The 144179-nt window shown below is 43.1% G+C and overlaps 2 protein-coding genes across 3 annotated transcripts; both read right to left on the bottom strand.

The window, feature by feature from the left end:
- Positions 1-40131: 40131 nt before the first annotated feature.
- LOC121580357 (cysteinyl leukotriene receptor 2) lies at positions 40132-42203 on the bottom strand. Its single transcript, XM_041895408.1, has 2 exons — positions 42067-42203; positions 40132-41541 (listed from the first exon to the last, which is right to left on the bottom strand). Exons 1-2 carry the CDS (start codon positions 42101-42103, stop codon positions 40490-40492), a joined length of 1089 nt encoding a protein of 362 aa, XP_041751342.1. The 5' UTR covers positions 42104-42203; the 3' UTR covers positions 40132-40489.
- A 12554-nt stretch (positions 42204-54757) lies between these two features.
- LOC121579957 (transcriptional regulator ATRX) lies at positions 54758-110113 on the bottom strand. 2 transcript variants are annotated; one of them, XM_041894974.2, is made up of 35 exons: positions 109950-110113; positions 95509-95618; positions 95349-95404; positions 95190-95242; positions 94764-94885; positions 94509-94625; positions 87337-87443; positions 84235-84302; positions 82308-84130; positions 82103-82169; positions 79042-79193; positions 78628-78792; positions 78387-78504; positions 78152-78251; positions 77736-77918; positions 77425-77569; positions 77203-77312; positions 74908-75051; positions 74107-74284; positions 73854-73991; positions 73462-73637; positions 73202-73319; positions 72949-73079; positions 72801-72838; positions 66635-66780; positions 66335-66491; positions 66107-66207; positions 65877-65985; positions 65482-65659; positions 56822-57016; positions 56082-56225; positions 55716-55835; positions 55485-55580; positions 55224-55352; positions 54758-55108 (listed from the first exon to the last, which is right to left on the bottom strand). In XM_041894974.2, the coding sequence occupies exons 1-35, from the start codon at positions 109955-109957 to the stop codon at positions 54992-54994; spliced, it is 5919 nt and encodes a 1972-aa protein (XP_041750908.1). In that variant the 5' UTR covers positions 109958-110113; the 3' UTR covers positions 54758-54991. The 2 variants fall into 2 exon arrangements, with proteins under 2 accessions (XP_041750908.1, XP_041750909.1); XM_041894975.2 differs by lacking the exons at positions 87337-87443; positions 94764-94885; positions 95190-95242; ... (1 more) ...; positions 95509-95618; positions 109950-110113 and having other exon boundaries at positions 94509-94597.
- Between the last annotated feature and the right edge of the window lie 34066 nt (positions 110114-144179).

Below are 144179 nucleotides of genomic sequence, written 5' to 3'. Positions count from 1 at the left end.
TACATGTGCAGAACAGTAGGCGAAATTAAGAGGGGAAAATATACCAAATTATTAGGGTGAGGCACATGGGCTACTAATAGTTTACTACACAACCTACACTTAGTATTACTTTCTTAGCTACAGTATACATATCTCCGTGGCATATTACATCATTTCTGCAGCAGCATACAATACATTTTGGACTCACCTTGTTGTGCTGTGCTCACTTGAACAGGAACGTGGCGTGGCGGTCCTTCGTGGGCAGATTTTGTCATTCTCTGGATTTATGGTGCTTTCAAGACAACTGGGAACTCGGGGAAAAAAACAAGGTTGAATCATGATGACGTCAGTGATCTTCAGGTTGTAGCGCTAGAAAGAGGCCCGAGTTCCCGACTTACAATTCCGAGTTGGATGACCGTTCAAAATGTATTTTCCCAGTCGAAGTTCGTTTTTTCACGAGTTCCCAGTTGTCTTGAACTCACTGAAGTCAGATTTCCCAGTCACCGATACGTTTTATCTAGAATTTCTCTTCATTATTTATCTTCATATGACAAGGACTAAAAATGATTTGCCAGTAGATTGTTGACTTGATTCATGATGATGACTGCTAGCTAAGATTTTGAAAGTATGATGTTGACATGGTCAGTCCAATCAAAGCTACTGTAGATATAATGTGATTTGACGTCATTTTATCTGCGGCCAATGACCTTGAGCCTTCTTGGATGGGCACTTCTAATGTAACGCTATGGCAGCACCCAAGGGGCTTGAATTTTCAAGCTCTACGCTTAGATTTGGCAGTAAAGTAGTGTCCCCATGAGTGACGGAACACTGAGCCAATCACGGCGCAACTAGAGAACATTGCCAACCCCTACTCTCCGTATTTTCCGCTGGCTGCCCCACCACCACCACAGAAAGCACTGAGCTAGCCTGAAACATCGGCATTTTGGAGCTGCCTTCCTCAAGAAAGCAAAAAAGAGACCATGTTTGTATGGAGGTTTTATTAACTCAATGATGATTATTATTTTATTTTTTACATTGTTTGCAAACTGATATGTGACATGTATTAATGCCAAAATAACATGCAAAACAGGCAACCCCCCCCAAAAAAATACCTGAATGACGGGTCGCCACTGCCGCAGGTACTGCAGGATTTTGTTCCAACTAGGCACCACACCAGGTGTGCGTTCAGTTCGCTTGAACGTTTGCGGAACGGTTTGTACTGAACGCCACGTTTTCCCCAAAAGATCTTGAACAGACTTTGAGATATGCTTGCTCCGTTTGGTGGCTGTGCCGGGGTGTGGTTTAAAGAAATTAGTGACGTATTTAAGGGGCAGCGGTGCGTTTTGAACCCGCAACCCAACCCGTCCAGTCTTTCAACTGGTCGTTTAGTACAGCACGGTTTCCATTCAATTGCACGTTCTATTATGTTTCTATGTACTGAACACAGCCCTGACCAACTGAGCTAATTGATTAGTTCAGTGATTTCCTAAATTCAACGCACCTAGTCTTCCAGGTCGGTTAGATCAAAAACATGAAGTGCCTGCGGCACTCCAGGACTATGGTTGCCTACCCCTGCCCTAGAGGTATTACAGTCAATGCTTATGAACTGAATATTGTATGTGAATTTCCATATATCAGTGACACTAACAAAAGGGTTGAATTGTTCAGCAACATGTGCAGTAAATGCTAACATGGCTTTGGTAATGAAAGGTACATAATGCATTTATTGGCATCTCCCCAATAATAGGGCTTGGATGGTGACATCTTCAAGCTGCCTGACTGAATACTGGGGCCTTCAGTGGTACCGGAAGCAAGGGCCTTACCTGGGAGTACAGCAACAGTCTCGCTCTCAGTCTCAAAGCCATTTTGTTAACATGTATTGTATGTAACCACTCAAATTCATACCAACTGCTACGGACGCAGTCACTGCCTTATATTCACTTTGTCTACTTGTCCCATTCTTCAACCTTGTCTGGGATATATATTTTAGTTGACACACCTGTGTGATGTATCTGATATACATTAATAAAAATGTATTTACCCTGAACATGAGACTTGCATTTACTTTAGACCTTTTGTATCATAAGCTCCAAGCGTTGTCTTTGTGTTTAAGTTACCACAGAAGTTAGTAAAAGTTATTGTTTTGTAATCTAACAAAATTAAAATGAGTTTATACAAAACTTTATTGCATTTGTTCACCCCCAAAATGTGACCTTTGATAGCCTTGATAGTTGTATCCTTCCACAGGGAACAGTCTTCAGATAGCTGACAACAGGGTGGCAGGTTTTTTGATGTGCTGCTCTAGAGTTCCATAGCCCAGCAGACTCACCTGGGGATAGGGGGATGGACACATGTTAGTTTTGATAAAAGTCTGGGAGACTTTTACAGGGAGCAGAGAGCATGAGTTTTGGAGTGAGTACAGTAAATCCAATCCAACCAGTGGCCCTGGATAATATGCTATGTTGTCACACAGGCAGACTGCCATAGTGAAGTAGGTTAAATAGTGCATCAAGTATACTATTATGAGTGTAGCTTACTTCTCTGTACTCTGGAGAGATCGCAGGTAGTTGGTCGGAAGGTTCTGGAGGTCCTTGGACCATTCTGTCTGTAGAAAGAGAGAGCCCTCACCCCTGACCACCCAATGGCCTAGGGCGTCCTCCCTAATATCATGCAATGGAAAGGAAAACACTAATATCATGACTTACTGACACAGAGTGCTCCATGTTCCTGCTGGTAGCAAGCCTCAACCTGGATGCAGAGAAATGTCCTGCCTTGTAGTATGGTTGCATCTATCGCCACCAGGCTCCAAGAAATCAGTTCACAAACCTGCAGAGATTAACAAAAGAAAATGGTACCTTTATTTAGGATTCATGTATCAGTTTGCCTACTTCACATTCATGTCTCTAAATGACAACAATAGATCTGATTAAAAGTATGCATGCCATTTTGTAATAACAGCTATGACAAATGACATGGCATACAGGTGAATTTATAGCTAGCTATATGGCACCAGGTCTCATCTCACCAGCAATTGCTAAGGCGAACAGCAAATTCCACTATTGCGGCTAATCCGTATTGTTGTTAGCTTCACATAGGTGACTTATTCCATCATGACAACATGCTCCTCCTTATTTGACTGCAGTTAGCTAGCTGCTAGCTTAGATGCATGTGATTGTTGAGACCTAATTTTGCCAAACTGATTCAAAGATGGATGATGTCAAGAATTAGCCAAGGTGGCTAGCTAGCTAACTAAATTCCAACCCTAGTAATTAGGTATCCACTCTATTGCTCAAAGATGCACTATGTGGAAATCGCGCCGCCATTTCCTGATTGCTAAAATTCTAATAGTTCGCCTAATTTCAGTTTATGTGACAAAACAAGCAAGTATAGAGTAAAGAATCATTGTACCATCCAAACCGCTGTTAAATATATTTTCCATAACCAAAAATATTTTATTTTTAGCTGTTTGAAGCTGGTGTACAAAACTGAAAGTAAAAGACGCAAAAACAACACTTAAGAACGGGAAGCATAGAAATAGTGCACATGGAACAGATCTACCGCTTCTTAGACTTGCTTTGAATGAGAATGACAGATCTATAACATACATTTCTATGTGAATTTGGTCAGGTCGCCCAAAAAGTTACATATTGCAGTAATCTAGCTAACGTGAGCTAGCCAACATGCAATGCTTCTGACACATGCCACGATCCTGCTTGCTTTACATCTGACAGATATGTAGCTACCATAGCTAGCTAGAAAATGGTTTACGATAAATGCAGTTTAGTTCATTATCTAAATGTAAAACTGAGAGTCTGGCTTTAAAACGCAGCTAGATTGCCAACTTGACTTTATTGGACATTCCTCTCACCTATCCCGGTCTACTCCTTCTTGCCTACTCCCGTATCTTGGTCTTTTTCTAGGTTCCAAACTATATGGCTGTAGTCAGGTGCCTTATTGTCAAAAGCAACCCACTCGTAACACAGCCACCTGGTGCAGGCAGGCAGTCAATGGTTCAGTGTTCCAAAACTGTTCACCTGTTTCTACGTCAAGCAAGGACAATGCTCCATTTGCCCTTTTTGTGTATTTTTATGGTGCGCGTGCGGCATTTCCCCCCCCAAAAAAGTGATATATCATATTGATACATAACTATATGCGTTACACATTATTGTTTGTGGGGTGCTAATGTGAAACATGGCCTTTAAACTTTGAACACCGTTCTGTCATACTGAACGCAGCCCAGGCAAATACAATCGAACAACGTGCGGTGTCATTGACCACCCAATGGTGTGTTAGATACCACCCACATATGTTTGCTTGACACCCCCTCAATATCATACTGGAGGAAGAAATACAGAAATAAATAAATGTAAATAAGAAATAATATAAATGAATCAAATGAAAGAAAGTGGAAAGTGTGTGCATTCATTCACCCATTTATTTATCTATTTATGTGGGCATTTATTTATTCATTCATTTAATTATAATTACGGCAGGTTTGGTCCGCCATAGTATTTTGCTGTAACATCCAAAGTGTGTAAAGGAACCATGGTCATCTTTGTAATCTACAGGCTACGTATTTCATGTTAAAGATTGTGAAACTCTTCTCTTTACAGAAAAAACATTCGCCCGTTGGACGAATGATCTCATCTCCTTAAATATGCGTTTTGGTTCCTTGGAAACTAAAACACAGATCGAGGACGCCTTTTTCTACTCAGACAGAAGAATCACCTGAGAGGACCCTGCGAGCGCACTGTGGCTCATTCAAGACCAAAGGACTGAGTTCGCAATACATCCCAGTGGGAATTACAGGAGCAATTCACCGTATAGAAGAGCTCTCACAGACTTTAATAGACTTTGCTGAGGACTGAGAGAGAAAGAGAGGAAAGAGTGGGTATCAGTCCTTCAGCTGTGAGCTTTTTCCAGCCCACTGGTCTCAGCTCCAATGGAGAGAGAGCAAGAGAGAGAGAGACTGAGACCACCATCCTCCAACTACTCATCCCATCCTGATGGAATCCACTGGGCAGGCAACATTGACACACAAGTAATTTGCCTGTTATATTCTTCTTATTCTATGAAAATGGCGTTGTGTGTGTATAAGTGGTGGTTTTCATTGAGTGTTGTAAGACAGCAGGTCTTTATTTACCAAACAATGATCAATACGGTCTCGGCATTGTCCACATTCGGATGCAAACTGATAGCCTAGCCAATTGCCGATTCCTGGTTGATAAAACTCTATAAATTCACGGTTGTGAAAGCCTGTTGGTGGGGCCACTCATATTTCCTCTGAATTGATAAGACCATCTCGTCCTCAAACGTCTTGTGAATGTATGTACTGTTGTATTTGCTGAGTTGATGAGTATGAAAGTTCATTTATATTGACCTGTGGAGATTCTCACCTCAATAACTGTGCTGTATACCGTTATACCCTGCCTCTATATTGTATCTATTAAGTACCTCAATTTCCAACATTAGTCTAGTAAATAAAACCTTGAATGAATTATTTGGGATATTGAGTTCATTTTCAAGCGATTGAAAAATGAACTCAAGAGGTTTCAGAGCGACGACTGTTCAGAATGAGAATATAGTAAATTGACTGTTGATTAAGACTATTGTTCATATAGGATTAATGGTATAACATTTAATGATAACTACCGATAGAGTCAATTCAATGGTCTCTCTATATAATCCAACTCTTAATGATGCCCCTCTTAGATTAATTTGGATAGGATAACCAAATTAATTAAATAAATCAGATAATTCATTATTCCAGTAATTAATCAGTAAATGATCTTGAATATCCATAGCCAAAGTCACAACACAGGGATCCTGGTCCACTATGGCCATGAAGGCCAACCCCACCTGTGATGACCGCCACTGCAGGAAACAGCAGAAAGACTGTAAGGTAACCAAGGCTCTTTCCTCTCTCTTTGTTTCTGTCTCTGCCGTTCTCTGGGTTTTTCTGTCTGTCTGTCTCTCTCTCTCTCTTTATCTCTCTCTCTCTACCTTGCCCATCATGACCTAGAGTGTGTGAGGGTTGTAAATGACCAAGTACAGTTGTAATTGACGGTGTTGTGTGCTTTACATTTGATTGTCAAGTAGGCCACATGACAGAAGCTCCATGGAAAGTGTCACCAGTGTTTTTTACCACATGATTTGCTGTTTTTCACTCGCTACATCCAATGGTTTTGATTGTGTTGTGGTGTTAACTGTGTCCCTCCTTACTGTGTTTTCCAGAGCAGCCAAAGTGTTCCTAACCCATTCTCTTGCGATGCGTCAGCGTGTGTTGGGACCACCCGGACTGTGCCCAGTCCCTCAACAACATAGCTGCTCTCCACACTGAGAGGAGGGAGTATGAGACTGCAGAGGACATGTACGCGATCCCTGGACATCTCCCTGGCCTACACCTCAAAAACCTGGCCATACTCTACAAACGCAGGGTAGGTTTTGAGGAGATGGGACGTTTCTAGCCAAGCCACCAAGTCCTAGACATTGCTATTGATTTTACACACACAAACAGAACAAACCCAACAAACACAGTGAACACCACACAATGCTCCAGCCCATGATAAATCAAACACAAAAAAGACAATGCTATACATACTTTAGTCAAGTCCTCATCTAAAGAGAGTGTACGTTAAAATTGCTTTTAGCCTACTCCAGATGTAGGCTTAATCTGAGTCTATGCAACCATCCCATGTCTGGTAACTGTAACGATCCCGGCAGTCTGAGTCGGGTCCTGTCTGTGGACTAGTTTTTCTGCTCGTGATCTCCAGTTTCCCGAGGGTTCTGGAACGCTCCGGGGAGCTCTCTTGAGTTCCGCACCTGCATCCCATCAGCAATCTGCACACCTGGTCCTGATCATCACCCTTCTTAGGCTCTGGCCTAACATCCATTCCCTGCCGGATCGTTAGCCATGAACAGTAGGTTTACCAGAGTATCAGTCTTAGAGCTTCTAGCGTTAGTTTTGTTGTTTTTGCACCTTGTTGGTTTGTTGTTTACTTACCACCGTTTTGTTCCATCTGCAGTCACTCGTCCGGAACCTTCATCCAACCTCTGCCTGGTGGTCGGCGGCTGCCGAGCCATGATGGGATCAACCACTGCACCCCCAACAACTAATCAACGCCGCCCGCTCTGTTCCCTGGATTATTCAGCATCACTCTTGAATTTGTAAATAAACACTCACCTTCGTTTCAACTTACCTTGTCCTGGTCTGCTTCTGGGTTCTGGCTTTGTAACTCGTGACAGTAACTTTATGTGGATTGTTGTTTGACAGATAGTCTAGAGACCTTGAATTCTTGTTCCTCACTCACCTCAAATTCTATTAGCTTGTAGCTTGTGTGTAATCCTGATTTGTGAAGCTGACAGAGGAGATGTGCATGTGTGATGTGTGTGGTCTAAGGCACTGCATCGCAGTGCTAACTGTGCCACTAGAGATCCTGGTTCGAATCCAGGCTCTGTCGCAGCCGGCCGCGACCGGGAGACTCATGGGCGGCGCACAATTGGCCCAGCGTCGTCCAGGGTAGGGGAGGGAATGGCCGGCAGGGATGTAGCTCAGTTGATAGAGCATGGCGTTTGCAACGCCAGGGTTGTGGGTTCGATTCCCACGGGGGGCCAGTATACAAAAATATGTATTCACTAACTGTAAGTCGCTCTGGATAAGAGCGTCTGCTAAATGACTAAAATGTAAAATGTAAATGTAAATGTGTTGTCCAGGGGAATCCTGTATGAGCTGGCTCTGGACATAAGGGAGAAGAGTTTTGGACCTAAACACCCCGGTATAGCCACAGCATTTGTGAACGTGGCTGTACTCTACTGTCAACTGGTGAGAGGACCAACACTGCTAACAGTTCACTGCATACCAGACCTGGGTTCAAATACTTGAAAAATCCTTTCAAATACTTGAGTCTGCCTGGAGTGCCAGATGTGTGGGGTTTGCAGTTTTGGGACTTTTGTATTAGTTTATTAAGCCGGGCAAGCTTAAACACATAATGATTTTTCACATATTTGAAACCCAGGTCTGCTGCATGCATACTAGGGAAAGATGGGAACTGCTGGAAAGCATACAGCTGTGTATGGTTTGACTATGAATTGATTTCCCAGCTTAATTAGATTTCAAATGGAAATTCAGACTGTTTTTCCATACAGATTATGTCTGGACATCGGTCTGACTATGTGTTATTGTGTGTCTGACAGAAGAAGCACAGTGAGGTGCTGCTCCTGTATGCAACCTGGTCTCAGAGCATTTCGTATTATTCTGTATGTAAATCCAAGATACTCCATTTAGTATGATATGTTAGGTTTCGTATGGTATGTATTAATTTGTGGATGTTCATCACCCATTTTTTTTTTTTTTTTTTTCGTATGATATGTTATGAATTACATTTCGGATTATATGTTACGAATTTGCAAAATGTACAATATGTTACAAATTTGATACATTTACAATATGTTACGAATTTGAAAAACATTTGATGTGTTACGAATTCTAGCTAGGTGGCTAACGTTAGCTAGCTCACTAATGTTAGCTAGGCTACGGGTTAGGTCTTAAGGCTAGGGTTAGGGTTAGAAGTTAGGTTAAAGGGTTAAGGTTAGGGTTAGGGGAAGGGTTAGCTAACATGCTAAGTATTTGCAAAGTAGCAAGTAGTTGCAAAGTTGCTAATTAGCTAAAATGCTAAAGTTGTCCGTGATGACATTCGAAACAAGCAACCTTTGGGTTGCTAGACGTTCGCGTTATATGCCCACCTATCCACCCCAACCAACTACCCTACTTTAGTTTTTGCCTTAAGTAACCTTATGTAACCATACCAAAAGTAACATATCATACTAATTTGAGTGTCCCGGATTTACTTTTGCTATGTTACGTCTAGTCTGAGACCACGCTGTTGACCCAGAGAGAAGTTGTCAAGGATGTTGCATTTTTTCAAAGTGGTGGTTTTTATAAAGGGTAACACCAGTGACATGAAATTGAGGGACAGCTATTCCCTGTAAAACATTTTTTTTAGCAGTTGATATTTCCGTTTTTTTAAGTAATCCACTAAGTAATGCTAATACTTTATTTTGCATTATGACATTTAAAGTGGGAGAGAAATATATTTTTTAACTCAAAATATGTCACAAAACCCCTACTCATGACCTGAAGGACAAGCAAATCAATTTCATGGTACTGACCGTGTTCTACGATATATAAAACAATTGTTTGCAATATGTAAGAGTTATATGTTTTTATTAACATTTTGTGTCATTATCTGACACTTAAGTATTTTTCCTGGTGGTTCAGGCCGTAACAGGGAAGAATTTTCGTAGAATTACCTGCTAATACTCATTGTGAACGCTTAGGGGGAAAAAAATGTATTAGCCTAGCGAGCATAACTTTGGCCTCATTAAAATTGTAAATAATAGTAATGATCCCACCAGTCTTCACCATGCACATAATCTCAACCCTGATCCCCCCCGCGAAGATCTGACCGTGGCAATATGAGAATCATTTCAGTTTCATTTCCGTAACACAGTCGAAACCTTGAATTTTGCCTTGTGAGAGAAACTGCTTGGCTATAGCTAGCTAGCTTCTTGGCTAAACACAAAATGTCTGCTCACAGTTCTCTGACTGGGTAAATGGACCGAACCAGTTATTATGCCTTATCATATAGCTAGGCTTGTTATTACTACTACAACAGATGGTTCTTATTAGGCTATTTTTAACGGGACATGGTTGCATGCAAGTTCCTCCAGGGCCACCGTTGTCCACTATGACATTATTATGAAGTCAATTAAATAAGGTCAACACCTGTTAATCCATACTTTGGCTGCAGTTCAGACAATGTGTATATTAGACCCTCTGTGCTGTGTCCACGGTTCAGATATGTTTAGGTGGCCTAGCCTATAACTAGGACACATTTCTGCACTTTTTGGTTTTACAAACTTGATTCAATGTCAGACAAAAAGGAGGTAGGTCTATTTTGACAGCTTTGTGTTTAGTCTTTTCAACAAGACGTTTATGTGTCTACAGATAGGTTAAAAGGCTAACATTTTGATGAACACTTATGGCTATGATGACTTCACTTGATCATAAGGGTCATTCCATGAAAATAGTGCCTTTTGTGTCCCTTTTATATTTTAAGTAGAAATTGTGCAACAATATTGAATTTTAAAAGCCTGTTATATTAAATGAAGTGCACTTTAATACAGACCTCATAAAGAATTCAATAAATCTGATTTGTATATTAATAAAGGCTTGCTAAAGTGCCAAAATGCACCCTCCATCAACCCTGTCACTTCTAGGAAGACTTCAACCCACTTAATGCAAACATGTCTCCAAGTTTCACCATCATTGTATAGCCCTAGTTATTTTGTTGCTTTGACAAAGTCATTTCTGAAGATTATTTATTTCATGTGATTAGTGATTCAATTACGTCTGTCCCTCATTTTAAAGGGGAACTGTGTCATGTAAAAATCTTCCCAGCGTGGAATAGTTCACAATCATTCTGATTGTGCTGTGATTGTGACGTCATGTTGTATAATTTTTCACAGGTTGAAAATGTTCCCAGTCAATAATTGTATGCGCGTCTGTGTGGATGTCTGAGCTCATGCAGATGTTTCTCTCACACCCCCTCACCCTTGATTTAGCTAGCTAACTAGCATAATTAGCTGTAAACTGGTTGAGATGGCTTGTTCTCAGAGGTGTGCAGTTTTAACTTGTATGTATAGCTAACTAACTAACAAACAAATATATGCACTGTCAATCGAAAACATAGCGCCCAAGTCTTTGCAATCGCAAAAAATGTCTCCTCACATTAACCCTCGATGCGCGAGTCCAGGTATTTATATGCTGACCTCACTCCTCAACAAGCTTCTGATTGGTCAGAGTCAATACTCCTGGCCACCATTGATTGGCTGATGTGTGAAGCAAATGCGCGTGCCCACAGAACAGTTTTTCGAGGTCGAGGGAGGGTGTGAGAGAAACATCCGCATGAGCTCAGCCATCCACATAAAGAGATTTGCGTGCAATTACTGAACTGGGAACATTTTCACGCTGGGAGAAATTTTACAGCATGACGTCACAATCAGAACGACTGGGAACTACTGCACGCTGGGAAGATTTTTACATGACAAACTGCACCCGCTGATTTGGCCTCGTTTTTTGGCTTGCTCCTCAATAAATGCTTGCGGCATTACAGAAACCAATCGTGAGTTGGCTTGGGGGTGTGGTTTGATGTGGATATTTCTTGGGTGTGTCCTTGCCACCACCAAGACACACCCATCTGTCAGAACCTTGCCCGCAGTTGTTTCCCCCCACTCAATCACAACAAACAAACCTCCTGCAGGTTGAGTTCAATAACTACAGGCAGATGTATGGTGAGATGCTGGAGGAAGCTTTGATTAAGTCATCAACTGTTATGGTGGGTTTCTAGGGTATCAAGTGATTACGAATGTAAGGGTAGATTTAGACACTTTTGATGGGGAGTTCATATTAGTATTTAATATGGTACCATGGTTAGTTATAACAGAATAAGGACATAGCCCTACCTCTGCCATCTTTCAACTCCAGTACAAAGAGATCCCTCAGCTTATATACACTCTGTTACAATTTCTTCATGAACATCTGGTAAACCTCCATGGGCACTCCCTTTCTTTGATGTTATTACTCTTTACCCCAAAGTCATATATCATGTCCATCAATCATTTCTAAGATCAACATCAGTAATCTCCTTTGACATAAGGAATGCAGACTCTGTGGCACCAAGCCACTTATCTACCAACTCTCCCCTGGGTCACAAAACACTATGAAATGACATCATTACAATCCACTTTCTTTTTCTTATTTTGTGGTAAGTAAGATTACTTAACCCCCAACAATTCACATAAAACTTCATATAAAATACAATATTCTCCAATCAGTAGTATATATATATATATATATATATATATATATATAAATGACTAGATCCTAAACTATGCTAGATAACTGACCCATCATCTTACACATGCCACCAAGAAAACATCCATAGAAATAAATTGTGACCATCATGACATCATCCCCACAAATACAAAGATCCATGACACTTGCTAAGTTACATGGATATTACAATATATTCAAATGAATATATCAAATTAAAATAACTTCAATCTTCTTCATCCATGTTCCGTCAGAGGAACCCCAAGCTTTTCTCTGGTCACTTGGGGCGCTATCTGATCGACTGAGATAGTCTTCTTTCCACATCTTCAATCCTGTAAACCTTAAAATCCACTTTATACATTTCCAACTTAACATTCCCAATTCCTCAATTAACATTATCAATGGACTCTAAACTGGAATAACATAATATATATTATGAATTATTAATATATATATATATATATATATATATATATATATATATATATATATATATATATATCAAAAAAAACATTGTAAAGTGGTTATCCCTATGGCTATAAGGTGAATGCACCAATTTGTAAAGTCGCTCTGGATAAGAGCGTCTGCTAAATGACGTAAATGTAAATGTAAATGTAAAATTACTCTTAATACCTTCCTGTATGTCTCTAATATTTCCCATAGCTTTAGTTAAATTACCAAGACCTTCCTAATCTTGATGGCCAACATGTATCCCCCATATAATCACATACATTCCCTCTTTATCTACTTTAATAGCATCCAATGCTATGTGATTATCACTTACAGTGGGGGAAAAAAAGTATTTAGTCAGCCACCAATTGTGCAAGTTCTCCCACTTAAAAAGATGAGAGAGGCCTGTAATTTTCATCATAGGTACACGTCAACTATGACAGACAAATTGATACTTTTTTTTCCAGAAATCACATTGTAGGATTTTTTATGAATTTATTTGCAAATTATGGTGGAAAATAAGTATTTGGTCACCTACAAACAAGCAAGATTTCTGGCTCTCACAGACCTGTAACTTCTTCTTTAAGAGGCTCCTCTGTCCTCCACTCGTTACCTGTATTAATGGCACCTGTTTGAACTTGTTATCAGTATAAAAGACACCTGTCCACAACCTCAAACAGTCACACTCCAAACTCCACTATGGCCAAGACCAAAGAGCTGTCAAAGGACACCAGAAACAAAATTGTAGACCTGCACCAGGCTGGGAAGACTGAATCTGCAATAGGTAAGCAGCTTGGTTTGAAGAAATCAACTGTGGGAGCAATTATTAGGAAATGGAAGACATACAAGACCACTGATAATCTCCCTCGATCTGGGGCTCCACGCAAGATCTCACCCCGTGGGGTCAAAATGATCACAAGAACGGTGAGCAAAAATCCCAGAACCACACGGGGGGACCTAGTGAATGACCTGCAGAGAGCTGGGACCAAAGTAACAAAGCCTACCATCAGTAACACACTACGCCGCCAGGGGACTCAAATCCTGCAGTGGCAGACGTGTCCCCCTGCTTAAGCCAGTACATGTCCAGGCCCGTCTGAAGTTTGCTAGAGTGCATTTGGATGATCCAGAAGAGGATTGGGAGAATGTCATAAGGTCAGATGAAACCAAAATATAACTTTTGGTAAAAAGTCAACTCGTCGTGTTTGGAGGACAAAGAATGCTGAGTTGCATCCAAAGAACACCATACCTACTGTGAAGCATGGGGGTGGAAACATCATGCTTTGGGGCTGTTTTTCTGCAAAGGGACCAGGACGACTGATCCGTGTAAAGGAAAGAATGAATGGGGCCATGTATCATGAGATTTTGAGTGAAAACCTCCTTCCATCAGCAAGGGCATTGAAGATGAAACGTGGCTGGGTCTTTCAGCATGACAATGATCCCAAACACACCGCCCGGGCAACGAAGGAGTGGCTTCGTAAGAAGCATTTCAAGGTCCTGGAGTGGCCTAGCCAGTCTCCAGATCTCAACCCCATAGAAAATCTTTGGAGGGAGTTGAAAGTCTGTGTTGCCCAGCGACAGCCCAAAAACATCACTGCTCTAGAGGAGATCTGCATGGAGGAATGGGCCAAAATACCAGCAACAGTGTGTGAAAACCTTGTGAAGACTTACAGAAAACGTTTGACCTGTGTCATTGCCAACAAAGGTTATATAACAAAGTATTGAGAAACTTTGTTATTGACCAAATACTTATTTTCCACCATAATTTGCAAATAAATTCATAAAAAATCCTACAATGTGATTTTCTGGGAAAGAAATTCTCATTTTGTCTGTCATAGTTGACGTGTACCTATGATGAAAATTACAGGCCTCTCTTATCTTTTTAAGTGGGAGAACTTGCACAATTGGTGGCTGACTAAATACTTTTTTTCCCCACTGTACATAGTCTAATGAGTGACATCTCAGACCCCATTGCTTAAAAATCCATGATTGTTAAAAGATACAATGTTCAACTCCGACTTTGTTCTCCTATTATTCCTGAGATAGATTCACATTATAACACTCTATTTTCACTCCCTGTTAAATCATTACATCCCTAAACTATTCATGCTTTAAGAATTCAACCATAATCAGATCATATCAAAATAGCCTAAACATTCCTATGTCTGAAATACCAAAAATCCCATGATAGTAACCAATTAAGTACTTGCCTAGCAACATAGATATCTACCACTCTAAACATCCATATCAATATCACCCAATACTTCAAATGTATATAATGACTAATATGTTAATACGTTAACCCAATTAATCAACATATTCATGATTTCATTCACAATCCTCACATTAACTTCAATTTTTCCAACAGTATGATTCAACAATGTCTACTCAGTGTATCTTAAGACATTACCATAATGTATCACTGTTTTAACCCATAATATCTATATAAGACAGTTCTAAATTGTACAATCAATATCCTTCATTTTGAAAATAATTATACTAATACATACTAATGATTCACTTAAATCACTCAGTCATCTTATAAATCATAACCCAAAACCAAATGACTTAACTCAACCAAATTGAAAATGACAATCCTTATTGATTCACTTTATCCTTATCAATGAAAATTAAAACCCTCAACTTTATCACCCATTACACCTGTCAGAATGTACACTTATATTAACATACAGTATAAACATCCATAATTCTATTATGACTTTCCTCATCCTGATAATAAATACAGATCATTATCTCAATGCATTCTTAATACTATTAATTTAGCAGTGTATATACCTACTACCCAAATTATTAAATTTAGATAAATCCAATTTTATTATCAATACAGCTAACCAACCCCTCTTTCTCCCGGCACTTAAATCTTCTGGCGTCTCTTCATTATGTTCTTCAGACAGCTTTATATTTCAAAACGACTTGCCCGTGACGTCACAATTACAATGTCTCATTCGATTCACCACCTTTTCTACAACCTCATTGTCTTGTCCATTTGTCAACCATTATGCCCACAACATTAGAAATGTTGCATTTGAACATATCTTTCTCCATTCTCACTCAATGGTGGACTCCTGTCCCACTCCTTCGAGATAAAAACATGAGAAAATCCTTTGATAGCTCTGATTGGTTGTTGTACACCAGTTGCATGTAGAAGTGGTATTTTACAACATATCTTCAATGCCTCTGATATTCGTCTTCAGCCGGTTCATAGTTTGTTACTTTTATTTAGGTTCACACCCTTCTAGGCCAAATTATCCCTGCTATGCATCAAGACACCATCTGTATTTACTTCACTAGAAGACAAACATAACATTTTAATTGATTTCATTTCTAATCCAATAAATCCATATAAGCATTGACTATATGACAAATTATTATGTTTTACCAATTATTCTTACTACCAATTTCTATTATACTTCCCAATTTCTGTTGACATCGCTCTGTGTAGTGTGTCCTTCTTTCATCGCACCCATATGACACCAGACATGTTAGATAATATGACACCAGACATGTTAGATCACTTTAATGCCTGCTCAAACTGTAGCTCAGTTGGTAGAGCATGGCGCTTGCAACGCCATGGTTGTGGGTTCGTTTCCCACGGGGGGTCAGTATGAGAAATGTATGCACTCATGCTTTGTAAGTAGGAAAACCTGCAAAATCGGCAGTGTATCAAATACTTGTTCTCCCCACTGTATCACCTTTGACCTGTTGAAGCCTTTACAATCAAAATAAGAACCCTGTATAAACATCATCCTAGGTGGGTTGTGTGTTTATTTGAAAAACCCAATTGAAAAGAACAAACACAAATAACCAGGCCTTATTTAATTTGGTAACTACCTTCCATGACCTAATACTGCCTAACTTCACTAAACTGCTCTCCTGGGCAACATTCCAATGAGATAAGGAAATCCCCTTTCTCCTGGAAGAGAAATTATACATTTAATTAACATTCAATTACAATCAGTAATCCAAAGATAGTAAGTACACACAAAACATGACACAGATACAGTGGGGAGAACAAGCATTTGATACACTGCCGATTTTGCAGGTTTTCCTACTTACAAAGCATGTAGAGGTCTGTAATTTTTATCATAGGTACACTTCAACTGTGAGAGACAAAATCCGCTGTCCTTGCAAAGCACGTTAAACAACTACTTCCATTTCGCATAGCAAGTTACGTCACCACTCTAAACGTCACTAGTTCCCACCACTAACTAGCTAGCCCTTTCACACCAAACATTCAACCCCTGTAACTGCCTCTGTCGCCAGTTTATTTCATGTATTAGCACTTTAGTTATTTCATGTATTTGCACTTTTTATTATTTAATTTCTTCTGAATTGTACGTTTACAGCAAGACGGAACTAATTATTGGTTCCACCCGAGTGTTGTCACCCGAGCGCCTTTAGCGACGCACCGAGGAAACTTTACCGCAAAAAGCGAATTATTTTTCCACTGTTATCGTGTTTAAGTGCATACTTACAAAGAAAGTATACAGAAGAAGATAAAGGACATTTAAAAGGATGTTTAGCACCTCTGTTGACTATTTATTTGTTGACTATTTATTTTGCTATGAGGGTGTTTGTGTTTACGTGCGTCATTTTTTGGTGTAAAATATACATAAAGTGTCTAGCTGTATGAGCTTGATTATAACGCCAGAGGTGTGAGACATGCATATGGCATTATTTTGTTAATGTATTTTTTCTTTCTTTAAACCAGTTCTCACGGGTTGACCAGCATTAAAGCCCTGTATTCAAATCAAGACCTCTTGCCTCATGCCTGTCACTGGAGGAGCTACAGTGAGAACTCATCTGCTCTGCATGAGTAGACGAGGAAGACAGTACCAAAGAGCCGTGATCCATGGACAAGAAGGGACATCTCTACATCCAAGAGTGTGCATCTGCTCCTGACATTTACACAGCCGCAGCATCCACAGAAGAATCCAGGCGCCTTACCATGAATCCAGCTGATGCAAAGAAGCTTAAACTATTTCCCACAAGAGACTGACACATTTTTGCCTTCATATTCATACGGTATAGTTGTGTGTATGTTTAAGTGTTAACTAAGCTACAACCAAGAGACTGAATTTTGCATTTCATAGAACAACGTGATATTGATTTGTGTGAAGTAGATGTGAATATGTTCTAAAAAATAATATTAGTGGTAAAAATAGTATAAATGTGAATAGCTAATGGGAGCTGAATCACTTAGCTACAGGCCAAATTAGATTTAACCCAAATTTAAGTACACCAAGTAACAATGTCAGAGCCTAGTCTTACCTCTGGGAGAAAGCAGGTTAATGTAGGTGAAAGTATAGAGCAGCAGTGCATAGACATGCAACCACAGGCTACTAAAGGCACAAGAGCTAATGACCACACTTCCTCACAAGAACCACGAAGAAGCCAAAGAGACCGAAAGTTAACAGAAAAGGGCCAAGAACTGTACAATTAGCAAATAAGAAGATTTGCTCACCGTTTCACTGTGAGCTATGAGGAGTGGAAGGCTATTGCTAAAGATGCCAAGCAAGCTTTGAGTGGACAATGCTCAAACAACCTGCTACATGAACACATAAGCAAAATAAGTGCTGCCTCAGAGAATCTGAACATTGCTTATGATGAGTTAAGGCGCATAGACAACCCTGACCATGACACACGTCGCAGAATTGACACCTGTTATGCAGTAACCAGGAAGATCATCCAAACTGCAAAAGATTGTTTGGAGACAGCAGATAACGGTGGAGGAGATGAACAATGAGGCAACAGGGCGACATCGTCTATATTCAAGTCTGTAGCCTCAGACAAGATAAGTATCAAATCCCAATGCACTAAGTCCTCTCATGCTCAAAGCAGCTCCAGACATTCAAGTCGGATTTCTGTTAGCAGACAAGATGCCGCTGCTGAAGTTGCTGCCAATGAAGCTACTCTAGAAGTACTACTAGAACAAGAGTGTTGCATTGAGGAATTGGAAAGGCTTGAAGCTGAAGCTGCAGAGAGACAAAAGGTGCTAGATGCAAAGCGGAGACAACTGGAGCGACTAGAGACAGTTAAAAGGTTAAAGGCTGCTAAGGCACGTCAGCGAGTGTATGATCAGAGTGAGTGCTCAGATAAAGAAACAAGCAGTCTACTCCATCAAAGTGTCTGTATGAAGGAAAAGGAAGAAGTTAAACATGAAAATAATCTGTTGCAGCACCATTCTTCACCACAAGACCGGGCACATTCAAAGCAGGATGACAGCACAGCAGCTCTTGTTAGAGCACTTGCAGAGTCCATCAGTGCAGGTCGTCTTCCTATACCTGAACCAACAATATTCAATGGCGACCCACTCAGATTCAATGACTGGAAGGTTTCATTTCAGACACTCATTGATCGGAAAAACATTCCAGCCGAAGAAAATATATATTACTTGCGAAAGTATGTGGGGTGGACCTGCTAAAAAGGCTATAGAGAGCTACTTCCTGCTTGGTTCAGAGTCAGCCTATCACGCAGCATGGAGGATTCTCGAGGAAAGATATGGAAATCCATTCCTCATAGCCAAAGCATTCAGAGATAAGCTGGAGGCATGGCCCAAGATAAGCTCCAAAGGCAGTATCGAACTTCAAGAGTTTGCTGATTTTCTTCGGAGCTGTGAGGCTGCTATGACTCAGATCAGAGGCCTCGAAGTACTTAATGACTGCAATGAGAACCAGAAGTTACTTGCAAAGCTTCCAGACTGGCTGACCTCGAGATGGAACAGAAAGGTCATAGAAGTGGAGGAAGAAAGTCACACATTCCCAAGCTTCCAGCAGTTTGTAAAGTTTCTCACACGTGAAGCTAAGATTGCTAATAACCCAATAACATCTCTCCATGCTCTGAAACCTGCTGAAGGTGAGCAGATCAAGGTTTTAAAGAACAGAGCTCTCGGAGCAAAGGTACTAGCAACTAACTCAGATGAAAAAGCTTCCTCCACAAGCTGTGTTTTTTGTGAGAAGTCAGGTCACAGTCTACACAAGTGTTGGAAATTTATGAATAAAACCATCTCTGAGCGAGTCAAGTTTGTTCAAGGGATGAAGTTGTGCTTTGGCTGTCTGAAGCCTGGCCATCGCTCAAAGGAGTGTGAAAATAGAAGGATCTGTGATACTTGTGAGAAAGGACATCCAACCTGCCTACAAGATAATCGCAGCAAAGAAAGAGGAATGTCAACAAGGACTGATGGAGAAATGGAGAGTGACAAGTCAAGAGAAGGAACGACAGATCGTTCACAAGAGAGGGTGACAAAACCACCACGCGAGGTAACATCTAACAGAGTTATCCAGAATGTTAAAGGCACCCATACATCCTCAGTCATTCCTGTGTGGTTGTCCACTACAAGTAAGCCAAATCATGAAGTTCTTGTGTACGCTCTTCTCGATACACAGTGACACGACCTTCATCCTTGAAGAGACAGCAAAGGTGCTTCACACTAAAAATGAACCAGTCCAGTTAAAGCTCTCCACAATGGCTTCAAGAAATACAGTGGTGCCTAGCAGAAGGCTGACTGATCTACAAATAAGAGGATTCTACCCCGATAAGATAATCTACCTGCCAGTAACTTACTTAAGAGAATTCATCCCTGCAAACAGAGATCATATTCCCACACCAGAGACTGCCAAGGCATGGTCTCATCTTGAGCACATTGCAGATGAAATTGCTCCTCTGCAGAGCTGTGACATCGGCCTACTAATTGGCTACAACTGTCCTCAAGCTCTTGTACCAAGACAAGTGGTTGCTGGAGAAGAAAATGAGCCCTTTGCTCAGAGAACAGACTTGGGTTGGAGTGTAGTCGGCAATGGCAACCCATGTCTTGACTTTGGAGATGCCTTTGGAATAAGCCATCAAGTCATTGTGAAGCAAGTGACATCAGTTCTTCCAAATCTCCCAAACGAAGTGCACTATGTCTGTAGAACACAGATCAAAGAAGTAGTCCTTCCAACAGATGTGTTGGAATCTGATTTTGTAGAAAGGGCTTCAGAAGATGAACACCTTTCTCAAGAGGATCTCCAGTTCATGTCAATTATGGAGAGTGGCATCAGACTCAAGGATGATGGGCACTATGAAATGCCACTTCCCTTCAAGAAAGGAAGACCAAACTTACCAGATAACAAGGTATGTGGCATCCACCGTCTCAGATGTCTGGAGAAGAAGTTAAAGGGAAATGAGCAGTACTGCAGAGACTATAAGACCTTTATGGATGAGACAATAGCTTGTGGAGACGCCGAGCTTGTCCCTGAAGAGGATATTAGCAAGACCCCAGCGTGGTACATCCCCCACCATGGGGTGTATCATCCCCAAAAGCCCGGTAAGATCCGTGTCGTTTTTGACTGCTCTGTAAGGTTTCAAGGGACAGCCTTGAATGACCATCTCCTGACTGGCCCAGAGTTAACAAACACCTTGGTGGGAGTTTTGTGTCGGTTCAGAAAGGGTCGTGTGGCAGTTATGTGTGACATAGAACGTATGTTCCACCAGTTCCATGTTAAGCCAGAGGACCAAGATTACCTTAGATTCTTGTGGTGGAAGGATGGAGATCTTAAAGCCCAGCCCTCCATCTATCGAATGAAGGTCCACTTGTTCGGTGCAGCTTCATCACCTGGATGTGCTAACTATTGCCTGAAGCACCTTGCCGCTCAAGGACAAGGACGCTTTAGAGAAGAAACCATCAGGTTCATCCAGAAGAACTTCTACGTCGATGATGGATTGGCAAGTGTAGAATCTGAAAACCAAGCAATCCAACTAGTGAAGGAAGCAAGAGAGCTTTGTCGCACAGGCAAACTTCGATTGCACAAGTTCATCTCCAACAGCAAAGAAGTCTTAGCCACAATTCCTGAGGAAGAGTGTGCTAAAGCCGTCAAGGACCTGACCATGATGTTGGGAGAACCATACATGGAAAGAGCACTAGGAGTACAGTGGTGTGTAACTTCTGATGAGCTGCAGTTCAGAGTGGTTGTCAAAGAAAATCCACTTACCCGCAGAGGGGTCTTGTCCACAGTTGCCTCGGTGTACGACCCACTTGGATTTGTGGCACCCTTCATCCTGGTAGGAAAGCAGATCCTGCAGCAGATGTGTCGTGACAAGCTCAGTTGGGATGATCCTTTGCCTGATGACCTTCGACCCCTGTGGGAGTCTTGGTTGCAAGATCTAAAAACTTGGCTGGTGTGAGAATCCAAAGATACTATCTGCCATCAAGCTTCAAGGTCCAGCATTATGAGCTCCACCACTTCTCTGACGCCAGCGTGTCAGGCTATGGAGAGTGCTCGTATCTAAGAGCAGTCAGTACATCAGGTGAGGTCCACTGCTCCTTGGTCATAGGAAAGTCAAGAGTTGCTCCTACTAAAGTCACGACCATACCAAGACTCGAGCTGTCAGCAGCAGTGGTAGCAGTCCGGACCAGTGACATGCTCAAGAAAGAACTAGAAATAGACTGCCAACAAGAATGTTTCTGGACTGACTCAAAGGTTGTACTTGGATACATCACTAATGAAGCCAGAAGATTTCATATTTTTGTAGCAAATAGAGTTGAACGCATCAAGCTAAGCACAGAGGCCTCTTCCCTACGAACATTTCTATATGAGGTTATGGCGGTTGTGAATAGCAGACCTCTAACCACTGATCATCTGAACGATTCTACCAGTCTAGAGCCCTTGACACCAAACCACATCTTGACCATGAAATCCACAATCATTCTCCCTCCTCCTGGAAAGTTTGTCAAGGAGGATCTCTACCTCCGCAAAAGATGGCGCAGAGTTCAACTCTTAACCAACAACTTTTGGGTACGATGGAAAAAATAGTATCTCCTGAATCTCCAACACAGACAGAAGTGGACCAAAGATCGCAGAAATGCAAAGGTCGGTGACATTGTTCTGTTACAAGATGCTGCCACACCACGAAACCAATGGAAGCTAGCAAGAGTCATCGAGGTGTATCCTGGAAGTGATGAAAGAGTGAGGAGACTCAAGTTACTCATCAGTGACTCCTCCCTGGATGGAAGAGGAAAGCGTACAGCCAAACCTGTTTACCTGGAGAGACCCATTCAGAAAACAGTTACATTGCTAGAAGCAGACTGATGGTTCTATCATACACTCACACACAGTTTATTAGTTGTTTATTAGGATAGAGTTTCATTTAATTTATTCATGCAGTAGGTTTGTCTCCAAGTTTTAAGAAATCACTTGTGATTTGGTGGGAGTGTAACTGCCTCTGTCGCCAGTTTATTTCATGTATTAGCACTTTAGTTATTTCATGTATTTGCACTTTTTATTATTTAATTTCTTCTGAATTGTACGTTTACAGCAAGACGGAACTAATTGTTGGTTCCGCCCGAGTGTTGTCACCCGAGCGCCTTTAGCGACGCACCGAGGAAACTTTACCGCAAAAAGCGAATTATTTTTCCACTGTTATCGTGTTTAAGTGCATACTTACAAAGAAAGTATACAGAAGAAGATAAAGGACATTTAAAAGGATGTTTAGCACCTCTGTGTGATAAGCAGCAATGAGGTTTGTTGACTATTTATTTTGCTATGAGGGTGTTTGTGTTTACGTGCGTCATTTTTTGGTGTAAAATATACATAAAGTGTCTAGCTGTATGAGCTTGATTATAACGCCAGAGGTGTGAGACATGCATATGGCATTATTTTGTTAATGTATTTTTTCTTTCTTTAAACCAGTTCTCACGGGTTGACCAGCATTAAAGCCCTGTATTCAAATCAAGACCTCTTGCCTCATGCCTGTCACTGGAGGAGCTACAACCCCCTATGACTTCCTTCTCCACAGCAACCATTGGTCCTTGTACACCTAACGTAACCCATAATGTCCCTTACAGCGCTCTCACGTTTCAGCGAGCCCCAATGGTTAACACCCGCAGGCAAAAACATGGAAACTCTTCCATTTTTTACTAGTAGACCAAATAACACACTCTCAAACAGTGTTCTGTATTTACCTCTATCGTAGGGTTTAAAAACTAACGTAACAACATTAACCATCCTAAATTGCTGTAGTAACATCATGTGTGGTTCAGTTGATCTATTACGATAGTATGTCCATAATACTTCTGTATTGACCTCAACCAAAAGTTGCCATAGTCCTCAGTCAATGTTATATTTCCTTTTATTCTCAGAATACCCTTGCTTCACTTCCCATAAAGATAAAACATTCGCTTCTCTGTGCATCCTAAACTACATTCTATTTCCCTCTATAATCAACTAAGATCATAGCCACAGCTCATATGAAACCACCAATCCGCCATTATCAGAATACATCAGATCTAGGTAACTGTCCTTTCTAAGTAGGCTACAATAAGACCAAACACTTGCTGTAGTTTACCAGTATATATAGAATTTATATCCAAGTTTCAATATTCAATTTATTTATAGACATTACGCCACCATTCTCAATCGTTTAATCTAGCCAACCCTTAGTCAACGCCAAAAAAAAAGACTACCATGCAATCGTCTCTCTATACCTGTTAAATAAGTGAGTCTTTCTATTTAAACCATGCACGCTTCAAATCTTCCATTCAACATCACCAAACCAAATACTCTGTAGTATCCGGTCAAGCAACACATACCAGCAGTTGAATTACACTCATAAATACAGATTTTACTCTATGCCATTGAAATGAGAAATAAATTCCACAAATAGCTCAATTACAATGGTTTGTCATCTTACCCTCTGATACAAAATGAAGTTCCATCACTTCACCACTTTAGCTCTACCCTGATAATTAGTGCAATGGAAACCCTATATTGGCTTTGTACTATATTATACATTACGCCTATAACTACATTACATATGGTCAGTTTTTTCCTTAAACCTTATCTCTATCACATGATCCAACAACAGTACAAACTTAGAAAACGTCTACGTTTGGGTGAGCAAGTTAATACATATATAACGTTAGAAACTTCTAGGTACTCACATCAAATAATGTCACGCCCTGGCTCTGGGACTCTGTTATATTGAGCCAGGGTGTGTAGTTTCTATGTGTTTGTGTTCTAGGTTCTTTATCTAGCTCATGTGTTTCTGTGTTGGCCGGGGTGGTTCTCAATCAGAGGCAACGAGTGTCAGCTGTTGCTTGTTGTCTCTGATTGGGAACCATACTTAGGCAGCCTGTTTTCCACAGTGTTTTGTGGGATCTTGTTCCGTGTTGGTTTTGTGTTGTAAACCAAGGACTTCATGTATCGCTTTGTTGTTTTTTTCGTGTGGGTGAATATAAATAAAAGTATGTTCTCATTCCACGCTGCGCATTGGTCCAATCCTTTCGACGATCGTGACAGAAGATCCCACCAATACTGGACCAAGCAGCGTGACAGAAGATCCCACCTCGACTGGGTCAAGCAGCGTGAGGAGGAGAGAGGTTGGACTTGGGAGCAGAGGATGGAGAGTCTGGCGAGAGCCATGGAGGCCATATCCATGGGGGAGAGACAAGCCCAATAAATGTTTAGGGGGGGGCTCACACCGTGGACGACGGGGCTGCTGGAGGCAGATAAGGGGCGAGTTAGTGAACGAGGAGAGAAGGCCACCGGGTTACGGGAGCCATTGGCGAGTAGAGGGAAGGAAAATGTAGAGGCACGGCGAGAGGTACTGAGGTGTGTTGCCAGTCCGGTCCGGCCCGTTCCTGATCCCCGGGTAAGGCCAGTGGTGTGTGTTCCCAGTGCGGTCCGGCCTGTTCCTGTCCCTCGCACCAAGCCTGTGATGCGCGTCGCCAGCCCGGTCCGGCCTGTTCCTGCCTCCCGCACCAAGCCAATGTTGCGCGCCGCCAGCCCGGCCCGGCCTGTTCCTGCTCCCCGCACCAAGCCAATGGTGCGTGCCGCCAGCCCGGCCCGGCCTGTTCCTGCTCCCCGCACCAAGCCAATGGTGCGCGTCGCCAGCCCGGCCCGGCCTGTTCCTGTTCCCCGCACCAAGCCAGGGGTGCGCGTCGCCAGCCCGGCCCGGCCTGTTCCTGCTCCCCGCACCAAGCCTATGGTGTGCGTCGCCAGCCCGGTCCGGCCCGTTCCTGCTCCCCGCACCAAGCCAGGGGTGCGCGTCGTCAGCCCGGTCCGGCCCATTCCTGCTCCCCGCACCAAGCCTGTGGTGCGCGTCGTCAGCCTGGACCGGCCCGTGCCTGGTCCGGCCCGTTCCTGCTCCCCGCATTAAGCCTGTGGTGCGCTTCGTCAGCCCGGTTCGGCCCGTCCCTGCTCCCCGCACCAAGCCTGTGGTGCGCGTCGTCAACCCGGTCCGGCCCGTTCCTGCTCCCCGCACCAAGCCTGTGGTGCGCGTCGTCAGTCCGGCACAGCCCGTGCCTGGGTCACCGGTGCCTGGTCAGGTACCGGTCAGCTGCTCCACATCGGAGCCTAAGCAATCCGCTCCACCGATGTCCAGTCCAGCTCCAGCCAGCGGGGCCAGACCGGACCAGGGGCGCTACGGAGGGATTGTTGGAGGGTGGTGGTCAAGCCCGGAGCCGGAACCGCCTCCGAGGAGGAATGCCCACCCGGCCCTCCCCTGTTCGGTTTATGTTTGGCGCGGTCGCAGTCCGCGCCTTTGGGGGGGGGGGGGTACTGTCACGCCCTGGCTCTGGGACTCTGTTATGTTGAGCCAGGGTGTGTAGTTTCTATGTGTTTGTGTTCTAGGTTCTTTATCTAGCTCATGTGTTTCTGTGTTGGCCGGGGTGGTTCTCAATCAGAGGCAACGAGTGTCAGCTGTTGCTTGTTGTCTCTGATTGGGTACCATACTTAGGCAGCCTGTTTTCCACAGTGTTTTGTGGGATCTTGTTCCGTGTTGGTTTTGTGTTGTAAACCAAGGACTTCACGTATCGTTTTGTTGTTTTTTTCGTGTGGGTGAATATAAATAAAAGTATGTTCGCATATCACGCTGCGCCTTGGTCCACTGTGTTTGACGATCGTGACAAATAATCCCTACGTGGTGTTTTTAACCAATTCTCAATAGACACAAATCACTTCTACAAACACTCCCCACGGACCAAAAAATAGACTGTAATTACAGGACACTGCCCTGCCTGTCCAGAAAATACAGACCTTTCCACCACTCTCTAAAATAACCTCACAATCTCCATACCACTCCTTGATATTCTATGAATTAATTATGTTATATATTGTAACTTCTTATCAATCTTATATATAAATTATTATACCAATTTTTTGAACTTATTATGCACCCTTCAGATTCAAATATTCTAAATGCGGATTTGCTTGTAATAATTTCGTCATTTCCTGTTTCTCTCTTTAATTTTAAATGACGCTCCGCTTTACTTTTAATGGTGACTGTTTTTCCAGATATCGGTCTATTAAGCTGGCCATTCATTACTGCTATTAGTTCATGCAATATTAGTAATTAAATACTTAAATTAAAAAGCCCCATCCTGATCTGTATTAAAGTGTAGTTTCTATTTGTCGTTTTGGTGCTATGATTCAATATGTTACCTTGCATTGGCTCCATCTCCTGGCCGTTTTGAGTAATTCACATGTCTAATTCTCTCCTCATTTTATAATGTTCTACCACAGTATTCTTAAACATTCATGGCCTCAAACCATATCCTTGATCAAACTCTTAAACATTCATGGCCTCAAACCATATCTCTTAAACATTAATGGCCTCAAACCATATCCTTAAACATTAATGGCCTCAAACCATATCCTATATAAGGTTTTTTAAACATTCATGGCCTCAAACCATAATGATAAAGGGCTCTAACAAGTCTGCTGAGGACTTGAACCTCACAACTTTTCACCTTTTTAGTCTTTCTACTAAGGACTGTAATCTTCAACCGAAGAATTTTAACCTTAGGCCTCGAACCTATGTACCAAAATACCTTATTCTATTTCATAATGTCGTACACTGTATAATCTCGTCATGTTGAGGACTCGAACCTCTGCCCATTCCACAATGTCGCACACATTAAACGACCCTATGCCCACTAGTGTTACACCCATTCTCCTTCTTCTCTGTTGTTTTTTTAGTCATTACTCTGACCAAACCCTTCTTAGAATCATAGCATCACGTTATTGTCTAATTTGATAATTATCCTTACATCCAACTAAATAACTCAATACCACTCATCATCCCGCTTTAAAAATATTGCTTAAATGTTCATTACAGCTAAGCCTTACCACAGATAAGCAGAATTTGACATAATCAAAAAAATGAAAGTCTGCTTACCTGTTAGGTTGGCTGTAAACTGCATCCTTTTCATGACGCCAATCTGTTATGATGAGTTTCTAGGGTATCAAGTGATTACAAATGTAAGGATAGATTTAGACACTTTTGATGGGGAGTTCATATTAGTATTTAATATGGTACCATGGTTAGTTATAACAGAATAAGGACATAGCCCTACCTCTGCCATCTTTCAACTCCAGTACAAAGAGATCCCTCAGCTTATATACACTCTGTTACAAGTTTCTTCACGAACATCTCGTAAACCTCCATGGTCATTCCCTTTCTTTGATGTTATTACTCTTTACCCCCAAGTCATATATTACATTTTACATTTTAGTCATTTAGCAGACGCTCTTATCCAGAGCGACTTACAGTTAGTGAGTGCATACATTTTTCATACTGTTCATATATCCTGTCCATCAATCATTTCTAAGATCAACACCAGTAATCTCCTTTGACATAAGGAATGCAGACTCTGTGGCTGTAACGATCCCGGCAGTCTGAGTCGGGTCCTGTCTGGTGACTAGTTTTTCCTGTTCGTGATCTCCAGTTTCCCGAGGGTTCGGGAACGCTCCGGGGAGCTCTCTTGTTTTCCGCACCTGCATCCCATCAGCAATCTGCACACCTGGTCCTGATCATCACCCTTCTTAGGCTCTGGCCAAACATCCAGTTCCTGCCGGATCGTTAGCCATGAACAGTAGGTTTATCAGAGTATCAGTCCTAGAGCTTCTAGCGTTAGTTTTGTTGTTTTGTACCTTGTTGGTTTATTGTTGACTTACCTCCGTTTTTGTTCCATCTCCAGTCACTCGTCCGGAACCCTCACCCTACCTCTGCCTGATGGTCGGCGGCTGCCGAGCCATCATTGGACCAACAACTGCACCCTCAACAACTCATCCACGCCGCCCGCTCTGTTCCCTGGATTATCCTGCACCTTTTTTTGAATCTGTAATAAACCCTCACCTTCGTTCAACTCTCCTTGTCCTGGTCTGCTTCTGGGTTCTGCCTGAGGGAACCGTGACAGAACGATCCGGCCAGTAATGAACCCAGCGGACCTGGACTCTGTTCGCCATGCCATTACCCATCAGGAGAAGATGTTGGGCCATCATAGCACGGTACTACAGGAGATCGCGTTGTCAGTTCGGAACCTTTCTACCGGTCTGACGGAGGTCCAGAACCAACGCAAGTTTCCGGTGGAGGATCCACTACCGGTTTCACCCATCTCGCCTGCCGCTTCTGGAGCTGTGTCCTTCCGTGAGCCCGAGGTTCCGACGCCGGATAGATATGAGGGGGAGCTGGGAAGATGCCGTTCCTTCCTTATGCAGTGTGGATTAGTGTTCGATCTACAGCCCTACTCTTATGCCACAGACAAGGCTAGGATAGCCTTTGTGATTGCGTTGCTGCGTGGTCAAGCGCTGGAGTGGGCTTCAGCCGTTTGGGAACGACAAGACCCCTGCATGGCTTCATACCAGGGGTTCACGGCCGAGATGAGGAAGCTCTTCGACCATTCCGTCCGAGGGAGGGACGCAGCTAGGCGCCTGTTTTCGCTTCACCAAGGAACTCGCAGCGTGGCCGACTTCGTGATCGAGTTCAAGACGTTGGCGGTGGAGAGTGGGTGGAACGAGGAGTCTCTGCAAGCCGGCCTTTTACCAGGGTCTGTCGGAGCAGCTCAAGGATGAGTTGATCTCCTATCCGGAGCCTAGTGACCTGGACAGCTTGGTAGCCTTGTCTATTCGGGTGGATAATCGAGTCCGAGAGCGAAGGAGGGAGAAGCAATGGGGTCCGTCCAATCGATCAGCTTCTCAGTTCCCAGTCGGGTCGGGTGGTGGACCAGAACACGCCGATCATTCTCCACCACAATGGATTAGTGGAGAGGTCCTCTCTCCCGATTCTGAACCCATGCAAGTGGGGCGGCACGGGTTAACCAAGGAGGAGCGTCAACATAGACGTAAGACCAACTGCTGCCTCTACTGTGGTAGCTCGGGACATTACATCTCCACTTGTTCCCGGCGGTCGTCAAACTGCCCGGCTCGCTAAAGTTGGGAGGACTTTTAGCGAGCCAGTTTCAACCTCTCAGTACCTCTGTCAGACCCCGGTTTCCCGGCTACCCTTGTGAACAGGAATCAGAGCTTAGCGCTTAACGCTTTTATCGATTCAGGTGCCGATGGAAGCTTTCTTGATGCCGAGTTGGTGGAACAGCTGGGGCTTTCCAAGGAGCAATTGCCGGAAGCCATTGAAGCGACCACTCTGAACGGTAGTAGTCTGGCACGTATCACGATGAGGACTGAACCGGTTAAGATGCGGTTGTCGGGGAATCATTCTGAGATGATTTCATTCTTCATTCTGCCGTCTTCCCATGTTCCTCTGGTCCTTGGATACCCCTGGCTGAAGGAACACAATCCCACGTTCGATTGGGTGACGGGCAAGGTAACGAGTTGGAGCCTTGATTGTCATGCTAACTGTCTCAAGACTGCCTGCCCCCATTCGGTTCCCAGTCAGGTGATTGAGGCTAAACCCCCAGATTTGTCCCTGGTTCCCGAGACATATCACGATTTGGGGGAAGTTTTCAGTAAGCAGAAGGCTCTGTCACTCCCTCCCCACCGACCATATGATTGTGCCATCAACCTGGTTCCTGGAGCTGTCTACCCCAAGGGAAGGTTATACAGTATCTCCCGACCTGAACGTGAGGCGTTGGAGACCTACATCAAGGAGTCCCTAGCTGCTGGCCTCGTTCGTCCCTCGTCTTCACCCCTGGGGGCAGGATTCTTCTTTGTGGGTAAGAAGGATGGCTCTCTTCGACCGTGTATTGATTATCGGGGGTTGAATGACATCACGGTCAAGAACAAGTATCCCCTGCCCTTGATGAGTTCTTCCTTCGACTCCTTACAGGGTGCTACGGTGTTCACCAAGCTAGACCTACGCAATGCGTATCACCTGGTCCGGATCAGAGAGGGGGACGAGTGGTTGACGGGTTTCAATACACCGATGGGTCACTTCGAGTATCAGGTGATGCCGTTTGGACTGACCAATGCTCCAGCGGTATTCCAGAGTATGGTGAACGACGTCCTGAGAGATATGATCGGTCTCTTTGTGTTTGTTTACCTGGATGACATTCTGATCTTCTCGAAGGAACCTTCCGACCACGTCCAGCATGTCCGGCAGGTTCTGCAGCGATTGTTGGAGAATCGCCTGTTCGTGAAGGCCGAGAAGTGCGAGTTTCACGCCCACACGACATCCTTTCTCGGGTACATCATCTCCAGGGGAGAGATTAGGATGGACCAGGAGAAGGTTAGAGCGGTTCTGGAATGGGCCCAGCCCGGTACGAGATTGCAGCTCCAGAGATTTTTGGGGTTTGCGAATTTCTACCGCAGATTCATCCGGGATTACAGCCGTGGTGGCCGCTCCATTAACTGCCTTGACTTCCAGTATCAGGACCTTCAAGTGGAATCCGGAGGCGGATCGAAGCGTTTCTGGATTTGAAGAGGCGATTCACCAACGCACCGATTCTCTCTCAACCGGACACGGCCCGTCAGTTCTGCCGTTGAAGTGGACGCGTCTGATGTGGGAGTTGGCGCCATCCTGTCGCAGCGATGCTCCACGGACAGTAAACTCCATCCCTGCGCCTACTACTCTCGTCGCCTTCGCCTGCGGAGAGGAATTACGATGTGGGTAACCGGGAGCTTCTCGCGGTGAAACTTGCCTTGGAGGAGTGGCGCCACTGGTTGGAGGGGGCGGAGCAACCGTTTATTGTCTGGACTGACCACAAGAATCTTGCTTACATGCAATCGGCTAAACGCTCTCAACTCCCGTCAGGCCAGGTGGGCGTTGTTTTTCGGACGATTCAAGTTTTTCCTGACGTTCCGACCTGGATCTAAGAACGGCAAGGCGGACGCCTTGTCCCGGATGTTCTCCAAGACGGAGGAGAGTGGGTCCAAGACCGAGACAATTCTCCCCGGAACTGCGTCGTGGGAGCAGTTATGTGGAAGATTGAGGAGGAGGTGCTGGCGGCCCTTCGGACTCAGCCCGGTCCCGGTAACGGTCCACCGGTCGGTTGTTTGTGCCTGAGTCGGTTCGTCCTGCTGTCCTCAAATGGTCCCACGCCAGTAAGATGGCTTGTCACCCTGGCGTGGCTCGGACAATGGCGTTTCTTCGCAGACGTTTTGGTGGCCTGCCATGGCCGAGGATACTCGGGGGTTTTGTTGCTGCCTGTCCAGTGTGTGCGCAGAATAAGAGTACCAATCGGCCCAGCTCTGGACTACTTCACCCCCTTCCTATTCCCCGGCGACCATGGTCGCATCTGGCCCTGGACTTCGTCACTGGGTTGCCCGCTTCTGAGGGGAACACGGTCGTTCTGACTATCGTGGACAGATTCAGCAAGTTCGCCCACTTTGTGCCAATTGCCAAGCTTCCCTCTGCCTCGGAGACGTCCGAGATCCTGGTTAGGGAGGTTTTCAGGGTCCACGGTTTGCCCAGTGATATCAGTTTCCGACCGTGGCCCTCAGTTTACCTCTGCTGTCTGGAAGTCCTTCTGTTTGGCCATTGGAGCTACAGTCAGTCTCACATCTGGTTTTCACCCCCAATCCAATGGTCAGGCGGAGAGAGCCAACCAGAAGATGGAATCCACGCTACGCTGTCTGGTCTCTTCCAACCCCACCTCCTGGGTCTCTCAGTTGCCTTGGGTTGAGTATGCCCACAATACTCTCCCTACATCTGCCACTGGGATGTCCCCCTTCCAGTGCCTGTATGGCTACCAACCTCCCTTGTTCCCTTCTCAGGAGAAGGAGCTCTCAGTGCCTTCTGTTCAGGCCCATATTCGTCGTTGCCACCGGACCTGGCATCGGGCCAGAAAGGCACTCCTTAGAGTTTCGGACCGGTATCAGCTCCAGGCGAATCGTCGCCGGATCCCCGCTCCCACCTACGCCATCGGAGATAGGGTCTGGTTGGCCACACGGGATCTTCCTTTACGGACTGAGTCTAGGAAGTTGTTACCGAAGTTCATTGGTCCGTTTGTGGTGGAGAAGGTGATCAATCCAGTGGCAGTTCGACTCAAACTACCGAGGACGCTCAGAGTCCATCCCACCTTTCATGTCTCCTGCCTCAAGCCTGTCTTCCTCAGTCCTCTGTTGCCTCCTCCGCCTCCTCCTCCTCCTCCTCGGATGATCGGAGGTGGTCCTGCCTACACGGTGCGTCGCATCATGGATTCCAGACGGCGGGGCCGGGGTTTCCAGTATCTCGTGGACTGGGAGGGTATGGTCCTGAAGAGAGGAGTTGGATTCCGCGGCGACAGGTCCTAGATGCTGACCTCATCAGTGATTTCTACCGCCTCATCCTGGCGCTCCGGGAGGTCCGCCCGGTGGCGTTCGTCGGAGGGGTACTGTAACGATCCCGGCAGTCTGAGTCGGGTCCTGTCTGGTGACTAGTTTTTCCTGTTCGTGATCTCCAGTTTCCCGAGGGTTCGGGAACGCTCCGGGGAGCTCTCTTGTTTTCCGCACCTGCATCCCATCAGCAATCTGCACACCTGGTCCTGATCATCACCCTTCTTAGGCTCTGGCCAAACATCCAGTTCCTGCCGGATCGTTAGCCATGAACAGTAGGTTTATCAGAGTATCAGTCCTAGAGCTTCTAGCGTTAGTTTTGTTGTTTTGTACCTTGTTGGTTTATTGTTGACTTACCTCCGTTTTTGTTCCATCTCCAGTCACTCGTCCGGAACCCTCACCCTACCTCTGCCTGATGGTCGGCGGCTGCCGAGCCATCATTGGACCAACAACTGCACCCTCAACAACTCATCCACGCCGCCCGCTCTGTTCCCTGGATTATCCTGCACCTTTTTTTGAATCTGTAATAAACCCTCACCTTCGTTCAACTCTCCTTGTCCTGGTCTGCTTCTGGGTTCTGCCTGAGGGAACCGTGACAGTGGCACCAAGCCACTTATCTACCAACTCTCCCCTGGGTCACACAACACTATGAAATGACATCATTACATCAGCTTACAGAGTAATACGAGAAGAATGCAATTGCTGAATTTATGTAGATATTCCAAACTAAGTGTTTTGATAACTTTCAAATGACTTGCCTAGTTAAATAAAGGTTTTAAAAAGGCAGTGTTCCGGTAATATAACAATGTGCACCTTTCATCTTTCATTGTTATTCCCAGCCGATACAGATACTGTGCCCATCTGCATTTTGTCTGGTGGTAATGGGGCTACCTTGGCAAACATGTCAGAGCTGTCATACCTTACTGTGTGGTGTCCCGTATACAACAGGAGTTCACTGATCCTGGTGCAGAATACAACAGGGTTCTACCTCCCCATATTGACTGACCATTAAAAAAAAGACAATACAAGTAAAAGTTGTGTCTAGTAAAAATGTTATGCCGAGGGCCAGGTCTCTCTCCATTCAGAGACATCAGTATCAAGCCTGTCTGTCAGTCTGGACTTCATCACATCATCTTGCAAGTCTCCATGTGCTGGCTCCATACATGTTTCTATGAACACAAACACACATAGACACTGTTCTTTTACCAATGGCAGTTAGGGATAGGTGATATCTGACACACAAACATAAACTATGTTGAAGTTTGAACAGGTCAGATAAACTCTACCCAAATATGGTCTCCCCATCGATGACCATTGGTGAGCAGGCAAGAGGTGAAACTAGAGGTGAGGTCTTTGCCAGAGCCCCATTGCATAGCAGCATAGATCAGCTCCTGGTCCCTCATCAAAGACACTGGTTTGTCACACACAAACACACACACACACACACATACATACATACACACAGAGCACTGATTACATTATCAATGGTGGTTATTATTAGCCTTGTGGAACCAACCTGATCGCTGCATTCACCTTTCTATTTCACTTCAGATATCATCAAATGTGAAGTGAAATAGAATGGTGAACACAGCGATCAGGCTTGTTCCACCAGGCTAGGTTATGCCCTGGACATTATATGCATCTAAGAAGTAGAAAACAAGCAACAAATAATGTCCGTTTTATGTAAATTGGGTTATCAAATGTATCAAAGTAATGAAGTGGGTTACCTTCTGTACTTGTACATGTGATGAGCCTATGAAAGCGGTTTGCCGCTGACAGGTGAAGGTTGCTGCCCGGATACTTGCCAACATGTCGCTGACTGTTCCATTCATAGGAATGCTCACAGCGAGGGCATGTCTGCATGATGCTGATGAGGGCCCCCTTGCTGGTCTTCTCTAATGCTGCATATTCGGCTGCAAACTGGACATCGCTCGAACAACTGCAGAAGGCAATCTTATGAGGTGGTGTTGACTAGGAGGGACTGTGACAGAGTGGTATAATAGACAGCCAAGTGGTAAATTGCATTTTGTTCTAAAGAAAGGACAAAGGTGTTTGCTAATGCACTTCACAACCAAAATGACTCTACTAGTTGTATCTACTTGGCTGGGGAATTAGCCTACTAGTTTATCAAGCCGGGTATTTTCTAACACAACTTTTTACATAACACACATTACCTGTCGTTGATGATGAAGCTATCTGTGTCATCAGGGCAATAACTCTGGTCACTATCAGAGACCCAATGATGGTGTGTCCTTTTCATAGGAGTCGAGGGAGACTGGCAACAATGGAGGAGGTGTCACAAGGGTACTTTTTTTTCTGAGGTCTTGCCTGACAAGCTGTGAAAATAGCAAGTGAACAGTGAATGAAATTATTTTAGGAGGTTGCTAAACTATTGCAATCACATTGCTGGACATGATACCCACCTTTGCTCCTTCTGGTAGGTCCTGGCATCCATTCATGACCAGGGGATCAGTCTGGCACCCAACTGTGCACTTCGTCTAACAGAAAAACAGGGTCAACGACTGTCATCATCCCTCAATCATAAACAGCTCGAGAAATAACAATCTCGTTAGGAAGCTAATTCTATGCTTTACAGATGCAGACTGACTGGATCAAGATTGGATTAGATTCAGGCCAGTGACGCCAGGTGCAACCCATGTGCCCTAGACATGTGTAAATTACACTAACTTAGAGTGGCATGGAAATACGATGACATTGCTAAAGTAGGCAAATAATTAATAGGAAACAACTTTGCCATATGATGTCGTCAAATGTACTTTAGAGAGATGGCAATGTTGCCGTTACTGTTACTAGCTAGCAAAAATATGGTGGTTCCCTTAATCTTAGTTAGCTGGCTAAAGGTTTACTGCATCTAAAGTCAATCTGGCGACATCACAATCATGACAAAAGGTTTTCCTACTTATTATTTGCCTTCTTTTTAAATGTTATTGGGTTTCCAAGCCAAATCTGAGTTGTATTAAGGTAGGCTAACCTTAGCCAGCTAGTTAGCTAGCTAACTGCGAGCTAGTCCTAACCGCCCAACATCAGTGCCCTACCTCACTAATACTCATGGCTGAAGGGAAGCAAGTCCCCGCAGCAATGTTCCAACATCTCAATCAATCAATCAAATTTGATTTATAAAGCCCTTTTTACATCAGCAGATGTCACAAAGTGCTATACAGAAACCCAGCCTAAAACCCCAAACAGCAAGCAATGCAGATGTGGAAGCACGGTGGCTAGGAAAAATTCCCTAGAAAGGCAGAAACCTAGGAGGAACCAGGCTCTGAGGGGTGGCCAGTCCCCTTCTGGCTGTGCCAGGTGGAGTGAATGCACCAATTTGTAAGTCGCTCTGGATAAGAGCGTCTGCTAAATGACGAAAATGTAAAATGTAAAATGAGATTATAACAGTACATGGCCATTAAGGCCAGATTTTTCTCCAAGATGTTCAAACGTTCATAGACGACCAACAGGGTAAAATAATAATCACAGTGGTTGTAGAGGTTGTAACAGATCAGTACATCAGTAATAAATGTCACTTGGCTTTTCATAGCCGGGCATTTAGAGGTTGAAATAGCAGGTGCGGTAGAGAGAGAGAGTTGAAAACAGCAGGTCTGGGACAAGGTAGCACGTCCGGTGAACAGGTCAGGGTTCCATAGCCGCAGGCAGAAGAGTGGAAACTGGAGCAGCAGCACGACCAGGTGGACTGGGGACAGCAGGGAGTCATCAGGCCAGGTAGTCCTGAGGCATGGTCCTAGGGCTCAGGTCCTCCGGGATGGGAGGGAGAGAGGGAGAGAGAGAGAATTAGAGGGAGCATACTTAAATTCACACAGGACATCGGATAAGACAGGAGAATAACAACAGATATAACAGACTGACCCTAGCCCCCCGGCACATAGACTATTGCAGCATAGATACTGGAGGCTGAGACAGGGGGGGTCGGGAGACACTGTGGCCCCGTCTGACAATACCCCCGGACAGGGCTAACCAGGCAGGATATAACCCCACCCACTTTGTCAAAGCACAGCCCCCACACCACCAGAGGGATATCAACAGACCACCAACCTACTACCCTGAGACAAGGCTGAGTAAAGCCCACGAAGATCTCCTCCACTGCACGAGCCCGAGGGAGCGACATCTAGTGGAAAGCCTTCCCAAAAGAGTGGAGGCTGTTATAGCAGCAAGGGGGGACCAACTCTATATTAATGCCCATGATTTTGGAATGAGATGTTCGACGAGCAGGTGTCCACATACTTTTGGTCATATAGTGTACATAAGTAGATACATAACCAGCAGTCTATGGTCTAGCTACTGGTATACTCACCACCACTGATTGGTCAATCCGTATAAGGATTTCCAGTCTGAAACGGTCGTGATCCTTTGATTTGAACACTTTGGGGGCGATGAAACAACGGAGCCACATTCAATCTGGCCCGGGTTATCCGGGAGTAGTTTGAACCGGGTGAAAAGTGATGGCATTCGTTTTGGAACCGGGCTGCCTCCTGGGCGTGAGCCAGGTGCCCTGCTCTGGCCGACGGTGAGGTTGGCTCAAAACAAAAGTGACGTAATCAAGCAAGTGGAGTGATGAGTAGTATTCTGTATTTTCACATGCGAAAGTGATTGCTTTTGATAAAAATGCGTTATCTGCCTTCCCAATGAAAACTAGTTTGAAAACTAGCAGGCGGTTCAGGGGAGCAGCGACACTTGAGAAGCCCTGTACAAACCTCCTGTAGTACGAGGCCAGGCCCAGGAAGCTCTTCAGCTGTTGCTGGTCGGTGGGGGTGGGCCAGTCTCAGACAGCCCCCACTTTGTCCTCCATGGTACTGATACCCTCCTCCCCCACTTGGTGGCCCAAGAAGGACACCTCTCTCCTCATAAAGTGGCACTTCTCAGGGTGGAGCTTCAGGCCTGCGGCAGCCACCCTCTCCAGCACACGCCGTAGCGCCCCCAAGGCTGACTGGAAGGAGCTGCCTTGGGCCAGGATGTTGACGAGGTATACCAGACACTCCTGTCGGAGTATGCCATACAGCACCCTGTCCATCAAACGCTCAAAAGTAGCTGGAGCATTGCACAGGCCGAAGCACAGGACCTTGAACTGCCAGTGTCCTCTGTAAGTGGAGAACGCAGTTTTGGCTCTGGCCTCTGGGGAGAGGGGCACCTGCCAGTAGCCACTGCAGAGGTCTAGTGAGGAGAACCAGGAGGACCCCCTAACCAGGTCCAGCGACTCATCGGTGCGTGGTATGGGGTATGAGTCCTTCCTGGTTACCTCATTCAGCCACCTGTAGTCCGCACAGAACCTCAGCTTGCCCCCCTTCTTTGGAACCATGATGACTGGTGCCGCCCAGGGGCTGTCTGAGGGCTCGATGAAGTCTGCCCGCTGCATCTCCAACACAGCCTTGTCTGCCGCCTCCTGGTGTGCCAGCAGGATACGGCGGGGACACCTGTGTCGATCTCATGCTGCACCAGATGAGTCTGACCCACCTCTTCCTCACTCAGAGCAAAGCTGTCTCTGAACTCAAACAGCAACTGCCAAAACCGTTCCTGCTGCTCGGGGTCAAGACCAACACAGTTCCTCCCCCTCACTGCAGACAGTGTCCTCTCCTCTCCCATCTGGGGTAGCTGGGCTGGGGGGGTGTGGCCCGGGCTCACGGAGGGATGTGTCATGGAGGTAGCTGGGGGAATGTAACACACAGCCGTAGGTGACAGAGGGGCTGGGAAAAAGTCACACACAGATGTGGGGGAGGGGGGGGCAGCCATGAGTCTCTGCTGCTTTAACTGTTGGAGTAAGGGGTTGTTAGGTTGTGTGAATGTGACATTAGGGGGGGCTATGGTGACTCCCTGGAAGCTCAGTGTGCCCCTATTTAGGTCTAACTGGCAGCCTGTGCTCCTAAGAAAGTCCAACCCCAGGATACAAGGGTCCTGCACAGCCGCCACCCACACAGGATGACGCACAGTCCTGCCCCCTACTGTCATTATTCCCTTCCCTTTCATGGGTGCAAGTGAGGTGGATTTTTTAGTGAACTATGAGATAAAACGGAGTTAATCACGAACATATAGTTACAATTCTCTGTTGCTAGGCAATAACTTAATTGGGTCATTTCGCTGTGTGTGTGTGAAGTGTCCCGTGTAGCTCAGTTGGTAGAGCATGGCGCTTGCAACGCCAGGGTTGTGGGTTCGATTCCCACGGGGGACCAGTATAAAGAAAAAAATATGTATGCACTCACTAACTGTAAGTTGCTCTGGATAAGAGTGTCTGCTAAATGACTACAATGTAAGTGGGTAGCTGACCTAGGGTCAAATTGCTCGCTCTTAACTTATCAGAGACTGAAACCAGACTGTTGCCTAATGCATCTCTCCTCAGTGAACCTGTCATGTCCAACAATCAATCTTCAGGTCAAGCTGGGGTTGAACAGAGTTTAAACTAAACATGAGTGTTTTTGCAAGATAAGGGATTGATTGATTGTATTACTATTGATTCTGAACTGAATAAAAGTTTCATTTAGCCGCCATCATAGACAAAGGAAGTGGGCGGAGCGATAGAGAGCGGGAAACTGAAGAGTGAGGGGTTTTGAGCTAGAAGGGATGAGAATGGGACTATATACAGTGGGGAGAACAAGTATTTGATACACTGCCGATTTTGCAGGTTTTCCTACTTACAAAGCATGTAGAGGTCTGTAATTTTTTATCATAGGTACACTTCAATTGTGAGAGACGAAATCTAAAACAAAAATCCAGAAAATCACATTGTATGGTTTTTAAGTAATTAATTTGCATTTTATTGCATGACATAAGTATTTGATACATCAGAAAAGCAGAACTTAATATTTGGTACAGAAACCTTTGTTTGCAATTACAGCGATCATACGTTTCCTGTAGGTCTTGACCAGGTTTGCACACACTGCAGCAGGGATTTTGGCCCACTCCTCCATACAGACCTTCTCCAGATCCTTCAGGTTTTGGGGCTGTCGCTGGGCAATACAGACTTTCAGCTCCCTCCAACGATTTTCTATTGGGTTCACGTCTGGAGACTGGCTCCATTCTTCTCTAATAAAAAATCTCTCTCCCTAATTTCTGAATCACACTACTAGACCAGTGGTTCCCAAACAGGGGTACTAGGACCCCTGGGGGTACTTGGCCTATCCATAGGGGGTACTTGAGAAGACTCATGAGACCATAGGCTTACTGGTAAAATGCACATTAGGGGGGTACTTCAGGGGTACTCCAGGCAGAGAAAAATGATGTTGGTGGTACAGTAAACTAAAAAGGTTGGGAACCACTGTACTAGACTATGCTTCGCAGGGGGAGGGGCAGGTTGCCTACACACGCACACACACTGGCAAAGATGTTCAGCTGGCAGGCATTTATTCATTTTTTATTTAATGTAGTAAAAATATCAAAATAAATGTACATTAAGCTGTAATATATGTTGATTTATAATGTTAAGGGGTTTTAACTATTATCTGGCTAAAAGTTTTGGTTAAAAAAAAAATCGATAATTTTAAAAAGCCGGCTGGTCAAAAAGACACAATTTTCAATGGTCCCATAATTATAAATCCACAAACGATTTGGCTCTACAGGAATTTTATAACTAGAAATCATCCATCCATAGAGTAGGTGTACATTTTATTTAAACGTGAAAGTGAATGCAAAATTGTTGATAAGCTTAAAAACAGTGTCAAGTTTATTATCAATTGACTGCTAATTCTATGGGCTGCAGCTCTTGAAACTTTGGTCTCTCTGTGTTGTTAACAACTCTCCTCTGTCTCCCACAATTTTTCATGCAGAAATCTCTGAAGTTTTCTCCCACAAAGAAGAAAAGGAACGGGTCCAGGCAGCTGTTCCCCGCTGCAAGACAGAGCGTTACGACGGCAGCCTTCCGAATCCTCTGGAGGTAGCTGCAAGAATCCTCACAGCCATTTAGTTGAGCATTCCGCTCTGCTGCCAGGAAGAGGGTTCGCACCACATGATAGGGCAGGAAGCAGATCAGGAAGATGCAGAGACTGAGGATGACGAGGGCACAAGACTTCCTTCTAGAGGGCTTCCTCATCCCCTCCACCCCAGCCCTACACTGCCTCAGGCTGAGCAGAACACACACGTAGCAGACAGAGATGACAGTGAAAGGCAGGGCGAAGCCCACCACCAGGGCAGCACGGTTCAGGAGGATGATGGTGCCCAAGCTGCTGCCCAGCTCCAGACAGCGGGTCCGCTCTTCCCCCTCCTGGATAGTCCCAATACTCAGAAGGGGTGCAGAGGCCAGGGACACAAAGATCCAGATGAGTAGACACCCTCCCCAGCCACAGGATCCACCCTCCAGACTCATGAACGTGTAGGGGAGTGATACAGCCAGGTAGCGGATGACACACAGGGCCAGCAGGAAGTAGACAGAGCCATACATGTTGATATAGAATACGTAGGAGACCAGGCGGCAGGTGAGGTCCCCAAATGGCCAATGGGAGTCCAGCAGGTAGTATGCTGCCTTGAGGGGCAGAGAGCACACCAGCATGAGGTCAGACAACAACAGGTTCACCATGTACAGGTTGACTGTGGTGATACTCCTCCTGCTCCTGTACATCCTCAGAAACACCCAGAGGGAGGCGCTGTTGGCTATCAGGCCCAGGAAGAAGATGAGCAGGTACGCAGCAGGAAACACGCTGCGCTTGAAGCTGTCGATGGGACAATCACATGTCAGATTACTCATCCCTGACTCCAGACTCATATTGTCTGTGCCTCCAGTGAGACCTGTGAATAAAGGGAGGGAGACACAGGTATGGAAAATGTACTGCACGTGCTGGAAGGTAAAAAGACAGCATAGAAAGACTGAAAACTGAATACTAACACTACATTTATATTGAAGCATTTCATTACGGTCCTCTCCTCTTCCGATACTGCCTGTATACATTTTTACAGCCGCTAGAGAGGCATAAATAGACGGCATAAATATTCACTTTACTATCAGATGTTGTGGTTACTTTATAAAACTGACCAACAATATGCGTGATAGAAAAAGACAGGTTTACTAATGGGTCATTTTCAATCCATGTAAAAATCAAACAAAAATTGCCAGAGCCACTTTATGGAAAGATTTTTCACATTATATTAAAGGTAGACTTATCGATATGACGTAGATGCAGAAAGTAAACAGCATAGTGGGTCAATTTCTGCAACAACTAAGCGTGAGGCTCAACTTCTCCTCTGTTTTGGTGCCGTGGCTACCACGCTCAATTTCTAGTACAACCAAAATAAACATGAGAAACTTGACAGTACCTCTCTCTGTGGTCCAATACTGTTGCATACTTGTCATCAGTCCAGTGAACCCTGTTGAATCAGTCTTCTGATGGCCGTGTCCACTGAGAGATGTGTGTTTGAACTATGTTTAGAGGAAGCCAAAGAGAAATGAGTGCATTCACTTTACCTCTACAATGCCTTCAGTGTTCACTCAGGGCGTGACTTCCTCTGCTGTTTTACAATTCTACCACTCTGCTGCTCTCAAAGTCCAAATGTTCCTAATTTCCTATTGTAAACAATTCACTGAGACTATTCAACTGCTATGCAAAGCAAATTTTTGTTCAATTATGTTTTTATGACGAGGCTGTGGCTTTGGAGAAGTTAAGATAACATTTGATATATGGTTGAGACTGTTTATAAATTGAATTAATATACAGTTGTCATTCTGTGGGGAAGACGTGCTGTAGGAAGGTCTCTCTCCACTACGCACCGTCTCTTGCCAATTCGTGCTCATTCATTGTTTACCCTTTGTTTCTCAATTCCCCTTTGTGGCCTCCTGTAGCTCAGTTGGTAGAGCATGGCGTTTGCTATGCCAGGGTTGTGGGTTCGATTCCCACGGGGTGCCAGTATGAAACATTTATGCACTCACTAACTGTAAGTCGCTCTGGATAAGAGCGTCTGCTAAATGACTAAAATGTAAATACAGTGATGATAAAGATGAGCAAAAAATACTGTATAAATTATACAAATACTGAGCTACAGTGGGGTCCGCAATTAATGGATCCCTTGATAAAGATGAGAGAAAAAGACTGTATAAAGCCAGTATGATGGTTTGTGGTCAGGCTAAAAAGATAAAGTGGGCGGTGCGTAGGAGAAAAATAGAGAATTCAAAAGGTACTTGCACTCAAACCATGATAAGGAATAATGAAAAGGAATAGCCCGAGATGCAAAAATAATATACTTAATTTAATCCATGTAAGGTGCTAAAAATAAAACAAAATAGACTGTATAAAATAAATAATACATATACTGAGCTATATTATATGTAACAACAAAAAAAAGTACTTATACAATTGCTCAGAGAAAGAGATTTAGTTTAACAAGTAATTTAAAAAAAATCTAAAAATGATTGGATCCCGTTTTCAATACTCCAGCACACTCCCCTTGCGAGGATAACGACACAGAGCCTTTTTCTAAAATGTTTTATGACATTGGAGAAAACATTGGGAGGGATCTTAGACCATTCCTCCATGCAGAATCTTTCCAGATCCTTGATATCCTTCGTCTGCGCTTATGGACATGGACTTCCCTCTTCAATACAAACTACAGGTTTTCAATGAGGTTCAAGTCCGGAAACAATTAATTATTTATTTGTGGATTTTGATGTGTGCTTGGGGTTATTGTCTTGCTGGAAGATCTATTTTCAGCCAAGTTTCAGCCTCCTGGCAGAGGCAACCAGGTTTTTGGTTAAAATGTCCTAGGGCCTCATTTATCCAAGGTGCATGCGCACAAAAAAATACTCTAAAACTTGCGTGCGCCAGTTTTCCCTCAAAGGTTGGTATTTATAAATGTTGAACTTGACAGGAAAGTGTGCGTATCTACAGGCAAATCTCAAACCATGGGTAGGCACAACATAGTGGTTAATAAACTTTATTGCAAGCAAATATTGTTATTTTTGGGGAAATTGAGTTGTTTGATGCACAGGAATTATAATAATGGTAGGCTAATAAAAACATTAAAAAGGTAGGCCTAATGATAAAACATATGCATTTTCCGTTGTTAATCGCGTAGCAGCATGTCGCCTAATATACAGTAGGCTGTTTATTTTACTTTTAGGCCTAAATAATAATCATATTGCATGTCTCTCCTTTTCTGACATGACTGGTTTATTCCCGCTACACAACAAATATTAGGCTACTTATCCATCGCTCAATAGCCAACCATGCTCAAAAGTAAATAGACCGGTACCCTCCCACTGGGCAGAGACATCAGTTCAACGTCTTGTTTTGATTTACATTTGGTTGAGATGTCAACAAACGTGTATTCAACAACAACAAAAAATCACCAGGTCATTGGATTTAGGAAAAAAATACAAAATGCTCTTACGTTGATGACTTTTTGGAAATCCAATTAGTTTCCCAGGTTGATTTAATGTCATCATATTGATTGTTTGGGTTCAAATGCCGTACCCACTGGGCACAGACGTCAATTCAATGTCTATTCCACGTTGCTTCAATGTAATTTTGTTGAAATGATGTGGAAACAACATTGATTTAACCAGCGTGTGCCCAGTGGGTTCATTCAACCAGTTTTTACCCAGTGATTTGATATATTATGATCCATATTAGACAACGCCAATGGCAACAGTTAGTCTTACTGGGGTCCAACACGTAATGAAAAAGACATTACAGACAAAATACTTTACATACATTTAAAAACATGCAGTGTGCATCTATCAGTTACACATACAGTACCAGTCAAACGTTTGGACACACCTACTCATTCCAGGGTTTTCCTTTATTTTTTACATTGTAGAATAATAGTGAAGACATCAAAACTATCATGTAGGAACCAAAAAAGTGTTAAACAAATCAAAATATATTTGAGATTTGAGATTCTTCAAAGTAGCCACCTTTTGCCTTGATAACAGCTTTGCACACTCTTGGCATTCTCTCAACCAGTTTCATGAGGTAGTCACCTGGAATGCATTTCAATTAACAGGTGTGCCTTCTTAAAAGTTAATTTGTGGAATTTCTTTCCTTAATGCGTTTGAGCCAATCAGTTGTGTTGTGACAAGGTAGGGTTGGTATACAGAAGATAGCCTTATTTGGTAAAATACCAAGTCCATTAAACGGCAAGAACAGCTCAAATAAGCAAAGAGAAACGACAGTCCATCATTACTTCAATCCGGAAAATTAGCAAAAAAACGCTATGATGAAACTGGCTCTCATGAGGACCGCCACAGGAAAGGAAGACCCAGTGTTACCTCTGCGGCAGAGGATAAGTTCATTAGTTACCAGCCTCAGAAATTGCAGCCCAAATAAATGCTTCCCAGAGTTCAAGTAACAGACACATCTCAACATCAACTGTTCATAGGAGACTGCGTGAATCAGGCCTTCATGGTCGAACAGCATTCTGCAGCGATACGCCATCCCATCTGGTTTGCGCTTGCTGGGACTATAATTTGTTTTTCAACAGGACAATGACCCAACACACCTCCAGGATGTGTAAGGGTTATTTGACCAAGAAGGAGAGTGATGGAGTGCTGCATCAGATCACCTGGCCTCTACAATCACCTGTCCTCAACCCAATTGAGATGGTTTGGGATGAGTTGGACCGCAGAGTGAAGGAAAAGCAGCCAACAAGTGCTCAGTATATGTGGGAACTCCTTCAAGACCGTTGGAAAAGCATTCCATGTGAAGCTGGTTGAGAGAATGCCAAGAGTGTGCAAAGCTGTCATCAAGGCAAAGGGTGGCTACTTTGAAGAATATAAAATATATTTTGATTTGTTTAACACTTTTTTGGTTACTACATGATTCCATATGTGTTATTCCATCATTTTGTTGTCTTCACTATTATTCTACAATGTAGAAAATAGTCAAAATAAACAAAAACCCTTGAAAGAGTAGGTGTTTCCAAACTTTTGACTGGTACTGTACGTCAGTACATTTACATTTACATTTACGTCATTTAGCAGACGCTCTTATCCAGAGCGACTTACAAATTGTACATACATACACCAAGTAGGTCACATGGGGGAGAGGCGTTGTGCCGTGAGGTGTTGCTTTATTTGTTTTATGAAACCAGGTTTGCTGTGCACTTGCGCTATATGAGATGGAAGGGAGTTCCATGCACTCGTGGCTCTGTATAATACTGTACGTTTGTATGAATTTGTTCTGGACCTGGGGACTGTGAAAAGACCCCTGGGGGCATGTCTGGTGGGGTAAGTGTGTGTGTCAGTGCTGTGTGTAAGTTGACTATGCAAACTATTTGGAATTTCCAGAGTGGACATCCCTGCCCAGCAGAAAAATCAAATTAGCATAATACAATATCCCCATAAAAATCTGTCCGTTTAGCTAGAGATATGTTTTTTTTGTTGCATTGGATGCATCTCAATCCACCGCAGCCGCAGATGTCGCACTTCTGCATCTGTGGTGAAAGGTGACAGAGCTAAAGCGGTGTTTATCATACCGTAAGACATCCTGTCTGTATTGTCCGAATGGTTTGGCCTACAAACTATTATGACCCCTATATGGAAAGATGAGACGCTCATGAACACCATGGTGTTCTCCATTTTTGCTACGACCCCCACAAGCGTCTTGGGACTCGTCTGAAGTAGGTACAGCCGATCTGCCAACTTTTGTCTGTAGCGTCCGAACAGTTTCGGCTACACATTAATATGAGGTGAGACTCTCACGAACATGTACATGTCAGTTGTTTTGCTCTAGGACGCCCATAGGCCTCTCAAGACTTGTCTGAAGGTCCCCCGGTACCACTTGAAAAAATTAATGGAAGTACTGTATGTATGGAGACTGTTTAGTGCCATAAATAAGGGGGTTAAATACATGTAAATATATATATATATATATATATATATATATATATATATATATATATATATATATATATATATATATACATACAGTGGGGAGAACAAGTATTTGATACACTGCCGATTTTGCAGGTTTTCCTACTTACAAAGCATGTAGAGGTCTGGAATTTTTATCATAGGTACACTTCAACTGTGAGAGACAGAATCTAAAACAAAAATCCAGAAAATCACATTGTATGATTTTTAAGTAATTAATTTGCATTTAATTGCATGACATAAGTATTTGATACATCAGAAAAGCAGAACTTAATATTTGGTACAGAAACCTTTGTTTGCAATTACAGAGATCATACGTTTCCTGTAGGTCTTGACCAGGTTTGCACACACTTCAGCAGGGATTTTGGCCCACTCCTCCATACAGACCTCCTCCAGATCCTTCAGGTTTCGGGGCTGTCGCTGGGCAATACGGACTTTCAGCTCCCTCCAAAGATGTTCTATTGGGTTCAGGTCTGGAGACTGGCTAGGCCACTCCAGGACCTTGAGATGCTTCTTACGGAGCCACTCCTTAGTTGCCCTGGCTGTGTGTTTCGGGTCGTTGTCATGCTGGAAGACCCAGCCACGACCCATCTTCAATGCTCTTACTGAGGGAAGGAGGTTGTTGGCCAAGATCTCGCGATACATGGCCCCATCCATCCTCCCCTCAATACGGTGCAGTCGTCCTGTCCCCTTTGCAGAAAAGCATCCCCAAAGAATGATGTTTCCACCTCCATGCTTCACGGTTGGGATGGTGTTCTTGGGGTTGTACTCATCCTTCTTCTTCCTCCAAACACGGCGAGTGGAGTTTAGACCAAAAGCTCTATTTTTGTCTCATCAGACCACATGACCTTCTCCCATTCCTCCTCTGGATCATCCAGATGGTCATTGGCAAACTTCAGACGGGCCTGGACATGCGCTGGCTTGAGCAGGGGGACCTTGCGTGCGCTGCAGGATTTTAATCCATGACGGCGTAGTGTGTTACTAATGGTTTTCTTTGAGACTGTGGTCCCAGCTCTCTTCAGGTCATTGACCAGGTCCTGCCGTGTAGTTCTGGGCTGATCCCTCAATTTCCTCATGATCATTGATGCCCCACGAGGTGAGATCTTGCATGGAGCCCCAGACCGAGGGTGATTGACCGTCATCTTGAACTTCTTCCATTTTCTAATAATTGCGCCAACAGTTGTTGCCTTCTCACCAAGCTGCTTGCCTATTGTCCTGTAGCCCATCCCAGCCTTGTGCAGGTCTACAATTTTATCCCTGATGTCCTTACACAGCTCTCTGGTCTTGGCCATTGTGGAGAGGTTGGAGTCTGTTTGATTGAGTGTGTGGACAGGTGTCTTTTATAAAGGTAACGAGTTCAAACAGGTGCAGTTAATACAGGTAATGAGTGGAGAACAGGAGGGCTTCTTAAAGAAAAACTAACAGGTCTGTGAGAGCCGGAATTCTTACTGGTTGGTAGGTGATCAAATACTTATGTCATGCAATAAAATGCAAATTAATTACTTAAAAATCATACAATGTGATTTTCTGGATTTTTGTTTTAGATTCCGTCTCTCACAGTTGAAGTGTACCTATGATAAAGATTACAGAACTCTAAATGCTTTGTAAGTAGGAAAACCTGCAAAATCGGCAGTGTATCAAATACTTGTTCTCCCCACTGTATACACACAGTGGGGGAAAAAAGTATTTAGTCAGCCACCAATTGTGCAAGTTCTCCCACTTAAAAAGATGAGAGAGGCCTGTAATTTTCATCATAGGTACACGTCAACTATGACAGACAAATTGAGAAATTCTTTTCCAGAAAATCACATTGTAGGATTTTTTATGAATTTATTTGCAAATTATGGTGGAAAATAAGTATTTGGTCACCTACAAACAAGCAAGATTTCTGGCTCTCACAGACCTGTAACTTCTTCTTTAAGAGGCTCCTCTGTCCTCCACTCGTTACCTGTATTAATGGCACCTGTTTGAACTTGTTATCAGTATAAAAGACACCTGTCCACAACCTCAAACAGTCACACTCCAAACTCCACTATGGCCAAGACTAAAGAGCTGTCAAAGGACACCAGAAACAAAATTGTTGACCTGCACCAGGCTGGGAAGACTGAATCTGCAATAGGTAAGCAGCTTGGTTTGAAGAAATCAACTGTGGGAGCAATTATTAGGAAATGGAAGACATACAAGACCACTGATAATCTCCCTCGATCTGGGGCTCCACGCAAGATCTCACCCCGTGGGGTCAAAATGATCACAAGAACGGTGAGCAAAAATCCCAGAACCACACGGGGGGACCTAGTGAATGACCTGCATAGAGCTGGGACCAAAGTAACAAAGCCTACCATCAGTAACACACTACGCCGGCAGAGACTCAAATCCTGCAGTGACAGACGTGTCCCCCTGCTTAAGCCAGTACATGTCCAGGCCCGTCTGAAGTTTGCTAGAGTGCATTTGGATGATCCAGAAGAGGATTGGGAGAATGTCATATGGTCAGATGAAACCAAAATATAACTTTTTGGTAAAAAGTCAACTCGTCGTGTTTGGAGGACAAAGAATGCTGAGTTGCATCCAAAGAACACCATACCTACTGTGAAGCATGGGGGTGAAAACATCATGCTTTGGGGCTGTTTTTCTGCAAAGGGACCAGGACGACTGATCCATGTAAAGGAAATAATGAATGGGGCCATGTATCGTGAGATTTTGAGTGAAAACCTCCTTCCATCAGCAAGGGCATTGAAGATGAAACGTGGCTGGGTCTTTCAGCATGACAATGATCCCAAACACACCGCCCGGGCAACAAAGGAGTGGCTTCGTAAGAAGCATTTCAAGGTCCTGGAGTGGCCTAGCCAGTCTCCAGATCTCAACCCCATAGAAAATCTTTGGAGGGAGTTGAAAGTCTGTGTTGCCCAGCGACAGCCCCAAAACATCACTGCTCTAGAGGAGATCTGCATGGAGGAATGGGCTAAAATACCAGCAACAGTGTGTGAAAACCTTGTGAAGACTTACAGAAAACGTTTGACCTGTGTCATTGCCAACAAAGGGTATATAACAAAGTATTGAGAAACTTTTGTTATTGACCAAATACTTATTTTCCACCATAATTTGCAAATAAATTCATTAAATATCCTACAATGTGATTTTCTGGATTTTTCTTTCTCATTTTGTCTGTCATAGTTGACGTGTACCTATGATGAAAATTACAGGCCTCTCTCATCTTTTTAAGTGGGAGAACTTGCACAATTGGTGGCTGACTAAATACTTTTTAGTCAGCCACCATATATATATATACACATACACACACACACACATCTCTATATATATACACAGTTGAAGTCGAAAGTTTACATACACCTTAGCCAAATACATTTAAACTCAGTTTTTCACAATTCCTGACATTTAATCCTAGTAAAAATTCCCTGTCTTAGGTCAGTTAGGATCACCACTTTATTTTAAGAATGTGAAATGTCAGAATAATAGTAGAGAGAATTATTTATTTAAGCTTTTATTCTTTCATCACATTCCCAGTGGGTCAGAAGTTACATACACTCAATTAGTATTTGGTAGCATTGCCTTTAAATTGTTTAACTTGGGTCAAACATTTCGGGTAGCCTTCCACAATAAATTGGGTGAATTTTGGCCCATTCCTCCTGACAGAGCTGATGTAACTGAGTCAGGTTTGTAGGCTTCCTTGCTTGCACTCGCTTTTTCAGTTCTGCCCACAAATGTTCTATAGGATTGAGGTCAGGGCTTTGTGATGGCCACTCCAATACCTTGACTTTGTTGTCCTTAAGCCATTTTGCCACAACTTTGAAAATATGCTTATAGTCATTGTCCATTTGGAAGACCCATTTGCAACCAAGCTTTAACTTCCTGACTGATGTCTTGAGATGTTGCTTCAATATATCCACATCATTTTCCTTCCTCATGATACCATCTATTTTGTGAAGTGCACCAGTCCCTCCTGCAGCAAAGCACCCTCACAGCATGATGCTGCCACCCCCGTGCTTCACGGTTGAGATGGTGTTCTTCGGCTTGCAAGCTCCCCCTTTTTCCTCCAAACATAACAATGGTCATTATGGCCAAACAGTTAAATTTTTGTTTCATCAGACCAGAGGACATTTCTCCAAAAAGTACGATCTTTATCCCCATGTGCAGTTGCAAACCGTAGTCTGGCTTTTTTTATGGCGGTTTTGGAGCAGTGGCTTCTTCCTTGCTGATTTGCACTTTTCGCACCAAAGTACGTTCATCTCTAGGAGACAGAACGCGTCTCCTTCCTGAGCAGTATGACCGTTGCGTGGTCCCATGGTGTTTATATTGCGTACTATTGTTTGTACAGCTGAACGTGGTACCTTCAGGCGTTTGGAAATTGCTCCCAAGGATGAACTTCTTTTCTGAGGTCTTGGCTGATTTCTTTTGATTTTCCCATGATGTCAAGCAAAGAGGCACTGAGTTTGAAGGTAGGCCTTGAAATACATCCACAGGTACACCTCCAATTGACTCAAATGAGGTCAATTAGCCTATCAGAAGCTTCTAAAGCCATGACATCATTTTCTGGAATTTTCCAAGCTGTTTAAAGGCACAGTCAACTTAGTGTATGTAAACTTCTGACCCACTGGAATTGTGATACAGTGAATTATAAGTGAAATAATCTGTCTGTAAACAATTGTTGGAAAAATTACTTGTGTCATGCACAAATTAACCGACTTGCCGAAACTATAGTTTGTTAAAAATAAATTTGTGGAGTGGTTGAAAGTGTATGTAAACTTCCGACTTCAACTGTATATGTTTCCTGATCTTTCTTATATCTCTCAGATATAGGACAGACACTTAAGAACAAACTTCTTTCATATTTTTTGGGGGGGCTATCTGTTGTTCCATGCAGTGAATATGTTATTCAATGCGTTTGTATGGGCTAATAGCAGTAAGGCCAAATACAAATGTTAATCAAATAATTTAATATTTCTGGGTGATACTTCAAGGGGTCTTACAATTCAAAATCAAATAGCAAAATTATCCTTGGTATGACCTTCTTAAAACAATTCCATATAGCTTAGTAGAGCCCCCCCTCCCCCAGCTTAGACAGGCCTTAGACTGTAATGGGTTAATGCTTCTTATAAAAGCAAGAAGTGATGCAGTCAGTCTTTCCTCAACTCTCAGCCAAGAGACTGGCATGCATAGTATTAATATTAGCTCTCTGATTACAGTGAAGAGCAAGACGTGCCGCTCGGTTCTGGGCCAGCTGCAGCTTAACTAGGTCTTTCTTTGCATACCTGACCATATAACTGGACAATAATAAAGATAAGATAAAACTAGAGCCTGCAGGACTTGCTTTGTGGAGTTAGGTGTCAAAAAAGCAGAGCATCTCTTGATCACGGTCAGACCACTCCCCATCTTTACAACCATTACATCAATATGTTTTAACCATGACAGTTTACAATCTAAGGTAACACCAAGTAATTTATTCTCCTCAACTTGTTCAACAGCCACACCATTCTTTACCAGATTCGGCTGAGGTTAGAATTTAGAGAATGATTTGTACCAAATACAATGCTCTTAGTTTTAAAGATGTTCTGGACCAGTTTATTACTGGCCACCCATTCCAAAACTGACTGCAACTCTTTAAGAGTTTCAAGGACTTCATTAGCTGTGGTTGCTGATGCGTATATGGTTGAATCATCAGCATACATGGACAAACATGCTTTGTTTAATGCCAGTGGCAGGTCATTGGTAAAAATAGAAAAGAGTAGAGGGCCTAGAGATCTGCCCTGTGGTACACCACACTTTACATGTTTAACATTAGAGAAGCTTCCATTAAAGAAAACCCTTTTGAGTTCTATTAGATAGATAGTTCTGAATCCACGATATGGCAGAGGTTGAAAAGCCATAACACATACGTTTTCAACAACAGGTTATGGTCAATAATATCAAAGGCTGCACTGAAATGTAACAGTACATCTCTCACAATATTTGTATTATACATTTATTTCAACCAATCATCAGTCATTTTTTTCAGTGCAGTACATGTTGAGTGCCCTTCTCTATAAGCATGCTGAAAGTCTGTTGTTCATTTGTTTACAGAGAAATAGCATTGTACTTGGTCAAACACAATTTTTTCCAACAGTTTGCTAAGAGCTGGCAGCAAGCTGATAGGTCTGCTGTTAGAACCAGTAAAGGCTGCTTTAACACTCTTGGGTAGCGGAATGATTTTGGCTTCCCTCCAGGCTTGAGGACAAACACTTTTCTCTAGGCCCAGATTAAAGATATGACAGATAGGAGAAGCTATAGAGTCAGCTACCATCCTCAGTAGCTTTCCATCTAAGTAGTCAATGCCAGAAGGTTTGCCATTATTGATCGATAAATCATTTATTCACCTCTCCCACACTAATTTTACGAAATTCAACCTTACAATGCTTTTGTTTCATATTAGTAAATTTTTTTATGCATGAATACGATGGCTCACTGTTCGTTGTTGGCATTCCCTGCCCAAGTTTGCCAATTAAGTAATCATTAAAATAGTTGGCAACATCAAATGGTTTTGTGATAAGCCAGCTGATATGATGAAAGATGGAGTTGAATTCGTCTTTCTGCCCATAATTTAAAGTACTCCAGTTCCCCCCATTTATATCATTGATATTGGCTTCATAATACAGTTTCTTCTTCTTTTTGTTGAATTTAGTCACATCATTTCTCAATTTGCAGTAAGTCAGCCAGTCAGATGAGCAGCCAGACTTATTAGCCACTCCTTTTGCCCCATCTCTTTCAACCATATAGTTTTTCCAATTCCTCATCAATCCATGAAGCCTTAACAGTTCTAATAGGCAGTTTCTTAACAGGTGCATGTTTATCAATAATTGGAAGCAGCAATTTCATAAATTCATCAAGTGCAGCATCTGGACGCTCCTTAATCACAAGGCAGGACGAGCAACTACAGGAGATCAGATGTAACACTGAACACACACAAAAAAAAAACTATACCATCATTATTTAGGCTTTTAAACAGACACTAGATGGGGTAGTTTTATTGAAGAGTTTCTCTTTTAATTATGTAAGATGCACTGCAATTTAGTTGTAGTTATTGTAAACTGCCAAAGTGCGTCATTGTGGCTAATATATTTGTGTAAATAAACATCTATCTATCTATCTATCTATCTATCTATCGGCTCTGACCCGTTTTCTTCTGTTTGATTAAACCTTTTTGTAGCATCAGTTTAGCCTCCGCTCTGCACAAAAGTAAAACCAAAACTGCTGAGCGCAAACACTTATTCTCATGAACAATATCTCTCCAATCCTATAACCCACACTATTTTTATGACTTGAATCTGTGTTGTTTGCTGAGAGAGGATGTATCAGAGGATATGTTGAAGTGATTCAGTACCTCACTAACAGTGACATTTACTCCAAACATTACAAATTAAGTATTTTTTAAATTACTTAAATAAAAGTACCAAAAAGTAGCAATCATTATTAGCATCTTATTTTAAGGCATATGCCTGGTAATTTCTCACTGTAACCATAAAATAAAGTGTAACGATCAAAGCAAAAAATCCACCATAAAAAAGACCACAACATTTTAGACAATGGTAAAAAGAAAACTGTTTTGTGAACATATTTTTATTATAGCATCAGAGAAACAGACAATTATACCATTAATCACGTAGGAAAACCTTTTCCAAGGCAGAATATTTATTTAAAGCCCCCATGCAGTGTTTAAGTTAATAAATCAACACTGTATGTCTAATAAATCACTTTGTTTATATCATGAAAATAACTCCAAATATATTTTGTATAATTTATTTCCCTGAGCCTCATTTTGCCATTGAAAAGCTCAGTCTGATCGTGTGGGTGTGTTGATACAAATATAAATATATTTACATACACAGCCCTGGAAATATATAAAAACAGGAAAATCACAAATTTTGACTGCACTGCCCCTTTAACATAATACCTTTGCTAAAGAACATAATAATAAAAATAATAAGGTGGGTGCTTACATTTGTCCTATTTCACACATGTACAAGTGTGTATTATACACATTTGTGAATTGGAAATTAATTTTTTGCATATCCCACTCTCCCTTTGACACCCTCGGAGAGTGAGGTCACAGCCAGGGATCAGCCATTATTGACGGCAAGGGCACAGACCTAGTCGGCTCGGGGATTCGAACCAGCGACCTTTCGGTTATTGGCCCAACGCTGTTAACCACTAGGCTACCTGCCACCACATCCATTCATTTTCAATGTAAAATAAAGGAAATCCTTAACGGAAATGTTTTGTCTGTCACCCCTTTGGGGGGAGTAAGTACCCTCTATAGTTACTGTGGTTAGACTAGAGTGTCCTCTAGTGGAACAGGGGACTGAGGCTGGAGACGTCTCTCCTGACTCACTGCATGGGTTTCTTAACCAAGTCTGTCAAGGCTGGTGTCTGATTGGTGACCGTGGCAGTCTGTGTCACTTCAGTTTTTCTACTGGTCAAAATGGTCTGGATGCACATTGTGAGCTGTCGAGGGGAGTAAGGGAAAGATGCAGGGTTAAGTAGTTACAAGTTACAAAGGAATATCAAAAGCAGAAAGAAAATTAGAACAACAATGTTGTTGTTGACAATTGAAGCTTACTGATTGTTGTTTTGCGAGAAGGTCATGATATATGGCCTGTCTTCGCTCCCGCTCTAGGTCATTGCTGGTTTTCCAGGTCTGGGCCAGGGCTCTAACCTGCTTCTCATCTAGACTTGGGTTACCTTGCCACTGTAAAAACACAAGTCACATGTCATTGTAATGCACATTCAATTTTTTTCCACACATTACTTCAGGGAGGCATAAGTGTAATATGAAAGATTATTATTATCATATTAATGTTATATAATACGAGGGACTAACCAAGCGCAACACATAGTCATCCAGGGAGAGGTTCTTTAAGGAATGCAGGGACTTGATGGCCTCGCTGACCTTGTCACGGCTGGCATTAATCATGTTCTGTCATTCAGGAGAGAGACACATTCAAATGTTGATGTGAGAGGCATCTATCTATTGAGAGATAATCCCAAACATAAACTTTAGAGATAAGCAACTGATTTCCACACAAGTCTGGTGGTGAGACGGGGCTAATACCTTCAGCTGCTCATTAGTCTTCTTGTACAGGGATGACAGACTGTTGTTGGCCATACGAGAGGTGGAGGGGCTGGGAACGTTGGTGCTGCTGTGTTCTGCATTGTTCAAGATGAATGCACCCTTCGTAGAGGAGAGACAAACATACACCTGTTTTTACACATCATACATATATCATTACTACTTTACTTCTTGATAAACAAGAGTTCAAGTAAGGATGTTGAATTGACTCAAAACCATAGTCTCTCAACGTTTACAGGCAAGAGCAGAAGAGAGAAAGACTACTACAGGCTGCTCACCACTGTCTATGAAAACGTATGTAGCTGTCTTGTCAGAGAATGTGTGTAATGTATAGTAGTTCTGCTTTACCTCTGCCTCATACTCAGCCCAGGCAGCTTTGCGGTCGGCCTCACTGAGCTCCTCCTCCTCTTTGTGGTCCAGCAGGGACTCGTGTTCGTGGTAGCAGACAATCTGCTCCTTACAGCTCTGCAGCAGCTCTGCCAGGACCATGTCCTGGGAAACAGACACACAATGTCACTCGCTACTGTTGAAGATAAAATACTAATTCACCCTTCACCAAGTTATGCCCCAGAATTTTGGTCAACCAATCGCAGCGCTCCAATGGATAGAAACTGTCGTCGTGTCCGACACCTCGGACAAGCTCACATTTAAATCACATGAAAGCCAATAAGGGCTATGGCAAAAACAGAGTTCTTATTTATTTACTTACTTTTTTATGGCTAAATAATTGAACAATCTACCAGGAGTACTTGCTACTGTGATTTCTGAAATGCAGAGCTTGTTGAAGTATTTTTCGAATCCGAAATTATACTTTTGTTACATTGTTTGCTAGCTCAGCTGGTTAGCTAGCTCTCAGTCTCATTGACTACCAAACGTTTCTAACACTAGTCTCCTGGTAGTCTTTTTAATTTCATAGTGTATTAGAAACACAGTTTGAGATTATTGTGAGGGGATTTCTTGAATGGGGAATTGGGCTTCTCGGGAAAATGATGTCAGAGGTTGCAACAGTGACCAGGGGGGGCGGGGCTTAGCGAAGGGTCAATTGAGAATCTAATGGTCTTGTGTGTTTAATTTGTAGCTCTGTTCACCTTGGGCAGCAGGGGTGTGGTCCTCTTGCTCTTCTTCTCAGAGTTGGGGTCATCCAGCAGGTCTGGCTCAAACATGTAAAGCTCCGTCAGTTCAAACAGAGTGAAGTGTCTCTGTATCTGCTGCTGGTCCACCACCCGGAACGACAGAGACTGCTTGGCCACCTGCCGGTCGTAGATCTTCTCCTCCATGGTGCCCTGGAAATAATCAACAATTTAATATCAGTGATTACAGAATTAGTTACATCCAAAATTGTCACCCATGATAAAGATGAGCAAAAAATACTAAAATAAATTATACAAATACTGAGCTATATTGTACTAATACAATTGCTCTGAGAAAAATAATTAAGTAATTAAAAAAAAAATCTGTGTCAACATTATTGGCACCCCTGTTTTCAATACTTTGTGCACCCTCCCATTGTGAGGATAACAGCACTTAACCTTTTTCTGTAATGTTTTATGAGATTGAAGAACACATTGGGAGGAGTCTTAGACCATTCCTCCATACATAATCTTTCCAGATCCTTGATATCCTTCGGTCTGCGCTTATGGACTGCCCTCTTCAATTCAAACCACAGGTTTGAGATGGCCAATGCCAAAATGTTGATTTTTCAATTAACCATTTCTTTATGGATTTTGATGTGTGCTTGGGGTCATTGTCTTGCTGGAAGATCCACTTGCGGCCAAGTGTCAGCTTCCTGGCAGAGGTAACCAGGTTTTTGGCTAAAATGTCCTGATACTTGGTAGAGTTCATGATGCCGTGGACCTTAAAGGCATCAGCATGCTTCAGTTCGGCTGGCGCTTAGCCGACCTCAGCTAGCTGAACCAAACAAGTGTGGTCACATACTCCCTTAAAAGACCTTCGCTTGAAAAATGAGAAAAAAGCGGCAATAGTACTGTTTGTCCATTTTGAGATGCCGTAGCCAGTATACACTTTACAAAATAGTCAGAATTAATCTATCTCAAGAAATCACAATTTCGCATCTGACTAGGATGTTTGGTGCAATATTTCTCAAGTGAAAAAATGAGTCGTCTCTCGTCGAATGACAACAGGCACTTAATTGAAGAATACCTACTGTTGACCAAACGCTGACGAGGGGGCGTAGACTTCGGCTACCGACTTTGGCTTGCCTCGAGAAAAAAATGTGTACTCGAAAGAACACTTGCCGAAGTCCAAGACGAACAAAAACGTCACAAAATGTTGTCATAATATATGCACAAACTGTTTCGTCTGGGGAGCATGCGGGCGCCATAACAAGTGCCTCAGGACCAGTGGAAACAAAACAGCCCCATAAGATCAAAGATCCACCCCCATATTTTACAGTATGTATGAGCTCTATTTTCGTCTCATCTGACCATAGCACCTGGTTCCAATACAACAAGGCCGTTTAGCAAACTCTGAGCGTTAACATTTGTTGGTTACTCTCAATAAAGGCTTTTTTATGACAACCCTTCCAAATAGCCTATTGACATGGAGGTGGCGTGTAATTGTAGATTTGGAGACATGGTGACCCCAAGATGCAACCAAGTTCTCAGATCTCCAACTGTGGCCCTTCGACTTTTCTGTGTCTCCTGAACCATCTTCCTCACTGTGCGTGGGGACAAGATACACTTGGGTCCTCTACCAGGAAAGTTTACCACTGTACCAGTGGCGTTAAACTTCTTAATTGTTGCCCTAATAGTGAGTGATATATTTGGTTTATTACTAAAAAATCAACAACCATTTGTCTCTTTTCATTTGCCAGTCCCCATGCTGATGGATGACAAATGGATTTTACATTGTTGGATTCTAGCTTGAAATATACTTATTCATGTTACCATACTAGAACTTATTGATTACTTTACATGTATAAGGAATGTATAGGTTGGTGTCAATGAAGGGTGAATAGGAACTTGGTGTATAGAAAGTTCCTGAGTGAGACAAGGGGAAGTGCAGAAAGTTCAAATTCTGTTCCATGTTGTAAAGAGGGAGGCAAAGGGCAATAGTCAGTTCTTGATAGGGCAGGACAGCTTTTCCACATTTTGTTATGTTAGTCTTATTCTAAAATAGATGAAATTATTTTTTCCACCTCATCAATTTACACACAATACCCCATAATGACAAAGCGAAAACAGGTTTTTTGAAATGTTTGCAAATTTATATAAACAACTAAACAGAAATACCTTATTTACATAAGTATTCAGACCCTTTGCTATGAGACTCGAAATTGAGCTCAGGTGCATCCTGTTCCCATTGATCATCCTTGAGATGTTTCTACAACTTGATTAGAGTCCACCTGTGGTAAATTCAATTGAATGGACATGATTTGGAAAGGCACACACCTGTCTACAGTGGGGGAAAAAAGTATTTAGTCAGCCACCAATTGTGCAAGTTCTCCAACTTAAAAAGATGAGAGGCCTGTAATTTTCATCATAGGTACACGTCAACTATGACAGACAAAATGAGAAAGAAAATTCAAAAGAATCACATTGTAGGATTTTTTATGAATTTATTTGCAAATTATGGTGGAAAATAAGTATTTGGTCAATAACAAAAGTTTCTCAATACTTTGTTATATACCCTTTGTTGGCAATGACACAGGTCAAACGTTTTCTGTAAGTCTTCACAAGGTTTTCACACACTGTTGCTGGTATTTTGGCCCATTCCTCCATGCAGATCTCCTCTAGAGCAGTGATGTTTTGGGGCTGTCGCTGGGCAACACGGACTTTCAACTCCCTCCAAAGATTTTCTATGGGGTTGAGATCTGGAGACTGGCTAGGCCACTCCAGGACCTTGAAATGCTTCTTACGAAGCCACTCCTTCGTTTCCTGGGCGGTGTGTTTGGGATCATTGTCATACTGAAAGACCCAGCCACGTTTCATCTTCAATGCCCTTGCTGATGGAAGGAGGTTTTCACTCAAAATCTCACGATACATGGCCCCGTTCATTCTTTCCTTTACACGGATCAGTCGTCCTGGTCCCTTTGCATTTCCACCCCCATGCTTCACAGTAGGTATGGTGTTCTTTGGATGCAACTCAGCATTCTTTGTCCTCCAAACACGACAAGTTGACTTTCTACCAAAAATATATATTTTGGTTTCATCTGACCATATGACATTCTCCCAATCCTCTTCTGGATCATCCAAATGCACTCTAGCAAACTTCAGATGGGCCTGGACATGTACTGGCTTAAGCAGGGGGACACGTCTGGCACTGCAGGATTTGAGTCCCTGGCGGCGTAGTGTGTTACTGATGGTAGGCTTTGTTACTTTGGTCCCAGCTCTCTGCAGGTCATTCACTAGGTCCCCCCGTGTGGTTCTGGGATTTTTGCTCACCGCTCTTGTGATCATTTTGACCCCACGGGGTGAGATCTTGCGTGGAGCCCCAGATCGAGGGAGATTATCAGTGGTCTTGTATGTCTTCCATTTCCTAATAATTGCTCCCACAGTTGATTTCTTCAAACCAAGCTGCTTACCTATTGCAGATGCAGTCTTCCCAGTCTGGTGCAGGTCTACAATTTTGTTTCTGGTGTCCTTTGACAGCTCTTTGGTCTTGGCCATAGTGGAGTTTGGAGTGTGACTGTTTGAGGTTGTGGACAGGTGTCTTTTATACTGATAACAAGTTCAAACAGGTGCCATTAATACAGGTAACGAGTGGAGGACAGAGGAGCCTCTTAAAGAAGAAGTTACAGGTCTGTGAGAGCCAGAAATCTTGCTTGTTTGTAGGTGACCAAATACTTATTTTCCACCATAATTTGCAAATAAATTCATTAAAAATCCTACAATGTGATTTTCTGGAGAAAAAAAATCTCAATTTGTCTGTCATAGTTGACGTGTACCTATGATGAAAATTACAGGCCTCTCTCATCTTTTTAAGTGGGAGAACTTGCACAATTGGTGGCTGACTAAATACTTTTTCCCCCACTGTATATAAGGTCCCACAATTGACAGTGCATGTCAGAGCAAAAACCAAGCCATGAGGTCGAAGGAATTGTCTGTAGAGCTCCAAAACAGGATTGTGTCGAGGCACATATCTAGGGAAGGGTACCAAAATATTACTGCAGCATTGAAGGTCGCCAAGAACACAGTGGCCTCCATCATTCTTAAATGGAAGAAGTTTGGAACCACCAAGACTCTTCCTAGCGCTGGCCGCCCGGCCAAACTGAGCAATCGGGGAGAAGGGCCTTGGTCAGGGAGGTGACCAAGAACCCGATGGTCACTGACAGAGCTCCAGAGTTCCTCTGTGGAGATGGCAGAACCTTCCAGAAAGACAACCATCTCTGCTGCACTGCACCAATCAGCCTTTATGGTAGAGTGGCCAGAAGGAAGCCATTCTTCAGTAAAAAGCATGACAGCCCGCTTGGAATCTGCCAAAAGGCACCTAAAGACTCTCAGACCATGAGAAACAACATTCTCTGGTCTGATGAAACCAATATTGAACTTTTTGGCCTGAATGCCAAGCGTCACATCTGGGGGAAACCTGGCACCATCCCTACGGTGAAGCATGGTGGTGGCAGCATCATGCTGTGGGGATGTTTTTCAGCGGCAGGGACTGGGACACTAGCCAGGATTGAGGGAAAGATGAATGGAGCAAAGTGCAGAGAGATCCTTGATGAAAACCTGCTCCAGAGCGCTCAGGACCTCAGACTGGGGCGAAGGTTCACCTTCCAACAGGACCACGACCCTAACCACACAGCCAAGACAACGCAGGAGTGGCTTCGTGACAAGTCTCAATGTCCTTGAGTGGCCCAGCCAGAGCCGGGACTTGAACCAGATCAAACATCTCTGTAGAGACCTGAAAATAGCCGTGCAGCGGTAGAGGATCGGCAAATAAGAACAGGAGAAACTCCCCAAATACAGGTGTGCCAAGCTTGTAGCGTCATACCAAAGAAGTCTCGAGGCTGTAATCGCTGCCAAAGGTGTCTCAACACTGTACTGAATAAAGGGTCTGAATACTTACACTACAGTTCAAAAGTTTGGGGTCACTTAAAAATGTCCTTGTTTTCGAAAGAAAAGCTATTTTTTTGTCCATTAAAATAACATCAAATTGATCAGAAATACAGTGTAGACATTGTTAATGTTGTAAATGGCTATTGTAGCTGGAAACGGCTGATTTTTTATGGAATATCTACATAGGCGTACAGAGGCCCATTATCAGCAACCATCAGTCCTGTGTTCCAATGGCATATTGTGTTTGCTAATCCAAGTTTATCATTTTAAAAGGCTAATTGATCATTAGAAAACCATTTTACAATTATGTTAGCACAGCTGAAAACTGTTGTGCTGATTAAAGAAGCAATAAGACTGGCCTTCTTGAGACTAGTTGAGTATCTGGAGCATCAGCAATTGTGGGTTCGATTACAGGCTCAAAATGGCCAGAAACAAAGAACTTTCTTCTGAAACTCGTCAGTCTATTCTTGTTCTGAGAAATGAAGGCTATTCCATGCGAGAAATTGCCAAGAAACTGAAGATCTCGTACAACGCTGTGTACTACTCCCTTCACAGAACAGCGCAAACTCGCTCTAACCAGAATAAAAAGAGGAGTGGGAGGCCCCGGTGCACAACTGAGCAAGAGGACAAATACATTAGTGTCTAGTTTGAGAAACAGGCGCCTCACAGATCCTCAACTGGCAGCTTCATTAAATAGTACCCGCAAAACACCAGTCTCAACCTCAACAGTGAAGTGGCGACTCCGGGATGCTGACCTTCTAGGAAGAGTTGCAAAGAAAAAGCCATATCTCAGACTGCCCATCTTTTCTTTTTATTGGCCAGTCTGACATATGGCTTTTTCTTTGCAATTTTCTAAAAACCTGTTTTTGCTTTGTCATTATGGGGTATGGTGTGTAGATTGATGAGGGGGGGACTATTTAATCCATTTTAGAATAAGGCTATAACATAACAAAATGTGGAAAAAGTGAAGGGGTCTGAATATTTTCTGAATGCACTGTACACTTCCACGCCCACAAAGGTTCTAGCATCAGGCAGGGCCATGACTACACCAGTGAGAGGAAGCAATTAAGTTCCTGCCTAGCAACAGAGATGTATTGGCTGTCTAGATGTGTAAGGAGTTGACCCTTCCTAGTAGGAGGTTATAAATATACAGTTGAAGTCGGAAGTTTACATACACTTAGGTTGGAGTCATTAAAACTTGTTTTTTAACCACTCCATACATTTTTTGTTAACAAACTACAGTTTTGGCAAGTCGGTTAGGACATCTACTTTGTGCATGACAAGTAATTTTTCCAACAATTGTTTACAGACAGATTATTTCAATTATACTTCACTGTATCACAATTCCAGTGGGTCAGAAGTTCACATACACTAAGTTGACTGTGCCTTTAAACAGCTTGGAAAATTCCAGAAAATTATGTCATGGCTTTAGAAGCTTCTGATAGGCTAATTGACATCATTTGAGTCAATTGAAGGTGTACCTGTGGATGTATTTCAAGGCCTAGCTTCAAACTCAGTGCCTCTTTGCTTGACATCATGGGAAAATCAAAAGAAATCAGCCAAGACCTCAGAAAAAAAGTTCATTGTGCTTTGCTGCAGGGGGGACTGGTGCACTTCACAAAATAGATGGCATCATGAGGAAGGAAAATTATGTGGATATATTGAAGCAACATCTCAAGACATCAGTCAGGAAGTTAAAGCTTGGTCGCAAATGGGTCTTCCAAATGGACAATAACCCCAAGCATACTTCCAATGTTGTGGCAAAATGGCTTAAGGACAACAAAGTCAAGGTATTGGAGTGGCCATCACAAAGCCCTGACCTCAATCCTATAGGAAATGTGTGGGCAGAACTGAAAAAGCGTGTGCGAGCAAGGAGGCTTACAAACCTGACTCAGTTACACCAGCTCTGTGAGGAGGAATGGGCCACAATTCACCCAACTTATTGTGGGAAGCTTGTGGAAGGCTACCCGAAACGTTTGACCCAAGTTAAACAATTTAAAGGCAATGCTACCAAATACTAATTGAGTGTATGTAAACTTCTGACCCACTGGGAATGTGATGAAATAAATAAAAGCTGAAATAAATCACTCTCTACTATTATTATGACATTTCACATTCTTAAAATAAAGTGGTGATCCTAACTGACCTAAGACAGGGAATTTGTACTAGGATTAAATGTCAGGAATTGTGAAAAACTGAGTTTAAATGTATTTGGCTAAGGTGTATGTAAACTTCCGACTTCAACTGTATGTGCTTCTGTAATCATGCTTTGTCTTTGCAGCTGTATGACCCAGTGGGTGAATAAACTTGGTTTGAGCTTAGTTTTTACTCTGTTTGTTCAGAACCTAACAACATGCATGTTACCTCATTTTTATACCCCAGTGAAACAGGAAGCCATGAAAGGCCAAAATACATTTCCTTAATGCCAGGCACCACAGGCTGAAATGACATTTTGCATCTACCTATCCATTTTTAGATTTGTTGGTATTTTGGTCCACTAATATTAGTATTTTCAAAAAGTAAAAACATACAAATGTCAAAATATTAATGAAAATTTATATTTTCTTGTAGTTTATCATACTACCGTCATAGAAACTTCATTTAGTTTAACCACTTGAAAATCGACATTGCCTTCATCCAAAATTTCAAAGCTCACTTCACTGAATTACACAATTTAAAAGACAATTTCATAGAGAATGTAACAAACTGGACCATATGTAGTAACGTACTTTGAAGAGATGGTGATTGGGTCTAAATAGATGTTTGGTAGTCTAAATTCAGTGTACTTGTCTTTAACTGCCATTTACCGAAAGTCAGACTCATTTTCCTCAGCTTCAGAAGCATCTATATTCACCAGATTTATCCTTGGATATATTCTCGAGACTTTCCCAGAGGGAATTGTTGATATGTTGTCAATTTGTTATTCTAGGTAACATTTTCTTTCGAAAAATATACCAAAATTCATTTTATGTCTTTAGTATTTTACAGATAGAAAGATGAAAAAAGTATTTATCCACAATCTGCTCTGAGTAAGTCCGGTCCTAATATTTACACAGACTTAATCCAGTGTCCCGAAAAATGGATTTGCGGGATATGCAAATAGGCACTGTCGGATGCAAACCTCGTAACTCAAAAAGTGGTGGTTTTTGTACATTAAATCGATACTATTGTTTCCCCTTTATGTCTGTATGAAGGTTTCAGGACCATTTTACCTAAATATTTACGCTGACTTAATCCAGTGAACCAATTTTTTTTTTGCGGGATATGTAAAATGTGAATATTTAATGAAATATTACCTAATTTGCATATTCCGATACAATATTTCAGAAACATTTTAATAACCAAAACGTATTATGCGTATCTATATTCAACTGGTAAAAGTTGATTGTGATATGATTAATGGGGGAAAATCCCCTATTAGGGTGTGGTGCCTGGCCTTTAACTTTAAAAAGTAGAATGTTAATGCAGATCACATTGTTTGATTATATTTATAAGAATCGTTAGGGGTGCCAATAATTTGGACACCCATTTTTATTTTTTACTCGTTTAACAAAATCTCGGACCAATTTGTTAATTTTTTTGCATACAATATAGCTCAGTATTTGTATTTATTTTATAGTATTTTTTGCAAATCTTATCAACAATTTCAGATTTGACTGTATATGTAATAAACACAAAATGTGTCCCACAATCATATTACAGGAGATGGAGTGCATAGGAGATGTGATTACCTGAGCCAAGAAGCGGTAGACAAACACAGCCTTTAGCTGTCCAAAACGGTACACCCTGAAGATGCTCTGGATGTCGTAGGAGGGGTTCCATGAAGCGTCAAAAATTATGACCCTGTTAGCTGCTACCAGATTAATCCCAAGGGACCCAGCTCTTGTCGAGATGAGAAACAGACGACCTCTGAAAGTAAAGGGGTAAGAAATGAAATCAAAGGAGTGAGTGTGAGTAGAATCTTAAACAGACCATCTCAAGAAATTACACTACGTCTACAATTACTGATGCCTTGTCATGAATAATAATACAATACTAAGTAAAGTGTTACGCTAAATACTGTGTTGAGGTTTGGCACAGTGAAATTTGAGATGTAGAATAGTACATCAGTCAGACAGAGACGTACCGCTCATTGGTGGCATCATTGAACTCTTCAGCCCATTTCTTCCTGGATGTGGCGCTGGTGGACCCATCAATACGGTAATAGTCAGTGTTTCTGATCCAGCTGCCATCACCTACAGTTTGGAAAAGGAAACATATAAATTATAACACAATTATAGACTCTCTGAAGAAAACAATTGTTTTCTAACACTATAACATATGTTTGAATATTTGAACAGCCAATGGGAATGGTACCTTTGTATAGGGATGATTGTCCGTTGTTTTTGGCTTTGTTAGCGAGGTCCAAGAAATCTTCAATCATGTCTAATGAGATCAAGGATTGACTGAATACCAACCTGTGAATATACAAACAAAAATGCAAACAGAAATTGACGAAGACGCTCTGTAAACTTCTGGCAAACTTGATCGTTATTTTTTGAAATATCTCCCTGGTGCCTGAATGCATTTCTCAAGCACACTTACAGTTTGTCGTCCAGTTCCTCTGCCATTCCGAGAATCTCAAACAGCAGCACCATCTTCCCTGAGTGTCCCAGGATGGTGGCATCAGAGTCACTCAGCATATCCTTGTACCAGTCTGCAGCCGGACTGTCAGGCCTGAAACTGGTGGACGCTCTCACCGCTGAACACAGAGCATACAATATCACCACTGACCTCATATGAATAAGATCACCTTATATTAATGAATTCATCATTTAAATAATTTTAAAATGTTCAATTGTAACACAAGAAGGTAATGTAAAATGTAATTTAAAAGACTACTACCTTCTACCACTGGAACCAGTGGACCTGCTCGCTGGTCTCCTTCCACATTGACACCCTTTGATGTGCTGTTCCACACCAGGATCACGTCCACATCATTGCTTTTTTCATCAGCATTCCGCAATTGTCCCTTGTTCTCCTTCTCTTTACTGAGTGGGACAAAGGAAAGTATGAAAGGCAACAATCTATTATTTGCATGAGATTACCTTTTGATGGCGATAGATAACCTACTTCAAGCATCACACTGTGGTAGCAGTTAAAGCACTCGGCAGACGCTACGCAGTTAACGCAATCACTGCGCAACGCGGTAAGTGAATGCTGTTTTTCGTCACAAAATGAACGGCTCCTTGTAGTACGTAGTCCTGCCCAACTACGTTGCTTGCTATGCACATTTGCGATACTCACATTTTAAAACGCAACGTATTATTCCTTACGTTGCAGTGGTGGCAGTGTTGTGTAGATAATGACGCTGAACCAACTTGCTTGGTTCCTGAGCTGATCTATAGGCTATGCATAAAAACATTTAAATAATAAACTGCCCATTTTGCAATGATAACCAAAAAATAATCTCAGCGACTGTTCAAACAATAAACCAAACGTTGTAGCCTTATTAGAATCCCCCCCAAAATGTATTTTGTTTGGAAGTAATACCTATGTGATTGTAGGCTATTTTGAAACAGTGAAAACAGTTGTAGCCATGTGCCTATTTTCTCCATGAGGAAAAATTACATTCTATGTTTATCTGATAAGGGAGCCAATACATTCAAGCTGCATATCAAACTGGGATAATGTTGTAAATTACACTGGCAAGTACAGTGGGGAAAAAAGTATTTAGTCAGCCACCAATTGTGCAAGTTCTCCCACTTAAAAAGATGAGAGAGGCCTGTAATTTTCATCATAGGTACACGTCAACTATGACAGACAAATTTAGATTTTTTTTCTCCAGAAAATCACATTGTAGGATTTTTTATGAATTTATTTGCAAATTATGGTGGAAAATAAGTATTTGGTCACCTACAAACAAGCAAGATTTCTGGCTCTCACAGACCTGTAACTTCTTCTTTAAGAGGCTCCTCTGTCCTCCACTCGTTACCTGTATTAATGGCACCTGTTTGAACTTGTTATCAGTATAAAAGACACCTGTCCACAACCTCAAACAGTCACACTCCAAACTCCACTATGGCCATGACCAAAGAGCTGTCAAAGGACACCAGAAACAAAATTGTAGACCTGCACCAGGCTGGGAAGACTGAATCTGCAATAGGTAAGCAGCTTGGTTTGAAGAAATCAACTGTGGGAGCTATTATTAGGAAATGGAAGACATACAAGACCACTGATAATCTCCCTCGATCTGGGGCTCCACGCAAGATCTCACCCCGTGGGATCAAAATGATCACAAGAACGGTGAGCAAAAATCCCAGAACCACACAGGGGGACCTAGTGAATGACATGCAGAGAGCTGGGACCAAAGTAACAAAGCCTACCATCAGTAACACACTACGCCGCCAGGGACTCAAATCCTGCAGTGCCAGACGTGTCCCCCTGCTTAAGCCAGTACATGTCCAGGCCCGTCTGAAGTTTGCTAGAGTGCATTTGGATGATCCAGAAGAGAATTGGGAGAATGTCATCTGGTCAGATGAAACCAAAATATAAGTTTTTGGTAAAAACTCAACTCGTCGTGTTTGGAGGACAAAGAATGCTGAGTTGCATCCAAAGAACACCATACCTACTGTGAAGCATGGGGGTGGAAACATCATGCTTTGGGGCTGTTTTTCTGCAAAGGGACCAGGATGACTGATCCGTGTAAAGGAAAGAATGAATGGGGCCATGTATCGTGAGATTTTGAGTGAAAACCTCCTTCCATCAGCAAGGGCATTGAAGATGAAACGTGGCTGGGTCTTTCAGCATGACAATGATCCCAAACACACCGCCCGGGCAACGAAGGAGTGGCTTCGTGAGAAGCATTTCAAGGTCCTGGAGTGGCCTAGCCAGTCTCCAGATCTTAACCCCATAGAAAATCTTTGGAGGGAGTTGAAAGTCTGTGTTGCCCAGCGACAGCCCCAAAACATCACTGCTCTAGAGGAGATCTGCATGGAGGAATGGGCCAAAATACCAGCAACAGTGTGTGAAAACCTTGTGAAGACTTACAGAAAATGTTTGACCTGTGTCATTGCCAACAAAAGGTATATAACAAAGTATTGAGAAACTTTTGTTATTGACCAAATACTTATTTTCCACCATAATTTGCAAATAAATTCATTAAAAATCCTACAATGTGATTTTCTGGATTTTTTTTCTCATTTGTCTGTCATAGTTGACGTGTACCTATGATGAAAATTACAGGTCTCTCTCATCTTTTTAAGTGGGAGAACTTGCACAATTGGTGGCTGACTAAATACTTTTTTTCCCCACTGTATATGCCAGGGCATATTATTTAAAAATCAGATAATTTCACATGGCTACGATGTGGGAAGCTAAAAGGCTAGCTTGCTTGCTGTTTTTAGCCAGATACACTATATATATACAAAGTGTGTGGACACCCCTTCAAATTAGTGGATTCAGCTACTTCAGCCACACCCATCGCTGACAGGTGTATAAAATCGAGCACACAGCCATGCAATCTCCATAGACAAATATTGGCAGTAGAATGGCCTTAATGCTCAGTGACTTTCAACGTGGCACCGTCATAGGATGCCACCTTTCCAACAAGTCAGTTCGTCAAATTTCTGCACTGCTAGAGCTGCCCGTTCAACTGTAAGTGCTGTTATTGTGAAGTGGAAAAGTCTAGGAGCAACAACGGCTCAGTCGCGAAGTGATAGGCCACACAAGCTCACAGAACAGGACTGCCGAGTGCTGAAGCGCGTAAAAATCATCTGTCCTCGGTTGCAACACTCACTAACGAGTTCCAAACTGCCTCTGGAAGCAACGTCAGCACAATAACTGTTTGTCGGGAGCTACATGAAATGGGTTTCCATGGCCGAGCAGCCGCACACAAGCCTAAGATCACCATGCGCAATGCCAAGCTGGAGTGGTGTAAAGCTCGCCGCCATTGTACTCTGGAGCAGTGGAAATGCGTTCTCTGGAGTGATGAATCACGTTTCACCATCTGGCAGTCCGACGGACAAATCTGGGTTTGGCGGATGCCAGGAGAACGCTACCTGCCCCAATGCATAGTGCCAACTGTAAAGTTTGGTGGAGGAATAATAGTCTGGGGCTGTTTTTCATGGTTCGGGCTAGGCCCCTTAGTTCCAGTGAAGGGAAATCTTAACGCTACATCATACAATGATATTCTAGACAATTCTGTGCTTCCAACTTGTGGCAACAGTTTGGGGAAGGCCCTTTCCTGTTTCAGCATGACAATGCCCCCATGCACAAAGCGAGGTCCATACAGAAATGGTTAATCGAGATCGGTGTGGAAGAACTTGACTGGCCTGCACAGAGCCCTGACCTCAACCCCATCGAACACCTTTGGGATGAAATGGAACGCCGACTGCGAGCTAGGCCTAATCGCCCAACATCAGTGCCCGACCTCATTAATGCTTGTGGCTGAATAGAAGCAAGTCCCTGCAGCAATGTTCCAACATCTTCCCAGAAGAGTGGAAGCTGTTATAGCAGCAAAGGGGGGACCAACTCCATATTAATGCACATGATTTTGGAACAAGATGTTCGACGAGCAGGTGTCCACATACTTTTGGTCATGTAGTGTAGCTAGCAAGATGCTAGCAGTGTAGCCTACAGTCTACTGGAAGGCACAAAATGACGTAATGTAAAACAAACCTAAACTTTCATTATATGTAGCTATTATTTAAATATGCAGTTGGTTTTCTTTCAAATTTGCTTGCAGTGGTGATGATGTTGTTGTCAATGTGAAATTTTTTTCCTTTACCACAAATGGGCAGACAACAAAAAGCAAACCTCTGCTATCGCCTCCTTGTGAAGTTTGCTTTTTGGGAGTCTAGAAACGAATGGACAGGCGAGGTATCATGTTACCAAAAGGTGCGCGTTGCAAAAAATTAATACAAATAAATCGGACTCCACCAAGCGCACATGGGACACGCATTAACTTTGTGGACTGCTTAAGTGTAGGCTTGGGCGGTATACCATATACAGTGAGGGAAAAAAGTTTTTGATTCACTGCTGATTTTGTACGTTTTCCCACTGACAAAGAAATGATCAGTCTATAATTTTAATGGTAGGTTTATTTGAACAGTGAGAGTCAGAATAACAACAAAAAAATCCAGAAACACACATGTCAAAAATTTTATAAATTGATTTGCATTTTAATGAGGGAAATAAGTATTTGACCCCCTCTCAATCAGAAAGATTTCTGGCTCCCAGGTGTCTTTTATACAGGTAACGAGCTGAGATTAGGAGCACACTCTTAAAGGGAGTGCTCCTAATCTCAGCTTGTTACCTGTATAAAAAGACACCTGTCCACAGAAGCAATCAATCAATCAGATTCCAAACGATACACAAGGCTGGAATGGGCTACAAGACCATAGCCAAACAGCTTGGTGAGAAGGTGACAACAGTTGGTGCGATTATTCGCAAATGGAAGAAACACAAAATAACTGTCAATCTCCCTCGGCCTGGGGCTCCATGCAAGATCTCACCTCGTGGAGTTGCAATGATCATGAGAACGGTGAGGAATCAGCCCAGAACTACACGGGAGGATCTTGTCAATGATCTCAAGGCAGCTGGGACCATAGTCACCAAGAAAACAATTGGTAACACACTACGCCGTGAAGGACTGAAATCCTTCAGCGCCCACAAGGTCCCCCTGCTCAAGAAAGCACATATACAGGCCCGTCTGAAGTTTGCCAATGAACATGAACACCATCCCCACCGTCAAACATGGAGGTGGAAACATTATGCTTTGGGGGTGTTTTTCTGCTAAGGGGACAGGACAACTTCACCGCATCAAAGGGACGATGGACGGGGCCATATACCGTCAAATCTTGGGTGAGAACCTCCTTCCCTCAGCCAGGGCATTGAAAATGGGTTGTGGATGGGTATTCCAGCATGACAATGAAACAAAACACAGGGCCAAGGCAACAAATGAGTGGCTCAAGAAGAAGCACATTAAGGTCCTGGAGTGGCCTAGCCAGTCTCCAGACTTTAATCCCATAGAAAATCTGTGGAGGGAGCTGAAGGTTCGAGTTGCCAAACGTCAGCCTCAAAACCTTAATGACTTGGAGAAGATTTGCGAAGAGGAGTGGGACAAAATCCCTCCTGAGATGTGTGCAAACCTGGTGGCCAACTACAAGAAACGTCTGACCTCTGTGATTGCCAACAAGGGTTTTGCCACCAAGTACTAAGTCATGTTTTGCAGAGGGGTCAAATACTTATTTCCCTCATTAAAACGCAAATCAACATGCGTTTTTCTGGATTTTTTTTTTGTTATTCTGTCTCTCACTGTTCAAATAAACACCATTAAAATTATAGACTGAATTTCTTTGTCAGTGGGCAAACGTACAAAATCAGCAGGGGATCAAATACTTTTTTCCCCTCACTGTATACCGTATACAGGGGTATTTGGAAATAGCCACAGGATGGTTTTTCCAATACTGTCAATACCATTCAAACTGTTTCTTAAAAGTATAAAATAATAATAATATTTGTAGCTACTTTTTACATTTACATTTTAGTCATTTAGCAGACGCTCTTATCCAGAGCAACTTACAGTTAAGTGAGTGCATACATTTTCATACTTTTTAAGTAAATACCTGCAGTCAACTTGCGCAATACATTAGGAGCTAAAGAAAACCGCGTTCTTCATTTCACCGGTCACATAATTTTTCATTATGAAGCTTACCAGTAGTTCCCAGTCACATAGTAGTTCCCAGTCAAGAGACCGGAGCCTTGAGTCACTCACTGTTGTGCAGCAAGTGGCAGGTGATCTAGTTACAGTATGTAATTCATAACTAAATGTTTGCCAGCTAGATATCTTATAACAAATAAGTTAACTGTCAAAAATGTGCTAATGCACTGCAGTTGTGCATTTGATTTGCTAATTTAGTAGCTAGTTAGCTATCTAGATAAGTGGTTAGCTTCTTCCAAAATCAAGCTTTACTTGGTAACAGCAGAGAATCCCCTCCTGGATCAAGAGCCTCGCAGTCTAATATTGATTTTGTGCGTGCAGCAAACTGTGAGTAGTATTTCTACACACCTCTCAGCTTTCCCCTGGTGCTTTCCATCAAAATGGCCCTGAAAACAAAGAGAATCTCGGTTGGTGACAGTTTCACTGATGCATCAGGATCTGTCTGGTGATGAGAAAATAGTACTTTTGTTCAAACCTGCATCTGATGGGTCTTTACCTTATTTTCTTTACTGATATAGTTGAGCTGCAGACACCAGGGATGCGTCCAGATTCGGCTGAGTATCTGGAAGTCCTTAAAGAGGCTGGTTCCGGCCTTGCCCCTGGCTCCCTCAACTACGGATCCTGCTCCTACACACACATTCAGCTTTTTTCTCCATATGTTCTCAGTAAATGCCAAAATGTCTCCAAATCTCATACACATTTCATTACAGAGCTTTCTGAGCTAACTGGCTATGGATGGAGGTTCTTACCAGTGAAGTTGTCCAGGTAGTAGCGATACAGTCTGTACTGGAGGGGGGTCACCCTCACCGCCATAACATACTCATGTTTAGGAGGCAGGAACTTGGTCAAGGCTGAGTAGTCTCTTCTCTGAGAGAGAGGAAAAACACAATAAGTGTTTCCACTGGAGACTGACAAAGAACATGCAACAAATACTTGCAAAAAGTAGTCAGTGGTTCTGATAAACTACAAATGAAAGTGCCATACACTCCTAGTAATTGAGCTGTCTCACCTGTACACATCCCGCCAACATTGCATGAAGGACATGGGCGCGATTCTTCATGATGCGGACGTCTCTGGGGGTGGAGTCTGCACACTGGCCATTCTGAATGGGGTTGATAAAGCGATTCCGGAACTCCTTGATTGAGCCCAGAAGGTTCTCCTTGATGAAGTTCACCATGCAGTGGTCTGAGAGAACCAAAATATATAAGATATGACTACACTTGAACATTAACAAGGAAATTATCATGCAAGTTTGTTATGTTCTCCTAAAATCAGTTTTGAGATATAATAAAACTGAAATATGAATTAACTTCTCCAGACGTTGGCATACTGGTCACAGAGTACAGTTTTAAATGGAAAGGTTGTCATAGGCTGCACTCAAACTGAAGCAGGCCTCCTTACACTCATTGAGGTTGTTCTGCAGTGGAGTGCCTGTCAGCACCACTCTCCGTTTGGTCTTAATGGCACTCATAGCTTTGGAGATGTTGGAAGCCTCGTTCTTAAGGATGTGCCCCTCGTCGCAGATCACAAAGTCTGGACCTGGAGTACAACAAATGTAGTGGAGTGTATTAGAGTTTCTACACAATAAATTAAACTACTTAAAAATGGTGCATACCTCTCAACACTACATGCATAGAATTAGTAGAGGATGTACCTGGATTGACCAGTGCGCTGTCAAAGGTCTTTTTGAATTTTCTGTGGGTGACTTTGAGGCCTAGTGTGAGGTTGCGGTACATCTCATAGCCCATGATCATAACACCACCATCCTTCTGCCATCTCTGCAGGGCAATATAACGCTCCTGAGGTCGCTTCAGTGTGGCCAACTCTGTCACCTACGAGGTGTATGTTAGTGTATAGAGACCGAGAGAAAAAGAAAGGGTGAGAGAAATGAAGAGGTCGAGCCAGGGACAGGGAGATGAAAGAGATGGAAGTAACATTAAATACTTTGAATATAGAGCTCGCCAGCTTGTAGTCCTAAATCCCGGAAATGTGTTACCTCTTGGTTCATTCAGCCATTTCTACGGTGAAAATGAATGGGGAGAGAATAGGGTTTTGGGATAAATGCCGAAAATAAGGTCTGAGGTCAACACAAGTTTAGGAGATTTTCTAAGTTTTGTTCTATGAGATATCAGTCAGTTAACATGGCCTTTATGAATTATTAAGCATTTATGTGCTTTTTAAAATGACAAATGCTTCAACATTCACAAAAAGTGAAATTAGCTGATTTCATACAACCAAATTTATAAAATCTCCTAAGCCTGTGTTTACCACAGAGCTTATTTTCAGCGTTTATCCAAAAACGCCATTTATTTCTACATAGGCTTTGTCCAACAAACCATGGCGGAGTTAGTGCCTACAAAAAGACGCCATTACTATTTCTCGCTAATACATTGCATATCAATAACCTCTGCATGTATTTAACTACAAAGAAAAAAAATCTCATCTCCTTGACTACCTTGACTTTGTCGGCTCCCATGTCAACTTGCCACTTGTCAAACTCGTTGACCCAGTTGAGGATAGTGTTGAGTGGACACACCACCAGGGCAGTCCTGAACTTCAGGCACCTTGACTGCAGCATCGTGTGGAGAAATGTCACCACCTAAATGAGAAAATTATTTAAGCAAGAAACTCTATTAAGTCTAGTATTATTAACAAAATATACGGTTTTGTTAATGACACATGCATACGACAACATGTCTGTCACAGCTCTGACAGACATACAGTGAGGGAAAAAAGTATTTGATCCCCTGCTGATTTTGTATGTTTGCCCACTGACAAAGAAATGATCAGTCTATAATTTTAATGGTAGGGTTATTTGAACAGTGAGAGACAGAATAACAACAACAAAAATCCTGAAACACGCATGTCAAAAATGTTATAAATTGATTTGCATTTTAATGAGGGAAATAAGTATTTGACCCCCTCTCAATCAGAAAGATTTCTGGCTCCCAGGTGTCTTTTATACAGGTAACGAGCTGAGATTAGGAGGACACTCTTAAAGGGAGTGCTCCTAATCTCAGCTTGTTACCTGTATAAAAGATACCTGTCCACAGAATCAATCAATCAATCAATCAGATTGCAAACGCTCCACCATGGCCAAGACCAAAGAGCTCTCCAAGGATGTCAGGGACAAGATTGTAGACCTACACAAGGCTGGAATGGGCTACAAGACCATCGCCAAACAGCTTGGTGAGAAGGTGACAACAGTTGGTGCGATTATTCGCAAATGGAAGAAACACAAAATAACTGTCAATCTCCCTCGGCCTGGGGCTCCATGCAAGATCTCACCTCGTGGAGTTGCAATGATCATGAGAACGGTGAGGAATCAGCCCAGAACTACACAGGAGGATCTTGTCAATGATCTCAAGGCAGCTGGGACCATAGTCACCAAGAAAACAATTGGTAACACACTACGCCGTGAAGGACTGAAATCCTGCAGCGCCCACAAGGTCCCCCTGCTCAAGAAGTTTGCCAATGAACATCTGAATGACTCAGAGGAGAACTGGGTGAAAGTGTTGTGGTCAGATGAGACCAAAATCGAGCTCTTTGCCATCAACTCAACTCGCCGTGTTTGGAGGAGGAGGAATGCTGCCTATGACCCCAAGAACACCATCCCCACCGTCAAACATGGAGGTGGAAACATTATGCTTTGGGGGTGTTTTTCTGCTAAGGGGACAGGACAACTTCACCGCATCAAAGGGACGATGGACGGGGCCATGTACAGTCAAATCTTGGGTGAGAACCTCCTTCCCTCAGCCAGGGCATTGAAAATGGGTCGTGGATGGGTATTCCAGCATGACAATGACCCAAAACACACGGCCAAGGCAACAAAGGAGTGGCTCAAGAAGAAGCACATTAAGGTCCTGGAGTGGCCTAGCCAGTCTCCAGACCTTAATCCCATAGAAAATCTGTGGAGGGGAGCTGAAGGTTTGAGTTGCCAAACGTCAGCCTTGAAACCTTAATGACTTGGAGAAGATCTGCAAAGAGGAGTGGGACAAAATCCCTCCTGAGATGTGTGCAAACCTGGTGGCCAACTACAAGAAACGTCTGACCTCTGTGATTGCCAACAAGGGTTTTGCCACCAAGTACTAAGTCATGTTTTGCAGAGGGGTCAAATACTTATTTCCCTCATTAAAATGCAAATCAATTTATAACATTTTTGACATGCGTTTTTCTGGATTTTTTTGTTGTTATTCTGTCTCTCACTGTTCAAATAAACCTACCATTAAAATTATAGACTGATCATGTCTTTGTCAGTGGGCAAACGTACAAAATCAGCAGGGGATCAAATACTTTTTTCCCTCACTGTACATACCCCGCCAGACATATCACCAGGGGTCTCTTCACAATCCCCAAGTCCAAAACAAATTCAAGGCAATGCACAGTATTGTACAGAGCTATAGTTACATGGAACGCCCTTCCATCTCAAATTACCAAAGCAAACCGCAAAATCAGCTTTTAAAAAACGAATAAAACATCTTACAGCACAAGGCCCCTAGCTGACCTAAATAACTTCTATGTCTATGTAAAGTAATATGTTTTTCCTAAGGGTCCTTTTCTATTTTTCTATTTAGTTTGAATGTATGTTGCGCTGTTCTTGAGCTGTTCTTGTCTATTATTGTTCTGTATTATGTCATGTTTTATTTATTTTTTGGACCCCAGGAAGAGTAGCTGCTGCTTTTGCAACAGCTAATGGGGATCCAAATAAAATCCTAAACACTCCTTCTGTTCTCTCTTCCCTTCGTCTTACCTGCAGTGTCTTCCCTAGGCCCATGCAGTGGGCCAGTAAGCAGCCTGATCCAGGGGTTGAATTGGCCTTCTTCACAGACTCACAACAACAGTCCCAGATAAACTGGACACCTGTCAAAAGGAAGAGATACAGCAAATTGAAGGGACAATGCTGTATTTGCCACTGTATGTTAATTATTGTATGTATTGGATTTGTACAACTGAAATAAAAACCGAGACTTACCATCCACCTGGTGAGGCTTGAGCCTGGTCACCAGGTTCCTGTGCACCTGGATGAGTGGCTCCCTGGTCCCCTCATCCTGATCCAAGACGAGCTTAGTGGTGATGGGACATGCCACTTTAGACATCTCGTCATCAATAACAATCACCTGTGAGGAAACCACCATTAGACCAAAACTGATCATATAAACCATATATAGATATAATATATAATTTATTCAAATAAAATAAAATAGAGTAACAGTATGATATTTCTGAGAGAGCATGGTTTCTACAGTGAGTGTGCATGGAGAGGGTCAGCTGTGTGTAGTGTACCTCTCTGAAGTCCTCCCTCTGCTCTCTTTCTGCCAGGCGTCTGCGTCTCTCCTCCTCCTCCTTCAGGGCTCTCTGAGTCTCTGAGCGGAGGTGCTCATCTACAATGATCCTGCGGATCTTCTTGCGGCCCTTAGGTGTACCTTTGTTGTCGCCTTCCTCTCCGTCCTTCTCTTCATCATCACTCTGTTTAGATAGATCAGGAGATCACCAGCACAACAACGCTTTTACCAGTAAAAAAACATACAATTTAACATTTAGCACCTGATAATACACAAACAGAAAACAAGAATAGCAGAATAATCATCATACCTCTCAGAAATCCAATAGTTGCACATCAAGAAGTTATTAAGAAGAATATAAAAAGGCAACTGACAATGCAAAGGTAAAATGAGATGGCGACATCCACTAGTGATTACCTTATCGACACTGGAGTCAGACAGCACAATATATGAGGGTTGCTGCTTCTTCTGTAGATAACTACGGACTGATTCCCTCTCGACTCTAGAGGTAGATGAGCTAAGGAGACAAAAGAGCACAAAGATATTTCACTAAATAAAGAATGCAACCACAATTACATGTAATGATGACAGAAAACACAAGGTTTCCTTCCTGGTTAGCAGCATTGACAAAACAAATAAGGAGACGTCTTACCTTTTGGGCTTCTGTTCATTGCCCTCATTCTCTGATTGGCTCAGCTCTTCACTCATACCAGACTCTTCCTGCTCTGATTGGCTATTATCAGCACTACTCTGGCTATCCAATGTCTCACCTGAGGCGATGGACGAAAGCAGAGAATTAGTTCACTGAGTAATAGGACCAACTCCAAAACTAGTCTAGGGCACTGATGGTATCCAATCATAAAGTCGTTCCACAGAACCCATCCCACACACACCTTCGGTTCTTCTAGACTTCTTGACTTTCTGCTCATTCCCATTTTCTTTAGCTGTTTTCCGACCATTTGGATTTCCATCGTCAAGGCTGAGCTTGTGGCGTAGCAGACTGTGTCTGTGACGAGTTTTACTGGACTCGGAGTCAGAGGTCAAACTGGAGGTCTCCCCTGCAGCAGAAACAACATGGTGTATTATAGGAGGACATCATATTCCTATAGTGAATGTTAATTAAACCTGTACACTAATAAGCAGTGACACAGGGTGATGTCTTAGATCACCACAATTACAATATGGGCCTACTTTAAAATGCCCAGTTACTAAGAAACAGGTCATGTCAGGACAGTATTTCAGCCTAATGACTAATCTCAAAATAAACAAATGTGAAATTGTAGTGGAGTTAAGGAGGGATCACTTACCATTCTCATCTGAGCTTTCATCTTTCCCATCTTCCTGTGCCTTCTCTCCCCTGTCAGATTCATCATCCTGTGATGACTCCTCGTCTGAAGAGAAATCCTCCCCCGATGAGTAGTTGGCTTTGATTTGGGCCAAAAGCATTTTCTTAGCGATTCTTTCAGAAGCAAGGAAGAGAGGGAAAAGGGACCGGAGGATCATTTTAATGATCATCACATCAAATCCAACAAGCCCTGCTTAATAGGTTTATTCTCTAAAGGAACTTGTCTTAGATAGGAATTTACAATCAAGACGCAGGATTTCACCTTAAACTTAACAATATCACCAGGATATACATTTATTCTAGAATTAATGAAAATAATGTAACTTTAGCTATTCTAGTACTTTGCAGTCCCTGACCTGTAAACAACCGACAATTTAATGTATTTCTTTACTGATGTAAATATCTGTTATAATGTGACCAAATAGACAGAGCTGAAATGCTCTGTCAAAGACCATTTCACTTAATTTCATCTTAAAAACGCAACACATTGAGGAGTCAAAGGCCAGATAACCTAACTGCCTTCTAAGCACATTTGAATCAACCCCTCCCCTCCATAACAAACATCTAAGACTGATCACTCCCAAGATTAACAAACCTGGTCCTATATAGAATAATGAAGACATACGAGACATTATAAAGGGTATTAATTTATTACAACGGATAGTTTCTCTTACAGAATTCAGTCAATAACAAAAGTAAGAACATATCCTTGGTCTGACGCATGCTCTACAAGTAACAGGCCTTTAACAATACAGCACCTCAGAGCTAAAGACAACATCATTATTAATTCAATTTGAAAAAAAGTTCTTCCAACCACTTTTTTTTTTAGGTGGTATGCAAGAAATAGTTTGTGAAGGGTAAAGAAAAAACAAAAAAACAACTGGGTCAAAATGGTTTTGTAGGACTTTTTACGAAGTTCAATATTCTGTGAAATACATGCATCTATTTACACATGAATATGTTTTGCAGAAACAATCCTTTTGGCAGATAGTAATAGTTGAACGAAGCCTCGGACGACCCTCAGCGAGAAGTACGTGTACATGATGAGGGCCCCTCATATGAGGCAGTATCAAAACAGCAGCGGCCGGCAACAGCCTGGGCCTGAGGCCTTACCACAAGTGTTTAAACTGGGAAGAGAGAAAATGGAAGAAGAAAAAGACACTTCACTACAGACAACACGCCTCCTCGTCTCACAGCAACGTTGTAAGGCTGACCTCAGAGGTCACAAGAGGACACAAAGTTGAGGTTGAATAAAATACATTACAACCATTCTACAGGACCAGCTTTCCGAGCTGTTGCCTTTAGGCTTAAGGCATCGAGCTCCTCCAAAGTAAAATGCAATTGCATTAAATTAGCAGTTTTTAAATAATTTAAAATGTAGGTAAACGGCCAATAAATGTGGCCTTGCATGCAAAACAAACATTAAAATACTCTAAATATGATTATGCAATTAGTATAACAAACAAAGCATACAAGAAATGCAGCTTGTTGCCTGTGGTGAAAAAAGGCACAAAACAAAGTATATCAAATGCAGTACAGTAGGTAGGGTCTTATAATCAGTGTCTTTGGTATACTGCTGTTTAGTCCTCTTTCTCTGCTAAGCCCTCAACCTGGTCAGAAGCGATAATCATATTTTAAAGATTCAATCAAGCAGAATAGATTGTTTTCCAGTCTGTTCAGAGAATCACTGGATAGTCAACCCATCGTATTAGTACTCAACAGTGTCAGAATAGCAGCGCAAAATACAGCCACCACACCACTGGCATTTTGCACATGAACTTCAAATATATCAAGACAAAAATCTTCCATACAGTAACCATACAACAACACAATTACCAAATACTAGCAGTAACGTGTATGCTTTTACACTGCCTTAGAGAAATGGGCAACATCCAGCAGCCACAAGGGTGCAGTCATGTACAATACTGCCACCCTAAAGAATGCCTGAGCATGAGCTGACCATTAGGGGATGTCTAATATGAGGGTTGGGGTCCAAATCCCAGTCAGTTCAGAAATGACATCAAACTCCATGATGACCAATTCCCAGTGATAGGAATGTAATTCACCCCTAGTATAGTGAAAGATAAATATATCCAGATCTGAAAATTAAGTCTAAGGGTATGTTCAGATGTGTATTCGTTCAGATGTGTATTCAGTACCCTGGTGTGGTTTATTCGCTTTTTTATTAGTTTTAACCAGTTTAGGATGTGCTTTGCTAAAAACAAAAATTCTACATAGACATAAGCTTTCTGGCTTGTTCTTATGCGGAGCAAAACTCAACGCAACTTGTACTACCATCAAACCATAGATCAAGAATCAGAATCCAGATTCAAATGAGTGCACCCTAACATATATATATATATAAAAAATAGTATAATCACACTATTTACAAATAATGCAATCAATACCTTTAACATGGCTTAAAATATGTTTTAATATACAGTATACCGTTATTTATTTGGTAAAAAATAAAAAGAATACTGTCTGTGGAAGAAAGGATGACTTACAGTATTGTTGACAAATGAGAAACTATGAGATATAAAATAATTTGTTTAATCTGTTTTAATAAGTGCATCAGGCTTTTGTGCAAACTAATACAATAACCAGCATTTCCCCTCTTAATCACCTTGAAATGCACAGACATGGACAAATGATGCCACATTCTGCTAATAGACAACTGACATTTAACTTTAAATTTAAAAGAAATATTAAATTAAAGAAAAGGTCAATGAAAACACAGTGGCATAAGTGGCCTATCATTCATAACACAGCCTTAGCAAGGTATGAGGAGGGGTTTCTCCCTGTGCTTGACACGGTACCTCTGTGCTCTACACTAGAAATTGTATGGGATAGCTGCTGGTTTACTGCAGCTGCGGGTTGGACGAGACGGTATTGATTGGGAAGGGGTCTTGAGAACGGAGGAGTCACCATTATTAGCACTCGACTTAGAGCTCCGTGGCGTGGCCTTTCTCCCGCGCCTAGGGTGTGTTACAAACGCTAAGTCCATTCGTTCGGAACCATACCTATTTTCTGGATCGTCATCATCTTCTGCTGCCCAAGAAGGCCCAGACCGGGGCTGCTCTTCATCGCCTACAGAGTGAGAGTACAAAAAACAGAGAAGGTCAGCTCAACATTTGCCAATGAGGAAATCTACATGGCTACCTTAAAAGGGTTGAAATACAGCTCATAAATGCAGTGCTTTGCAGAGAAAGTGAGAGACCAACTCACCAGACGACTGGTGGAAAGCTGCTGCCCCCAGTAAGGCCACCTCCTCAGTGATGGGCTTGATCTTCTGGTCACCACTGTCGTCGCTAGATTCAGAATCCTGGTAGCCCTCTTCTTGACTGGAAGAGGATGGCGTCTGCTTTGTTCTCTGCTGGGACCGAGGTGTGCTTTTAGGCTTGGTTACCTGGGTACTACCCTCCTTGCTGGATGAAGATTCATCCTCTTTCTTGACCTTCCGAGGTCTGCCCAGGGGCCTATGTTGCGGACTATCCTTGCTGGGGGTAGGTTCAGCATCTCTCTTAACCTTCCGAGGCCTCCCCCTGGGCCTGCTCATAGTCTTGATCTCCTTCTGCAGGTCTGGATCGTCACTGGAGGAGTCAGAGGAGCGGTCTTGCACCTTGCGTTTGCGGACCACTCTTTCTGGAGAGAGGGGCGTGTTCTTCTTCAGGCCGAAGAGGCATTTCTTGGTCACGCTCCGATGGTCTCCATCGTCACTCCCGGCTTCGTCTGAACTGCGAGCCATGGCCGCCCGCTGAAGGACAGCAGGGACCTCATCGGAGTCAGAGTCTTCAATTCCTCTCCCAAGCCCTCCCTCGTCAGCTCCTTGAGGCACTTCAACATTGGGGCTGGTGTCAGGGTCTGATTCACCCTCGCTGTCAGGGCCTGAGGGGGTAGGCTTGGTCTTGCCCTCACCTGGCCTGCGTAAGGGCGTGGTCTTTACCCGAGGTGAGCGTCTATTCTCTGGTTCCTCTTCCAGTTCCAGCACCAGAGATTCGCTTCCCTCCTCAGCAGATTCATACTCCTCTTCTGTTGCAGGTTCAATAGATTCACAGTCTCCCTCCCGTTCATCCACTTTCTCTTTGATTTCTTCCTCCTCCAACTCCTTTTCCTCCTCCAACTCCACTTCCAACTCTGGGGGGCCAGAGAGTGGCTCTTTTTCAACAGGGACAGGTGTAAGTTGCACCACCAGTTGTTTTGTCACGTTGGAAGGATCTTCTCCGGGCTTGGAGTTTTTCCGCGGCCTGCCTCTACCTCGACGGGGCATTATCTCTGTGCCAAGGACACCTTTCATTTCACTTGAGGATGAAGGCCTTTCATCGTCTGTAAAGCCCTTAGAGTCTGAATCATTCTCTTCCAAATGTTCAGCGGCAATTTTCTTTAAGTAATGCAGGCAATTTTTATCAGCAATGTCCATTTCCACGCAACCCTCTTGTGCTTGTTGACTTGCATCAGTGTCATAAAACGTGGGGTTTTCCCCATCATTTGGCAGACCCATCTCATTGAACTCCTCCAAAAGGGCTTCCTCCAGAGCTGTGTGGGACTTCTTTAGACCCTTCAGTACTGACTGGAAAGTCTTCAGGTATTGTCGCTTTAACTGCATTCCACCTTGAATGAACTTCATGAAAGTTGTGTTTACAGTGTTTGTAGAGTCCACAAGGTTTTTTGCCTTTTTGGCCATCTCCTCTGGAATTTGAAGGGTGTTGTAGTTGAACACCACATGACCATCCATGCCACTATGGTTCCAATGACCCACGGGAATGTTTTGAGAATGCCTGGGATGGGAGTCATAATGTCCAGATTTGCCCTCGCCTCTGCCCCTCTTGCGGTGGTCTTGCCACAAACTCCCCAGGTTGTCAAGGACGTTGTCACAGGCGACGACCAGGTCCAGAAGAGGCTCTGGGCTGCATACGTAGCAGTACCACTTACTCTCCTCATCCAGGATGCCAGACAGCTCCTTTCGCCCCAGGTTACGCAAAATGCATTTCTTACAGAAGGCGTTGGGGCAAAAGTCGCAGCAGATCAGGTTTCCCCCCTCTGCACACCATCTGTAAGAAGCAAATATAATAGATTGAAGTAATGATTAACGTAACAACCTGTATGTTTATTAACATTTCAGGATTTGTTAAATAGGAGAACCACCCCATCGTACCTGCACTGTTCGTCCATGCCATCACAATCCTTGCTGATGTCATCACTTGAGTAATACTTGAAACAAGACTGAGAAAATAATAAGACAATAAGGAACAGAGCCCCCAAAAATGTAGCTGAGCTCAACAAAATATTATTGGAGAATGACCATTTTAAACAATGTAATGTTAAGCCTATATACACACTCACTAAACTAAAATATAAATGCAACATGTAAAGTATTTTTCCCATGTTTCATGAGCTGAAATAAAAGATCCCAGAAATGTTCCATAGGCACAAAAAGCTTATTTCCCTCAAATTTGGTGCACAAATGTGTTTACATCCCTGTTAGTGACCATTTCTCCTTTGCCAAGATAATCCATCCACCTGACTGGTGTGGCATATCAAGAAGCTGATTAAACAGCATGATCATTAGTTGACTGGTCGATTATTTGGTCGTTAGGCTGTTGTTCGACAGAGATTGTTTTAGTCGAGCAGTAACAAATGTATATATGCTCCCCTCTCAGTGAACTAATCCATTGCAGAGGCCTAGACCAAAAGCCAATTTATTCTTGATTCGAAAATGTGGTCGGCGGCTCCATATGGAGGGTGTGACACAATTGCGGAGACTCCAGAGGCCAAATCGAGCTCTGTACCGCATCGCCATGCGCCTCCCAAATGTTTTAACAATGCGGAGGGCTCTGTATTGCTCCGCATTGACATGATTGGTTGGGGCGGTATATCCTGTATAAACAAACTCACTTCCTTGACAACAGCTTTGCACTGCTCCGCGAAGCGCAATAAGTATGAATGCCCTGACTTCTGCTGAGGCCATATCACAGTAAATACTGCATGGCCAATGCAGACATGTGATTGACCATGCGCCCAGATGAACAATGCACTTCTCTCCAGAATGCGCTCTCCCGCCAATTTGTGCACATTCATTGTTTCATAACTTCATTGTGTGAATTGTTTGCGTTTGATTGTTAGTGTATATTCTCCATGACATATATCACCAGTAGTACATTTACCGTTAATTTCTATAATTTCTAATCTACAATGTTTGTTACTTTGGTTACAGTCATTTCTTTTAATGCATTCAATATTATTATTCCCGTCTTCCTGTTCTCATTGTCGGAGTGGACACATTGTTTGCAGAGTGCACAACCTATGCTATACTTGTGAGAAACAACTTTTGGTTTATTTAATTCCATTCACGAGTTGTCAATTTAGTCTTTGTCTTTTGTTTGGTGCGCTCCTCCTGTCAATGTTAAGTAAGGACGCGCACGCATTGAAGTAGGCCTATAGGCTACCTGGCCTGCAAGCAAATGTAGGCATATAAATGTGCCCATTTGGGGATCTGATAGTATTTCTGATTGGCTTAACGCACCACCACTAATGACCTGTGGAGCTTCTCAAAGTAATGTTTTCTTCACATCAAACAGCAAGCAAACAAAGTCTGTTTTTACATCCATTGAGAATTACAATAGCTCCTCAATGTATTTGAAAAATCTTTCCAGCTCTCTCCCTTTCGATAACCACTCAGCGTGAAAGGGAAAAAATCTCATGCTCTGATCCAGTGGAAACTAGACAAAATAGGCTTCTTATCAGTGCTCGACTTGGACTGAAATAGGTTCCGGTACTCATTTTGGATGCTGGTACTGTTTATATTTAGGTGCAGGAGCTCCACAATACTTTTTAGCTAATATTCTGTAAGAGGAACAGGAGCTTAAGCAGCAGAAAATTTGAGGTGCCGGTACTCAGCTCAGGTGAGCTCCTGCCCAAGTCAAGCACTGCTTCTTATCCCTTGCGCAAATAGCCTACAGCTGTGTCTGTCCCGAGCTCACTGGCGCGGGAAACTGAGGACCCAGAATATTTTACACAATGTTGCAAGTTCGCTAGAGCAAGCTTCGGCTGGACCCATTGATACAATGTTTCAAGTTCGTTGCAGACAGGCCATGTGTAGCCAATCTGATTTATAGGATTTTTTTTTTTTTATCAGGATATTTTCTACCTGCAATGTTTTTATTTGTTGGCTCTATGTAAGCTATTTTTACATAGTTGGCAATAGAAGTTACTTTCGATGTTTGTATCATTTTCATTTAGATTTGGATAGAATTTTGATTAACCACATGACAATGATTTTGAGATATGAAGACGTTATTATAAATTAAATGAAACTTTCACTAAAATGTGCATATGAACACCATAACTGGTACGCAGATCAGTAGAAATGTTAAGATAAATGGCTTTCCACATGAGAAAGGTTGCCGACTCCTCACGTAGCCTCTTACCGGCAACTTCAGGAGAGTAATGGGAGAATCTGCGAAAGCCAGCAGGAGCAGGAGGAGAATAGTTGGGTCAGGTTACGTATTTTTTATATTTTTATCTGGTTATCTAGATCTCTGGCACCCTCGAGGCATCAAACCGTAAGCTTAAAGCATCAGACAAGCTCAATGCATATAGTTGATTTTATTAAAACACATAGGGTGTGTCTATATATGGAAAAATACACGTTTAAAAATGTCGAGCAATTGATTGAACAGACGACTTTCGGTCGACCAAGATTTATTTTTTTGTCGGGGACAGCCCTAATCATTACACAGACCACGTTTGCTGATGTCAACTTTGTGAACAGAGTGCCCCATGGTGGCATTATGGTAAGAGCAGCATAAGCTACGGACAACAAACACAATTGCATTTCATAGACGGCAATTTAAATGCACAGAGATACCGTGACGAGATCCATTGTCGTGCATGATAATGCACGTCCCCAGCTATTGAAGGAGTGGGACAACATTCCACAGGCCACAATCAACAGCCTGAAACTCTACGTGAAGGAGATGTCGCACTGCATGAGGCAAATGGTGGTCACACCAGATACATACAGGTTCTGATCCATGCCCGTACTTTTTCTTTTTTCTTTTTAAGGTATCTGTGACCAACATATGCATATCTGTACTACCAGTCATGTGAAATCCATAGATTAGGGTCTAATTTATTTATTTAAATTGACTGATTTGCTTATATGAACTGTAACTCAGTAAAATCTTTGACATTGTTGCGTTTATATTTTTGTTCATTATAATTGACCCAATCTTTGACAGACCCAGGATCCCCTCACCTTGCAAATTAGTACTTTGAGTACTGGATGCTGATAGAAGGAGTCCCTCTGGAAGTGGTTAACTTGCTGGCCACAGGCTGTACAGCTAACAATCTCCAAGTGTCCTCCTACAAACACACAATCGATCAATCAATGCTTCTAAATCTACATTGCTTGCTCTTTGGGGTTTTAGGCTGGCTAACTAAAACGCATCATTCCCGAAGTGAGGATGGCTTTCATCTTCAGCAGTGATGAATTAACTAACTTTTTCCATGAAGAGATCATGATTCTTAGAAAGCAAATTACGGACTCCTCTTTGAATCTGCGTATTTCTCCAAAGCTCAGTTGTCCTGAGTCTGCACAGAACTGCAGACTAGGCTCAATGGAGACACACGTTTTTTAATCCTGTATCTCTTGACACATTCATGAAAATAGTAATGGCCGCTAAACCTTCAAGCTGCATACTGGACCCTAACCCAACAAAACTACTGAAAGAGCTACTTCCCGTGCTTGGCCCTCCTATGTTGAACATAGTAAATGGCTCCTTATCCTCCAGATGTGTACCAAACTCACTAAGTGGCAGTAATAAATCCTCTCCTGAAAAAGCCAAACCTTGAACAGGAAAATGCAAAAAAAATATCGGACTATATCAAATCTCCCATTCCTAAAAAATAAATAAATTAGAAAACTGTTGCACAGCAACTCACTGCGTTCTTGAAGACAAATAATGTACAGTGCATTCAGAAAGTATTCAGACCCCTCGACATTTTTACATTTTGTTACAGCTTTACTCTACAATTTATTAAATTAAATGTTTTCCTCATCAATCTACACACAATACCCTATAATGACAAAATGAACAGGTTTTTTGAAATTTTAGCAAATGTATTAAAAATAAAAAAACAGAAATACCTTATTTACATAAGTACCGTATTTTCCGCACTATAAGGTGCACTTAAAAGCCTTTAATTTTCTCAAAAAACGACAGTGCGCCTTATAATCCGGAGCGCCTTATATATGGATCAATTGGTTAATTGGTTGATCCATACTGGTTGTACACGGCTCTCAAGGCGCTCTGTCAAAATGTTTCAGTATGAAAAACCAATAAAACCAATTTAATAATAATGAAATGTTTCAGTACGACTGGTAAACTACAAAGCCGCACCGCTTGCACCATTTCGGCTACCGTAGTCAGTAAACACCGGTACTGTGCTTACTCACAGTCCAACACCACTTGTGTGTGTATAAAGACCCCAAAATGGCACCTTTCAAGAGACACGCTTACGACGCAGAGTTCAAGCTCAAGGCTGTCGGTCACGCAGTAGAATATGGGAATAGAGCAGCAGCGAGAGAATTCAACATTAATGAATCAATGGTACGGAAGTGGAGGATGCAAGAAGATGACCTGCGCCAAGTAAAGAAGACTAAACAGAGTTTCCGAGGGAACAAAGCGAGATGGCCACAGTTAGAGGACAAACTCGAACAGTGGGTTGTTGAACAGAGAGCAGCAAGTAGAAGCGTCTACAGTCACTATTCGAATGAAGGCAACAGCGCTAGCACGGGACATGATCATCGATGAATTTCGAGGCGGTCCTTCTTGGTGCTTTCGTTTTATGAAAAGACGTAATCTCTCCATCCGCACACAAACTACCGTCTCGCAGCAACTGCCAAAAGATTACCAAGAAAAGCTGGTCACTTTCCGCGCATACTGCAAAAAGAAGATCACTGAAAAGAAGATCCGGCCAGAGCACATCACCAACATGGATGAGGTTCCACTCACCTTTGATATTCCCGTGAACCGCACTGTGGAGAAAACGGGGACCAGTACGGTGTCTGTACCCACCACAGGGATTGAGAAGTCATCCTTCACTGTAGTTCTCGCCTGCCAGGCTAATGGCCAGAAACTTCCACCCATGGTTATTTTCAAGAGGAAGACCTTGCCAAAAGAAAACTTTCCAGCCGGCGTCGTCATCAAAGCTAGCCCGAAGGGATGGATGGATGAGGAAAAGATGAGTGAGTGGCTGAGAGAAATTTACGTCAAGAGACCGGGTGGCTTTTTCCACACAGCTCCGTCCCTATTGATCTACGACTCCATGCGCGCCCATATCACCGATGCTGTCAAAAAACAAGTGAAGCAAACTAATTCGGAGCTTGCCGTCATTCCGGGTGGATTAACTAAAGAACTCCAGCCGCTAGATATTGGTGTCAACAGGGCGTTCAAAGCTAGACTGCGAGCTGCGTGGGAGCATTGGATGACAGAAGGCGAAGACACGTTCACCAAGACGGGGAGACAGTGCCGGGCGACTTACGCCACTATCTGCCAATGGATCGTGGATGCCTGGGCTGATATATCAGTCTCAACTGTGGTCCAAGCTTTCATGAAGGCAGGAATAATCTCTGAACTGCCAGGCAACAGCAGCAACACTGACTCGGATAATGACGAGAGGGAGCCGGGCAGGTTGGATGCTGTAGTCGCCCAACAGTTCAATTCGGACACTGAAGAAGAAGAATTCAAGGGATTCGGGGACGGGGAATGAACAGAAAAAGTGAGCTTTACGTGTTATACGTAACTGAACAATGTTGAGTTATGCACTAACGTTTGATTTAGTGGTATCAGACTGTTTCTTTTACTACGTTTACTGAATCAGGGAAAAGTTCCCCTCCACGTTTGGGAGAAGAGTGAGCAAGGCTGGGAGATATTGTTAATATGCACAATAACGTTTGAACAACGTTACCATGGGAGTGAACGGAGTTGTCAGAACGCTTAATAAAGTTTGACTTTATCTGACTGTTTTGTTGACATTCCCTTTAGCACAGCTCCATCTAGTGGATGCATAACGCAACCCCAGTCAAACGTTTGACTGCAGTATCTTCTATTCTATGCGCCTTATAATCCGGTGCGCCCTATATATGAAAACAGTTCTAAAATAGGCCATTCATTGAAGGTGCGCCTTATAATCCGGTGCGCCTTATAGTGCGGAAAATACGGTACTCAGACCTTTTGTTATGCGACACGAAATTGAGCTCAGGTGCATCCTGTTTCCATTTATCATCCTTGAGATGTTTCTACAACTTGATTGGAGTCCACCTGTGGTAAATTCAATTGATTGGACATGATTTGGAAAGGCACACACCTGTCTATATAAGGTCCCACAGCTGACAGTGCATGTCAGAGTAAAAACCAAGCCATGAGGTCGAAGGAATTGTCCGTAGAGCTCCGAGACAGAATTGTGTCGAGGCACAGATCTGGGGAAGGGTACCAAAAAATGTCTGCAGCATTGAAGGTTTCCAAAAACACAGTGGCTTCCATTATTCTTAAATGGAAGATGTTTGGAACCACCAAGACTCTTCCTAGAGCTGGCTGCCCGGCCAAACTGAGCAATCGAGAACCAAGAACCCAATGGTCACTATGACAGAGCTCCAGAGTTCCTCTGTGGAGATGGGAGAACCTTCCAGGACAACCATCTCTGCAGCACTCCACCAATCAGGCCTTTATGGTAGAGTGGCCAGACGGAAGCCACTCCTCAGTAAAAGGCACGACAGCCCACTTGGAGTTTGCCAAAAGGCACCTAAAGACTCTCAGACCATGAGAAACAAGATTCTCTGGTCTGATGAAACCAAGATGTAACTTTTTGGCCTGAATGCCAAGCATCACGTCTGGAGGAAACCTGGCACCATCCCTACGGTGAAGCATGGTGGTGGCAGCATCATGCTGTGGGGATGTTTTTCAGCGGCAGGGAATGGAAGATAAGTCAGGATCGAGGAAAAGATGAAAGGAGCAAAGTGCAGAGAGATCCTTGATGAAAACCTGCTCCAGAGCGCTCAGGACCTCAGACTGGGGGAACTGTATACCTTCCAACAGGACAACAACGACCCTAAGCACACAGTCAATACATTTTAGCAGACGCTCTTATCCAGAGCGACTTACAGTTAGTGAGTGCATACATTATTATTTTTTGTTTTAAAAAAATCATACTGGCCCCCCGTGGGAATCGAACCCACAACCCTGGCGCTGCAAACGCCATGCTCTACCAACTGAGCTACATCCCTGCCGGCCATTCCCTCCCATACCCTGGACGACGCTGGGCCAATTGTGCGCCGCCCCATGGGTCTCCCGGTCGCGGCCGGCTACGACAGAGCCTGGTTTCGAACCAGGATCTCTAGTGGCACAGCTAGCACTGCGATGCAGTGCCTTAGACCACTGCGCCACTCGGGAGATACACCACATGCAATGCAGGAGTGGCTTCGTGTTAGATTAATTTGTATTTTAAGAATAATGACTAAAGGATTTCACCCCAAATACAGTATAAATGTGTAAACTGTGTTAGAATTATCAACCCACTAACAGAGGGGGGCGGGACTAAACATTCCAGGGTGAAGGAGAAAGGTGGAAACTGTTTAAGAAAGCCTCCTAAAGGTGGGCGGAGCAAAGTGCCTTTGTGTGTCAAGGGGTATAAAACAGGAGGGTATGGGTTTTGGCGCCAGAGCTCTCCATGAATAAAAATACAGATCATTCTTGCTGGTTGTGGACCTTGAATCATTTATGATTAAAACCAGAGCCTTACAACCTCTGGTAATGATTCAAGCTTAGGTTGAATTAGAGATAGAAATTCTCTTAACACTTCGGGACAAGTTTCTGAATGTCCTTGAGTGGCCCAGCCAGAGCCCGGACTTGAACCCGATCGAACAGCTCTGGAGAGACTGGAGAGAAAATAGCTGTGCGGTGCTTCAACAAAGTACTGAGTAAAGGGTCTGAATACTTATGTAAATGTACTATTTCCGTTTTTGTTTTTTTATAAATCTGCTAAAATTTCTAAAAACCTGTTTTTGCTTCATCATTATGGGGTATTGTGTGTAGATTTTATGTTTAGAATAAGGCTGTAACGTAACAACATTTTGAAAAAGTCAAGGGGGCCGAATACTTTCCCGAAGGCACTGTATACGAAACACTTCAGTCTGGTTTTCAACCCCATCATAGCACTGAGACTGCACTCATGAAGGTGGTAAATTACCTTTTAATAGCGTCAGAACAAGGCTCTGCATCTGTCCTCATGCTCCTAGACATTTTACATTTTAGTCATTTAGCAGACGCTCTTATCCAGAGTGCATACATTTTCATACTGGCCCCCCGTGGGAAAACGAACCCACAACCCTGGCGTTGCAAGCGCCATGCTCTACCATCACCACATTCTTTTTGAGAGATTGGAAACCCTAATTGGTCTACACGGACAAGTTCTTGCCTGGTTTAGATCTTATCTGTCGGAAAGATATCAGCTCGTCTCTGTGGATGGTTTGTCCTCTGACAAATCAATTGTAAGTTTCGGTGTTGCTCAAGGTTCCGTTTTAAGACCACTATTGTTTTCACTACCTCCTGGTGATGCCATTCGGAAACACAATGTCAACTTTCACTGCTATGCGGACGACACACAGCTGTACATTTCGACGAAACATGGTGAAGCCCCAAAATTGCCTTCCCTGGAAGCCTGTGTTTTAGACATAAGGAAGTGGATGGCGCCAAATGTTTTACTTTTAAACTCTGACAAAACAGAGATGCTTGTTCTAGGTCCCAAGAAACAAAGAGATCTGCTGTTGGATACGACAATTAATCTTGATGGTTATACAGTTGTCTCAATTAAAACTGAAGGACCTCGGCGTTACTCTGGACCCTGATCGCTCTTTTGACGAACGTATCAAGAATATTTCAAGGACAGCTTTTTTCCATCTTAGTAACATTGCAAAAATCAGAAACTTTTCGTAAAAAATTATGCAGAAAAGCTAATCCATGCTTTTGTCACTTCTAGATTAGACTCCTGCAATGCTCTACTCTCCGGCTACCCAGCTAAAGCACTAAATAAACCTCAGTTAGTGCTAAACACGGCTGCTAGAATCTTGACTAGAACCAAAAAAAAGATAATATTACAACAGTGCTAGTCTCTCTACACTGGCTTCCTGTTAAGGCTAGGGCTGATTTTAAGGTTTTACTGCTAACCTACAACGCTAACCTGGCCCAGGGGTGCGAAGGTGAACGGCAAGGCACTGGAGCGACGGACCGCCCTTTCTGTCTCTGCCTAGCTGGCTACCTTCTCTCCACTGGGATTCTCTGACCCTATTACAGGGGCTGAGTCACTGGCTTACTAGTGCTCTTCCATGCAGTCCCTAGGAAAAGTGCGTCAATTGAGTGTGTTGAGTCACTGACGTGATCTTCCTGTCCGGTTTTGCACCCCCTTGGTCCCGTGCGGTGGAGGAGATCTTTGTGGGCTATACTCAGCCTTGTCTCAGGGTAGTAAGTTGGTGGACTGTTGATATCCCTGTAGTGGTGTGGGGGTTGTGCTTTGGCAAAGTGGGTGGGGTTATATCCTGCCTGGTTGGCCCGTCTCTGCCTCCAGTATCTATGCTGCAATAGTCTATGTACCGGGGGGCTAGGGTCAGTCTTATATCTGGGGTAATTCTCCTGTCTTATCTGGTGTCCTGTGTGAATTTAAGTATGCTCCCTCTAATTCTCCATCTCCCCTCCCGGAGGACCTGAGCCTTAGGACCATGGCTCGGGACTACCTTGCCTGAAGACTCCTGGCTGTCCCCAGTCCACCTGGTCATGCTGCTGCTCCAGTTTCAACTGTTCTGCCTGCGGCTATGGAATCCTGACCTGTTCACCGGACGTGCTACCTTGTCCCGGACCTGCTGTTTTCAACTTTCTCGCTCTCTACCACACCTGCTGTCTCGACCTCTGAATGCTTGGCTATGAAAAGCCAACTGACATTTATTCTGAGGTACTGACCTGTTGCACCCTGTACAACCACTGTGATTATTATTTGACCCTGCTGGTCATCTATGAACGTTTGAACATCTTGAAGAACAATCTGGCCTTAAATGGCCATGTAACTCTTATAATCTCCACCCGGCACAGCCAGAAGAGGACTGGCCACCCCTCAGAGCGTGGTTCCTCTAGGTTTCTTCCTAGGTTCCTGCCTTTCTAGGGAGTTTTTCCTCGCCACCGTGCTTCTACATCTGCATTGCTTGCCATTTGGGGTTTTAGGCTGGGTTTCTGTATAGCACTTTGTGACATCTGCTGATGTACAAAGGGCTTTATAAATCAATTTGATTGATTGATTACAAACATGCATTCATTTTCATTCTGCGGCACACTATTTTAGGGAAGAGGATATGCATTTTCATATTCATTCATGAAAGCTCACCTCCACGTCTCCTGGAAAAAACTCTCCTCAGATTACCAGATTTTCCGCAATGGAATTCTGGACCTCTGAAGTCATCTCTGACATTTTCCACCGGCTCAGGCCTCACCAGTACAGTGCCTTTGTGCATAAGACATGTAAAAACACACGCATGAAAACCAAGGCATTTTCTGTTGATAAATGCAGTCATTCAATATTCATTTCCATTGTTAATATCTCCTTACAGTAGAGTTGAAAGAAGTAGCAGAAAAAAATAACCTTTCGGTAATCTTGTTACATCAGGATAACCGTTTGAATTGATGATCAAGCAGTCATCATCACTTTCATTTGAAGCACCAGATTCATCCAGTCCACTGTGTTTAATTACAACTGAAGGTTTTCTGTAATACAAGTAACATTGATTAGAGCAGTGGTTTTTCAAACCTCCTCAGTGACCCCCAGACATTTCACAATTTTGTTGTAGCCCTGAACTAGCTCACCTGATTCACCTCAACAAGGGCGTCTAATTACATGACAAGTTGAATTGGGTGTGCTAACTCAGGAATAGTTCAAATACATGGAATGGCTTGGGGTCCCAAAGGAAAAGTTTGAAAACATCTGCATTAGAGGATAAACAATGTGTTTTTCCTGTCCATAAACATGTACATCAACTATCACGTTTCAAAATATCAGAAGAAAGCCCACCTCCTGGAACCACATCCGTACTGCTTCAAGGCATCTGTTAATGTCTGTTGAGGCTGTATTCAACAAGAAAAATGTAATAACTAGATCGTCTAGATCTACATCAATATTAAATACTCTTTGGTCTAGAACAGCCAATACTGATATTTCTCATGTCAATACCTCAAGAGAGGTTCGGTCTGTTGAGTGTGGCTCCACACAGTCCTTGTTTGTTATACCTGTGAATTCAAATCAGCAGACAGTATTGTGAGTCACAACAAATATTGGCCAGACAACCCCACCATGCCTACTGAGTTAAAGTTTCACTTATTACAGTTCTCACCATCAGGACTTTCAGTCACCAGTGTGTCATCATCTTCTTCTGGAGCATGAGTCAAGAACTCATGCAGTTTGGTCACCAACACATTGAGCTTGCTCGTGCCAGGAGGAATGCTAAGAGGAATGACAGCCAAATTAATAGAAATCCAGCATACCTCATGTGAGTTTCTTTCTAGAAAGCTATACACCTTTGTTTAAATTCCTAACCAAAGTTAAAAGTATGTGGATATATGCCATAGCTACCGGTATGATGTGAACATATCTGTCCTCGTCCTTATCTGTCCCTATTCTTCAGGAACAGTTATTATCATGATTCAATAGGCTAGCTAGCTATTCTACCCTAATGCTAACCCATTCATAGACGTTAACTACCTTAAGCGCCTATTGATGAAGGTATTTTCTTCCCAGAATAATTTTGTTAAGAGCCCCAACGCTTGTTCTAAACGTTAACGCGTATTGCTTGCGGTACGGTTTTGGAAACATAAGGAACGTATATTTCATATCAGCGAGAAAGAATTAACAAAAAATAAAAAAAAAGGTACAACTCATAGGATTCCTTAGCATTTTTGCATTGTAATTTCAGAAAATGTCCAAAATATATCTGGCGCTAGTGTTTCACAGTATTACTTAAATCGCCAGTGTTGTGATTGGCTGTGATATTCGCTTATTGATTTCTCCTGCCGGAACGGCATCTATTGTCAAACTGGGAAGCTGTTCTGCCTTTGTGACTGTGTTATCTAGTGGAAATCGCTCTGTCATTTCCTGGTTGCTGAAATTCTACACTGTTCACTCAATTTCAGTTTGTGTGTTAAAACAAGCACTGAATAGTGTAGTGAATCATTGTACCATCTAAATCGCTGTGAAATATATTTTCAATAACAAACCCCAATTTGTTACAACTGTTTGAAGCTGGTTACTTTCGGTTTTGGTCCACCAGCTTCAAACGCAATATATTTTGTTATTGATAAGATACACTTTACAGTGCATTCGGAAAGTATTCAGACCCCTTGACTTTTTCCACATTTTGTTATGTTACAGCCTTATTCTAAAATGGATGTTGTTTTTTATCCTCAATCTACACACAGGACCCCATAATGACAAAGCGAAAACAGGTTTTTATAAATTTTTGGAAATGTATTAATTCAAAACAGAAATATCTTATTTACATAAGTATTCCAACCCTTTGCTATGAGACTCGGAATTGAGCTCAGGTGCATCCTGTTTCCATTGATCATCCTTGAGATGTTTCTACAACTTGATTGGAGTCCACCTGTGGTAAATTCAATTGATTGGACATGATTTGGAAAGGCACACACCTGTCTATATAAAGGTCCCACAGTTGACACTGCATGACCAAGCCATGAGGTCGAAAGGAATTGTCCGTAAAACCCCGACAGGATTGTGTCATGGCACAGATCTGGGGAAGGGTACCAAAACATTTCTGCAGCATTGGAGGTCCCCAAGAACACAGTGGCCTCCATCATTCTTAAATGGAAAAAGTTTGGAACCACCAAGACTCTTCCTAGAGCTGGCCGCCTGGCTAAACTGAGCAATCGGGGGAGAAGAACCTTGGTCAGGGAGGTGACCAAGACCCCAATGGTCACTCTGATAGAGCTCCAGAGTTCCTTTGTGGAGATGGGAGAACATTCAAGAAGGACAACCATCTCTGCAGTACTCCACCAAATCAGCTGTGCAGCGACACTCCCCAACCAACCTGACAGAGCTTGAGAGGATCTGCAGAGAAGAATGGGAGAAACTCCCCAAATACAGGTGTGCCAAGCTTGTAGCGTCATACCCAAGAAGACTCAAGGCTGTAATCGCTGCCAAAGGCGCTTCAACAAAGTACTGAGTAAAGGGTCTGAATACTTAAATGTGATATCAGTTATTTATTTTCAATACATTTTCAAACAATTCTAAAAACCTATTTTTGCTTTGTCATTATGTGGTATTGTGTGTAGATTGATGAGGGGAAAAAACTATTTAATAAATTTTAGAATAAGGCTGTAATGTAACAAAATGTGGAAAAAGTAAAATGGTCTGAATACTTTCCGAATGCACTGTATATACAAAAGTATCTGGACACCCCTTCAAATTAGTGGATTTGGCCATTTCAGCCACACCCCGTTGCTGACAGGTGTATAAAATCGAGCACACAGCCATGCAATCTCCATAGACGAACATTGGCAGTAGATTGGCCAGCTTAGTGACTTTCAACGTGGCACCGTCATAGGATTCCTACCTTTACAACAAGTCAGATCGTAAAATGTCTGCCCTGCTAGAGCTGCCCCAATCAACTGTAAGTGCTGTTATTGTGAAGTGGAAATGTCTAGGAGCAACAACGGTTCAGCCGCGAAGTGGTAGGCCACACAAGCTCAGAGAACGGGACCACCGATTGCTGAAGTGCGCAGAGCGTAAAAATTGTCTGTCCTTGGTTGCAACACTCACTACGGAGTTCCGAACTACCTCTGGAAGCAACGTCAGCACAAGATCATGGCCGAGCAGCCACACACAAGCCTAAGATCACCAGGCGCGATTCCAAGTTTCGGCTGGAGTGGTGTAAAGCTCACAGCCATTGTACTCTGGAGCAGTGGAAACGCGTTCTCTGGAGTGATGAATCACGCTTCAACATCTGGCAGTCCAACGGACGAATCTGGGTTTGGCGGATGCCAGGAGAACGCTACCTGCCCCAATTGTAAAGTTTGGTGGAGGAGGAATAATGGTCTGGGGCTGTTTTTCATGGTTCGGGCTAGGTCCCTTTGTTCCAGTGAAGGGACATCTTAACGGTACAGCATACAATTACATTCTAGATGCTTCTGCGCTTCCAACTTTGTGGCAACAGTTTGGGGAAGGCCCTTTCCTGTTTCAGCATGACAATGCCCCCATGCACAAAGCGAGGTCCATACAGAAATGGTTTGTAGAGATCGGTGTGGAAGAACTTGACTGGCCTGCACAGAGCCCTGAACTCAACCCCATCGAACACCTTTGGGATGAATTGGAACACCGACTGCAAGCCAGGCCTAATCGCCTAACCTCACTAACGCTCGTGGCTGAATGGAAGCAAGTCCACGCAACAATGTCTCAACATCTAGAGGAAAGCCATCCCAGAAGAGTGAAGGCTGTTATAGCAGAAAAGGAGGGGGGGGGGATCAACTCCATATTAATGCCTTGATTTTAGAATGAGATGTTTGACAAGCAGGTGTCCACATACTTTTGTCATGTAGTGTATTTCACAGCGATTTAAATGGTACAATGACTCCCTACATTATCCAGTGCTTGTTTTCTCTAACTGAAATTGACAGTGTAGAACTTTAGCAACCAGAAAATGTGAGATTTCCACTAAATAACACATCCACAAAGTCAAAACAGCTTTCCCAGTTTGACAACAGATGCCGCTCCGGCGGAAGAAATCAATAGGCGAATATCACAGCCAATCACAACTATGGTGGGTAAGTAATAATGTGAAACACTATCATTCCACTATTAGCACTAGTTATATTCTGGACATTTTTTGAAATAAAAATTCAAAAATATCCTGTGTAGCACCTTTAAATTACTACACACCTTTATAGGGTTAGTGTTTCCACACAGCCATATCTCCATGAAGCAGGATTTCCGTTAGGAAAATGTGGCGGTGGACAACGTGACCAGGAAGATTTTAATTTACCGGCCATTTGAGAAAATTACCAGACCCATTAGGGTGTCCACCCACGGTGCTCAGAATGACAGAAATCACATTTATACTGAACAAAAATATAAACATTTTACTGAGTTACAGTTCATATAAGGAAATCAGTCAATTTAAATAAATTAGGCCTTGATCTATGGATTTCACATGACTGGGCAGGGGTGCAACCATGGGTGGCCTGGGAGGACATAGGCCCACCCACTGGGGAGCCAAGACCAGCCAATCAGAATGAGTTTTTCCCCACAAAAGGGCTTTATTACAGAAGGAAATACTCCTCAGTTTCATCAGATGTCCGGGTGGCTGGTCTCAGACGATCCTGCAGGTGAAGAAGCCGGATGTGGAGGTCCTTTACTGGCGTGGTTACAAGTAGTCTGCGGTTGTGAGGCCGGTTGGAAGTACTCACAAATTCTCTAAAACAACGGAGGAGGCTTATGGTAGATAAATGGAACATTCAATTCTCTGGCAACAGCTCTGGTGGACATTCCTGCAGTCAGCATTCCAATTGCACGCTCCCTCAAAACATGAGACATCTGTGGCGTTGTGACACAAAACTGCACATTTTAGTGGCCTTTTATTGTCCCCAGCACAAGGTGCACCTGTGTAATGATCATGCTGTTTAATCAGCTTCTTGATTTGCCACACCTGTCAGGTGGATGGATTATCTTGGCTAAGGAGAAATGCTCACTAACAGGGATGTAAACAAATTTGTGCACAACATTTTAGAGAAATAAGCTTTTTGTTTGTTTGGAAAATGTATGGGATCTTTTATTTCAGCTCATGAAACCAACACTTTACATGTTGCGTTTATTTTTGTTCAGTATAGATTATGGTAACTCATCTTAACAAAACATGTAACTCCTGTAATGAAGCAGCCAATAAAACATCATTTTCAAACATTTGCCAAAATGCAATTCACAGGAAAAAACACCATTCTAAACAGCGCACCTAATGCGAGCTGTATATGACATAGATGAAAATCTCAGTTAGAAGCTTAGAAAGAGGGTGAATGTAAATATGCAATAACTAGGATGGTTGCTAATAAGACTAGGATTGTGCATTTGGCTTCTGGACAACGAAATAAAGTTTATACGAAAACCAATAAAACAGGAGAAAAATGGCATATGAGGAATTCTTTCATAGGCAGCGCGTGGCAAAAGGCCTAGCTTATTATTGAGTTGCGGCTGTCAGTGAAAAGTATCTAAAATGTGTGTGAAGATAATGTGTCTGGAGTATAATTTTAAATTTTGAGACAAGGGGTGTGTGGCGAAGACAGCCTATAGGCGCATCTCTCTCCAGAATGCATGCACTCAGCTCTCCAGAATCCAGTCAGCGGTCTCCCGCCAATTCTTCCGCATGTATTATTTTATGTGAATTGTTTGCCCTTTGATTGCTCATTTTAACTATTCCCCATTACATATGTCACCAGTAGTAAACTGGTGACATAAAAATATGTACCATTAGTCCCTGTCATTTGGTTGCATTAATTTCTGTTAAGGCATTGTATTACTAATTAGGCATACAGTCATTTACTGCTCTCATTCTCGGAGTGGAAACATTGTTTGCAGAGTGCACAACCTGCTACACTTGTGAGAAACACGTTTTGGTTTATTTCATAACCTTCATTTACGAGTTGTCCATTTTTTCATTGTCTTTTGTTTGGAGTGCTCCATGTGAGCAATGAGCATGGGTCTGGTTTCTCGGTCTTGCTAATTTTGAGGGAGCGCGCGCCTGAGCACGCAAGAAGTAGCCTAGCTGGCCTGCTGCACGCAAATGTAGGAAAGTGCCCATTTGGAGATGTTTGATTTCTGATTGTCTGTCACTACGTCCACCACTAATAAGCTGAGCTTCTCAGTCATTTTTTCTTCACCTTTTTGTTTTTACATCCATGACAGTCTAATCGTTCCACACAGTAGGCCTATCTGACAAAACTTTCCAATAATCTCTCCCTCTCGATAATCACCAAGCCTGGTGTGAAAGAGCAAAATATCATCATCCGATGATTGTATATATATATATATACCAGTGGAAACATCATAAAATACCTTTCCCTTGCACAAAAACAGCTGTCTGTCCCAAGCTCACTGGTGCAGGAAACTGAGGGCCTGGAATAGGCTAGTTGATACAATATTGCAAGTTCACTGGAGACAACTTCATGCCAGATCCAGTTTATTGATTTGATACAATGTTGCACTTTACTAGGATAGCTCAAGTAAAGAGCTAGAAAGGAAGGCAGACATGCCGAGTAGAGAGATTAATGTGATTGAAAGAACCAGAATTTTCATCAGTATATTTTCTACTGTTTTTATGTCGGCTTTCTGCATTTTGATTAGTTGACAATGGAAGTTATAGGCCAACGGCTGCATTGGCCATCTCTGAGTTCCATGCGGTCATTTAGGCTATTTAACCGCCAATGTATCAATGTGTCCATATGGCAGAGGCTGGTACTTTAGCATTAGTTGCATTTTTGCTTTGATATTTGTATCATTTTAATTACACTAAACAAAAATATAAATGCAACATGCAACAATTTCAATGATTTTACAGTTCATAAGGAAATCAGTCAATTTAAATAAATAAATTAGGCACTAATATATGGATTTCACATGACTGGTAATAGATACCTTAAAATCAAAGGTAGGGGCGTGGATCAGAAAACCAGTCCGTATCTGGTGTGACCACCATTTGCCTCATGCAGCGCGACACATCTCCTTCGCATAGAGTTGATCAGGCTGTTGATTGTGGCCTGTGGAATATTGTCCCACAAAGTTGCTGGAACACGCTGTCGTACACGTCGATCAAGAGCATCCCAAACATGCTCAAATGGGTGACATGTCTGGTGAGTATGCAGGCCATGGAATAACTGGGACATTTTCAGCTTCCAGGAATTGTGTACAGATCCTTGCGACATGGGGCCATACATTATCATGCTGAAACATGAGGTGATGGCGATGGATGAATGGCACGACAATGGGCCTCAGGATCTCGTCACGGTATCTCTGTGCATTCAAATTGCCATCTATAAAATGTAATTGTGTTCGTTGTCCGTAGCTTATGCCTGCCCATACCATAACCCCACCGCCACCATGGGTCACTCTGTTCTTAACGTTGACATCAGCAAACCGCTCGCCCACACGACGCCATACTTACACTGTCTGCCATCTGCCTGGTACAGTTGAAACAGTTCAGTGCTTCCGCATTGTCTCCGTGCTGCTCTGCTGTTTGTTGCTACTTGGCTACCTAACAAACTATTCACGTTTTACTTTTAATAAACGTTTAATCAATCTCTGTGTTCAACAAATTTACCAACTTTTTAGTTTTGTCCTCACTCATCTTTTTTCGTTAAACTTTTTCACCCCGGACGTTTATCCCGAGACAGAAGAGTCAGAAGAGTCTTTTTTCCTGTGCGTTTTAGCTGCCAACTTTACGTTATTTTCCTTTTTTCCATCGCAACTTTTTTCCCTTATTCAACTTTTTCACTCCGGACGCTTTATCTGGACATGGTTCATCAACATCTTCAACAGCCGAAGCTAAGTAGTAACATTAACATGATGTCTTCTAATTGCAGTCGCTGTACTCATAATATACAGGAGAATTCTCGCCTTACGGCGAGAATAGCTGTGCTACAAGCCCAGCTTCAGACGCAATCGTTAGGCAAGGGTAATATCAGTGTAGGAAAGGAAGAAACAGCGTCTGTGCCACCAGTAAGTACAGACAGTAATGTTAGTATAAATCCCCCCGCACAGTCCCCCGCAGCCGGACAACTTTCTCATGGCTTCTGGAGGGAAATACTGTTGGAATGCTCAACCGGTGTCGCTCATTCAGCCGACAGAAACCTTCAACCGGTTTTCCCCATTATGTAGCGAGTCGGAGTCTGAGTCTGAGTCTTCTCTAGTCTCTACTCCTCCCGTTACGGGGTCTGAGACTCCGAAGGCTCCCACCATTAGCTCTGACAAATTGAAAACCCTAGTCATTGGCGACTCCATTACCCGCAGTATTAGACTTAAAACGAATCACCCAGCGATCATACACTGTTTACCAGGGGGCAGGGCTACCGACGTTAAGGCTAATCTAAAGATGGTGCTGGCTAAAGCTAAAACTGGCGAGTGTAGAGAGTATAGAGATATTGTTATCCACGTCGGCACCAACGATGTTAGGATGAAACAGTCAGAGGTCACCAAGTGCAACATAGCTTCAGCGTGTAAATCAGCTAGAAAGATGTGTCGGCATCGAGTAATTGTCTCTGGCCCCCTCCCAGTTAGGGGAAGTGACGAGCTCTACAGCAGAGTCTCAGCACTCAATCGCTGGTTGAAAACTGTTTTCTGCCCCTCCCAAAAGATAACATTTGTGGATAATTGGCCCTCTTTCTGGGACTCACCCACAAACAGGATCAAGCCTGACCTGCTGAGGAGTGACGGACTCCATCCTAACTGGAGGGGTGCTCTCCTCTTATCTACCAACATAGATAGGGCTCTAACTCCTCTAGCCCCACAGTGAAATAGGGTGCAGGCCAGGCAGCAGGCTGTTAGCCAACCTGCCAGCTTAGTGGAGTCTGCCAATAGCATAGTCAGTGTAGTCAGCTCAGCCATACCCATTGAGACTGTGTCTGTGCCTCGACCTAGGTTGGGCAAAACTAAACATGGTGGTGTTCACCCTAGCAATCTTATTAGGATAAAGACCTCCTCCATTCCTGCCATTATTGAAAGAGATCCTGATACCTCACATCTCAAAATAGGGTTACTTAATGTTAGATCCCTCACTTCAAAGGCAGTCATAGTCAATGAACTAATCACTGATCATAATCTTGATGTGATTGGCCTGACTGAAACATGGCTTAAGCCTGATGAATTTGCTGTGTTAAATGAGGCCTCACCTCCTGGTTACACTAGTGACCATATTCCCCGTGCATCCCGCAAAGGCGGAGGTGTTGCTAACATTTACGATAGCAAATTTCAATTTACAAAAAAAAAATGACGTTTTCATCTTTCGAGCTTCTAGTCATGAAATCTATGCAGCCTACTCAATCACTTTTTATAGCTACTGTTTACAGGCCTCCTGGGCCATATACAGCGTTCCTCTCTGAGTTTCCTGAATTCCTATCAGACCTTGTAGTCATAGCAGATCATATTCTAATTTTTGGTGATTTTAATATTCACATGGAGAAGTCCACAGACCCACTCCAAAAGTCTTTCGGAGCCATTATCGACTCAGTGGGTTTTGTCCAACATGTCTCTGGACCTACTCACTGCCACAGTCATACTCTGGACCTAGTTTTGTCCCATGGAATAAATGTTGTAGATCTTAATGTTTTTCCACAAAATCCTGGACTATCGGACCACCATTTTATTACGTTTGCAATCGCAACAAATAATCTGCTCAGACCCCAACCAAGGAGCATCAAAAGTCGTGCTATAAATTCTCAGACAACACAAAAATTCATTGATGCCCTTCCAGACTCCTTCTGCCTACCCAAGGACGTCAGAGGACAAAATCAGTTAACCACTTAACTGAGGAACTCAATTTAACCTTGCGCAATACCCTAGATGCAGTTGCACCCCTAAAAACGAAAAACATTTGTCATAAGAAACTAGCTCCCTGGTATACAGAAAATACCCGAGCTTTGAAGCAAGCTTCCAGGAAATTGGAACGGAAATGGCGCCACACCAAACTGGAAGTCTTCCGACTAGCTTGGAAAGACAGTACCGTGCAGTACCGAAGAGCCCTCACTGCTGCTCGATCATCCTACTTTTCCAAATTAATCGAGGAAAATAAGAACAATCCAAAATTTCTTTTTGATACTGTTGCAAAGCTAACTAAAAAGCAGCATTCCCCAAGAGAGGATGGTTTTCACTTCAGCAGTGATAAATTCATGAACTTCTTTGAGGAAAAGATCATGACCATTAGAAAGCAAATTACGGACTCCTCTTTGAATCTGCGTATTCCTCCAGGGCTTAGCTGTCCTGGATCTGCACAGCTCTGCGAGGGCCTGGGATCGGGAGAGACACTTAAGTGTTTTAGTACTATATCTCTTGACACAATGATGAAAATAATCATGGCCTCTAAACCTTCAAGCTGCATACTGGATCCTATTCCTACTAAACTGCTGAAGGAGCTGCTTCCTGTGCTTGGCCCTCCTATGTTGAACATAATAAACAGCTCTCTATCCACCGGATGTGTACCAAACTCACTAAAAGTGGCAGTGATAAAGCCTCTCTTGAAAAAGCCAAACCTTGACCCGGAAAATATAAAAAACTATCGGCCTATATCGAATCTTCCATTCCTCTCAAAATTTTAGAAAAAGCTGTTGCGCAGCAACTCACTGCCTTTCTGAAGATAAACAATGTATACGAAATGCTTCAGTCTGGTTTTAGACCCCATCATAGCACTGAGACTGCACTTGTGAAGGTGGTAAATGACCTTTTAATGGCGTCAGACCGAGGCTCTGCATCTGTCCTCGTGCTACTAGACCTTAGTGCTGCCTTTGACACCATCGATCACCACATTCTTTTGGAGAGACTGGAAACCCAAATTGGTCTACACGGACAAGTTCTGGCCTGGTTTAGATCCTACCTGTCGGAAAGATATCAGTTTGTCTCTGTGAATGGTCTGTCCTCCGACAAATCAACTGTACATTTCGGTGTTCCTCAAGGTTCCGTTTTAGGACCACTATTGTTTTCACTATATATTTTACCTCTTGGGGATGTTATTCGAAAACATAATGTTAACTTTCACTGCTATGCGGATGACACACAGCTGTACATTTCAATGAAGCATGGTGAAGCCCCAAAATTGCCCTCGCTAGAAGCCTGTGTTTCAGACATAAGGAAGTGGATGGCTGAAAACTTTTTACTTTTAAACTCGGACAAAACAGAGATGCTTGTACTAGGTCCCAAGAAACAAAGAGATCTTCTGTTAAATCTGACAATTCATCTTGATGGTTGTAAAGTCGTCTCAAATAAAACTGTGAAGGACCTAGGCGTTACTCTTGACCCTGATCTCTTTTGACCGAACATATCAAGACTGTTTCAAGGACAGCTTTTTTCCATCTACGTAACATTGCAAAAATCAGAAATTTTCTGTCCAAAAATGATGCAGAAAAATTAATCCATGCATTTGTTACTTCTAGATTAGACTACTGCAATGCTCTATTTTCCGGCTACCCGGATAAAGCACTAAATAAACTTCAGTTAGTGCTAAATACGGCTGCTAGAATCCTGACTAGAACCAAGAAATTTGATCATATTACTCCAGTGCTAGCTTCCCTACACTGGCTTCCTGTTAAGGCAAGGGCTGATTTCAAGGTTTTACTGTTAACCTATAAAGCGTTACATGGGCTTGCTCCTACCTATCTTTCCGAGTTGGTCCTGCCGTACATACCAATACGTACGCTACGGTCACAAGACGCAGGCCTCCTAATTGTCCCTAGAATTTCTAAGCAAACAGCGGGAGGCAGGGCTTTCTCCTATAGATCTCCATTTTTATGGAACAGTCTGCCTACCCATGTGAGAGACGCAGACTCGGTCTCAACCTTTAAGTCTTTACTGAAGACTTATCTCTTCAGTAGGTCATATGATTGAGTGTAGTCTGGCCCAGGAGTGTGAAGGTGAACGGAAAGGCTGGAGCAACGAACAGCCCTTGCTGTCTCTGCCGGGCCGGTTCCCCTCTCCACTGGGGTTCTCTGCCTCTAACCCTGTTGCAGGGGCTGAGTCACTGGCTTGCTGGTGCTCTTTCATGCCGTCCCTGGGAGGGGTGCGTCACTTGAGTGGGTTGAGTTACTGACGTGATCTTCCTGTCTGGGTTGGCGCCCCCCTTGGTTTGTGCTGTGGTGGAGACCTCTGTGGGCTATACTCGGCCTTGTCTCAGGATTGTAAGTTGGTGGTTGGGGATATCCCTCTAGTGGTGCGGGGGGCTGTGCTTTGGCGGAGTGGGTGGGGTTATATCCTTCCTGTTTGGCCCTGTCCGGGGTTTCTTCGGATGGGGCCACAGTGTCTCCGGGACCGCTCCTGTCTCAGCCTCCAGTATTTATGCTGCAGTAGTTTATGTGTCGGGGGGCTGGGGTTAGTTGGTTATACCTGGAGTACTTCTCCTGTCTTATCCAGTGTCCTGTGTGAATTTAAGTATGCTCTCTCTAATTCTCTCGTTCTCTCTTTCTCTCTGAGAACCTGAGCCCTAGGACCATACGTCAGGACTACCGGGCATGATGACACCTTGCTGTCCCCAGTCCGCCTGGCCTTGCTGCTATTCCAGTTTCAACTGTTCTGCCTGCGGCTACGAAACCCCTACCTGTCCCAGACCTGCTGTTTTCAACTCTAAATGATCGGCTATGAAAAGCCAACTGAGACCTGAGCCCTAGGACCATACGTCGGGACTACCGGCCGTGGTGACTCCTTGCTGTCCCCAGTCCGCCTGGCCTTGCTGCTATTCCAGTTTAAACTGTTCTGCCTGCGGTTATGGAACCCCCTACCTGTCCCAGACCTGCTGTTTTAAACTCTAATGATCGGCTATGAAAAGCCAACTGAGATTTATTCCTGATTATTATTTGACCATGCTTGTCACTTATGAACATTTTTTGAACATCTTGGCATGGTTCTGTTATAATCTCCACCCGGCACAGCCAGAAGAGGACTGGCCACCCCTCATAGCCTGGTTCCTCTCTAGGTTTCTTCCTAGGTTTTGCCTTTCTAGGGAGTTTTTCCTAGCCACCGTGCTTCTACACCTGCATTACTAGCTGTTTGGGGTTTTAGGCTGGGTTTCTGTACAGCACTTCGAGATATTAGCTGATGTAAGAAGGGCTATATAAAATAAAATTGATTGATTGATTGATTGATTGAAACAGGGATTCATCCGTGAAGAGCACACTTCTCCAGCGTGCCAGTTGCCATCGAAGGTGAGCATTTGCCCACTGAAGACTTTCAGTCTTCTGTAAACAAGCGCTGTAACATGGATATTAGTCTGATTAATCAAGCTGTAATACACAATTAATTGGTATATACAGCCTGAAACTAATGCCTGCAAAATCATGTAAAATGTTCCTTACAAGCCAGAATGTTGAATAAAATTATATTTAAACTCACTCTCCGGTTGTCTGTGCAGTTTGTCCTTCAGCTGCTGAGACAAAATATCCACAGGAAAGTATTGTTTACCAACTCTTGAATCAGGGGAGGATGGTGTGAATCTCTTTTATTTATTTTATTCAGATTTCAATCTTCAAAAAAAGTGTGCATTGTTCTCCATCCTCCAGATTCAGAATATCCCATTTTCATTGTCACGGTATGCTTTGTTCAATAGCTATTGACGAGAAAACCAAATATCCAATGTAAAAATAACTTTACCTCGCTGCCAACCGTAACAAGTCAGGTAAACAATACTTAAAAGAAAAACCGCACAGACAATCGGTCAAGTTTAAATGTCATTTTATTAATCATTCTGGCTTGTAAGGAACAGGTACAATTTTGCAAGCTTCAGGCCGTATATACCAATTAATTGTGTATTACAGCCTGATTACCCAGACTAATATCCATGTTACAGCACTTGTTTACAGAAGGTACACAGAGGCGACCACCTGTGCCAATTAGCTATCAGCGCAAACACCTGTGTAAGTGTAACTGGTGAGGAAGTGATGTTTGCCAACTGGAGGCACGTACAAATCTGCTTCAGTAAGTGTATATTTTTTATTTGAAAGATTATTTCTGGCTGATATGAAAGATGATTGACATTTCTAAACGTTAAAACAGTGTTGGAATTGTATACTGAACAAAAATATAAACGCAACATGTAAAGTGTTGGTCCCATGTTTCATGAGCTGAAATAAAAGATCCCAGAAATGTTGTTTACATTCCTGTTAGTGAGCATTTCTCCTTTGCCAAGATAATCCATCCACCTGACAGGTGTGGCATATCAAGAAGCTGATTAAACAGCATGATCAATACACAGGTGTACCTTGTGCCGGGGACAATAAAAGGCCACTAAAATGTGCAGTTTTGTAACAACGCCACTGTTGTCTCAAATTGAAGGAGCGTACACTTGGCATGCTGACTGCAGGAATGTCCAACAGAGCTGTTGCCAGAGAATTGAATGTTCATATCTCTACCATATGCCGTCCAACCGGCCTCACAACCTGGCCGGCGCATTTCTGTCTGTAGTAAAGCCCTTTTGTGGCGATAAACTAATTATGATTCCTATGCCCTCCCAGGCCCACCCATGGCTGCACCCCTGCCCAGTCATGTGAAATCCTTAGATTAGGGCCTAATGAAATCTTTGCAATTGTTGCGTTTAAACCCTAAGGTTTTTAGAGAACTACCCTAACGAATACCAGGGCTTAGTTTCCCAAAAGTATCTTAAGGCTAAGTTCACCATATATGGTCCTAACGTTGAAGTTAGCCTTCAGATGCCGTTGGGAAACCGGGCCCAGATCATAGACAAAACAATTAGCTAGCTATCTAGGTCGTTTGCTAACGTTAATGTACGTGTGTGAACTCATTTATAGCTAGCTAGCTAGCAGTAAAGTTAACGTTACCTAGTTAGATAAATATCAAACAATAACGTTGGTCAAACAAATAGCTAGGTCTCTCTTGATGTCTGTACTAATTATGTAAATGTCACAAGTTCAAGTAGGACTAGTAGCTTGAATGTGAGGACTGACTACGTTAGAACTAACTAGGCAGCAAATCAGCTAGCTAGCTAGGTCAGGTTAGCTATCTACGGTTTGCCAGATTAGCTACAGTAGCTTGCTCGGGCAGCTGGAGAGTTAATATATTTATTACCTGGACATCTTGCGCTGGTCAAAGGCACCTTATGTAAACGGCCGGCACTATATGGGCTTACTCCCCAAAAATTCCCCAATTGCCCTCATTATTGCAAGTAATTTTTGTTTAGGTTGCTAACACAATGCAATTGTCAGACTAGCTACCCCAAAAATGGCGTTGTTTCTCGGATACCTTCATTATTGCGACTGCGCACATTTGAAAATGGGCGCGTTCCAGTCTGTACTGTGTGGTCGGAGCTGCAGTCATTTTGATTTCAAATGTTAAATTGGCCGCTTTCCTGGACATTTTTTATAGTAGGCTACTCGCGTTGCGCAGATGATCTCAGTCACAACGCCTGGGAGCCACATTAGTATTGTAAAGAACCTTGGGTGATCCTTACCATATTCCCTAAGTGGGTTTACCTCTATTGGAGCAGCGGTTAGCAAGTCTGCCTATGGTCTGGGAGACCCAAGTTTGATAGCCGATAGAGGCGGTACATAGTCTTTGTTCACTACACTGGTACAAGAAGTAGGATGGTGCCATCAGAAACGCGTTTCTGGCTTTTAATTCACTCTCCTGAATGAAGAGGGTAGGTAGTGGAACAAGTAACAACCCTTGCCTAGGGTTACAATCTCCCCCAAGTGGGTTAACCCTATGGGAGCAATGGTTAGCACTGGGGAAACTACTCTGAAAATACAGTCTACCAAGCAACCAATTACTAAACTACCCTTAAAGGGAATTTCAGTTTATTCAGGTGGGATGGAACTATTGGCCACATCACAACATTATCTGATTATAATAGACCAATGACTGTTCATCTTGGTAAGGGCTTGTGTATGTAAATATCTTCAAATTTGTTTCCTAACACCCACACAGTTTCCCAAAACCATCCTAAAACAGAACTGACCAATTGTGCTATTTTGTGTATTTTTGGGGGCTGATCTTAACTTTTTTGTACATAATGTTTACATCATCTTAGCTTCACACACACACACCCTCCCTGGTATTAGCCGCTTAGCTTCACACACACACACCCTCCCTGGTATTAGCCGCTTAGCTTCACACACACACACCCTCCCTGGTATTAGCCGCTTAGCTTCACACACACACACCCTCCCTGGTATTAGCCGCTTAGCTTCACACACACACACCCTCCCTGGTATTAGCCGCTTAGCTTCACACACACACACCCTCCCTGGTATTAGCCGCTTAGCTTCACACACACACACCCTCCCTGGTATTAGCCGCTTAGCTTCACACACACACACCCTCCCTGGTATTAGCCGCTTAGCTTCACACACACACACCCTCCCTGGTATTAGCCGCTTAGCTTCACACACACACACCCTCCCTGGTATTAGCCGCTTAGCTTCACACACACACACCCTCCCTGGTATTAGGGTGTCCTGTATTCATGACGGCCCTAGTGGCCCGATACTTCCCCGACAGGTTACCTTTACCTCTATCTGGTTGTTTTCTAGATTTCTCCTGGTTCTACATATGTATATAGTATTGTATATGTTTTCCTTTTCTTTTGCCGTTTTTCACCTTTATTGCTCTATTTGAGAGTCTGGGTTAATTATACTAACACCACATTCCCTGTGTACATGTGTTTTTGTTCTAGTATAAATACATCTATAACATGTTCTGTTTTATCCTGTATCTGATACTATGACACTTTTTGGCCCTTTTGGGTACTTTAGATTACCACAGGTGTCTGCAATTACCTCTGGCTCGCTGTGTGGCCTTATCTGTCCCGCTATTGTTTGTGGAGATACAGTACCAGTCAAAAGTTTGGACACACCTACTCATTCCAGGATTTTTCTTTATTTTTACTATTTTCTACATTGTAGAATAATAGTGAAGACGTCACATCTATGAAATAACACATATGGACTCATGTAGTAACCAAAAGTGTTAAACAAATCAAAATATATTTTATATTTGAGATTCTTCAACGTAGCCACCCTTTGCCTTGATGACAGCTTTGCACACTCTTGGCATTCTCTCAACCAGCTTCATGAGGTAGTCACCTTGAATGCATTTCAATTAACAGGTGTGCCTTGTTAAAAGTACATTTTTTGAATTTCCTTCCTTCTTAATGCGTTTGAGCCAATCAGTTGTGTTGTGACAAGGTAGGGGTGGTATACAGAAGATAGCCCTATTTGGTAAAAGACCAAGTCCATATTATGGCAAGAACAGCTCAAATAAGCAAAGAGAAACGACAGTCCATCATTACTTTAAGACATGAAGGTCAGTCAATACGGAAAATGTCAAGTGCAGTCGCAAAAACCATCAAGTGCTATGATGAAACTGGCTCTCATGAGGACCGCCACAGGAAAGGAAGACCCAAAGTTACCTCTACTTCAGAGGATAAGTTCCATTAGAGTTACCAGCCTCAGAAATTGCAGCCCAAATAAATGCTTCACACAGTTCAAGTAACAGACACATCTCAACATCAACTGTTCAGAGGAGACTGCGTGAATCAGGACTTCATGGACAAATTGCTGCAAAGAAACCACTACTAAAGGACCAATAAGAAGAAGAGACTTGCTTGGGCCAAGAAACACGAGCAATGGACAATAGACCGGTGGAAATCTGTCCTTGGTCTGATGAGTCCAAATTTGAGATTTTTGGTTCCAACCGCTGTGTCTTTGTGAGATGCAGAGTAGGTGAACGGATGATCTCCGCATGTGTGGTTCCCACCGTGAAGCATGGAGGAGGAGGTGTGATGGTGTGGGGGTGCTTTGCTGGTGACACTGTCAGTAATTTATTTAGAATTCAAGGCACACTTAACCAGCATGGCTACCACAGCATTCTGCAGCGATATGCCATCCCATCTGGTTTGGGCTTAGTGGGACTATCATTTGTTTTTCAACAGGACAATGACCCAAAACACACCTCCAGGCTGTGTAAGGGTTATTTGACCAATAAGGAGAATGATGGAGTGCTGCATCAGATGACCTGGCCTCTACAATCACCCGACCTCAACCCAATTGAGATGGTTTGGGATGAGTTGGACCGCAGAGTGAAAGAAAAGCAGCCAACAAGTATGAAAAAAAAATGGTATGCACTCACTAACAGTGGTCTCTTAATTTTTTCCACAGATGTATGTGGGAACTCCTTCAAGACTGTTGGAAATGCATTCCAGGTGAAGCTGGTTGAGAGAATGCCAAGAGTGTGCAAAGCTGTCATCAAGGCAAAGGGTGGCTATTTGAAGAATCTAAAATCTAAAATATATTTTGATTTGTTTAACACTTTTTTGGTTACTACATGATTCCATATGTGTTATTTCATAGTTTTGATGTCTTGACTATTACTCTACAATGTAGAAAATCATTAAAATGAAGAAAAACCCTTGAATGGGTAGGTGTGTCCAAACTTTTGACTGGTACTGTATGCTCTGATGAAGGTCGACTGACCGAAAGCTCAGCTATAATTAAAAGAAATGTGCATCTGACTGGAAGTGTGCAGAGACTTTTTCCTGCTTCTACATAATGTTTCTGCCGTCGTTTCCTATGACCGAAAAGAGCTTCTGGACATCAGAACAGCTATCACTAACCTCCATTTGTACGAAGAGTTCTAATTCAATGAGTCAGAGAAATATTGATTATCGTGGACCAGGCCCAAATCCCCGACACTCGGAGAAGGAGAAGACGGGCCTATAGAGGCCGGCGTGCGGGATACCTGAAAATACTATGTTGGAGAGTGGATAAATCGCCTCTACCCTTCAATCTATTGGCAAACATGCAATCACTGGAGAATAAACTGGATGAGCTCGGTTCGAGACTATCCTATCGATGTGATGTGAAGAACTGCGCCACTCCTGCATCGCAGTGCTAACTGTGCCACTAGAGATCCTGGTTCGAATCCAGGCTCTGTCGCAGCCGGCCGCGACCGGGAGACTCATGGGCGGCGCACAATTGGCCCAGCGTCGTCCAGGCTAGGGGAGGGAATGGCCGGCAGGGATGTAGCTCAGTTGATAGAGAATGGCGTTTGCAACGCCAGGGTTGTGGGTTCGATTCCCACGGGGGGCCAGTATAAAAATTTAAATAAATAAAAAATAATAAAAAATAAAAAATGTATTCACTAACTGTAAGTCGCTCTGGAAAAGAGCGTCTGCTAAATGACTAAAATGTAAAATGTAAATGTAATATCCTATGTTTCTCCGAGTCGTGGCTAAACAAGGACATGGTAAATATAAATCTAGCTGGTTTTCATACACATCAGCAGGACAGAACGGCTGCATCGGGGAAGCTCAGAGGAGGGTGTGTGTGTCTCTTTGTTAACAACAACTGGTGTGCGATCTCTAATATTAAGAAAGTCTTAAGGTTTTGCTCGCCTGAGTTAGAATATCTCATAATAAGTTGTAACCACACTATTTACCAAGAGAGTTTTCCTATATTTTTTGTAGCTGTCTATTTACCACAACAAACCGATGCTGGCACTAACACCTCACTCAACGAGCTGTATAGGGCCATTAGCAAACAAGAAAATGATCACCTAGATGCGGCACTCCTAGTGGCTGGTGACTTTAATACAGGAAAACTGAAATCCGTTTTAACCTAATTTCTACGAGCATGTCACCTGTGCAACTAGAGATGAAAAAACTCTAGATCACTTTTACTCCACACACAGAGACGCATAAAAAGCTATCCCTCGCCCTCCATTTGGCAAATCTGACCATAACTCTATCCTCCTAATTCCTGCTTACAAGCAAAAACTCTATCAGGAAGTACCAGTGACGCGCTCAAGAAGTGGATGCCAAGCTACAGGACCGTTTCGCTAGCACAGTCTGGAATATGTTCCGGGATTCATCCGATGGCATTGAGGAGTTTACCACATCAGTCATCGGCTTCTTTAATAAGTGCATCGATGACGTTGTCTTTACAGTGACCATATGTACGTATCCCAACCAGAAGCCATGGATTAGAGGCAACATTCACACTGAGCTAAAGGCTAGACCTGGTCAATACAGGACCAAGATCAAATCCTACTACACCGGCTCTGACGCTCGTCGGATGTGGCAGGGCTTGCAAACTATCACGGATTACAAAGGGAAACCCAGCCGCGAGCTGCCCAGTGACGCGAGCCTACCAGACGAGCTAAATACAGTCTGTTACATCTGGTGTAATTATCCTGTCTTATCTGGTGTCCTGTGTGAATTTAAGTATGCTCCCTCTAATTCTCTCTCTCTCCCTTTCCTCCCGGAGGACCTGAGCCCTAGGATCATGCCTCAGGACTACCTGGCCTGATGACTCCTGGCTCTCCCCAGTCCACCTGGTCGTGCTGCTGCTCCAGTTTCAACTGTTCTGCCTGCGGCTAGGGAACCCTGACCTGTTCACCGGACGTGCTACCTTGTCCCGCACGTGCTGTTTTCGACTCTCTCTCTCTCTCTCTATCGCACCTGCTGTCTCAACCTCTGAATGCTCGGCAATGAAAAGCCAACTGACATTTACTCCTTAGGTACTGACCGGTTGCACCCTCTACAACTACTGATTATTAATTGACCCTGCTGGTCATCTATGCTGAACATTCTGGCCTTAAATGGACATGTACTCTTATAATCTCCACCCAACACAGCCAGAAGAGGACTGGCCACCCATCAGAGCCTGGTTCCTCTCTAGGTTTCTTCCTAGGTTCCTGCCTTTCTAGGGAGTTTTTCCTAGCCAGCGTGCTTCTACGTCTGCATTGATTGCTGTTTGGAGTTTTAGGCTGGGTTTCTGTATAGCACTTTGTGACATCTGCTGATGTAAAAAGGGCTTCATAAATACATTTGATTGATTTGATTGAATACCTTCTATGCGCGCTTCGAGGTTAGCAACACTGAACTATGCATGAGTGCACCAGCTGTTCCGGACGACTGTGTGATCACGCTCTCCGTAGCCGATGTGAGTAAGATCTTTAAACAGGTAACATTCACAAGGCGCAGGGCCAGACGGATTACCAAGAAGTGTACTCAGAGCATGCGCTGACCAGCTGGCAAGTGTCTTCACTGACATTTTCAACCTCTCCCTGACCCAGTCTGTAATACCTACATGTTTCAAGCAGGCCACCATAGTCCCTGTGCCCAAGAACGACAAGGTAACCTGTCTAAATGACTATCGCCCCCTTTCACTCACATCTGTAGCCATGAAATGCTTTGAAAGGCTGGTCATGACTCGATGACACAATCTCTATTGCACTCCACATTGCCCTTTCCCACTTAGACAAAAGGAACACCTATTTGAGAATGCTGTTCATTGACTACAGCTCAGTGTTCAACACCATTGCGCCCTCCAAGCTCATCACTACGCTAAGGACCCTGGAATTAAACATCTCCAACTGGATCCTGGACTTCCTGACAGGGCGTCCCCAGGTGGTGAGGTTAGGCAACAACACATCCGCCACACTGACAATGGATTATTGGTTTACTAGTGGCACACATCACAAAGTGTTTACCATCCATTTTTATTGTATTGAATTGTAATCCCTCAAAGTTCACAAAAATTATACAAAACAATTATTTTATCCATCTTGGAGGTGGCATAATATGGGAATGTTATGCTTTGCAATGTTAATGACAATGGATTACTAGTGGCACACATGTCACAAAACATCTTTAAGATGACATAATAGGGGCACCCTCAAAGTTCACTGTAATATAGAATAAGCAATTATTTTACCCCATATTTCAAGCCGGCATAACATGGGCATCGTATGGTATGGATTCATTATCTACTAGTGCCACACTACCAGCCATTTCTACTGAGATTTGTAAAAAATTAATTACATAGGGATCATCAACGTTCACTGCAATAGAACTACTTAAAAACATTATTAAGATAAAGAATGTGGGGATAAACCAAGAACATTTTATTATTTAACACTTTTTTTTACATTTATAACCTATTGAATTAAAAAAATGTATAATCAAGTTTCATGTTTTAATGTCCCATGCACAAGTACAGTGAAATGCTTTTCTTGCAAGCTGAAAACCCAACAATGCAGTAAGCAATATCAATGTATCACTAAAAATAACATAAGGTAGAACAAAGACACACAATAAATAAAAATAAGAAATAAGAACACAAGAAAGTATGAAGCTATATACAGGATCAGTTATAATAATATATTTACAATGTGCAGGGATACTGGAATGATAGAGGTAGATACAGTGCCTTCAGAAAGTATTCACACCCCTTGACTTTTTCCAAATTGTGTTATGTTACAGCCTGAATTAAAATAGATTAAATTGATATTTTTTTGTCACTGGCCTACATGCAATATCCCATAATATAAAAGTGGAATTATGTTTTAATTATGATAATCTTTTATTATAAAAAAATGAAAACTCCTTTCTTATGGTAAGTTCAGGACAAAAAATTAGCTTAACAAGTCACATAAGTTGCATGGACTCACACTGTGTGCAATAATAGTGTTTAACATGATTTTTGAGTGACTACCTCATCTCTGTACCCCACACATACAATTACCAGTAAGGTCCCTTAGGCGAGCAGTGAATTTCAAACACAGATTCAACCACAAAGACCAGGGAGGTTTTCCAATGCCTTGCAAAGAATGGAACCTATTGGTAGATGGGTAAAAATTAAAAAGCAGACATTGAATATCCCTTTGAGCATGGTGAAGTTATTAATTACACTTTGGATGGTGTACCAATACACCCAGTCACTACAAAGATACAGGCATCCTTCCTAACTCAGTTGCCGGAGAGGAAGGAAACCACTCAGGGATTTCACAGTTATAGAGTTTAATGGCTGTGATAGGAGAAAACTGAGGATGGCTCAACAACATTGTAGTTACTCCACAATACTAACCTAATTGACAGAGTGAAAAGATGGAAGCCTGTACAGAATACAAATATTCCAAAACATGCATCATGTTCGCAACAAGGCACTAAAATAATACTGCAAATAAATGTGGCAAAGCAATTAACTTTTTGTCCTGATACAAAGTGTTATGTTTGGGGTAAATCCAATACAACACATTACTGAGTACCACTCTCCATATTTTCAAGCATACTAAATGACGTAAATGTAAATGTAATAGTGGTGGCTGCATCATGTTATGGGTATGCTTGTAATCGCTAAGGAAGTTTTACAGGATATCGGAATGGAGCTAATCACAGGCAGAATCCTAGAGGAAAACCTGGTTCAATCTGCTTTCCACTGAAAAATGATATGGGTGGAAAAAGTCGGAGCAATGATGTGCCAAATCTTGATTTAGTGCATTATTATAGAGTAAGCAGTCTCAATATTTGCAGCCATAGGTGATAATATCTCTCTAGGAGCTGATTCGTCATGAGTATTGTGGAATAATTATAATGTTAATGTACAATTTGAATGGAGAAAGCTGACCCGAGAGCAACGCTGCCTTTCTTCAATCCTATCAGTATCGACACATCATGCCTCAACGACGCACTTAGCGAATGTTCTCTCTGCACAACCTGGTCTTAGAGCATTTCCTATCATTCTGTACGTAAATCAGAGACACATAATTTAGTATGATATGTTACGTTGGTATAGTATGTATTAATTTGTGGTTGTCCATCACCCATTTTCTATAATATGTTACGAATTACAATTCGTACTAGATGTTATGAATTAGCTAAATGTACAACTACCTCCAGTAGTTGATTTACACGTGTTAGAGAGATTACAGAAAGACAGGGAGGGGTTTGAGCCATCCAAATTACTTAAAAGACGACTGGATACTGTATATCAGGATTATATGCACATATATACACACGGATCAAAAGACCCAAGGACAGGTCGGACTGGGACAGCCTTTGTTGTACAGGAAAGTGGGGTTGCAGTCAGGAAACGTCCCAGGTAGCACAAAACGTCTGGCCCACACCTGGTCTGATTCCGGCATGCCAGATATAAAACTGCTGGCCCGGGTCTGGCAGTCGGATCCAGCCAGAGTCCAAAATGAATGACGGTACAGACTAGGCCCGAGTCATTCGGGTCGGATCTGACAGCCTGAACTGAGCCAAAGCTGCCATTTTAGGGCCAGAATCGGCCCAGCAATGGCCCAAATTTCCCCCCACCACTAAAAAAATATTCATATTAAATGTAGGTAGGAATATTATATTAAATGTAGGTAGTAATATTGCAGCTATCAACCGAACTATGAACAACATAAACATAAAAAAAGACATTACATTTTCTCATTTTAAAACTTTTGCTTAAATAGATGAAATTGACTGTGTGGGTGTCATCCCTCAACAGGCATTATGCATGTACAGTAGCATAGATGTATCCAAATAAATTTCACTAGAAAACAGCTTAAACAAACGCAAATGAAGCTACTTTGATGTTATTCTATCTGCAGAGTTGACGCGACTGTGTTAGCCATAGTTGGCTAGCTAGCGAGCAAGAGATAAGAACATTGCCAGCCTGCATAGCAATCAAACAAACAGAATGAACAAGTCAGCTTCTCTAGCAACCTAACCGACAGAACTAACAACCAGGTTTAGTGGAAGGATAAAATAGTATGAATTTACTTATTAAAATTTCAATCTCAATGAAAACATGTCATTTTTACCAGTAAATGTGTGCTTGTTTTCTTTGGCAAACTGAGTGGCGCAGTGGTCTAAGGCACTGCATTGCAGTGCTAGCTGTGCCACTAGAGATCCTGGTTCGAATCCAGGCTCTGTCGTAGCCGGCCGCGACCTGGAGACCCATGGGGCGGCGCACAATTGGCCCAGCGTCGTCCAGGGTAGGGGAGGGAATGGCCGGCAGGGATGTAGCTCAGTTGGTAGAGCATGGCATTTGCAACGCCAAGGTTGTGGGTTCGATTCCCGTATGAAAAATAAATAAAAATGTATGCAGTCACTAACTGTAAGTCGCTCTGGATAAGAGCGTCTGCTAAATGACTAAAAAAAAAAATGTAAAAAAAAAAAAATAAATAAATGCCTCCACTCTGTACATTATCTGGAACTAATAAACTCGGGCAGTACCAAGTCGTCCATAATTTTTTTAGGCTAGACCCTAAACGTATTGACTTATCTAGCTACCTCTGCTCTATCACTTAGCTTAGATAGATAGCTAACATTAAAGTTTGCCAACGTTAACAGAGTAACTTTGACAACAACCATGACCAGTCCAGAAATGAAGCTAGCTACAATGTCAAACTCCTGGATTGCGTCCTACCTGACCGGTCGCTCCTACCAAGTGGCGTGGCGAGAAGCTGTCTCCGCACCACGTGCTCTCACCACTGGTGTCCCCCAGGGCTCAGTTCTAGGCCCTCTCCTTTTCTCCCTATACACCAAGTCACTTGGCTCTGTCATATCCTCACATGGCCTCTCCTATCATTGCTACGCTGACGATACACAACTAATCTTCTCCTTTCCCCCTTCTGATAACCAGGTGGCGAATCGCATCTCTGCATGTCTGGCAGACATATCAGTATGGATGACGGATCACCACCTCAAGCTGAACCCCTGGCAAGACGGAGCTGCTCTTCCTCCCGGGAAGGACTGCCCGTTCCATGATCTCGCCATCACGGTTGACAACTCCGTTGTGTCCTCCTCCCAGAGTGCGAAGAGCCTTGGCGTGACCCTGGACAACACCCTGTCGTTCTCCGCTAACATCAAGGCGGTGACCCGATCCTGCAGGTTCATGCTCTACAACATTCGGAGAGTACGACCCTGCCTTACACAGGAAGCGGCACAGGTCCTAATCCAGGCACTTGTCATCTCCCGTCTGGATTACTGCAACTCGCTGTTGGCTGGGCTCCCTGCCTGTGCCATTAAACCCCTACAACTCATCCAGAATGCCGCAGCCCGTGTGGTGTTCAACCTTCCCAAGTTCTCTCACGTCACCCCCTCCTCCGCACACTCCACTGGCTTCCAGTTGAAGCTCGCATCCGTTACAAGACCATGGTGCTTGCCTATGGAGCAGTGAGGGGGAACGGCACCTCCGTACCTTCGGGCTCTGATCAGTCCCTACACCCAAACGAGGGCATTGCGTTCATCCACCTCTGGCCTGCTGGCTCCCCTTCCTCTGCGGAAGCATAGTTCCCGCTCAGCCCAGTCAAAACTGTTCGCTGCTCTGGCACCCCAATGGTGGAACAAGCTCCCTCACGACGCCAGGACAGCGGAGTCACTCACCACCTTCCGGAGACATTTGAAACCCCACCTCTTTAAGGAATACCTGGGATAGGATAAAGTAATCCTTCTACCCCCCCAAAAAAAATAAAAAATAAAAATAATAATAATAAAAATAATAATAATAAATAATAAATAAAAAAATTAAAAAAAAAAGAGATTTTTTTTTTTTTGAAAGTGGTTATCCCACTGGCTATAGGGTGAATGCACCAATTTGTAAGTCGCTCTGGATAAGAGCGTCTGCTAAATGACGTAAATGTAAATGTAACAAAATACTCCTCTATAAATACAATAGCTACAATTACCTATGTTGAACTTTTTGGTATCTTCTCCAGCTGGCCTCGACTGTTAACCAACTGACTGACTCTCACAACGACCGTTGGAAAGTCAGGCGCCGAGGCCGGCTCGAGCTGCAAGGCAGACGGCTCGAGCAGCAGAGTAATGCTAGCTCCCTATTAAGGATAATTCAACAAGCATTGATGTTGGCAATTGACGATATACAGTGCTATGAAAAAGGATTACAGGACAACTAAAGGAAGCATTTGGTTGGAGTCATTGCAGCTAAAGGTGGCACAACCAGTTATTGAGTGTAAGGGGGCAATTACTTTTTCACACAGGGGAATTGGGTGTTGCATAACTTTGTTTATGAAATAAATGAAATAAATATGTAATTGTTGTGTTATTTGTCCACTTATGTTCCCTTTATCTAATATTAGGTTTTGGTTGAAGATCTGATAACGTTCAGTATCACAAATATGCAAAAGTAGAGAAAATTAGAAAGGGGGCAAATACTTATTCATAGCACTGCTATGTTGAAAATTACAATCACAGATTTGTAAAACAGACAGGAAATAGTAGCCTGTTGTTGACTTGGTGATGTAGGTCTCAGTCTTGAATTAAACTTAGTCTATGTTCAGGTCCAGCAAAAATGTGGCATGCAGCGTTGGGTTATGACAAAGAAACACTATGACAAAAATTACGCAGTTAGTGATACAATTCATAATTTACCCGGATTTAGATACGCTGTTTCATTTCTTCTCAGAATGCGCAGGCAGCACGTTCGTGGCCCCGGGAATCAGTCCTACATCATGTTAAGAGCGGCCCGATTTTTTTATTTTCCATTGACTGTCATGGTCGTTATTTATTTTGCTATTTGAATAGGCTATAGACTAAATTTGTAACAGTTTGATAGGTTATTGCAATAATTCAACATGCATCACTCCTTCAGCCTAGGTAGCAGATAATCAAATGGAAGAGAAAGGCCTATGCGTTCCACCAGGCTGCGCTCTGCGGTCCCCGGGCATGCTCCACGATTGATATCATTAGGCCTACGTTTTTAGAAAATCAAATTATTCTACCTCCTAGGCTACAACAACACAGTGTAATAAGGAATGTATTATTGTTAGTACACAATTATTGTCTAGGCTGTAAACAGCAGTGATTTAAGCTAATTTGAATAACCACTCAAACAGCCTTTTGTGTTTCACGTCTAAATAAAGCCCTGATAATACAACCATTTGATCAGTTATGGGTTTATTCTCAACAGTTTACAAGGTCCAGAAATTACATTAGGCCACTCATATGGTGTATTTTGTCAGGATGTATCGGCGTTTACAGATAAACCTAGAAAAATAGGCCTATGACACTGAGATGTGCTGTCTGTCGTGGATCATGTATCCCAAGTCATCTTATATGCCTAAAAATCGCTAATACCATTAAATTAAGCCTGGAATGGCCGAAGGACTGAAAATAATAGAATTAGTTTGAGTGCGGTTCCCCAAAAAAAATCTGTACTAAAATCGAATTCATTTATAGCATAGATTCTCTAGGGTCCTTCGCCATCTAATAGCCTAATGGGACGAATTTTAGCTTGCAAATGACCTAGCAAATTCGAGGTGAAATTATTACATTAATTCGTTTTTTTATTCTTCCATCACCTGCGGAATAAAAACCTCATATGGCCTACTTCAGAAAAATTTAATCGGGCCAGATATGCTGAAGTGGACTCGGCCCGAGTACCATTAAGCAGAACCCAGAGTAATAAACTCAGCAAGAAAAGAATCGTCAGTTTTTCAGGACCCTGTCTTTCAAAGATAATTCATAAAAATCCAAATAACTTCACAGATCTTCATTGTAAAGGGTTTAAACACTGTTTCCCATGCTTGTTCAATGAACCATAAACAATTAATGAACATGCACCTGTGGAACGGTCGGTAAGACACTAACAGCTTACAGACCATAGGCAATTAAGGTCACAGTTATGAAAACTTAGGACACTAAAGAGGTCTTTCTACTGACTCTGAAAAACACCAAAAGAAAGATGCCCAGGGTCCCTGCTCATCTGCCTGAATGTGCCTTAGGCATGCTGCAAGGAGGCATGAGGACTGCAGATGTGGCCAGGGCAATAAATTGCAATGTCCGTACTGTGAGACGCCTAAGACAGCGCTACAGGGAGACAGGACGGACAGCTGATCGTCCTTGCAGTGGCAGACCACGTGTAACAACACCTTCACAGGATTGGTACATCCAAACATCACACCTGCGGGACAGGTACAGGATGGCAACAACAACTGCCCGAGTTACACCAGGAACGCACAAAATCTCCATCAGTGATCAGACTGTCCACAATAGGCTGAGAGAGGCTGGACTGAGGGCTTGTAGGCCTGTTGTAAGGCAGGTCCTCACCAGACATCACCGGCAACAACGTCGCCTATGGGCACAAACCCACTGTCGCTGGACCAGACAGGACTGTCAAAAAGTGCTCTTCACTGACGAGTCGCGGTTTTGTCTCACCAGGGGTGAGAGTTGGATTTGCGTTTATTGTCGAAGGAATGAGCGGGATCGATTTGAAGGTGGAGGGTCCATCATGGTCTGGGGCAGTGTGTCACAGCATCATTGGACTGAGCTTGTTGTCATTGCATGCAATCTCAAAGCTGTGTGTTACAGGGAAGACATCCTCCTCCCTCATGTGTTACCCTTCCTATAGGCTCATCCTGACATGACCCTCCAGCATGACAATGCCACCAGCCATACTGCTCGTTCTATGCGTGATTTCCTGCAAGACAGGAATGTCAGTGTTCTGCCATGGCCAGCGAAGAGCCCGGATCTCAATCCCATTGAGCACGTCTGGGACCTGTTGGATCGGAGGGTGAGGGTTGGGACATTCCCCCCAGAAACGTCCGGGAACTTGCAGGTGCCTTGGTGGAAGAGTGGGGTAACATCTCACAGCAAGAACTGGCAAATCTGGTGCAGTCCATGAGGAGGAGATGCACTGCAGTACTTAATGCAGCTGGTGGCCACACCAGATACTGACTGTTACTTTTGATTTTGACCCCCCCTTTGTTTAGGGACACATTATTCAATTTCTGTTAGTCACATGTCTGTGGAACCTAATCAGTTTATGTCTCAGTTTTTTGAATCTTGTCATGTTCATACAAATATTTACACGTTAAGTTTGCGGAAAATAAACGCAGTTGACAGTGAGAGGACGTTTCTTTTTTTGCTGAGTTTATGTGTTACCTTTCCTGCCTCGCCTCCAGACCGTACTCCAGACCGTACTTGGGACAGCCTTCACTTGCTAGCTCCAGGGCCAGAGCAATTTACAGATTCTCTTGGGTAATTCCGACATTTGGGGATCTTATCTGCTGCTAATGTGAGGTAGTCTGAATGACAAAATAAAATAGTGGGCTAACGGAGCAAAAAGAGCATGCCTCACAGTTCGGCTACATCCCCTACACCACAACAATTGCATCAAAAACGAAAGTTAACTTACTACGTTACCCATAATGCACTTCAGTGTTTTGAAGCTAAACCCCTACTTTACCAACACTACCCCCACTTCGTATGGTGATTAAACCTAACACCACTCCAACACTAATACAAAGGCACAACACCCAATGGTTTTCATTTCAGTTACATGGACTGTTCTCTTGAAAGTTTTTATTTATTTTTTATTTTCAGTTCATAAAGTCCTCTGAACTTGTCCTGTTCAGTAATAACTCCACTTGACGGAGCAAATAGTCTATATAGTTGTCACGCCCTGACCTGGAGAGACTGTTATTCTCTAGGTAGTTTGGTCAGGGTGTGAAACTCTATGTTAGAATTTCTAGGTTTAGGATCTAGAATTGTATTTCTAGGTTTGGCCGGGTGTGATTCCCAATCAGAGGCAGCTGTCACTCGTTGTCTCTGATTGGGGATCATACTTAAGTAGCCTGTTGTCCTACCTTAGTTGTGGGATCTTGTTTATGTTCTGTGTTAGGCTTTTATGTGTATAGCCTGAGGACTTCACGTTGCGTTGTTTCTTGTTTTGTTTATGTTTATTGAGTTTAATAAACATGTACGCTTTTCACGCTGCACCTTGGTCTGACCCGTCTCTCAACGTTCGTGACAGAAGATCCCACCAAAACGGACCAAGCAGCGTGCCCAGGAGCAGCAGACACCCTGGACACAGGTGGGGAGGAGATATTGGCAGGTAAAGGACATTGGGCGAAGGAGGAAGCCCAGGCAGGAGAGGATCAACAGCCACATCAACGGTGCCGGCCGAAGAGGAAGCCCGAGAAGCAGCCCCAAGAAAACGTTTTTGGGGTCTCACGGGGTGGACGACGAGGCAGCAGGAGGCCGGGAAAGGGCTGACTAGAGAGGAGGAGGCCGCTATTCTAGAGGTCCTCCAAGACCTGCGGATCGAGAGTCTGAGAGAGGAGGCCACCAGGTTACGGGAACTGTTAGCTCAGAGGGAGCAGGAGTTATCCGTTCAGAGGGAGGCGCTACAGGATGCTCAAAGGGAGAAGGAAGTAGTGGAGGCAAGGAGAAAGGAGCTGGTCAGGCAACAGAAGGAGCGTGTGTTCATAGAGGAACCTAAGTATGCAGAGATACGCACTGTGTCGCCTGAGTGCATGCACAGCCCAGTGCGTCCTGTGCCAGCGCCCCGCACGTGTCGTGCGAAAGTGGGCATCCAGCCAGGACGGGTTGTGCCGGCTCAACGCTCCTGGTCTCCAGTGCGCCTTCACGGTCCCGTATATCTTGCGCCAGTCCCACGCACTGTGTCGCCAGTGCGTGTTCACAGCCCGGTACGCCCCGTACCTGCTCCCCGCACCAGGCCAGTGGTGCGTATCTCCAGTCTGGCCCGGCCCGTGCCTGCACCTCGCACCAAACCAGTGGTGCGTGTCTCCAGTCCGGCCCGGCCCGTTACTGCTCCTCGCACCAGACCAGTGGTGCGTGTCCCCAGTCCTGCCCGGCCCGTTCCTCACACCAAACCAGTGGTGCCTGTCGCCAGCCCGGTACGCCCCGTACCTGCTCCCCGCACCAGACCTGTGGTGCGTGTATCCAGTCCAGTACGGCCCGTACCTGCTCCCCGCACCAAACCATTGGTGAGTGTCGCCAGCCCGGTACGCCCCGTACCTGCTCCCCGCACCAAGCTAGTGGTGCGTGTTCCCAGTCCAGTATGTCCCGTCCCTGCTCCTCGCACCAAACCAGTGGTGCGTGTCTCCAGCCCGGTACGCCCCGTCCCTGCTCCCCGCACCAAGCCAGTGATGCGTGTCACCAGGCCGGTACGCCCCGTACCTGCTCCCCGCACCAGGCCAGTGGTGCATGTCTCCAGTCTGGCCCGGCCCGTGCCTCTAACTCGCACCAAGCCAGTGGTGCGTGTCCCCAGCCCGGCCCGTTCCTGCTCCTCGCACCAGACCTGTGGTGTGTGTCTCCAGTCCGGCCCGGCCCGTTCCTGCTCCTCACACCAGACCAGTGGTGCGTGTTCCCAGTCCGGCCCGGCCCGTGCCTGCTCCTCGCACCAAGCCAGTGGTACGTGTTCCCAGTCCGGCACGGCCCGTGCCCGTTCCACCGGTGCCTGGTCCAGCACCGGTCAGCTGCTCCACTCCGGAGCCAGAGCAGTCTGCTCCACCAGTGCCTAGTCCAGCTCCGGTCAGCGGCTCCACTCCAGAGCCAGAGCAGTCCGCTCCAACGGTGCCTAGTCCAGCTCCGGTCAGCGGAGCCACTCCGGAGCCAGAGCAGTCCGCTGCACCGGTGCTTAGTCCAGCTCTGGTCAGCGGATCCACTCCGGAGCCAGAGCAGTCCGCTCCACCGGTGCCTAGTCCAGCTCTGGTCAGCGGATCCACTCCGGAGCCAGAGCAGTCCGCTCCACCGGGGTCCAGTTCAGCTCCGCTCAGCGGCTCCAGTCCAGACCCAGAAGTCAGCCCCTCTCCAGGGTCGGGGTCTCCCACACCAGGGTCCAGACAGGGCTTGGTGCATCGTGGGAGGAAGGAGAGGGGAAGCATCGCGCCGAGGTCCAGACCAGACCAGGGGCGCAATGGGGAGGCAGAGAGGGAGAGGTCGTCACGCCCGGAACCGGATCCGCCTCCGAGGATGCCCACCCGGACCCTCCCCTTATGAGTCAGGTTGGTGCGGCCGGAGTACGCACCTTTGGGTGGGGGGGTACTGTCACGCCCTGACCTGGAGAGACCTTTAGGATCTAGAATTGTATTTCTAGGTTTGGCCGGGTGTGATTCCCAATCAGAGGCAGCTGTCGCTCGTTGTCTCTGATTGGGGATCATCAGAGACAACGATGATCCTGTTTGCCTACCTTAGTTGTGGGATCTTGTTTATGTTCCGTGTTAGTCTTGTATGTGTATAGCCTGAGGACTTCACGTTACGTTGTTTCTTGTTTTGTTTATGTTTATTGAGTTTAATAAACATGTACGCTTTTCACGCTGCACCTTGGTCTGACCCGTCTCTCAACGTTCGTGACAATAGTCCATAAACACAGTCCATATTCCCTAATTGCCCAAAAGCACATGGAGCGGTGGGTAGCACAATACAAGGGCTGTTGGTTTAAGATGAGGATACCTAGAGAAAGGAAGGCAAGCCAGTGGTTCCAGTACCTAACAGTCCATTATGGGGCTTGCACATGTAATTCCAGTGTGAATGCAGGACCCCAATTTATCTCTCCTGAAAAGGAAAAAGGTTGACACTTGCAACTTCCAACAACTGTTCTATTTCAATAATGTTACTTTCTGTTTACAAAATTACCTGGCTTTCATCCCATACAAAATAACACATTTCCCAAAACATAAATGGCCCATGTCTCAATGCATAGAATTTAAACTGTCACAATTTACAGTCCCACATACTTCAGTGTGTTTTGTTCTTAAAAAAACAAAAATGATGCTCAGCAACAATGATGCAGCAATAAACAAGTGGCTTTTTATTTTTGTATTTTAATGTCCCAGAACAGTTTGTATGTTACAGTTCAGTTCAAAATCTCAGTTCAAATCAAGGAGCCACCCAATCACCTAATCTGTTAGGTGGTCTTTTGTTCCTCTTTCGCCTTCCTGTGGGTGTCTGACCCAAGGCAGGGTGAGTAACAGTCCATGCTTGGCCTTGTTGCATTATGCTACTCCCACTAGACTGAACTCCATCTGGTGTCGCAGACCCACTCACAAATGAAGTGGTATCAGAAGCAAGTTCTGCGTCCTTCTCACTGCCATTGTCACTGTTTTGATTGTCCATGAACAGGTTGGGTAGATCTAGATCAGAGTCGTGGAGGCCTGTATCCAGATCAGGCGACAAGTCCTCTGCAGGTTCCCACGCTTCGGTGTGTGTGAACACCCAGCTGTTGTCTAGAGTCGTGCGGGAGTTGTACGGCTTGAGTTTGTCATGATGAACAACCTTCACCTTTGTTCTCAAGACTCTTTTGGATCTGGTAAACCAAGTCGTCCAGCTGTCCCAGTATGAAGTAAGGACCCTCATAGGATGGTAGGAACTTCCTAACTTTGTCCCGCACTCGCTTTGTTCCTTTAATTAAGTACCATACTGTGTCACCAACGTTGTAGTGTGTCCTCGCGACATTCTTGTCATACTGCTTTTTGGCACGCTCCACAGACTGACCCAGCACTTCCCTTGCAATCTGGTGAGCAAGTTCCAATCTGTCTCATAGCTGTACAACATACTGTGGAGGAGTCTTGGCGTGCTCATGATCGGGTGGCATGCCAGCCACCAGGTCGATGGATTCTGTTACTTCTCTTCCAAGGAGCATCATGTTCGGAGTGAACCCTGTTGAGCTGTGCTTTGTTGCTCTATAGGCCATCACAGCGAATGGAATCAGGAGGTCCCAGTCCCAATGACAACGTTCTGTGGAGGTGGCTAAGTTCTTCTGTAGAGTGGCATTAAATCTTTCGACTTGCCCGTCAGATTACGGTCTGAAAGGGGTTGTGCTAGTCTTTTCGATTGTATAGTCCAGGGGCAAGTCTGGCTGCAGGGCCTCCTGGACAGGACGTCAGCATTTTCATGGTGGCGTCCTGGACGATGTATGACCTTGAAGTTAAACTCCCTAAGCTTCTCGAGCTACCTCGCCAGTTGACCTTCTGGTTCCTTCATCCTTATGAGCCACCGAAGGCTGCTGTGGACGGTGCGCACAATGAAGGGTCTTCCGAGCAGGTATTGAAGGAAGTGTGTAGTGAACTCCACTACTGCCAGTAGCTCCCTTTGTGTGGTACAATAGTTTTGCTCGGTGGAGGACAGCCGCCGGCTCCCATACGCTAGTACGCGTTCCTCACCATCCTGCATTTGGGACAAGATGGCTCCAATGCTGAAGTTGCCAGGATGCAACTCTTTATTGAGGATGAGGTCGCCACTGTCAAGTGGATAGCCCAAGACGGGCGCGGTGGGGAGTAGCTTCTTTAATTCTTTGAACGGCTCCTGGCACTCTGGCATCCACCGGAAACTAGCATGCTTCTTTGGAAGCTCATGAAGGGGCTTGGCTACAGCAGCAAAATCTTTGACAAATCGTCGGTAGTACGAGGCCGAAGAACTGACGGACTTCTGAAACACAGGTAGGCTGGGGCCATTCTTGGACTTTCAGAATTTTCTGTGGATATGTGGCGATGCCGTGTTCAGAAATTATGTGTCCAAGGTAGGTTACCTGTCGGCGGAAGAGACAGCACTTGGAGGGTTTCAATTTCAGGTTGGCTTGGCGTAGCCAATCAAACACTTGTGACAGGTGTTGGAGCATCTCCGTGACATCCCTTCCCAGGATGATGATGTCATCTAGATATACTAGGCAGGTCTCCCATCGCATTCCAGCCAGGACGCAGTCCATTAGATGTTGAAACGTCGTTGGTGCATTGCAGAGCAAGGCATCACATTCCACTCAAAGAGGCCCTTCCTGCTGCAGAAAGCGGCTGCCTTACGGGCCCTGGGAGTAAGCTCTACCTGCCAGTAGCCTGACGCTAAGTCCAAAGAACTAAACCATTTGGCCGTCGACAGGGTATCTAGAGTGTCTTGGATACGAGGAAGTGGATATGCCGAAATCAAGGCGTGCCCGTTACTGCTCCAGGAATGGATGATCGAGGATGGCTTCGGTGTTCTCTGTCACATCTGCAATGATGAAGTTAACACTCATTGTGCGGGTAGCAACCTGAATGGGCAGGTGAACTTCTCCAAAGACTTTGACATTTACAGGACCAATGCCCTGCAGAGACTGCACAGTCGATAGCTGGACTGGAGGTTTAACGTCTGGGTGAATGGTGTCGTAACAGTGCCAAGGCAGCACATTTCTCCATGCACGCTGTCCAAAAGAGCACATACCTTCATGTCGTACATTAGTAGGTGAATACACATTTCGGGACCTGTGCCCTTGACACTGAGATCAGCAGGTGTGTTTTGGCTATCGTGGAATTGGGCGATTCAGGGACTGCCCGCGGCTTAGCTGGCGTCCTTGGTGATAGACGGCTCCGTTTCATGTGTCCAATGCCTTGGCAGTTGTGGCATCTGATTTCATTCCAGTTTGTATTTTTGCGCTCACCAGTCTTTGGTTTGTGTGGCTTGAAGCTGGACTTTGGAGGTTTCTGACTCCGCTCTACAGGTGGTGTCGTCCAACTCTCGCCTTCATCTTCGCTGTGGTAGATGCATTCCCGTTAGATAGCTGCTCTGGTTCTCTGCTCTGAAGTTCGCACACCAGACTGCATTAGTTGAGTAACACTGTTAGCTGCTCACTTGGTGGTTTGGTACCTGTGGGCGACCTCGTAGGGTCGTGCCAATGTGCGTGGACGCTTCTCCAGTAGCTTCTGCACAATGCCGGCGTCACCCATGGCGTTAGTGTAGACCTCCACACTGATGGAGTCCTGTTCTCCCTCAGAGCGATCTGCATACACAATGGACACTTTCTCATAAATGTCATCTCTCAATACATGCAGTGATTCACCTGGTTTCCGCACTCTCTGCCTCAACTCAATGCCAATGGCAGCTGCATGCTCCGATGCTGGCCCGTATGCCAAGTCCACCTCCCCCACTATGCGTGAGTAGTCCCAACGGGAAGACCTAGGGTTCTTGTGGACCACAGCCCCTGCAGCGCCCACTAAACAGAATCTCTGCTGGACTGACATTGTCCTTTCTGACCAGTGATTAGCTCTAGCACAGCTCTCAAAGTGATGTAAGAACTCTTTCCATGAGTTTGATCCATCAAACTGACCTGGTCGTAGCGTGGGGATCCTCTCCTTCTGAGTAGCGTATTCGTCCTCACTGTCAGATGAGATATCATAATGTACACGCCGGGGCTGCCTGCCATGTGAACTGGATCTTTCTCGCCTGGGGCGAGACTGTTCGTTTTAAAAACAGTACATTTCATTACCTTCAGTGGGCAGAGCATCACGCCGGATACATCCATGGCTGTCCTGCGACTGTGAGCGGTGGTTTTCCACAGGAGCATGGCTGGAGTGGAGAGCAGAGATGCTGGCATCCTGTGTGGGTAATGGGAGTAAGCAGCATCTACAGGTGTACTCGCTGCATAGAGTCTGTTGTTGGCAGAGTTGAAAGGGTTAGTGCACGGAGTATACAGCATTTCAGTAATAATATAATATGATAATATGCCATTTAGCAGATGCTTTTATCCAAAGCAACTTACAGTCATGTGTGCATACTGTAAGTATGTTGGTTGAAACACATTTCCAGAGATAGCATTTTCATTTGAGCATCTAGCATGCCAGCTGGCATAGTTTTGGTTGTGACTTAGCTGTGATTTGATTCCACTGTCACCCACATTTCCGTTTTTCACATGAGACTTGAATGGATTCGTTTCTCTACTTGGCCGTTGAGGAGACGTCTTTGACTCACGGCACGAGTCAGCCATATTAGCTGCAACTGGCTGCATATTAGCTACATCTGAACTTGGCATAAATGGATTGTAGTTACTGTTAGCATTTGCAACATCAAATTACTTTATCCAGTTGGCAAATGAGATTTGTGATTGCATGTCTTCATTCACTGTAGTTAGTGACATGAATGGGTTTGAGTAGCACGTCGAATCCTCAGGCGAATTCTTTATCGTAATAACAGATTTCCTGTGTGTAGCCGCCATTTCACAACTTAGCTAGAATGTCAGCCACTACTCCGACAATGATGATTAACTTCTTTAGAGTTACCTCGTGAAAGTCATATTTTTATTTTATTATTTTTTGTACGTTGATTTCCCTTTGATATTCCGGTAGAATGTGAATAACTCACCGATGCAGGGAGGATAAATCCAGGAAGAGCCCCCAGTATTACTTTTCCTGCCTTGCCTCCAGACTGTGGTCAGGACGGCTCAGGGGAGCCTTCACTTGCTAGCTCCAGGGGTAATTCCCACATTTGGGGATCTTATCTGCTGCTAATGACGAGTTAGTCTGGAATTCCACTGAAGTAGTTGACATTTATTAAACTTGTACACCATGTGAGGTAGTCTGAATGACAAAATAAAAGTGGGCTAACGGAGCAAAAAGAGCGTGGCTCACAGTTCGGCTACATCCCCTACACCACAACAATTGCATCAAAAACGAAAGTTAACTTACTACGTTACCCATAATGCACTTCAGTGTTTTAAAGCTATACCCCTACTTTACCAACATATGATTCTGCAGGACTCGGGAAGAGCTCGGCCTGTATGAAGCCCCACCGAGTCAGAGTCGATACTGTTGGCTTTGCAGTGGGTGGAGGAAGTCAAGCCAAACAGAGTAGTTATCATTTAGCTCACGTAGCAGACAAGACCTGCTATATGAGATTCTCCTAACCCATGGTCGACTAATATAGATGGGTATACAGGCTAGATTTACTTTGGTCCCAGCTCATGTGGGGCGGAGTGAAATGAGGCAGATCTGATGTACTATCGAAGCAGGCCCTTAGCGGTGGGGAGGTGGATGTTGAGGTTTCCATGAGCAAGGCAGAGGCTAAGAGCCTGATATGGTCAATGGTGGTGTAGAGATGGCAGGAGCAGTGGAATAGAGTCACTAAGGGCAGGCATCTCTTCCAAATACAGAGTATAATTTTTTTTATGGCTAATGTTACACCCTTGGGCCAGAAGGAAGAGGAAGCGAGACATCCTACTTTTTTTTTTTTCTGGTTCAATTAAAGTCAGTGAAGTAGACCAGAGCTATATAGACGGGTTAGATGACAATGTCACGAAAATGATGCGCATGATTCAATAGGGCAGAAGTCCATGTGATGTTGGGATTCTGGATAGTCAATGTTGCTAATTATGCTGTAACAAAGGAGTCCGCTTATACTGAACTTTGATCATAAGTTTTATTCATATTACAAGTTTTCAGCATAAGTTTACAGATGATCATGATCACCCAGAGAGCAGTGTTTTCCAAATTACAATGTCCACTCTAATGTTCTTTGTTCAAACCCAGTACTTATAATATTCCCCAAATATGGGTGGCTCCCTCTACTGTCCAATCCCCTGTCTACAACACACACTCCCTGTCTGTTCTATGGGGTGTCACCCTAAAACAACTCCCTCTGAAACTGAATAAACATCCTCTCAGGTTCCACTTGAAAACATTAGCAAAGTCATAATTCTTAATACACTACACATTTCCCCCCTTCGAGACTAACTAAAAGTCTCGAAAACAAAAAGAATAGGATTATGACAAGTAACAATTTCTCTTATTGAGTATCTTTAACAATAAACCCAAAACACTTTTCTCTGGAGTGTAAATACCTTTCTATGAAATATGAACAAATCTTTATGAAGTGTGAATACATTACTACGAAATATGAACAAATCTTTATGGAGTGTGAATACATTACTATGAAATATGAACAAATCTTTATGGAGTGTGAATACATTACTATGAAATATGAACAAATCTTTATGGAGTGTGAGAGCGAAAAACCTGTCTGGCAGCCTTCTTTCCAAATATCCATCCATCAATCAAGACAGTAAAATTGTCTCACGGCCCCTCTGCCCCAGGCAACCACCTAGGTACTCCAGATCAATTCATAAATCTTTATCAATGCATTTGAAACTATGATGCCATTAAATACACATGAAAGCCCCAGCAAACAAAATACTATCCAAAATGTCCACTCTCAGGCTGGTCGACCCATCGGACCCTACTGTGGATTATCTCTATCCCTGCCTAGACTCCATGTCCCTAAGCTTCCACGAAATAAACAAAAACATCTAAGATCCCCACATGTATTCAATAACATCAAATATCATTCTACAAAAATTAATACAGAAAGAATATGACACAAATTATGTATTACACATGCAAATATGTCTATATTTCATTGCAGACACTGGAATGTAGTCCACTACACTTCATCTCCTCAGCAGTCTCGACTTCCAATGCATCTTCGATGATGGAATTGGAACATTTCCACACCTTCCTTGTTCCATCTCCTCCTTTCCCTTCATATTGTCCTTTCATATTGTCCTTTCATATTGTCCTTGTTTGAGTATTTCAATCTCTACATATTCCCCCAAATGCTTCTGGAAGAAAAGAAAAGACCAAACAGTATCTTTTGCAAAACAACACATTCAAATTAAAACATCAATATCAACTAAGAATATAAAAAATGATATAAAATGATATATGAATGAATCACATTATTCTATTTCCCCCCTTTGATTCATAACAAAATACTAAAATCACACTAATATTGAAAAACATTTGAAAAATAATCAAATAATCAAAAAAGGATATTTATCCATCAATACTCCATCCAGTCCCACTTGTCCATCTTCATCCAGATCAGGAACAGTCAATAACGGCATCTGAGTGTTGTCTCCAGGCATCACAACTCCAACCCATCTCAATATCATAGCTTTCGCAAAGGTCAGTAATAAATTACAAAAGCAAAACATCACACACAGTGCTATCAAAGCTGCTACTAAAATCTGAACCATCACTGCTCCCACTGGGCCTAACTGATCTTGCAACCAAGTCTTCGCTGACCATCCAGCTCCTTCAGATCTACCAAATGCATCCCTTATATTCTTCAATGCATCTATAACACTAGTGATATTATCTGAACTATCTGGAATCAAAGTATAACAATCATCCCCCCTCAAATTCATAGCCAAACATAAGCCACCTTGTTTTGCTAGAATATAGTCAAGAGCCATATCATGTTTCAACAGCGTCAGTCTGTGACTTCTTTGAGTATTCGACAGAAGGTTAAACCCTCTTATCGTTTCATTTGCAAAACCCTACAAAGTATAGGTAATATTATCAATATTATCTTCCCAAATTTTACACCATACCATGGAAAAATCCCCACTTCTCTCTTAGACTTATCCTCCAATGATAGGCTTCCCAGACTATGAAATTCCTCTAAAATTGGTGCTGGAGCTATCTGCTCCCTTGTAATCAAATGCGATATATTTATGGCTTTAATAACTATCAATGTTGAAAGAGTTAAATTGCTTCTTACTGTTGTTATAATAGGCTGAAGTGTTGATGTCCTTGTTGTTACTTCATCCATTCTCCCTAAGACTTTGAACTCCTGACTTGTATTTCCATCTATCACCACTAGTGTCACTCTCTCTTCCTACTAACATTGAAACTTAACTAACTGTCCTAGAGTTCCTTCAACCCTAGTTCTCATAACTTTTTAACTTTTTAAATCTCTTGGTGTAGGAATGTAACCAAGAATAACAGTCACCCCTTTTAACTTTATTTTTCAGACAGATTGTCTAATAGGCAGTCTAATAGATTGTCCTCCTTCCTATGATATTATCTTTTCAAGCAAATATGATTCCCCAAAACCCTACTCTTTTAAAATCTTCTACCAGACAGCCGTCTAGTGTACATCTTATTGTACAGTTCAATTTACACAATGCATCTCTTCCCAACAATGCAATAGGTATATGTTCTGATACCAGTATGGGTATTTTAATTTCTCTTTGATTTTTATAGCAGAGCTCAATTGGTTCCTTAAGAGTAATCAGCTGTTTTACTCCCTCAAATCCCTATCCTAATTAGTTAATTTTACATAGTGAGATGTTTAACCTCATCAGGCTCAACACAGATAAAAGCTTTTCCACTATTCACCTCTCCTAGTCCTTTTTTTTCACTTCAATTGTTGGATTTTTTTTTTCTTCTCCCTAATCGGTGCTATCAGCTAACACCCCCCTTCGGATCTTCTAGGCACTCTAGAATCGTTGCTCCTTTAAGGGTTCACCTGTCCTCCAGATGATCTTCACTTGCTCCTTTATCTTCCTCAGAAATTCCCTCTTTCCAGAAACTATCTATGGATATGAAACAACTTATAGCACTTGTTGTGGCTGGTACAATTGCATTTGACCTTGTTCAGTTGAAGCTGTAGCAGTGATTGTTGATTCGGTTCACCCTGATTCTTCATAACCAAAGCTTCTCTTCTCCTTCTTCTTCTCCCCCAGTTGTATTTGATTGAGTTTTCTGAGAGTTTCTTGGTCCTGTTCTTTCTGGTTGTGTTCCTTTTTTCTGTACAAATCCACTTGATGGGCTATATGATCTGTATAGACACCTTTTGTCATGCTTCCAAGTCCAACCACCTCTGCCAGTTTACTCCTTACTGGTGAGGGCAGTCCCATCTGCAATTTAGCTCTCAAAATTGACTGCTCAATTTGACTCACATCTGGATCATTTCCAGTAATATTTCTCCACACTTGATGAACTCTTGACACATAGGCTCTCGGATTTTCTTGTTGTCCTAGTGGGTCAATCAGAATGTTATCAGGATGTACATTTGTTGGAAATGTATCTTTCAATGCTCTCCACAGACGATTCCTACTTGCAGCCAACAATTCAGGGTCGTTCACTGCAGTCCCCACATATCTATTGAGTCCCGCTCTCTGAAAAATGTATTCCATACCTGGAATCCCCAGGAGATTAGCCAAAAGTCTCTTAATGTCTCCTATAGCAGACTGTGTTCCCACCGTAATTTCTTCCAATTTTGAAATCCAAGGATAGGCTCCATCTTGAAGAGTAGGCAGCTTCTCAAGTATATCTGACATATCGGTACTTTACAAAGGCTTATATTCTACGTTTTGACCTCGAATGATCACCGGCATAATTTTCTTACTAGTGCCCTCTTTCCTTGGCCTCAATGTATATTTTTTCTCAAATTCTTGGGATTCTTTTCTCAGCAGTTTCTTATTCTGTATCTTCAGCTTCTTGAGTTGTTCCTCCAGTTCTTTTACTTCTCCTAAACTATTCGCTTTATCCAGGCATGATATGCATCGGTCTATGTCTCTTTCTATTTCTTCTGTGCTAGTCATTGCTGGATAAAATCCTCTTGAATATGAAGCACCTTTACTCTCCCACTCTTTATCGCTGTCTTCATCTTTGCTTTTATCAGAACTCGAATCTCTTGTATTCTTCTTCTTCAAACATCCATCACCCCTTTTTTCCGCTCTTGCCAACCTCCGTCTGATCACAGGGTCATATCCACCCATGATCTCTTCTGGATCACTCTGATCATCATCATCATCATCTTCATCAGGTTCCATTCTCCTGAACCTCATTCTACCCTTAGTTTCCAGACATCTCGGTTTTTTCTTACTTCTGGAGTTTGGAGTCATTTTTATGGTCGTTTCTGCTTGTCCTCTCCCTATTATTCGTTCATCTTCATCTCTGATGCAATAATCACCCTCCTGAACGATCACTGGAAGCTGAGGATAGACGTCCTTAAGCTCTACTTCTTTCTCATAAGGTGGGGGTCTTTTTTCTGAATCCGTATGTGAGAAAGGTGTACTGACTTCTGCCATTAGTTTTTCTGTCGCCTTTCCTTGTTTTACCATTTTCTCTATACCTTTGTTTATTTTATCGTTGGCATCTTTTATCAGTTTTTGTCCTTCATTCTCAAACAGCTTAAGAACACCCAGCTCTCTTTGTCTCTTTTCTTTACGTTGTTCCCTTTTTTTTCCCCTTTCTTTTGAGCTGCTTTATGAATTGACAGAAGCACTTTCATTATGTTGATTACATCAGGGTTAAGAGTCCCTTCCACTGGCCATGGTTGTTCAATGTCAGGCCAACGTTTGTTCCATTTGCCGGATAACTTCGCAATACCATTAACTAGAGGATTACTATTTTGTACTATATCAACAGGTGTAATTACCTTCATAGTCCTGATATCCCTTTTCCCCATTGTAACAACTCTTTTATATTCCTTTATTGTGAATTATTTTATTATTTTAAAATATATGGCTTATAGTGTCCTCCCTTTAATTATTAATATAAACTAAAAAAAATGTTTGTTTTTTTTCTTCTAAACAATAAAAATTAATCAATAAAAATATGAATATTCAAAAATAATTTTTTATTTTATTTTACTAATTTATCAATTAGTGGCTATCTTACCACCTTCAATCAGGAAAAGTACAGGAAAGTAGACAACTTCAGAGCAATCCAAAAAGAAAATACCTATAATCCAGCAACACTACAGTACTCATAAACCAATTATTTAATAAGCACCCAATTATCTTAATTTTACAGAATAATGTCAGTACTCGATTCCCAACACAACTCTAATCAAACCCACTCATGCACAAAAACTCCAAAATGCAATTTTTATTTTCATCAATTGATCAGTCTGTTGCCAAGTCCCTGCCAAATTGTCATAACATCAAATATCCTGTAGGGGAAGGCCTTTGTAAACAGAACAGCACTAGCCTGATATTTGACAAGATCCGGTGCAGCAGACTCTGTCGTGTCACACCCTGTCACATGATGTACACGTCAGCACTTCCTCTCTCTCTCTCTCTCCTCGTTCCTCTTATCGTCTCTCATATGACAATAGAACAAAGAAACAGACAAGAATTTAGTAGTCTATGCAATCACTGAGTTTATGTCAAACATTCAATATTCCTCCAGTCACATTCGCGCTAAGAATTAAGCAACCTTAACTAAGGAATATTATAAGTAACTCAATAATATTTTATTTTATTTATTTTAATCCGTCAACATCTCTCTCTCATTTATCAATTCAATAGGTCTCAAGAAAACAGTTTCATCTTCAAACAACAGCCGATGTAACAACCAGAATACACCATTAGACTCCAAATCTTTATGTCTTTTGTTCCTTCGTTCGTCTGAGCCTCCCCACAGCACAGTGTAGCAGAGGAGTGACCTATTTACCCCTACGTCACTCTAGTGTCGTAAAATCACACGCATGCGCAGTACATTCATCACTACGATTTCACAGTGGAAGGAGTTCTCTCTCAGCTCTCTTCACTCCAGACAACAGAACGTTAGCATTCCCGCTATAGCTCCTCTCCTTTACCCTTATAGACAAACAATAACACTTAACAGAGCTCACAAAACATCAGGCACCAAGCCCAAACTATCTAAACACACCTTTTGGTGGCTCGTCCCATTCCAATGGACCACCAAGGAAAAAATACCGAACATAACCCGCATCAAAATTGGCATGTAGCAAGAATTAGCATTAGCATTAGCATTAGCATGTAGCATGAAGCATAATTAGCAGGCCACGTTTAGCATTTCTCCCTCCGCCGTGCCGTAAAATTATTTTTGAGTGCTAAATTTGTGCTACCACGAGATCCCTGTGGAATTGAAATGAGTGGTTACATCAATCAAACAATTCGTCAACTGTCAGCTGAGCGGTAACATACAATATCAATATACCACAGCCTCTAGTCCCCAGGACTCACCTGACTACACCTAATGCGTTATTAGGATTTTTGGCCCATCCTAGAGATCACCTCCATGAGGGTTTCCGTTGATTCACGGCGGTTCTAAGTTACATACATATGCCTAGGCTTTATTCCTCTCAATCGATTGTTCTTGAACTATTATTCAAGCAAAATATCTCTACAGACACTCCATAGACACTCCCCCCTTTTGCGCTGTTTACCAGTGCAAAGAAATTTAGAATGGTTAGGCCAGACCCCTAGTCCACAGCAATAAAAGCAACAGCAGCACACACCGGTCCTTTACGGTACATCTCCTGAGCTCACACACTCAAAAGCAAACGAAGGAAACACACACAAGACAGTGAGAAATCTCACCTTAAGCCGGCGTCTTGAGCGAGAGTCACGTCGTTGCTCATGAATATAACACTGAAGAGACGCAGACCCGCCTCATCACTCGTCCCCAAATTTGTAGTGTCGAGTCAATGTTGCTAATTATGCTGTAACAAAGGAGTCCGCTTACACTGAACTTTGATCATAAGTTTTATTCATATCACAAGATTTCAGCATAAGTTTACAGATGTCATGATCACCCGGAGAGCAGTGTTTTCCAAATTACAATGTCCGCTCTAATGTTCTTTGTTCAAACCCAGTACTTATAATATTCCCCAAATATGGGTGGCTCCCTCTACTGTCCAATCCCTGTCTACAACACACACTCCCTGTCTGTTCTATGGGGTGTCACCCTAAAACAACTCCCTCTGAAACTGAATAAACATCCTCTCAGGTTCCACTTGAAAACATTAGCAAAGTCATAATTCTTAATACACTACACTAGCAACTCTAACCACGTTTCCATCCACAGTTTTTATGCGAGTACCGTATAAGTCATACAGTATATTTTTTAAAATCACGACAGCAGTGATAGAAACAGGAAGTTTTGGTACAATTTTATAAATTCCTACAGATAATTTGCTCATTCGACATGGTAGGATCTTTTTGTGTCGGTAAAATTAACAATGACAGAAATGGCGGTGGAAACGACTTTATGCGCAAATATTGATATAATAACCATCATATCGAAGTAAACTTGGAGTCACGCGATGATATTGTGTGTGGTCCTCCCACTACGACTCGGGAAACCATGCAGTTTATTAGGCTACAGATTAAATAATTTATATATGATGAATTTCACAGGGTGGTGAAAGTGCACAGTGATCTTGACGCGCCTTTCCAATAAATATCGAAGGTGAGGGTCTGATTCTGGTGGGATGATGATCGATGCTTGACTGCCGTTTGACAAATAAAAATATTCTCACTCTTATCCATAATAATCTCATTATGTACACTAGCCTACCCGCACTGTATCTGCGAGCTGTTGGCTAGAGCACACATGTCAAGACCAGAGTAGGTACATTTGCTATTTAATGCAACCGTTTTTGTGACAAAACTATTGGTAGTGTTGAAAATGCAATGGAAACACATTGAAATTTAGATTTTTATTCGGTACATGAAAACTTAAGCGAAACATTTATTTTTGTGTGCGTTATGTCATCACGCACTGATTTTTATCTGCACCAATTCCCTTTGGTGGAAACACCACTGGTGGGAAAATCTTCATATTTTCTTTATGCAGATTTTAGAATATTCGTATGAAAATCTGTCGCAAATTGGATGGAAACCTAGCTAATGACAACAAGCTGCCATGTGGGGAATCATAGGTGGCTCGTTTCAGCTAGTTTGATCTTGTTCTTGATACCATGTCTTGTTTTGAGGTGTTTTGACTGAAAAAAAATTGCTAGCTAACTAACCAACAACTGAAATAAATTACAGATGATGTATTTGAGAGTCAATTGCTCATTGTGCAAATGTATTTATGTTTTCAATAAACATTAGAGACTAAAAATAGTTTAAATGTTGTCAACAATCTAAGCCAACCCCATCTTTTTGCCCCATAGTTATGCAGGCGTCGATTTTGTTGCTAAACAATCAACCCCTCTATTGCGTTGGTGTCTATTGGAGACACACCCAGTTAAGTAGACCGGAATTGACAATTTTGTTAAAATGGTAAACAGCCTGAGTGAACTATCTTCATTTATCCACCATCTTTGCCTGTCCTGAGCAGGGGAACATGACTTCTGTGTGATGGGCAGACTGCCATTCATTTGCTCTCACTAGCCAGAAGATTTGGACCCTACTATTATGCTTATTTACACTGAGCTGCACTGGGGTCGGAACGCCATCATGGTTAGATTGATGCCACGTTCACGTCATGTTGGAAACTCTGAAAAAATGTCAGACTTGCTAACCTAGGCGGAAGAGTTAGATCCTGAGTTTCCCACTTGGGAGCAGGGTTTCAATTAGGAAAATGTGGTGCCGGACATTTGAGCTTCAACATTTTAATTTACTGGACCCATATGCATTGGGTGCGTAACCTGATTAGGGCGTCCATCCACGGTGCCAAGAATGACAGAAATCACATTTGGAATATGGTAATTCATATTAACAGAACATTCAAGTCGAGGATGCAATGATGTGCGGTCCTTCTTACCGAATTCTGATGTGTACTTTGAACATGTTAGAATAACTGCCCCCATTTACTTTTCCTCAGCCAACAAGATGAGTAACAAACAGCAAAATCACTAGCCTATATCAATCTATTATAGTAGAAAAGTTTAGGCTACCTATTCTATTGGTCAGCTTGTCGAGAAAGAACTAGCCTATTCCAAACCGACTCTGGGACAGTTGTCGGACGATAGATCCCAAATTCATACAACCAGTAGGCCTATGCTACATTTTTTTTTTTTTTTAAGCAATGAGTCTGATGCAACAGATCAGAACGTTTACCATTAAATGTTGAGAAACTATTATTTTTTCACATAAGCGCAGCAATGCCCACAAGGCACTAGGCTACGCCCGAATGTTTGTTCCATAATGCAATTAGCGGGAAAACAGCATTGTCAAAATGGCACTGCACAAGTGAGCGGTTTCATGTGACAGAGATGAAAATATCTGAAAGAAAGGAGATCAAATAGGCTACTATCTGTATTCTGTACACGTGTGATAAATAGGATACATAACGAATATACTGTACACACATGCCAATTTAATTCCACCAAATTATGCAAATTAACCTATAGACCAATAAGCATGACCAGTCAAATGTATTTACATCACAGGAGGTTGGTGGCACGTGAATTTGGGAGGATGTGCTCGTGGTAATGGCTGCAGCGGAATAGGTGGAATGGTATCAAATACATCAAAAACATGGTTTCCATGTGTTTGATGCCTTTCCATTTTCTCTGGCCGGTGCCAATTTTATTTATCGGCTTTTCAATTTTTTAATTTGACAAAATATGCCTATTACCGGCTAACGGAAAACCTGCTTGGAAGGTACCAAAATCAACCAATAGGAAGCTCTATGCAAATAACATACGTTCATTTTAACTCAGAGGTCCCGAGTTTCCGACCCTGCCCTTTTCGTCCTTGTGCTAGCAAGCAGTTTTTTATTTGTATTTATTGAATCAAATATAACAGGTATTTCCCAGGTAATGAAAAGTCATGTGTTTTCAAGATACACTTAGAATATAACCTAGTCTATTTATGAATGGTATTGATATCAAAAGTCCCAAGTGTACAAATAAACACATAAGATAATCTTTTTTATAGCAAAAGAAAGATCATGCTAGCTAGCAGTACCCACAATAGCAATAGAGTGCCACAGTATGAGTCATAATACCCATAAAGCCTAGCAGTCAAACAGGGAAATGGTTTTAATAATTTTTCCAATACAGGATTTTAGAAACACTGAAAATAAGGGCTGTGTTTTGTGTAGGTTTACCCTGGTGTGACGTTTTGATAACCATGTAAACTTCTCTAAGACAAGGTGATTTATCAATATATTTGCATGTATTTATCCACAAAAAAAGAAATTCTAATTAGCTGCTAATGTGGCTCTCATAAAGACCTACAAATACCATGGTGATCTGGACGAGACTGCCGAATCGAGGTAAAGGTAAGAATCTCTGGATTAACTATCTAATGTTAGCTAAATGTAGAAATGAATAAATTGGTTAAATGTCTTTAAATGGACAATTCTGTGAACTGTCTTGTGCAAGTTTTAAATTGACACAATACCTGTTTAGCAAAGGTTTCAGCTAGAGATTATCTGCAGGAGTTTACAGAGGATTTTTGGTCTTGCATGATGTCTACTTTGATGCTAATTAGCATTTTCGAATATGAGAATAAATAGAGC

The sequence above is a fragment of the Coregonus clupeaformis genome, chromosome 13, assembly GCF_020615455.1.
Source record: "Coregonus clupeaformis isolate EN_2021a chromosome 13, ASM2061545v1, whole genome shotgun sequence".
In the NCBI taxonomy this organism is placed as follows: domain Eukaryota; kingdom Metazoa; phylum Chordata; class Actinopteri; order Salmoniformes; family Salmonidae; genus Coregonus; species Coregonus clupeaformis.
This window is presented reverse-complemented; position numbering and strand designations above follow the sequence as displayed.

What these genes read in the sequence shown, in the direction of transcription:
- LOC121579957 (XM_041894974.2), bottom strand. An exon ending in TGTAACAAGATTACCGAAAG is followed by an intron (nt 94,626 to 94,763) that starts GTTATTTTTTTC and finishes TTATGCACAAAG; the next exon opens with GCACTGTACTGGTGAGGCCT. An exon ending in TGGGAGCCGACAAAGTCAAG is followed by an intron (nt 74,285 to 74,907) that starts GTAGTCAAGGAG and finishes TACACCTCGTAG; the next exon opens with GTGACAGAGTTGGCCACACT.
- LOC121580357 (XM_041895408.1), bottom strand. Translation starts at nt 42,103, where the DNA reads ATGACAAGTATGCAACAGTATTGGACCACAGAGAGAG. An exon ending in GTATTGGACCACAGAGAGAG is followed by an intron (nt 41,542 to 42,066) that starts GTACTGTCAAGT and finishes CTTTATTCACAG; the next exon opens with GTCTCACTGGAGGCACAGAC.